Source organism: Schistocerca nitens, chromosome 4, assembly GCF_023898315.1.
Source record: "Schistocerca nitens isolate TAMUIC-IGC-003100 chromosome 4, iqSchNite1.1, whole genome shotgun sequence".
NCBI classification, from domain to species: domain Eukaryota; kingdom Metazoa; phylum Arthropoda; class Insecta; order Orthoptera; family Acrididae; genus Schistocerca; species Schistocerca nitens.
In genome coordinates this window covers 433202416-433346594 of record NC_064617.1, presented here as the reverse complement: position 1 = coordinate 433346594, position 144179 = coordinate 433202416, and the positions used below count along the sequence as shown (strand labels likewise).

At 42.6% G+C, this 144179-nt stretch overlaps 1 protein-coding gene across 1 annotated transcript; it reads left to right on the top strand.

Moving 5' to 3' along the window:
• Window positions 1-68424: 68424 nt before the first annotated feature.
• Window positions 68425-143015, top strand: LOC126252358 (cytochrome P450 4c3-like). Its single transcript, XM_049953249.1, has 5 exons — window positions 68425-68509; window positions 114804-114826; window positions 114913-114939; window positions 118569-118769; window positions 142380-143015. Exons 1-5 carry the CDS (start codon window positions 68425-68427, stop codon window positions 142716-142718), a joined length of 675 nt encoding a protein of 224 aa, XP_049809206.1. The 3' UTR covers window positions 142719-143015.
• The last annotated feature ends 1164 nt before the right edge of the window (window positions 143016-144179 follow it).

Here is a 144179-nt window from a genome sequence, read left to right as displayed (position 1 = left end):
ATGGGCAAGGTCTTAATCATATCAACTGCTTCTGATGTTCTGGTGATAAAGTCTGATGTCGTGGGTTGAACTGTTGGATAAAGGGGCGTAGAGGAAGATGTGAGAAATTCACTGCTTAAGAATTCGTACTTGGGCTCCACCGAGATATGTTAACAGGTTCGTGAAATAGCTGGGAATCAGGTTATGACATTATTCGTTATTTACCAAGTGATTCACACGTATTAAACAATTTAAAAGAAAACGTGGTAAAAAACAATGACAGTAAAATAATAACAGGCTGGCACAATGGTTTTCAACTACAGATCCAAGATTTAAGACGTTCCTTAAGATATTTGACAATTAAGGAAAAGTTTTGAAGTTCAAATGTAACAACGAATAGCACAAATTTAGTACAGGTAAAGTGTTTAAACCATTTTCAATGTCCCAAGCTAACAGAACTGATTTAAATTACAGACCAAAATTTTACATGGTACTTGAAGAGAACTGACAAATTTAAAAGCAAGATTTTTGAAAGGTCAAATGTAACTGCGACTAGCACCAATTTAGTAACGGGTAAAAGTGTGAACAAATTATATAACACGGTCCTTTAAGGAAGCTTACAAATTGAAGCGATACAAGGTCAGTAAATGGCCCGGCTGAGTAAGGAAAAATTGGTACAGAAAGGGCATGGCAACACAAGGGATGCAAGCCAAAAGACAAAATACACGAACTCTGAAAAGATTTAGGCCCACGCGAACCAGCGAAGAAAAAACGTGACTAAAAAAGCAGTCACCCTGCCGTAGAGATGCTTCACACGAGATAACAGCAGTGACGAATCCCAGATGCAGTCCAGTAACATTATACCGCCGGTGCGCTCACCCTTGTCAGGTGGGGCCAATTGCACTTAGAGACTGTAGAAACAGTAGCTAACCCATAAGGTAAACAGCAGGGGGCTCGTAAAACAAGCGTCATGCAAGAAGAAGACGCCTTGAAACACCAGTTAGTCAATTAGTATGATAACACACTTTCAGCAGATAACTGCCTGAACCAGAAATTCAGAATAAGTTACAATACCCGGTAGACGGTGATTAACAGATTCAACTAAGATTTTCTAGAACAGTACAATTCAAACACTGTCGAGAACCAGGAATAAGTATATTAACTTAGGCAATCTACAAACGTAATAGTTCTTAAATAACAGCTCGAGCTTCCTTTCCAGGTTGAGATCCTGGTTCTGTTAGTAATATAACGGTCAGATACCAGTACAAGACGGCCTGACCGCCCAGTCAGGCTTCAGGAATCAAGTAAGGCATCTCACAACACCCAAGGGTGTCAACGCAGAAAATTTCACAGTTCTTCCGCAGTGCACCCGTTATACTAATAGATCTGGTCAGATCAAAATCTAAAAATAATGGAGAGCACAAATTCGTGACTTAGGTAAGAATCACATACGGCAGGGCAGTAAAAACTGAGTCCGCTAATGACTCGAAACTAGATCACACAACACGACCCGGCAACGGAAAAGAGGGGCTCTTTCGGAGCACTGGAATCAGATAATCATAATCAAGGCCGTTTTTGTTGCAGCAATTCGCTCGGAGCAAATCAGTCAAGACAAAGATCACTGGCACGTGATAACAGGTGGTTTCTGCAACCAACTTCCTTCCTTCTCGTTCCCCGGCGACTCTCCATCCCATCCTCGCCTGCGTCGCGAACATTTCAAAGAGGAAGACGCCGTACAAGAGCGCTACCCGGCGACCAGAGGAAAACCGAACCAGAGATGTGATCTACAGTGTCCAAGCGATACTAGCCGACACGACTTAGTAACGAAATATAAGAAAAATATTAAAACACAGAACCTGTATCAACAATTCAAACGTATTTCCAAACTCAGTGCTGTTAATATAGTCTTATGATTAGTAATGTTAATGGAGAAACACAGATATTTACTGCTATTTTTACATCTCTGTTTCTTCTATTTTTAAATGTGCCTACTATTCTTATGTGTCAATACAAAATTTCTAAAGTGGTTTCATTGTTTTGTGTGTTCAGGTAATCCGCTAAAGGCTTCGCAGAGTATCTTATATGCGAACACAGAGTTATTTATCAATGGACATCACTAAGGATGCCTCACATCAGAGACTTCCAAGACGCATTTTACTCCATGCTTGCAAAGGGTGAACAACATGTATTCATTCTCAAATATTGTCGTGCTGGAACATCCAATCCTCAGAGGAAGAAGAACGAAGGACTTAAAGGAAAATCCATCACTCTGAAACACAGTATTGTCAACCAATGCTGTAATAATCTGCAGGTCTATCGTGAAACGTCCCTCGAAGTGTTGACGCCAATAACAAATCATAGGATCATAGACGTATACAAAAACTTCAAGAAAGATACTATCATGTACTACTAAAGCCTAAGGAGGAAATAACAAAAAAATCAAATTTAGCTCGCTCAGAGAAGCAGTGAAGACCTTCATTTCCAGTCTGTGTACCTGTGAACCGCATTATCAAAAAGAAAAAGAAAACTCTTCTTAAACTATGGAGAATGTTCAGTGTACAAGGAGACGATCAATATCAAGTCCATCAAGTCCTTCACAGAAAAATTTTCTTATCCATGTGCGGATGAGTGTAGTAGACGTACTGAACTGAGAAATGAGATATCAATGGAGCAAAATGAGATTGCAAGTGAAGACTGAAAATTAAATTGGAGCTATACGAAAAAAAGCCGAAGATTTCTTCCAGTACTTGCGTATAAAACCAACAGACTGTTTCCTCTTGAGTTTCGGCTGTAAAAAGGAACCTTGTTCTTCCTAAGGTAACAGACCAAATAGGTTACTACTCCAGGTGGATTTAGTGCTGCAACCTTCCAGTTGTTCAGGCTTGTCGAGTGAGTGTCTAAACTCCACTATTGTATCAGTATATAGCTGGACAGAAGGCAGGAATTCCTCGAATGAGATGGCTTCCATCGTATTCAGTGACTTCAAAGCATTGATTTCTCGGGCTATAACATCATCTGGCTGGTTGTGGATGGATATGCAAGGCAAAACAAGAGTATCAATATACTAACAATGTTGAACAAGTTCCTGGCTAGCTATACACCAACAAATATTGTAGAGATTGAAATAGTCTCTCCAGATACTGGCCACTCATTCCTACTTTCAGACAGAGTGTTCGGCCTAATAGAAAGACATCTCAGAAAAAATGGTACCTTCATCAATAAAACTAAGTATCACAATGTTTTTAAGAAGTATAGAACTCTGGAACTGATCGGAAGAGATAAGGTATTCCAGGGTTGGAAAGAACAATCCAGGTGGCATATGAATTCAGCATGTCAGTTCCACTCCAAACTATCAGCATGAAAGCAGATTACTTTTCAGAACACGAAGAAAGGCAAAGTGGTGGTCGAAGAACGACTTGCTTACAACATAGATATGGGAACAGAGAAATCAATTTCTGAAGTCAACAGCAAGCAGGAAGGGATAAACTATCAGAACATTTCTATTGGTTTACCAATCAAGACAGAAAACTGCCGGCCGAAGTGGCCGTGCGGTTAAAGGCGCTGCAGTCTGGAACCGCAAGACCGCTACGGTCGCAGGTTCGAATCCTGCCTCGGGCATGGATGTTTGTGATGTCCTTAGGTTAGTTAGGTTTAACTAGTTCTAAGTTCTAGGGGACTAATGACCTCAGCAGTTGAGTCCCATAGTGCTCAGAGCCATTTTTTGAACAGAAAACTTGGAGATGTTCATAGGCTGCTAGTCAGACATTTTGGAGAAAACTGGAAGAATATTCCCACTCTTGAGGGGTACAAAAATGTATTACGGGGTCCATCTCGTGACTCAGATGTGTCTGATGATCGATGTGAACGTGAAGCGCAGCAGGATATTTTCGCAATGATCTCGTTTCAGTGTCTATTTGAGATTAGATTCAAAGATATTTCAAAGAAACTTTCAACTGTAGGTTAAAATTTTAAGTTCCTCAGACGATTATCTCAATGTAACAACTTTAAAATATAAACAAGTTTCATTGCAAGTCAAATCCTGTAAGTGAACAAAACATGGCAAACAACATTATAATGTAAATCGTATTCTGCATGTAGCACACAGATTACTGTACTTTTCATGTTTCTTGAATAATATACTATGTGTGATCGGAAAAATTTAAGAATGGACTTGTAATTGTACAATGGCGGTACTTATATGCTACTGTGATGCATCTCTTTCAAAACAGTCCCTTTCGACTGAACACACCGACTCCAACGGTGTTTCCACTTTTGGAAACATTCCTGGAATTTTTTTCATGTAGTGTGTTAAGGACGATCTCTGTATTTGCCTGGATGTCTTCAGTCGAGTCAAATGGCTTCCCTTTCACTGAAACTTTCAGTTCGGGTAACAGGTAGAAGTCCGCAGGGGCCAAATCAGGGGAATACGGCGGTTGGGGAAGCACAGGAATTTCATTCCCTTAGTTATTCATGGCTTACTTTTTTTCTTTTTCCTTGCTATTTTTAATGGATCCTTTATATACTGTTTTCGGAAAGCAGCTTTTAGATAATCACACAAGTTTATTAAGGAATAACCTGAATATAACGTTTGCATCCAGCCGAACGTGGTGGTCGAGAGGTTCTACGCGCTTCCGTCCGGAACCGCGCGACTGCTACGGTCACAGGTTCGAATTCTGCCTCGGGCATGTATGTGTGTGATGTCCTTAGGTTAGTTAGGTTTAAGTAGTTCTATGTTCTAGGTGACTGATGACCTCAGATGTTAAGTCCAATAGTGCTCAGAGCCATTTGAACCATTTGAACATTCTCCTCTCTTTCGACATATAGCTCACCCCATACCTTCCCACTTACCTTACTCTTAAAATACTGTATCCTCTGCTCAGTAATAAGCCTCACTGCTTTGTATGAACCTGCCTCCGGGTTGTAAGTTGCCGTACTGTTTATTCCATTTACTGTGTATCATGATCAGATAGTCTATCAGCAATATGGTACACATTAATTGTTTCAGCCTGAGCACTGTCTATAGATATGTTATTGATCAGTGTCCCACTATTTTGTTACACATGAGTTGGAGAATTTACTGCTGAAATTAGATTGAAATGCCCAAATGGAAATTCTAGTTCATTTGTCCTGTTGATATCTTTTAAGAAATCCACACTCAAATATCCACAAACTGCTGTTTCGTCTGTACCTGCTAGGCAGGCATATCTTATCCTCCCCGTCATAGCGGATACGGAAGGAAAGCAATACCCTGCCGGCTATTTCTCTCCTTTAAGGCGTTCTTTCACTTTCCATAATTGAGAATCAGAGCCCTGTTATTCGGGTAACCTTCCCAACAGGTCCAGAATCTCTCCAAAGTCTGTCCCCCTACATGGCGCTTCTTCCTCGTCTTGCAGGATGTCTACATCCTCAGAATTGGTTTGAAACATTCGGCTAAAGGTGTCACCCATGTTGTTATCCGTATCCCTTATATAGTGTGTGGTGTCACCGTCAGACACCACATTTGCTAGGTGGTAGCCTTTAAATCGGTCGCGGTCCGGTAGTATACGTCGGACCCGCGTGTCGCCACTATCAGTGATTGCAGACCGAGCGCCGCCACACGGCAGGTCTAGAGAGCCTTCCTAGTACTCGCCCCAGTTGTACAGCCGACTTTGCTAGCGATGGTTCACTGCCTACTTACGTTCTCATTTGCCGAGACGATAGTTTAGCATAGCCTTCAGCTACGTCATTTGCTACGACCTAGCAGGGCGCCATGATCAGTTACTATTGATATTGTGAATCATGTATCGTCAAGACCGACGTTCATCATTAATGGATTAAAGTTAAGTATTCCACCAGCTACGTCCGTTTTTCTAAATTCTAATTTCCTTGTCCTGTTCCAGACCTCACGCCAGTCTGCGTGGGCTAAAACGCGTGCCTCTCGGCCTCCTCTAGTAACACGGTGTTGGTTCTCCTGCCAACCACAACATAGTGAACATTAGAACGGGAAGCTGATATCTGCACTGTCCATCTGGGTGTTCCCCCCCCCCCCCCCTCCCAAGCTTTTGCGGCCTAGCTAGCACACATGTTAAGGCCTACTTGTTGGTCTCTAAGTGAAATGGCTAATGCCCATGATAAAACTTGAATTGTTCCAATCCAAATAATACGGTTATACTTCTAATTTGTATACCAAATAATTGCTCTCCAGCACTGATAATGAGTCGGAGACGTATCCGATATGCTTCCTCTGTCCCTCCTTCCCTTGGAGGGAGATGGCCGGGACACCTCAACAGGAGGCGTCTCTTTTTAAATACGGTACAGCTAGCACAGGTGCACTGGTTAATGACACCGTCAATTCAGCTAAGGATGCCTGTTGAATCTCACCACACAATCTCACATGCAACTTCAATTAATATCTTGGTGGATTTGTGTTATTTGCCTACTGCAGCAAATACACCACACCCATTTCCCATTTGCCAATAGTTTCGATATACACTTAAATTTTCCTCAAAAACCTCACTCCAGTCAATTCGAGGTTTCAACTAGCTTTTTGTACCTGGTATTAATGAGCTTCATTGCTTTTCATGAGCGCTTCAAACACTGGCAATTTGTTGCGAATGCTTCGGCAGTTTACCATTAGAATTTTGAGACTCGCCTGTGGGAAGCATTTCTTCCGATCTTACACTGATACTTCAGGATTTCCTACTGCTTTTGCTATCTGGATTGGATGGAGCATCGCCTAATCTATAAAACCATTGTGTGCAACCCACATACATCCAACTACCTGAGTCGCAACCTCTGACGTGTAGTGAAAACCTGACCTATTTAGGGAGACCCTACAGTTCTTAACCCAATGGGGCAAGTTCAGAAAGTCGCAGCTTAGCTTGCCAAAGAACTTTCGAAGTCTCTGGTTGAGTCCTTCAACCTGACTCAGAGCCAAAGGACCACAATCAGTTCTGCGGACAACGGTGCAAATTGTGAACCTTGTTCAAACTCTGCGTGCAAGACTGGTCTTCTCAACCTTCTCTGCAACTCGCTGGAATGACCCAAGAATGACTTCGGTGGCCAGATGACAGGCATAATTTGTTCCAACTTGTGCCACAATCTGAAGTTGGTTGTAAGCTGTTTCCTGAATGGCTGGCGGAATAGACTCACCAAAATGTTGAATGAGGCCCAGCAGACATACACACTGAGTACACCTGGTGTCCTTTGCTGTCCCTTATTGCCATTTCCCTGAGGGGTCCTATCATTCGCCGTACGTTTGAACTGTCGATGATTAATAGACCCCAGCCTTTCAGATGTGTAAAAATATTTTAATAAAAATGTTTATAATCTGTTGAGTGTTCTAGAAGGCGATAAAGCATTCTCCTGCATATCAGTTAAACGACCAGTAACTAGAATTGCCACAGGAATATATCCTTAGACAATGTCATCACAGTGAAATGTTTTCTGTGTTGTGGCTTCTGTGCCAAAGTTGCTACCTCTGTTAATTGATGCTTATTTAATCTATATTGAGGAGAGTTTCTAACCATCTTTTAAAAGCTCTGTTACTTATCAAAAATTATTTTATAACTTTTTTTAGGGAGGAAGACAGCCAGTAAAGAGTGAGCAAAAGAGAAGTGTGTAATAAGAAACAGAATGAATCGAAGAGATGGGTGGACCACAGTTCCCATTAGTGTACTGTAGTGGAAAAGCTACCTTTTTCACAGTTTATTTCTCTCGAAACAAAGGATATTAGAAAAAAACTCAAAGCTATGATACTAAAAACTAACGTACCTCGAAGTGAAACGCTGGTTCAAGCAGCTTCCTGTGTCTTTTCCATGTTTCTTTGTTGTTGGTGATCAGTCCATTGCCGATGAGAAACGGCACTAATCTCAAGATATACGGGTCACGTTGGTGCTCCTTACTGGTTATCAGTACTCGCTTAAGATCCTCTGGCTGCATCACCGCAATGACCAACTTCGGTCCCAAATAGAACCTGAAAGCAGTAAATAACATATCACATTACCAAATGCGTCACTTTCGTTCAGTAAAACAATAGACTTTCTCGGGCATGTATACATCTTTCTTTTAAAAAAGGTCATATTTTTAAACTCCTTCGACTTGAGCTAAGCTGCAGGAAAAACAGGTTTCTGTAGCTTATCGCTTATTCCTGTTACTTTTCCGAATACTACTGTAAATTTCTTTTAATAACTAAATGAAAAATTCAGCATATGCTGGTTTTCCTTTGGTCAATTTTCTAATACGAACGAAAATTAAAAAAAAATGAAATATGTTTGTAGTAATGTGCTAAAAAATTATCATTTACATGTATTCTTGAACACACTTTTGATATTATGGAACAGTCCCACAAAGAAATGTGCATAACGTACAATTGTATAAGTGCAGTTGCGAGGTGCCGGGGCTAGTAGTGTATTTATCACTAAATTCTACTAGAATCCACATGTGTAAATCATGCTCTAAGCCCCCCCTATTCTAACTCCGACTTTTGCTGTTGCACAAGGATAAAACAAATACGCGAACTGACTCTAATCAACCCTGCTAGTGGAGTAGAAGAGAGTTTGGCACCTGCAATAATTTAATTTGATAAATAAGTTAAATAAACAAAGGTTTCATTAGCATAGTGAGGAATGATAGGGTTGCTCTATTGATTAACAGAAAGAAAGTTCTGTCCAAAATAACAATATGATTTATTAAGATTAAACGCAGAATAGTAAAAGAGACACAGGAAATATAAAACATCAAATTGGCTAAAATTGGAGATTCATACAAACACAGTAAAGGTGAAGTTGTCCCTAACTTAGATCGTGAGGTTTAAGACGAAGTGGTATGTGGAGCCAATTCCTTTCCACTCAAATCTCAAGAGAGACACACAGCTAACCCAATAGTAATTGCTGCTACTCGAAACTGAACAAAGTTAGAAAAGGATGAACAGGCGCGCTCTGCTGAGCTCTGATTATCACCTAGGAAAATCCCTATCTGCCGGTGCTGCGGACGTACATTACCAACAGTCTTCTTATCTCCCAGAACACGATCTGGCGTACCGCAGGCGAGGGCTGGTTGCTCCGACGTCCTCGACCGAAAGGCGACTGCCGACTACTCAGAGCACCCGTACAGGCCGAACACCGAACATTCCCGCCCCCACGACAGTGGCCGTGGTTACGTTCCAATCAGCAACTCGAAAACCGGCGGAAATTCCACTCCATTGCCGGAGCACTACCATTCCACCAATGGAGATTCTTGGCGCCAATTTCTGTGCTGATTTTGCAGAAAGTGCGGGAATTTTCCCGCCACAACTGCGTGGGTACACAAGTCATTCCCACGCCTCGCTGGTAGCCCGCCAGAAAGTGTTTTCGCAAAGTTTCTCTGAAGTAACGGAACCTCTAGCCCAGCCGCTACTTCACACCCCAGCGGGCGTGTCTCTTGACAATGTCGGCGTCTGAAAAGCATTCACTCGACTGCCTCACACACGTCGGCTTAACTCTCTCCAGTTCCACAGAGCCCGCCTGTCACCGGCCCACCCGGGTGACGAGAGACGCTGCGTGGGAAGTACGCGTGTTAAGGAAAAGCAACCCTCCACCGCATGCAACTAGAGAGGAGAATCGTAAGATAGAAATATGAGAGGGGGCTCATGCCACCTCTCATTGCCCCTACGCCATTTTAGATTGTAATTGGTGAGCGGTTGGCTCACTTAGGAGCAAGGTAGTGAGTCAATCGCCCAAGAACAATCTTACAAAGTGACTCCACATACCGCACTCTATAAAAAAGATCATTGCAACTGAAAAATGCAACTCATAGAGGGAGGATTATTTATGATGTAGCCAACTTCACCTTCTTAATATGGAACACTAACACTCACATCACACATCCATACCCAGGGAGCCCCTTCCAAACACCGATTCACGCAGACATTCACGCTCTAAACATGGCCCGGGCATCTGAGCCAAATATGGAGCAGTTTATTCTTTACAATCAGAGTTGGAGTGCTCCGCAATTAAATGCCCAAGATGTTACAACAATTTTAATCATTAAACTAACCTGACCTCACTCACACATGATAATATTTAAGTTAACAATCTCTTTGTGAGTTTTCAGAATCTAGTTACAACCTCCGATTCATTCTGTCTCCCTGCAGCAAGAATAACCTTTACAAAATGTTCCCTGAACTGATGGTCCATTCACAATGACAGTGGTGGTATCTGCTTCAGTTTATGGGGACTTCAGGCACACTGTTAGCATACACACAACAATAAACACAAAATACAAAAAAAACATGATGTGGAGAACAATACAGTAATCTGTAATAAGAATTACAGTGTAAAACACAAACGCATACAAGGTATAACATACATTACAGAAACAACATAAGAGAAAGAAATGTAAGAAAAACAAAAAAAACAAGGTTCATGGGGCATCAAATTGTGCGTGCACATTGCACAAAGTTCACGACTGTGCTGAGAATGAGGCACTAAATCACATTGTTAGAAATATCCGTGGCACTTCACTGATTCCACTGTACTGACATCACATAAGGCTAAACGTCAGTTGTAGTTGCTACGTTGTGGCAACAGCAATAGGGAGTTCTGGAGTGTCTGCAGTACGCTGTTGAGATTGTAGTCAGACCCACGCATATGATCACGGCCGTATGGTAGGAAGACACAGTGATAGGCTCTCCTCACGTCGATTAATTGTCTCTGAGGTCTACTCGTTGGGATACATCACTAGTCTAGGTCTCTTCTCTCGCTGGACAGAACTTTATGTTTCCCAATATTGCAGTTCGACGAGGGATGATGGCACGTGGAGTGACTCCACAAGTGTGTGAGGTCATCCATACAGGATCGAACTAGGAGCGACTATTGTTAAAAACTGCTCTCTAATAGAGAGGAGAAGTAAGACATGAGACCATACATTTGTTAGTGTGGCACGATACTGCTTTGTGTATGCAGATCGGCCAATGCTAGTGAGTTGTAAAAACCCAAACAGGTGAGTATAGAGCGTCCCTTTCTGTCCTGAGGCACATGAGGCGCAGGTTCTGACACGATATGTGATGTTCTTCGTGTACTCACGACAACGTGGTCTGCCGCAGGGAATCCCTCCAAGCGGCTGCCGCGTCCGGAGAGCTAGCAGGCTGTCGCGTGTCAGGGTCAACGGCCAGCCCCACTTTCGCTTGTGGCGGGGCGAGGGTCCCGTGTAATCCCTCAGGTAGGCAGCCGGGTGACTGTCAGCGTGTAGGACGGGACGCTCGCCCTCTAGCAGGTAGCCGAAGACCTCTTGTTTTTGCGCTGGCTGGCCTCTGCATTGCCACGTTCCTCGTCATCTGTCCAATTCTTACAAAAGTCTTATGCCTAACTTTTTCCCATGACCTTCTATGTTATAATAAATTTACATAATGAAACATTGATGGTCTGTCATTTCAGACACTCTTATTTTACTTTTATAGTTATTAATCTATGGCAATCATTATAACATCTAATCTAGACATGGAAATAATTTATTTTGATATATGTGTAGAGACCGATCTCAGTATGTACATGGTGTGTGATAACTGATGGTTTGTAATGGATGAACAACTAAATGTGCGGGCCCGCACTAATATTACTATTAATTATATAGATCGACAGTAGACATGCTTCAAGAATTAACTACCATATCCCAACGATCTACATTCTACGTCTTTTAATTAAATTATGTTGTTATGCAGGTCTAAGTTTTACTGTGCTATAAAGAACATGCAACTACGCTACTTTCGCTCGCCCGTCGTCCCTCCATCTCGGGTCTGTGGTTTGGTGACCTGAAAAATAGCAACTCAACAGGCGCGCGCCACACTTGTGGTAGAAAACCCCCACAATATTAATCTAGTTATTGTTAAATCCTACAGTTTAACTTATCCTAGTATCGTACTTTCCCTTTTATTTATTTATTTATTTATTTTATTTTATTTATTTATTTATTTATTTTTTTTTTTTATTTACCTTATACAATACCCTTACATAGTTCCTGTTACGCTGAGGTGTCTTGCTGCTCGCCGCTATTGACGACAGTGATGTGCGCGCCGTGCGACATGACCTCCGAGTTTTCATTACGCCTCACTGAAACTCCAGAGACTGGGTTACCCATGGCTATACACGACAATAAATTTATAGTTGCAACTTCCTTCTCTATGTGAAGCGGTTTTCGCGATCGAAGTACACCTTTCCAGAAGCAATGTAATATGACCAAGCCAGGACTGGTTCCTGTTGAGGATTCAGACACCCAACACACGCCAGCTACACAGTATGTCACGAATATCCAAGTACAATTCCTTGGTGATTCATCTGTGACAAAAACGAGCAGCACGCTAAATCCCCAACCAGCACATTAGCATGGTAGGCTTTTATGCCCTCATTTCTCTCGTCTAGGGCACCATTAGAGTCAAATGCTCACAGGTTCACCCCGACTTGCAAGACAACGATACCGGCGCAGCTCTGCAAAAACTATACTGCCCATATTCACCCTCGAAATCGCGCAATATACCACAATCGTGCAGTGCACTGACGCGTGCCTGCAAGCATTGGTATGAACGTCTCACGAACTGGTTGTGGCCGCTATGGAGCGTATCACGACCTCTCAGAACGCTTCTAAGAGCACGTTCTTGTATGCGCCCGTTTGTGCGACGTCTCGTCACTCATCCTTATCCCTTAACATGGACACCAGATAGGAAAGGACAAAAACATTGCTCATGAAAAGGTAGTGTCTCCTACTCCATCGACATTGGAGATCGCAAACATAAACAAAAAGAGGATAGCAGCAGTAAATTCTTATGCAAGACAACGCAGCGTGTTAATACTTTAGCAATCTTAATCTATTAATGTAACAATTATTGTTCCCCACAGAAAGGTTCATATATTTGCTTATTCTACTATGTACACCACTTAAACTACTATTATTCCACGAACTTCTTTGTGTGAGAGATGTGGTGGAATCCTATGGACTAGCGCCAATCCCTTGTTAGACTCCCCCTCCTCTGACGTGCATTAGGATTTGCAGGTCTAATTTCAATCTCCTGGTTCTCCTGTTGTCCTTGATTTCGCTCTCTCCAATTACGGTCGCTTTGCCGTACGTTATTTCTCCTGTCCCAGATTCCTTGTCTAGATTGACCCTGTTTCCTGACGTTCTGGTTTCCGTGTCTCTGGTTTCCATAACCTTGAGTAGCGTAACCTTGATTTCCGTAACCCTGGTTTCCTAACTGACGAGTGCGATTTTGCGATCTGTTGTCGTCTTCCCTTGCTGGCCCGTGGTATTTGTTATTTTGCGCCTTCTTCCTGTCCTTTGCGTCTTGTTTATCGAAGACTACTTCGAGTTCGCGCAATAGACTCTTGAATGCTTCTATGTCCGATCCACACTTCCCGACAAGTGTCTGTTGATACCTAATAGGCAATTTGGAAAAGCAAAATTTAATGATTTCTCCGTTGCTATATGGACTATCTAAAAACTGATTCTTCTTGAGTAAATCATCAAAAAATTTGGTTGCGTTCTTATGCCCGGACACTTCCAGTTCAGGACAAAATATTATTTCCTCTTTAATCCTGTCTTGCGTTTCCTTTGACCAGTAGGTCCGCAGGAATGCATCAACAAATTCCTGATAGGTCCGACACGTCGCTGCCACACCCCGCATCTTTTCCGCGGCTTGGCCCTCGATGTGTCCACACGTGAATTCTAATTTTGCGTGGGTTGGCCATGATGACGGTAATGAATTAGTAAACTGCGTCACCCAGCTCTTCGGATGCATCGACCCTCCATTATCTCTGAACTTTTGGAATTTTAGTATCGACAGGAAGTGATTGTGATCAAAATCCTGTCCGATCCTCGCACTGGTGTTGTCACTCGTTTCCGATACTTGCACGTCTGCTGAGTGTCCTGATCTATCTTGCTGATAACTGTGATGTGCTACCTCTGTATCACAGTGGCGGTGACACTCAGAATTCACTCTCCTAAGTGGGCTACAATTATTGGAGCTATTACTAGGTGTTTCTGCGTGTGCGTTGTTAGTTCCGCCCTCTGTCACTGGGCTAGAGCACGGCGGGCTTTTCCTCGGAGACACACTTCTGTGTACTCCATCATTGGTATCCGAACGCGCAGTGCTCGTGTGCCCGTTTCGCTCTAGTTTCGCTATCCGACTCTCTACTTCTTTCATTCGTTTCGTGATGTTGGTAACCGCAATATTACCTTGGGTTTTTAAGAACGCTAGGGATTTTGAGTGGGCTTGTGTCGCACGTCGCAAGCGACCTACAAGTTGAGAAGTTACTTTTGCGATTTTCATTGCCCCTGTTGCTGCCGTTTGGGCTAGGCCTGCTACTTTTTGTGCTACCATTGACAATTGTTTTGCTTCTCCACATTCTTTCTTTATTGTTAGTAATTCCCCACGAATTTCCCCTATATGCGAAATTATTGCCTCCGTGTCCTTCTTACGCTGTTCGTCAGCTTCTTCCTTCTCCTTCTTACGTTGTTTCTCCTCTTCTTCCTTCTCCCTCTTACGCTGTTCGTCAGCTTCTTCCTGCTTCTTACGCTTTTCGTCAGCTTCTTCTTTCATTGATCGTAGGAAGCTCAGTATTGGGTTTACGTCATCTTCTTGATCCTCTTCAAACATGGGCGATGTAACTCTGGACACCTGGGCGCTAGAGCTCTGACGTGACCGAGCTGGCCTCTGTCTGCACTCGTTCGTTTGACTATAAACTTCTGCTACCGTCTCGACCTGTGTGCCTGTCTCTGTTTCATCCTCTACTTCACTATCATAATCACGGCCGCAACGCTGCTCTGAGATCGCGTCCAAATCACCTTCCTCATCAATGCCCCTGGCGTCCTGTCCTGCTAAAAATGTGCCCATCTCATCTCCGAACCTATTCCCGTCAGTAAACTGCCCCTTATCCATTATGCTATCCTCTTTTGTTTTAGCTTCGCCCGATAATAGTCGTGCCTTACTTCTCGTTATCATTCATAAAAACAAATTCATCTAAAATGCACAATAAAATTAATCTACTCCATATATTTTTTACACATAAACATAAAATTTCAACAACGCTGTTCCAACGCTGTAATCACAAACACAATTTGATGTGGTACAGAAACCGCACACAAATCCGACAAAGTGCGATGCGGTACAGACACCACATCAGCGAAACACAAAAAAAACAATGAACAAAAAATATATACACTGAAAACAAAAACTGTAGTCATGCGCCGCTACTTAAAACTAAACGCGGAACTACCAAAAAAAAAACTTGGGTATTAATCATTAAAAAAAATAGAGAGAAAAAAAAAATTGAATGTTCCTACTAAGAATCCTGTTTGTTTATCAGAGATTCACAGGAAAGATCCGAGGCCAAGGGTCGCCATATTATGCGAGGTGCCGGGGCTAGTAGTGTATTTATCACTAAATTCTACTAGAATCCACATGTGTAAATCATGCTCTAAGCCCCCCCTATTCTAACTCCGACTTTTGCTGTTGCACAAGGATAAAACAAATACGCGAACTGACTCTAATCAACCCTGCTAGTGGAGTAGAAGAGAGTTTGGCACCTGCAATAATTTAATTTGGTAAATAAGTTAAATAAACAAAGGTTTCATTAGCATAGTGAGGAATGATAGGGTTGCTCTATTGATTAACAGAAAGAAAGTTCTGTCCAAAATAACAATATGATTTATTAAGATTAAACGCAGAATAGTAAAAGAGACACAGGAAATATAAAACATCAAATTGGCTAAAATTGGAGATTCATACAAACACAGTAAAGGTGAAGTTGTCCCTAACTTAGATCGTGAGGTTTAAGACGAAGTGGTATGTGGAGCCAATTCCTTTCCACTCAAATCTCAAGAGAGACACACAGCTAACCCAATAGTAATTGCTGCTACTCGAAACTGAACAAAGTTAGAAAAGGATGAACAGGCGCGCTCTGCTGAGCTCTGATTATCACCTAGGAAAATTCCTATCTGCCGGTGCTGCGGACGTACATTACCAACAGTCTTCTTATCTCCCAGAACACGATCTGGCGTACCGCAGGCGAGGGCTGGTTGCTCCGACGTCCTCGACCGAAAGGCGACTGCCGACTACTCAGAGCACCCGTACAGGCCGAACACCGAACATTCCCGCCCCCACGACAGTGGCCGTGGTTACGTTCCAATCAGCAACTCGAAAACCGGCGGAAATTCCACTCCATTGCCGGAGCACTACCATTCCACCAATGGAGATTCTTGGCGCCAATTTCTGTGCTGATTTTGCAGAAAGTGCGGGAATTTTCCCGCCACAACTGCGTGGGTACACAAGTCATTCCCACGCCTCGCTGGTAGCCCGCCAGAAAGTGTTTTCGCAAAGTTTCTCTGAAGTAACGGAACCTCTAGCCCAGCCGCTACTTCACACCCCAGCGGGCGTGTCTCTTGACAATGTCGGCGTCTGAAAAGCATTCACTCGACTGCCTCACACACGTCGGCTTAACTCTCTCCAGTTCCACAGAGCCCGCCTGTCACCGGCCCACCCGGGTGACGAGAGACGCTGCGTGGGAAGTACGCGTGTTAAGGAAAAGCAACCCTCCACCGCATGCAACTAGAGAGGAGAATCGTAAGATAGAAATATGAGAGGGGGCTCATGCCACCTCTCACAGTATCCACATTAAGAAACATGAACCCGGACAGTTTCTGACCTCTGGGCTCAGCTGTTCCGCTTGGGTTACAACGCGATTTTGTAAACGTCTTTATTGCCACACCTCTTGATAGCTCTTTACGTGGCTACCGTTTTATCCTACAGGCGCCTGCACTTCGCTGTTGAAAGCTGTCAAAAACGCTGCCAGGGTCAGGGATTTCCTTGAGTTTACTCGAGTGGAGGACTGTCAGAAGTGAAGAATATATGTATTAAAATTTACACTAAAATGGAATATGCAGATGTGGTATGAGTTTACGATTTTCCGGAATAGTACTGCTACGAGAGAATACCATCGGCGATTTCCAAACCGTCGAATTCCAGATCGTAGAGTGTTTACGTGAAATTTAGTGTAAATATGTGGCATTTTTGACAGCATGTGTACAGGCGCACCTAACCGATGCTTCTGTTGTGTCGATTCCCTAAGGTCTCGACACAATGAGTGGCTAGGTGCACGCGAAACTAACGCAGACGGGCGTAAATTCTGAAACAGGAGACTGGATGAAAACTATAAAGAAAAGAAGAGAGATTTTAATATACTTAACTTTAATGTAGTCTTGTTCTTGTTGAAATACATCTCTTGCATAGTAGTAAGCAATTAGCAATGATACACATGGCGCCTTGCTAGGTAGTAGCGATGGACTAGCTGAAGGCTATTTAATCTGTCTCTCGGCAAATGAGAGGAATACTTGGTAGGTCTAGTCGCAAGCTATGTCGTCCGTACAACTGGGGCGAGGTCATGTCCGTGTCTTGTGACCTGCCCTGTGGTGGCGCTACGTTTGCGAATACACAGTGGCGACACGCGGGTCCGACATGTACTACAGGACCGCGGCCGATTTAAGTTACCACCTAGCAAGTGTGGTGTCTAGCGGTGACACCACATTCCTCCCCCGCAAATCGGCGAACGGTCGTGAGATAAGGCTTCCGCCCGCCGTGGGGAGGACCCCATGTTGACGTATGCGATGAGGTGGGGAGCCTAACAACAGGCGAGGCTGTGCCACCCGCACCCGGCCATTCGGTCCGAGGGGAGCTAGGAAACGCCTGCAAACCTAGTCCAGGGTGCTCGTCAACATGAGGTGTATGCGCACGCAATGATATAAGAGGAGCCGCGGGGTCGACCTCCATGTGGTCGGAGCACCCGACGGGCGAAGACGACATCTGGTCCGGAGCGGGCAAGAGGTCCATGGCGGAGGACGGCTGGTCACGGGAAGCAAGCGGCGGCGCGTGACCCAGGGAGGCGCCATGCGGTTGCAGCGAAGCGTCCGCTGCGGGCGGCGCCGGCGGCGGCTGCGGCGGCGCGACGCCATGAGGCAAAATGGAAGGCATCGTCGGTAACACCTGGGGATGAGGCGAGCCAGTAGATGGGTCCCCAGGGCGCTGACCTGACGGCTCCGTCGCTGAAAGCAGACGGGGAGCGGCAGAACCCAGGCGACGACAGAGGCGCAGCTGATTGAGATGCCGACGCACCTCACCAGAGGCCCCCAAAACCAAATACATCGCGCGGCCGAGGCAGCGAAGAATGCACCCTGCGAGCCAACGCTGTGAACCGCGATAGTTGCGATAATAGACAACGTCGCCAGGAGCAAAAGCAGGAGTCTGCCGCTGCACAGGAACCTGATGTGGCGGATGCAACAAAGACATCAGAGTTCGATGAGGACGACCATGGAGCAATTCAGCCGGCGAGCGACCATCGCGAGGCTGAGAGCGATATGAGGACAAAAAGAGCAACAAAGCGTCCTCCCGAGAATGCGACTCTTTCAACTTCAACATCTGCGACTTGAAAGTCCGGACCAATCGTTCAGCGGCACCGTTTGACTGAGGCGAAAACGGCGCGGATGTCAGATGTTGAATACCATTGGCCTTGCAGAACGACTGAAATTCTGCGGACATGAATTGTGGGCCATTGTCGGAAACAATAGTCTGCGGAAGACCTTCAATGCAAAAGATAGCAGACAAGGCTTGGATGGTGGCAGAAGACGTCGTGGAAGACATCCTGACAACAAAAGGAAAATTACTGAAAGCATCGACCACAACCAACCATCGAGCATTCCAGAATGGACCAGCAAAATCGATGTGCAAGCGTTGCCAAGGGGAAGTGGCTTTCGGCCATGCAAAGAATTTCCGCGGCGGTGCGGATTGTTGTTCGGCACACGCCACGCAAGAGGAGCACATATTCGCAATCGCAGCATCGATTCCGAACCAAGTACAGTGCTGTCGAGCAAGTTGTTTCGTGCGCACTATACCCCAATGTCCTTGGTGAAGAAGCTTTAAGACAGAGGACTGTAACGAACGTGGGACCACGACTCGGGATTGATCATTATCGGAACGCAACAACAAAACACCACGTCGTACAAAAAGTCTCTCCTTGTGAGCAAAAAAACGGCGAACCAAAGGATCCTCGATCCGTGACTTTGACAAGGGCCATTGCGTAGCAACAAAACGCAAAACGGGAGCAAGGACAGGGTCAGCAGCTGTGGCTGTAGCTACACGACGAAAATCAATCGGAAACGATGCGACCACGTCATCGGCTTCCGAATCAATGAACATGCAAGCAAGTTCGGAAGAATCGAATGCTTTATCCTCAGCAACAGGCAAACGGGACAACGCATCAGCGTTGCCGTGCTTAGCAGTGGACCGATACAAGATATCGTAGCGGTACTGCGAGAGAAAAAGTGACCATCGAATGAATTTCTGCGCTGTACGTGGAGGTACAGGCTTGTTCGGATGAAAAAGTGACGTCAACGGTTTGTGGTCCGTGATGATGGTAAAGTGACGACCATACAAGAAATCGTGAAACTTTGTTACACCAAACACAAGAGCCAAAGCTTCCTTCTCTATTTGTGAATAATGTCTTTGCGCAGATGAGAGCAATTTGGACGCAAAGGCAATAGGGCGATCATGCGAGCCATCCTTGTGCGCAAGCACAGCACCGATCCCGAAATCCGATGCATCCACCATCAACAAAAGGGGTTTTCGGGGATCGAATGGCGTAAGGCAAGTATTTGATAGTAACGCCGATTTCAACTGGCGAAAGGCGCGTTCGCATTCCGTCGTCCAGACGAACGGAACACCTTTACGGCGTAAGCGATGAAGCGGAGCTGAAATAGAAGAAGCATTGCGCACAAACCGATGATAATAATTTACCTTACCCAGCACACTCTGTAGCTGTTTTAAGTTCTGCGGTGACGGCAAGTCCTGAATGGCACGAAGGTGCTCTGGACTCGGATGTATACCTTGGGCGTTAAGGACATGGCCCAGGTACGGTAAGTCCCGAGCAAAGAACACACATGTGTCCTTCCTCAAGCGAAGACCATTTTGTCGCAATACCTGAAATAATGTTCGGAGATTTTGCCAATGGTCTGCTTCTGTCTTTCCTGAGATTACAATATCGTCCAGATAGTTCGCAGCCGTAGGGACCGACGCACAAATAGTTTGTAAATATTGCTGAAATAAAGCAGGGGCGGATGCACACCCGAATGGCAGTCTTTTGAAGCGATACAAGCCAAGATGCGTGTTAACCACTAAGACGCGCTGGGATTCTTCGTCCACAGGTATTTGCAAGTACGCATCTGCTAGGTCCAATTTTGAAAAATATTTTCCCGGGCACAGTTTGTCAAAAAGATCTTCCGGGCGGGGCAAAGGAAAAGTAGCAGTCACAAGTTGAGGATTCACAGTTGCCTTGAAGTCCACGCAAAGTCTCAATTTTCCGGAAGGTTTTGGCAAAATGACTAAGGGTGAGGCCCAGAGAGAAGCCTGCACACGTTCAATGACACCTTGAGATTCTAATTCGGCTAATGTTCTTGCGACCTCATCACGCAATGCGTGGGGAACATTGCGCGCTCTGAAAAATTTTGGTTGCGCGTTATCTTTCAGTTCCAAATGCGCTTCATAGTTCTTAGCGCAACCAAGGCCCGGTGCAAAAATGTCTGCAAATTCTTCACAAAGACTAGAAACACTGGCGGAAGGCACAGTCTGATTCACTGATAGGACCTGATTCACTATAGACAAATTAAACAATTGAAACAAATCGAAACCAAACAAGTTCACTGCACTAGAGGAACGAAGAACATAAAATGACACAAGTTTTGTCTGTCCCTTGTATGTTGCAAGAAGGCTGCACTGTCCTAACACAGGTATATGCTGTCCTGAGTAACTAGTTAACGTAACATGTGCGGCACGCAATGGCGGGGCGCCCAGTTGTTTGTACGTGTCGTGATTGAGCAATGAAACTGCAGCTCCGGTATCGAGCTGGAATGGTATCACTTTTCCTGCAAAGTCTAAGTCCACAAAAAGTTTATTGTCTTGTTGACGACAAGAGCGACTGTCTCGTGCAATTTGAACTGATACAGGTCCAGAAGCACTTGCAACTTGACGGGATTTCCGGCGACGTCGACGCACACTTTGGGTGGGACGAACACAGTCACTGTGAGCTAAAGTGTCACTGGACGGGTGGGAATGAACGACATGAATGTCCATGGGCGAAGGTCCACGAGCCTGATTGTCCTGGGTGCGATTCCGGCGCGAAGCAAAGGGCCTGGAATTTGTGTGATTGTCTGATCTTAACTTTTTCTGGCAAACACTTTGTACATGGCCTTTCTTGTGACAGTAAAAGCAAATAGCTTGGCGTGACGGGCAATTTTCACGCGAATGTCTAGTGGCACACCGCGGGCATGATTTCACTGCATTTGCTTGCTTACGCGGCGCACGTGGTTGCAAGCTAGGCGGCCGCTGCGAAGTCGGGCGCGAGGGCCGCTTAGCGTCCCGTGCAGCGGGCCGGGCGGGCCGATTAATGTGACACACTGCTGGCGAAGTTTCAAATGATTCCTGAGCAAAGTCAAGTGTGTCTTGCCTGTCCAATATGTCTATCACTTGTTGCAGGGAGGGATTAACTAGCTTCAAAATCTGTTCCCTTATGCGAACATCAGAAACGTTCTGTGCAATTGCATCACGCACCATAGTATCTGAATATGGGAGGCCACATTCACAGGCAAACGCGCAGTCTCTAGTAAGGCCTTGCAAAGTTGCTACCCACTCCCTGTTAGTCTGACCGGCCGTACGTTTTGTACGAAAAAACGTATACCGTTTTGCAACTACATTAACTGTTTCTTTGAAATAGGCATCTAAAGCCGACAAAATTTCCTCGTAGGTCAGAGTTGCTACGTCGCGTCGGGGAAACAATTTCACTATCACCCGGTAGGTAGACACACCGACACAAGAAAGCAAAAACGGCTGCCGCTCTTTACCTTGAATTCCATAAGCAGTGAGGTGGAAGTTGAACTGATCGGCCCACTCAGTCCAGCTTTCGGTTGTGGCCTCGAAGGGCCTAAATGGCGGTGCGACAGCGTTGTGTGGCTGCGGTAGCGAAGAAGCGGCTGCCGCCGCATCGGTTTGCAGCGCACGTTGACCCTGGACGAGCTGTCCAAGGGCTTCCAATAACGCCTGCGTCTGCTGATTCTGCAAGCGAAAAAATTCGGACAGTACATCTGGAGAATGCGGCGAAGCCATGACACAAGCAAATTAGAGCAAGTATAACACAAAGACTGCAACGTGGGCGCGGCACCACTCCTCGGCGCCAAAATATTGTTGTGTCGATTCCCTAAGGTCTCGACACAATGAGTGGCTAGGTGCACGCGAAACTAACGCAGACGGGCGTAAATTCTGAAACAGGAGACTGGATGAAAACTATAAAGAAAAGAAGAGAGATTTTAATATACTTAACTTTAATGTAGTCTTGTTCTTGTTGAAATACATCTCTTGCATAGTAGTAAGCAATTAGCAATGATACACATGGCGCCTTGCTAGGTAGTAGCGATGGACTAGCTGAAGGCTATTTAATCTGTCTCTCGGCAAATGAGAGGAATACTTGGTAGGTCTAGTCGCAAGCTATGTCGTCCGTACAACTGGGGCGAGGTCATGTCCGTGTCTTGTGACCTGCCCTGTGGTGGCGCTACGTTTGCGAATACACAGTGGCGACACGCGGGTCCGACATGTACTACAGGACCGCGGCCGATTTAAGTTACCACCTAGCAAGTGTGGTGTCTAGCGGTGACACCACAGCTTCTCTCTCAATCCCTCGCACTACTTCAGTCACAACACACCACGGATTACTGTAAGCTCAACGGGCTAGTTTAGTGGCAGAAATACATCTCCAGCAAAGAGGTTGAAAGCAGAAAGTTAGGTTGGCAGGGTAGGCCACATACGTGCTCTCCAGTAAGGTACACTCCCCCCACCCCCCCTCCAAAAAAAAAAAAAAAAAAAAAAAAAAGAAATCGGTTAAGTGTGTTGTACCTCAGGAATCATTGGGGAATGGGCGTATATCCATGTGAGGTATTTCGCTTCAAGTAAGCGATCCTGCAATCTTCCTGAAAACTGACCATTCCTCCTGGGACACACTATACAGCGAGTATAAAGAGTGTCTCTCTGAAGAGTCTCCACCAGCGTTTTCTCTGATATTTCAGCAGATATTTAAACTTTTTTTTTCTGAACTCTTAACTGCTGTCAGTTCCATCTTTCTCATGACGTGTTTCATTGGACACCCAGGAAGGCGTCGGTTTGTCCCCCTTTACAAACAAAATGATTTTTTAAAGTGGAGTTTTACGTACCTATTCGAGAGAGCGGTCTCTAAGTAGACTAGTGCGATACTGTTTTTATCTATGTGTATTAACAGGGACAGTAAAACACGATAAATAACCGCTACTCTAGCAGCGTCGACACCGTCCTAGCCCGCGCTGAGTGCAACCGCCACGCCGAAGTATTGCTCAGTCGCTGTTGGAGTAATTATTTTCCGTGGTTTACTGCTCCTGGTAATACATACCGATAAAACGAATAACGCAGCTAACTAATGGGGGACCGCTCTATCGAATGGTCATGTAAAACAGCATTCTAAAACTCATTTAGTTTGTAATGAGAAGCAAAGCGACGCTTTGCGTCCACGCTGTGCTTCTCATGAAAGACATGGCGAGGAGGATGTCTTTTGAATGACTCAAGCTACTCGTCGCATAAATGAAATCGCCGATGTCTTCCGAAACACAAGAGAAAATCCGCCTGTCGATCCGTAGTAGAGACAACCAGTATACACTTTTCGACAAAAAGAAGTAAAGGAAGCACCACGAACGAATCACCTGAATAGAACTGAAATCTGTAGATGTGATATGCAGAACAATTACGTAATTTATTCAAGAGGAAGCGTTTCAGAACGTGAAAAAGTCAGTATTGCGCTGTTCATCCCTAGCCCCTACAGTAGGATTTATAGGACATGGCCTTGATTGACAGAGTTGTTGGACGTCCTTCTGAGGCATATCGAGCCATATTCTGTCCAACTGAGAAGCTAGATCATCAAAATCCCAAGCTGGTTGGAGGGCTCCGTCCATAAAGTTCCAAATTTTCTCAATTGGGGAGAGATCTGGTTACCTTGGTGGTGAAAGTGGGTTTTGGCAAGCTTTGAGGCAAGTAGCAGAAGCTGTCGCCGTGTGTAGACGGGCATTATCTTATTGAAATACACTCCTGGAAATGGAAAAAAGAACACATTGACACCGGTGTGTCAGACCCACCATACTTGCTCCGGACACTGCGAGAGGGCTGTACAAGCAATGATCACACGCACGGCACAGCGGACACACCAGGACCCGCGGTGTTGGCCGTCGAATGGCGCTAGCTGCGCAGCATTTGTGCACCGCCGCCGTCAGTGTCAGCCAGTTTGCCGTGGCATACGGAGCTCCATCGCAGTCTTTAACACTGGTAGCATGCCGCGACAGCGTGGATGTGAACCGTATGTGCAGTTGACGGACTTTGAGCGAGGGCGTATAGTGGGCATGCGGGAGGCCGGGTGGACGTACCGCCGAATTGCTCAACACGTGGGGCGTGAGGTCTCCACAGTACATCGATGTTGTCGCCAGTGGTCGGCGGAAGGTGCACGTGCCCGTCGACCTGGGACCGGACCGCAGCGACGCACGGATGCACGCCAAGACCGTAGGATCCTACGCAGTGCCGTAGGGGACCGCACCGCCACTTCCCAGCAAATTAGGGACACTGTTGCTCCTGGGGTATCGGCGAGGACCATTCGCAACCGTCTCCATGAAGCTGGGCTACGGTCCCGCACACCGTTAGGCCGTCTTCCGCTCCCGCCCCAACATCGTGCAGCCCGCCTCCAGTGGTGTCGCGACAGGCGTGAATGGAGGGACGAATGGAGACGTGTCGTCTTCAGCGATGAGAGTCGCTTCTGCCTTGGTGCCAATGATGGTCGTATGCGTGTTTGGCGCCGTGCAGGTGAGCGCCACAATCAGGACTGCATACGACCGAGGCACACAGAGCCAACACCCGGCATCATGGTGTGGGGAGCGATCTCCTACACTGGCCGTACACCACTGGTGATCGTCGAGGGGACACTGAATAGTGCACGGTACAGCCAAACCGTCATCGAACCCATCGTTCTACCATTCCTAGACCGGCAAGGGAACTTGCTGTTCCAACAGGACAATGCACGTCCGCATGTATCCCGTGCCACCCAACGTGCTCTAGAAGGTGTAAGTCAACTACCCTGGCCAGCAAGATCTCCGGATCTGTCCCCCATTGAGCATGTTTGGGACTGGATGAAGCGTCGTCTCACGCGGTCTGCACGTCCAGCACGAACGCTGGTCCAACTGAGGCGCCAGGTGGAAATGGCATGGCAAGCCGTTCCACAGGACTACATCCAGCATCTCTACGATCGTCTCCATGGGAGAATAGCAGCCTGCATTGCTGCGAAAGGTGGATATTCACTGTACTAGTGCCGACATTGTGCATGCTCTGTTGCCTGTGTCTATGTGCCTGTGGTTCTGTCAGTGTGATCATGTGATGTATCTGACCCCAGGAATGTGTCAATAAAGTTTCCCCTTCCTGGGACAATGAATTCACGGTGTTCTTATTTCAATTTCCAGGAGTGTATAAGCGTAGGACAGCTTGCCATGAACAACAAAACGAAGTATACAGTACCTGTAAGGGGGCTGTAAAGGTGCCACGGACGGCAGCCAAAGGGTTCCTGCTATGAAACGAAATGGTACCCCAGACCATCACTCCTGCTTGTCGAGCCATATGGCGGGCGAAAGCCAGGGCTCTATTGGGTGTCTCCAGACACACATTCGCTTCGTTGTCGGGATTCAGCTCGAAGTGGGACCAAATATTTATTTATTTATTTATTGCTCTGTGGGACCAAATTAAGGAGAAGTCCCTACGGTCATGGAACGAGTCAATTCATGAAATTATAACACGATAGTAGAAACAGATAAAATGAAATAAAAGAAACATATTCAGGCGACAAGTCATAAGTTGAAATAAAGAAAATCAACAATATAACGCTGGAATTTGCTTAATTTTTCAACTCTTCCAGGAGCTCCTCGACAGAATAGAAGGAGTGAATCATGAGGAAACTCTTCAGTTTAGACTTAAAAGGGTTTGGGCTACTGCTAAGATTTTTGAGTTCTTGTGGTAGCTTATTGAAAATGGATGCAGCAGAATACTGCACTCCTTTCTGCACAAGAGTCAAGGAAATGCATTCCACATGCAGATTAGATTTCTGCCTAGTAGTAACTGAGTGAAAGCTGCTAACTCTTGGCAATAAGCTAATATTGCTAACAACAAACGACATTAAAGAAAATACACTCCTGGAAATGGAAAAAAGAACACATTGACACCGGTGTGTCAGACCCACCATACTTGCTCCGGACACTGCGAGAGGGCTGTACAAGCAATGATCACACGCACGGCACAGCGGACACACCAGGACCCGCGGTGTTGGCCGTCGAATGGCGCTAGCTGCGCAGCATTTGTGCACCGCCGCCGTCAGTGTCAGCCAGTTTGCCGTGGCATACGGAGCTCCATCGCAGTCTTTAACACTGGTAGCATGCCGCGACAGCGTGGACGTGAACCGTATGTGCAGTTGACGGACTTTGAGCGAGGGCGTATAGTGGGCATGCGGGAGGCCGGGTGGACGTACCGCCGAATTGCTCAACACGTGGGGCGTGAGGTCTCCACAGTACATCGATGTTGTCGCCAGTGGTCGGCGGAAGGTGCACGTGCCCGTCGACCTGGGACCGGACCACAGCGACGCACGGATGCACGCCAAGACCGTAGGATCCTACGCAGTGCCGTAGGGGACCGCACCGCCACTTCCCAGCAAATTAGGGACACTGTTGCTCCTGGAGTATCGGCGAGGACCATTCGCAACCGTCTCCATGAAGCTGGGCTACGGTCCCGCACACCGTTAGGCCGTCTTCCGCTCACGCCCCAACATCGTGCAGCCCGCCTCCAGAGGTGTCGCGACAGGCGTGAATGGAGGGACGAATGGAGACGTGTCGTCTTCAGCGATGAGAGTCGCTTCTGCCTTGGTGCCAATGATGGTCGTATGCGTGTTTGGCGCCGTGCAGGTGAGCGCGACAATCAGGACTGCATACGACCGAGGCACACAGGGCCAACACCCGGCATCATGGTGTGGGGAGCGATCTCCTACACTGGCCGTACACCACTGGTGATCGTCGAGGGGACACTGAATAGTGCACGGTACATCCAAACCGTCATCGAACCCATCGTTCTACCATTCCTAGACCGGCAAGGGAACTTGCTGTTCCAACAGGACAATGCACGTCCGCATGTATCCCGTGCCACCCAACGTGCTCTAGAAGGTGTAAGGCAACTACCCTGGCCAGCAAGATCTCCGGATCTGTCCCCCATTGAGCATGTTTGGGACTGGATGAAGCGTCGTCTCACGCGGTCTGCACGTCCAGCACGAACGCTGGTCCAACTGAGGCGCCAGGTGGAAATGGCATGGCAAGCCGTTCCACAGGACTACATCCAGCATCTCTACGATCGTCTCCATGGGAGAATAGCAGCCTGCATTGCTGCGAAAGGTGGATATACACTGTACTAGTGCCGACATTGTGCATGCTCTGTTGCCTGTGTCTATGTGCCTGTGGTTCTGTCAGTGTGATCATGTGATGTATCTGACCCCAGGAATGTGTCAATAAAGTTTCCCCTTCCTGGGACAATGAATTCACGGTGTTCTTATTTCAATTTCCAGGAGTGTATATACCGTGAGGGCAATGTCAGAATTCCCAGACTATTGAATAGGGGTCGACAAGAGGTTCTCGAACTTACACCACATATAGCTCGAACAGCCCGTTTTTGAGCCAAAAATACCCTTTTTGAATCAGAACAATTACCCCAAAAAAGTAATACTATACGACGTAAGCGTATGAAAATATGCGAGGTAGACTACTTTTCGTGTTGAACTGTCCCTTATTTCAGATACTGTTCTAATGGTAAATAAAGCAGCATTTAGTTTCTGAACAAGATCCTCAACATGGGCTTTCACAACAGCTTACTATCTACCCGAACGCCTAGGAACTTTAACTGTTCCGTCTCGCTTATAATATTCCCATTCTGACTGGTCCAAATATCGGTTCTTCTTGAATTATGAGTTAGAAACTGTGAAAACTGAGTCTTACTGTGGTTTAGCATCAAATTATTTTCCACAAGCCACGAACTTATGAACTACATTATTTGATAATGTTTCAATATTACACACAAGATCCTTCACTAACAAGCTGGTGTCATCAGCAAACAGAAACATTTTTGAATCACCTGTAATACTAGAAGGCATATCATTAATATAAATAAGAAATAGCAGTGGCCCCAGCACCGACCCTTGGGGAACGCCCCACTTGACAGTGCCCCATTGGGAATCAACATCACTACCACTCTCAATATTGTGGAGAATTACCTTCTGCTTTCTGTTATTAAAGTAAGAGGCGAATCAATTTTAAGCTACTCCCCTTACTCCTTAATGGTCCAACTTCTGCACTAGCGTTCGCAACCTTTTATTTAATCCGTCCAAAACCTTACAGAGAAAAGAGAATATAGCATTTTCTGTTGTTAAACCATTTCTAAAACCGAACTGTAAATTTGATAGAAAATTACATGAATTTAAATGCTCCAGTAATCTTGTATATACAACGTTCTCGATAACTTTAGCAAACACCGATGGCATGGAAATAGGTCTAAAATTGTCAATATTATCCCTGTCTCCCTTTTTATAAAGTGGCTTCACTACCGAGTACTTTAATCGGTCAGGAAACGGACGACTCCTAAACGAAAAGTCACAGATATAGCTAAGTACTGGGCTAACATACATAGAACAAAACTTCAGTATTCTGCTAGATACCCCGTTATATCCATGAGAGTTCTTGGTCTTTACTGATTTAATTATTAACTCAATCCCCCTCTTGTCAGTATCATGGAGGAGCATTTCAGGTAACAGTCTCAGAACACTTTCTTCTAAGAGCGCTATATGACTCCTTGTTGGGACTAGGTTTCTATTTAGTTCAACTGCTATATTCAGAAAGTGATTATTAAATAGTGTACATATGTGCGACTTATCAGTAACACGGACATTCCCACTATGCACTGATTCTATATCCTTGACCTGTCTCTGCAGACCAGCCACTTCCTTTACGACTGACCATATAGTTTTAATTTTATCCTGAGGCTTAGCTATTCTACAGGGTGTTTCAAAAATGACCGGTATATTTGAAACGGCAATAAAAACTAAACGAGCAGCGATAGAAATACACCGTTTGTTGCAATATGCTTGGGACAACAGTACATTTTCAGGCAGACAAACTTTCGAAATTACAGTAGTTACAATTTTCAACAACAGATGGCGCTGCGGTCTGGGAAACTCTGTAGTACGATATTTTCCACATATCCACCATGCGTATCAATAATATGGCGTAGTCTCTGAATGAAATTACCCGAAACCTTTGACAACGTGTCTGGCGGAATGGCTTCACATGCAGATGAGATGTACTGCTTCAGCTGTTCAATTGTTTCTGGATTCTGGCGGTACACCTGGTCTTTCAAGTGTCCCCACAGAAAGAAGTCACAGGGGTTCATGTCTGGCGAATAGGGAGGCCAATCCACGTCGCCTCCTGTATGTTTCGGATAGCCCAAAGCAATCACACGATCATCGAAATATTCATCCAGGAAATTAAAGACGTCGGCCGTGCGATGTGACCGGGCACCATCTTGCATAAACCACGAGGTGTACGCAGTGTCGTCTAAGGCAGTTTGTACCGCCACAAATTCACGAAGAATGTCCAGATAGCGTGATGCAGTAATCGTTTCGGATCTGAAAAATGGGCCAATGATTCCTTTGGAAGAAATGGCGGCCCAGACCAGTACTTTTTGAGGATGCAGGGACGATGGGACTGCAACATGGGGCTTTTCGGTTCCCCATATGCGCCAGTTCTGTTTATTGACGAAGCCGTCCAGGTAAAAATAAGCTTCGTCAGTAAACCAAATGCTGCCCACATGCATATCGCCGTCATCAATCCTGTGCACTATATCGTTAGCGAATGTCTCTCGTGCAGCAATGGTAGCGGCGCTGAGGGGTTGCCGCGTTTGAATTTTGTATGGATAGAGGTGTAAACTCTGGCGCATGAGACGATACGTGGACGTTGGCGTCATTTGGACCGCAGCTGCAACACGGCGAACGGAAACCCGAGGCCGCTGTTGGATCACCTGCTGCACTAGCTGCGCGTTGCCGTCTGTGGTTGCCGTACGCGGTCGCCCTACCTTTCCAGCACGTTCATCCGTCACGTTCCCAGTCCGTTGAAATTTTGCAAACAGATCCTTTATTGTATCGCTTTTCGGTCCTTTGGTTACATTAAACCTCCGTTGAAAACTTCGTCTTGTTGCAACAACACTGTGTTCTAGGTGGTGGAATTCCAACACCAGAAAAATCCTCTGTTCTAAGGAATAAACCATGTTGTCTACAGCACACTTGCACGTTGTGAACAGCACACGCGCACAGCAGAAAGACGACGTACAGAATGGCGCACCCACAGACTGCGTTGTCTTCTATATCTTTCACATCACTTGCAGCGCCATCTGTTGTTGAAAATTGTAACTACTGTAATTTCGAAAGTTTGTCCGCCTGAAAATGTACTGTTGTCCCAAGCATATTGCAACAAACGGTGTATTTCTATCGCTGCTCGTTTAGTTTTTATTGCCGTTTCAAATATACCGGTCATTTTTGAAACACCCTGTATCTGCATACCACATACTTTTTGCCTTCCTAATAACATTTTTAAGCACCTTACAATACTGCTAGTAATGGGCTGCTGCATTTAGATTTTGACTGTTTCTAACGTTTTGATATAATTGCCACTTTGTTCTACAAGATATTCTTATCCCTCTAGTCAGCCACCCAGGCTGCCTGTTTGTGCTAGTACCCTGTTTTGAACGTTCTAACGGAAGGCAACTTTCAAAGAGCACAAGAAAAGTGTTGAGGAAAGTATTATATTTATCGTCTACTGTATCAGCACTATAAACATCTTCCCACTCTTGTTCCTTGATAAGGTTTACAAAGGTCTCTACAGCAACTGGGTCAGCTTTCCTAAACAGTTGATAACAATATTTAACATGTGTTGCAGCACAAAAATCTTTTAGAGTAAAATTTGTTTACCATTATCTGAAAGGCCATTCACCTTTTTCCTAACAGAATGCCCTTCTAGTAATGAGGAATGAACAAAAATGTTGTCTACGGTTGTTCTACTGTTCACTTGCACTCTCGTTGGAAAGAATAAGGTTTGCATACGATTATATGAATTAAGGAGGTCTACCAGCCTCCTTTTCTTGCACAAACACTTATACAATTAATATTGAAGTCACCACATATAACTAACTTTTTGTTTTTCCTATAAAGTGAACCAAGAACCTCCTATCTAACAACAGTTAGAAGCTTAGCGCCACTAAATTTAACCACAGCTGCACAACATTCAAACACCTTTTCAGTGCAGTACTTTGAAACATCAATTGACTCAAATGGGATGCCGTTATTCACATACACGGCTACTACCCCACACCGCAAAGAGCTCCTAGAAAAGCTGCCAGCCAACGTGTATCCTGGTAAAGGAAGCCTCTGAATTATCTCCTTATTTAAGAAGTGTTCAGATATACCAATAATTTCAGAGTCAACATCTATAAGCAGTTCACTAACTTTATCTCTAATACCTGGTATATTTTGATGAAATACTAATCCCTCATTACTCGGATACCTAGGCTTTGTTGAAAGTGGTTCCTTTGTTAGAGAGACTTCCCTTAAGCATGAATACCTATCAGCTGACTTCAATCTAAAAAATGTGTAGCTATAACTCCCACTACTACCTGAATTTTCCCTGATCCCACCACCCCCACCTATGCTGTCACCTATAAGCTTTGCCAACTTCCCCTTCCCATACCTGTTGAGGTGCAGGCCATGTCTAGTGAAACCCGTCCTGCTGATAGACTCCACCGACACCACTGAAATGTGACCCATGCCTTCGGTCGTCAGTGCACCCCCAAGTCTCATTTTAATACGCCTGACGGCTGTATTAAGATGAGGCCGATCGTGACGCTGAAACAATATCACGAAATGCACATTCGTGTTGCCAGTCTGAGTGGCTATCTTTTCCAGGTCACCATCTATGTCATACTCCCCATCCCTATCAATACTATAACCAGCCCCACCCACAATCACTATCTGATTCTCTTTAGTAAAATCCCTACATAACCCCCCTATGTTAACAGTCACCTGAGCCAATCCTTCATTAGGCTTCACAATGCTGGTGACCTGTTAATCACTCAACACTTCCTGCAACTGCTGGCCTACACCTCTGCCATGAGAACTACCTAACAGAACCTTCTTTCTCTTCGACTTTGCAACTGTCCTAGCCACCGTAACCGCTGAGGTCAGCTGCATACTTCCTACATCTACAGCTAGTAGAGATTCTTCGCCACTAGACTCTGACAGTTGGTCATATCTATTACAAACACCAATAGTAAAACTATCTGAAAATCTCCTTTTCCTAGCAGATCACTTGCCAACAGCCAGCTCCCATTCCCCAACCCCCTTCTCCCTCCTCATCCTATCTAGCTCCTCCTGTGCGTTCTTCAACTGCACCTGAAGGGCACAGATCTTACGCACCTGCTCATCTATCAACTTACTCTTGCTACATAACCTGCAGTTGCAGGAGAGGATCTCACCAGAATGCCCACTGGCTTCCCCACTGCATTCCCCCCAGTGAAAATACTTCGAACAAGTCTCACACCGCAGTCCACTACTCACGAACTTACGGCAAAGCCCACACTTCTCACTCATGGCAAAATTTAACAGTTATTGAAACAAGAAAACTAAGTTCCGCTACTACAATAAGAAGATATTAAATACTGACTACAATAATCACAAACTTACTCTACAAGGGAAGTAACTACTGTTATTAACAGTATTAATCAACAACAAATGAAAATATAACAAAAGACTAACACAGAAAGAAAATCAAACGTCTAATGACATAGTAACGAAACTGAAAACAGTTCCCAAAAAGTTCTTCTGGAATTGTTTCACCAGAAAACACCAAGAACACCGGTTGAAGACTACTAAAGTTCCTAAATAAACCACTATACACAAACACTTAATTAGTACTTAGCTTTCGATGCGCCACTACAGCTGCAACTCGTCAGCGCGTAATGTTGACACAGGTAAGAGGTTAAGTTGCTCGATACGAAACACAAATATCAAGTCACAACACAAGAAAGGCAGAGGTGAATGAAGAAACCGCTAATTAGTCACTTATATAGTAAATAAAATTATAAACAGCCGACCAGTTGCAATGGATAAAGAATTCTTTACCTAGGTTTCGACAAATATAAATTTGTCTTCTTCAGAAGGTGGCCTAAGGACAATGAACATCATAGCTTACATTAGAAAAGTATGAAACTTTAGTCAAGAATGAATTTTAACACAAATTAGAGAACTCTTGCATTACAGAAATATGAGAACGACGACTGGTACTTACAATTTTACATTAGTAAGGACTAATGTACCATCGCCGTTTTTACAAATGTCGGCATAGATCCATTTGTCAAAATTGAAATATAGCCATAGAATTAGGGTTTGTCACGTAAATATAAATTAGTACATGGATGTTGCAGAGCTCACAACCGACTGAGTGTAATCGGCGAGCGTAGTTACTCTGCGACCAGGGCAGGTGGCGCTCATGGTGCGAACCATGTGCCAATTGGCGTACAAAGGCAACGTGTAAATTAGATAAAGTAACAATAAAAAGAAGGAAGGCGTTTAACACTCCCGTTATAACAGTATGGGAGCATTGGTACAATTAATGTAGTTATACATCAAAAAGGCAGGTGGCGCTTACACCGAAAGAATTACGCACAGTGGCATATACAGCCAAAATATAAAAATTACATTACTATATTAGTGGAGCCCACAAACGGTATATGTGTCAGAACTTTAAAATTGACAATAATGGCTCTTAAGACAGAATTACGAACCCTGGTACACAATCCAGTTAATACACATTCGCAGGGAACTAACGTTTTAGAGCCAAACAAAATCACATAATGGCCGATGTAGTGGCAACCATACATCGTGAGAAAACCACATTACATAAAGGGTAGTGAGCTTAAAGCATTGAAGGTGCATCATAGCTTCCTGAGGAAATAGACCACCACTAAGGGTACCAGCATTAATGTTATACCATAAACAGTACAGGTTTAAAGCCTTCGAAAAATTGTCTACAAGCAAGGTTCAACTGGTCGTTCAGTATATTACCGTCCTTGAGTTCTAGATGTTTGAAAATTTGTAACTCTTCCCACAGATCTAATCTACGCCGTTTGACTTCTCTGTGTAGGATAACAGTGTCTTCTAACTGTTTAGGCGTATGGCCGGCTATCAAGAGGTGTTCAGCAAAAGTAGAGCTGTGTATATTCGCTCCTTTTTTACCTAATAGGTGTTCTTTATATCTTGTTTTCACAGCTCTGCCTGTTTGACCAATATAATATGAAGGACAGTTATTACAGGTTAGTTTGTAAGCACCTGAATTGGAAAACCAATCGCTGGCAATCTCTACTGAATGTACAAGATTTCTTTTTAAACTGTTATCTGTAGAGAAGGAGACGTTACAGTTATATTTTTTCCTTAGAAGACGTTTTATCCTATACGATATATTACCCAAGAAAGGAATGGAAATAAATATTTTAGCTTCTTCTGATTGTACCCATTATTAACCGCAATCGCTTTGATGACATTCAATTCTTTTTGTTGATTGGCAGGTGATAAAGGAGTAGTTACCATACGGAGAATGGCAGAATGAAAAAAACGCCAGTTTATGAGCTTTCGGATGAGTTGAGTCAGCAGGGATGACATTATCTGAATACGTTTCCTTACGGAAGATATTGATATTGAAGGCACTATTCTGTATAGAAATTGTTAAATCGAGGAAGTGAAGTTCACCTTTTTCATTCTGAAGTTCATTTGTGAAGCAAATCTTTTCATGTAAACCATTGAAAGTATTGAAGAGAAGCTCTAACTCATGATCTGTACCGTCAAAAGCAATGATAATGTCGTCAACATAACGTGCATAGTAGCGGATTTTGTGGCGTAATTCTGAACTTGAATTGAAGAACGTTATTTCCAGGGCGTTGATAAAAACATCGTCGTTCTCATATATCTGTAATGCAAGAGCTCTCAAATTTGTGATAAAATTCATTCTTGACTTAAGTTTCATACTTTTCTAATGTAAGCTTAGGCCACCTTCTGAAGAACACAAATTTATATCTGTCGAAACCTAGGTAAAGAATTCTTTATCCATTGCAACTGGTCGGCTGTTTATAATTTTATTACGTGGAACCGTTGCTGTTGTGCAGCTATGTTTAAAATATATAGTAAATATTATCACAAAAACCGTTAAAATATATATCTGAAATCTAAAAATATATAAAAACTTAGAGAGTGATCTCACACGCAGTCACGCGCTTATGACGTCACACCAACCTCTCTTTACTATCCTTGCCACCTGCATGGTGAAACTACACTACAGTATCATACATCTTTTCCATTCAATGAGCCTCTAGGCCGGATGTCTCCGACAAACCTGCAAATGGGTTCGTTGGTGTACACAGGTCATTGGCAGTCTGTGTAAGGAGCGCCGTGAGTTGAGCTCCTTATTTTCAGCTGCACTTTAACGGTCCTTGTGGCCACTAAAGCACCAGTTGCACTGGGATCGATAACAGTGATGATCCGGGGCTCGGAGTGCCTATCTGATGATTGCTCGGTCTTTATCTTCTGTCGTCTCTCTAGGAAGATCGCTTCCTTTCTGACACTTTGTTTGGCCGAGGTTATCTTGTTCCTGCCAACACTGTGGAATAGTTGCACTGCTCCTATTCAAGTGGATTCTACGATTACTCGAACTGGCTTCTTTGAGCCCAACTACAAGTCCTCTCTCAAACTCTGACACAGACATACATTGTTCACGCTCATGTCTGCGAGGCATAATAACAGTCCAGCTGAGTACATAGTGTGAAATTCCCAAAGACTTAATGCCACGGTGTCGATATGACCCCTCTTAACTATCCTTGCCACCTGCATGGTGAAACTACACTACAGTATCATACATTCATCAATCAGCTGCCAAAGTTTACAATTTTTCATAGTCTGTCGATACCTTTACAAATATCAATTTGTGAGCAATTTACATTATTCTGTCGTTAATTTTTGTGTCTTACATTGCATACACACCCACCAACACACACACACACACACACACACACACACACACACACAATCGCTGACTGTCATATACGTACATATACACATATATATAAAGTTCGGTCCCACGCCCGGGTTCCCGGGTTCGATTCCCGGCGGGGTCAGGGATTTTCTCTTCCTCGTGATGGCTGGGTGTTGTGTGCTGTCCTTAGGTTAGTTAGGTTTAAGTAGTTCTAAGTTCTAGGGGACTTATGACCACAGCAGTTGAGTCCCATAGTGCTCAGAGCCATTTGAACCATTTTATAAAGTTCGGTGGCTTCCTGCGATGCTCTTAGCAGGATAGTTTCTCTGTCGAAGTTACGCGCTTTGCAGCGTCCTGGTTGGCTAGCGCCCTTTATTTAGGACGGACGAGGCTCGCGAGGAGACTCGGTCGGGACAGTGACCACCATTGCCAGCGATTCGAACATACGGCTAATTATTGCAGCTTGCCTGCTCGCTGCGTTCGATTTGGAGGGTAACACCCATCTTCAGCATGTACTCGTCCCCGAGGGGCTCCGCCGAAATGTGTTAACTGTGAAACGGACCATCCTGCCACATGGCGTGGCTGCCAGAAGTACCAGGAACTTCTCAGGAAATACAGACAACGGTCTTCCCCGCAGCCCTCTCAACGGAGGACTCGTGTAATACGGAACTCCAACCTGACGCCACACCCTCCGCCCCACCGTCAGCAAACGCCACAAGAACAGCCGGCGGCGACACGGCAGCCAGTAACACAGCCTCCTCCTGAAGCACTTCCACCTCGACAGCACCGCCAGCATTATTCATACGCCCACGCAGCATCACCACGCCGACCGGAACCGGAAGCCTACGTCTCACCAGCTCATTTGATGGAATCTATAGCTCCAGCGCTCTCTGATGTCGCGAAACCGGCGTGCAGCAACAACTAGTGGGGATACTTTCTTTAATCGAAAGTGTATTGAAGGCCTTGGAAACACCTTAAGCTGGATCGCCCTGGGACCACGAGAAACCTGAAAATCTGTATATGGAACGCCAACGGAATGAAACACAAGAAAACAGAATTCACTGAATTTTTACAGTGTCACAAAATCGGCATCGCACTTGTATCGGAGACGCACCTTCGTCCAACAACTGAGCTCAGATTTCGTAACATGTACGTCTATAGAACGGACAGACAAGGCCAACGAGGTGGAGGGACCGCAGTTCTGCTTAAAAGGGAACTGCGGCACCATCATGAAACACTACCACACCTCCAACATCTGGAGGCAACAGCAGTAACGGTTCGATCGGCGGCAGGCAACATCACTTTCATTGCGGCGTACAACAGCCCCGGTAAAAACCTGGTGCCAGACGACCTACGGAGTATCTTCACAAATTTTGACAAAATCGCCCTAGGAGGTGACCTTAACAGCAAGCACGTCGCGTGGAATTCCCGGCGTACGAACCCTCGTGGACGAACTTTGATTGCCATAGAAGAAGAACTGGGCATCACAGTCCATGGCCCACGAGAGCCCACACGGATTCCTTACGTCGATCGGCAAGAAGCAGACGTCCTAGATATTGCTATCATCAAAAATATTGAGACGAACCTCCAGCTCCGCACCATCGACGATCTTTCATTTGATCACCGACCTGTTATCAGCATAGTGGAAAACGCAACGGCCAACCTTCCGCCCCCAACCTCACAGACTCTGAACTGGAGTAAATTTCGGACATATCTTAACAAAAATATCTGCCCTACGCAGGAAGTTTCAACACCGGAAGCCATCGACATCGCGGCACAAACTTTGACGCAGAAGATACAGGTAGCCAAACGGAGGGCAACTACTCACACGGTTTACCCTGTAGTAGCCTTCGACGAGTTCCCGCCTCTACTCCAAGAACTGAAGACACAGAGAAACAGGAGCAAGCGACGTTGGCTCCGCAATAGAAACCCGATCGATCGACGAGAAACACACGTCTTAACACAAGAACTGCACAGGAGAGTGGCCGAGTAGCGACAGCAGGTCTGGGAAGATAAGATGGATGAATTCTTACTTCGAACCAAGAACGAATGGCAGGTAGTCAAGAACATACGACACCAGCGGCCACCTAGACGAGCCAGAGGACCAGATGGCCTCCTCTATGACGAACTCGCCCAGGCGGAGCTGTATGCTACGACTTAACAAGAACAGATGTCTACACCAGCGACCCCCGTGAACGACGTCCGCCTGCAAGAACAGGAAGCCGTCGTTACAGCAGAATGGACTGCTTTTCGTACTGCGCCTGTGCAGAGCCGCCCACAACTCACTACACCAGCAGAGATCCGTAAAATTATCAGGAAGACTCGGAATAATGCGCCGGGCAACGACTTCATAAGCAACACCGATTTGAAACAGTTGCCCAGGAAGCCAACTGTGCTCCTTACCCGAATTCTCAACAGCTGTCTTCTGCAGGGATATTTTCCTACGGCATGGAAGACGGCTCGAGTAGTTCCAATACCCAAGCCAGGTAAAGACCCAGCAGAACCCAACAGTTACCGGCCAATTAGCCTCTTGCCGACCCTTGGCAAGGTGCTCGAGAGAGTGCTGTTGAAGAGGCTCCATGACACGCTTACAGCGCATGATGTTATACGACCCGAACAATTCGGTTTCAATGACAAGTTATCTGCCGAACTTCAACTTCTACGGATCACCGAACGGATACAAGAAGGACACAACAAGCAGCACTTCACGATTTGTGTCTTCCTTGACATCCAAAAAGCTTACGATAAGGTGTGGCGGTCCAACCTTATCGTGAAACTGCATCGCACTACCTCTATTGCGGATTGTTACATTAGACTCATAGATGGCTTTCTGCAGGACAGGAAACTGTATGTCCGAGTCGACGATAAAAACTCCGAAATAAAACTGATCTCCGCAGGAATTCCGCAGGGCTCTGTCATTTAGCCTCTGCTTTTCAACTTATATATAAATGACATCCCAACAGTCCCCCTTGTTACGGCGAGTTTTTATGCGGACGATACGGCCTTTCTGACAACTGGACGACACTTGGACCAGCTAATCGCTAGGATGCAACGGCAACTTGCTGTAATGGAACGCTGGGCGCTGCAAAATAAGATAACGATCAACCCGACGAAGACGGCAGCCGTTCTGTTCACACGGAGGAAACCAGTTCTGAACGACAGACTCCAAATAGCTGACCAATTTATCCCATGGTCGCCGGGAGTGAAGTATCTCGGTGTCTACCTTGACACAAAATTACTCTTTACGCAGCATATTGCCGACAAGAAGACGGCAGCCTAGAAGATGGCCAGGTCATTGATTCCGTTCCTGAAGAGTAAGGATCTCAACCCTAAGACTAAACTCCAATTGTATAAGGCAACGGTGGAACCCACAATGTTGTATGGCTCCACCTCGTGGGGAACTACGTGCGTCTCCAACTACAACAAACTCCAAGCGCTGCAAAACATTTGCTATCGATGGATCACAGGAGATCCATGGTGGACAAGAAACGTCGACATCCACACCGCACTCCACGAGACCACTATACAAGAGAAGGTCCATGACAAGGCTCTACGAGTTTTTGACAAGATCGATGCCCTTAGCGACGAAGTTCGACATTTAGAATCGGTAGGAACGGTAAACCCTGCAAGATGGCACAAGTATCGAGTACCGAAGTCAATAACGTTTCACCTCCCATAGGTGATCTGTCATAACACGACGAAGCAGTCACACATAACAGCCTTGACACATTTCACCCTCCACAGGAGATAGACATCACCAAAGACAGCAGGCTAAAGGACCCTTTGCGTGCCCAAGCCTAACTGAATGAGTAATAAATAAAGTGTTTTCCTTTTATCCTTACATCCCATCCTAGAAGAATAAGTCATCAAGGATGATCTCTTTAGTCCACACTACACACTATATTAAAAAAAAAAAAGAAAAGGACAGTGACGGAGACTCGGTCGGTGGCAGTGACAGAGGAAAGACAGCACACGGAGAATCGCGAGTAGTCAGTCGGCGCTTGGTGTACTGTGAGGAAGCAGTTTGTTGATATTCCGGCGCCTGGGTCTGGCACTGTGCGGCGTTGGAGTGCGGAAACAGTCACCGGTCAACAAAGGCTCTGTTTAAGAGTCGTGTCTATTTCGAATCCTGTGGAGAGCGCGGGAGTCTACCCTGCTGTGCATGTTAAAAGCGAGCTCTTGGACTAATTTTAAATTATGAGCCATTTTGTGGTGGAACTTTTGGATGTGATTTCTCCGTGTAGGCACCTTAATTTTCGCTTGTCATTCCTTAAACCACATGGACGTGAGTCCAGGGTACTTGGTATTGCAAGTCCATGTAACTGCACTGTGTTCTGGTTTGGATGCATTTATGTTGAATTACATCTGTGGCTGACACTCGGCGATTTCTTTTTTATTATTATTGTTAATACATTAAGTGGTCAGTTTTATAAACCAAAGTTTATTCTCTGTATAAAACTTCAGCCACCATTTGCAAACTTCATCCTTGTAGGCAACTATAATAGCAACACTTTTGCGCCGTCAAACGGTGCTCTGATGTTTAAGTTTTAACATATGCTTATGCATTTGCCGCTACCAGTGCTTGGCTGATGGTTTTAGAATTTTAGTGAACTGTATATTAATACTGGGTTTGTGTATTGTAGAAATCGTTGTTAGTGTGCGCTAGCCCTCTTACCTGTTGTTGTCACTTGAGCTCTCGAGCACGGAATTCAGACGCGTCGCCGATGTGATCACCAAACGTCGATAATGTGCTGATTGCTGTGTAAATCTTTCAGGAAATCGTAACATCATATTGCCGAATGTTTCCAAAGTAATTAATTCACGTGTTTACGAGATCTTGCTACTTGAGTATTTTTTTTAAACGTTATAGATTTACAAATTGTTACTTTTCAGATTCACAAGTCCTGATAATTAACTTAATTACACAAATAGATAGCTCAGATTTGCAGTTATGTTAAAGTTATATTTGTGTAAAGTAATTTTTTCTTAATTTAAAGTTGGGGCCATAAGGCTGTTTTTCTTTTAAAAATTTTTGAATTATGCTCATTTATACAATTGAATAATCGGTGTAGATCAACGCAATTTGTAAATGCTAGTTAATCATTGAGTTGTTCCCAGTGCTCTGTTTCGATTAACGTGGTGAAAATAATATTTTTAATCCTCAAATGTGGCCAGCATTCCACTCCAGCAGCCCATGCGCCATCCTTTCCAATCCTATACCTTACCAACAACTACACTACTGGCCATTAAAATTGCTACCCCAAGAAGAAATGCAGATGATATACGGGCATTTATTGGATAAATATATTATACTAGAACTGACATGTGATTACATTTTCATGCAATTTGGGTGCATAGATCCTGAGAAATCAGTACCCAGAAGAAACAGCTCTGGCCATAATAACGGCCTTGATACGCCTGGGCATTGAGTCAAACAGAGCTTGGATGGAGTGTACAGGTACAGCTGCCCATGCAGCTTCAACACGATACCACAGTTCATCAAGAGTATGACTGGCGTATAGTGACGAGCCAGTTGCTCGGCCACCATTGACCAGACGTTTTCAGTTCGTGAGAGATCTGGAGAATGTGCTGGCCAGGGCAGTAGTCGAACATTATCTGTATCCAGAAAGGCCCGTACAGGACCTGCAACATGCGGTCGTGCATTATCCTGCTGAAATGTGGGTTTCGTAGGGATCGTACCGAGCGAGGTGGCGCAGTGGTTAGCACGCTGGACTCGCATTCGGGAGGACGACGGTTCAATCCCGTCTCCGGCCATCCTGATTTAGGTTTTCCGTGATTTCCCTAAATCGCTTCAGGCAAATGCCGGGATGGTTCCTTTGAAAGGGCACGTCCGATTTCATTCCCCATCCTTCCCTCACCCGAGCTTGCGCTCCGTCTCTAATGACCTCGTTGTCGACGGGACGTTAAACACTAATCTCCTCCTCCCCCCTCGCAGGGATCGCATGAAGGATAGAGCCACGGGTCGTAACACATCTGAAATGTAACGGCCACTGTTCAAAGTGCCGTCAATGCGAACAAGAGGTGACCGAGACGTGTAACCGATGGTACCCCATGCCATCACGCCGCGTGATACGCCAATATGACGATTACGAATACACGCTCCCAATGTGCGTTCACCGCGATATAGCCAAACACGGATGCGACCATCATGATGCTGTAAACAGAACTTGGATTCATCCGAAAAAATGACGTTTTGCCATTCGTGCATCCAGGTTCGTCGTTGAGTACACCATCGGAGGCGCTCCTGTCTGTGATGCAGCGTCAAGGGTAACCGCAGCTATGGTCTCCGAGCTGATAGTCCATGCTTCTGCAAACGTCGTCGAACTGTTCGTGCAGATGGTGTTGTCTTGCAAACGTCCCCATCTGTTGACTCGAGGATCGAGACGTGGCTGCACGATCAGTTACAGCCATGCGGGTGAGATGCCTGTCATCTCGACTGCTAGTGATACGAGGCCGTCGGGATCCAGCACGGCGTTCAATATTACCCTCCTGAACCCATCGATTCCATATTCTGCTAACAGTCATTGGATCTCGACCAACGCCAGCAGCAATGTCGCGATACGATAAACCGCAATCGCGATACGCTACAATCCGACCTTTATCAAAGTCGGAAACGTGATGGTACGCATTTCTTCTCCTTACACGGGACATAACAACAACGTTTCACCAGACAGCACCACCGGCCAACTGCTATTTGTGTATGAGAAATTGGTTGGAAACTTTCCTCATGTCAGTACGTTGTAGGTGTCGCCACCGGCGCCAATCTTGTGTGAATGCTCTGAAAAGCTAATCATTAACATATCACAGCATCCTCTTCCTGTCGGTTAAATTTCTCGTCAGTAGCACGTCATCTTCGTGGTGTAGCAATGTTAATGGCCAGTAGTGTAAAAACCATTTCCTGGAACCAACAGGTCAAAGGCACTTAGAAAAGGCTCGTGTAATTCGATCACACATTTTCAAAGGAAATTCATACAAACAGATAGGAAGAAATGGGAAGTACTGAGAGAGAATGAATTTAGCACCAGACTAGTGACAAAGTGGACTGAAGAAAGAGAAAAATTCCACGGAGAAGAAATGAGAGTTCCTTGGATACTATGAAGGCTGGTACATAACAGCATTGCATGAGCCTATAGTGTTCAATCACAGCTAATGATAATACTATGTTTATAAACACAACATAATTTATTTCTAGTCAATCAGTCATTGTGCTGGTATATAATAATCGTCCTGACTAACGGTTGCTAACGTGGCGGCAATGCTGTAAGATTTCGGTTTACTTGAGAACTCGTCCACTCGTTCTCCTTTCGATGCTTTATCTGATCTTATGCAGGCGGGGACTTCGGAGATGACCTCATATGCCCGCTGGCAAGTTTAAAGAGAGTATACGGAGTCCGTCTCTGATCTCTGCTGGAGTATTTTTAGGTAGATAGACTGCGACAGTAAACTCAGGTTTCGGCCAGGTAGGTTGGTTTTGCACTCTGGAATCAGGTGATCATTCTGCCAGCTGTGTACATGGATACAGAAGGTGTGAAGTCTTACTCTGAGTAGCAGTGAAAATCAGAGCGACACGAATAATCAATCGGTCATGGGATTACGATGGAAATAATCGTTTGTGAATAATATTATTGATGCGAGTCCTCTAAGGACAATAAAACAAAAATTTTATGGCAATCTTTTCAGAAACGTTTAACATTACTTGGTGGCGTAATAAGGACGCTCCACACGTTAATGAGAAAATGATTAAACCCTATCTCATGAGTCTTTTACGTAGTAGATTACTAAGGACGTCGAGAGAGAAATTAATTGTGCAAAATTTGGAAAATGCATAAGGTCTGCTTGAATTTCTGGATGGGCTAGAATACTCGAACCTATCGAAATCTCTTGAGAGATCTAACTGCATTGACAGAGATGATCAGAGTAAGAATAAAGAAACGACACGTGTGGCAGTGGAAAAACAAATCGAATACATGAAGTCAATTACGTGGAGGGAATGAAAAGTTCTCACTGAACTTCATAATAAAAGGACAGAACGAACAGTCAGATTTTTCATCAAAGTGTAAGGATCATATTCAAGGCCTTCGAAAGAGAGTTGTGTGTGTGAAAAGTAGCTGATGTTGAGAAGATACTCAATTGGCCAAGGATACAATTAAAGATCTATGAAAATCGATGGCAGTAGTTAACTGTTTTTCAGAGGAGAACTAACGGTACCTTTCTTGTAATACAATATAAGTATTTGTAGGCCAATAGTAAGCTTCTCATAAGAAGCTAATTTCTCTTTCGCTTTTGGTCTACTAAGACTGAAGCCTAAGCATTACTGGGAATGAATCATTCAACAAGCTGCCCGATGTAACATCATACAATTACTCCCCGTGACGAGTATGTAAAAAATGAGAGTTGCAATTCTCAGTGACAGGTAGAACGACCACCAGGGTCCATTATCGTTATTCGTGTTTAGTGTTGTTGCGAGTGTATGTGCGTACTAGACCTATCCAAATTCCACGTGCACAGCATTCAGCATGAGTCTGCGTAACCTCATAGCTTTGATCCTAAGCTACTTTATAAGGATAGAGATAGCTTGTTCTATAAAGAACTGTAATCCACATGCAGTAATGATGTGCAATGGTGAAGAATTCGACACGTCATCATACGAGTACATAGCTGATAATCTTTATGGTATTGCTACACAGGTTATCGGCCTAATGAAACACGTGGCAAACGGTCCCTGATTGTGGTTTTGTAGGTTTACGAGCAAAAATGTATGGCTATAACAAACTGGAAGGTGCCATCCAGAGGTGGGCTAAGGGCGTATGTCATGTGGCATTAAGAGCCCTCTCTATCAAAGACTATTTGCAGCTACTGGAAGGTGGTGTTCGCCGTCTCTGCTGCAACTGCAGCATATGGTGCAGTAAACTAGTATTTGATCAAGAGGACTTGGGTGCACACTTTGCTGCAATCGAAGGTCGGCGTGTTGCCTCATGACGATAAAAGAGCCATTTGTGATGACAAGAATGAAACTCAAACTAATCACATGTTGAGAGAGAAGTGTGAGAGGACTCTGAATGAGAGGGACAGAATGAGATTCGGAGTAAATGTTGCAGAATAGTATAAGCCTTTCATCATGGTGTAAGTACGTGTGTGTGTGTATGTGTGTGTATGTGTGTGTGTGTGTGTGTGTGTGTGTGTGTGTGTGTGGTGTAAATATTTATTTAGTTATGCACACCACGATTCTGAGCAATGGGTACTGTGTACACATTTATATATACACCTTGTAAAATAAATACCTGCACTCCATGTTTGTCGACAAGGATTGTATCTTCACACCATGCACATCACAAAAAAGGAGTTGTAAATAAGAAGTATATATAATGACGTTGCGTATCATGTAAATAGAATAATTTTTAAGTTTCACTTGCCACTAGCCATCCAAGTCAGTGTAGCTTTTTAAGTGTAGATGTATATGTATACATAGTTCACAGTCCATAAAAATTTTTCAAATGTTCAAATGTGTGTGAAATTTTATGGGACTTAACTGATAAGGTCATCAATCCCTAAGCTTACACACTACGTAACCTAAATTATTCTAAGGACAAACACACTCACCCATGCCCGAGGGACCAGCCGCACAGTCCATGAATGCAGCGCCTTAGACCGCTCATCATCATCAAAACTGTTGTCGTATAACAACCATGTAACTGTTACTATTGGGACTGTCTAGTGTAAGAATAAAAGTATCTCTGTATTCGTTTTCCACATAGATTTAAATATCTGAAAATTGTTAATATTTCACCCAGTGAACTTTTTCTTGTTATTGTGTAAGAAAGAAGTATATCTGTGTTGAATATTACCACCAAATTGTATCTCAAGAAGAAAACAATACCTCGAGAATAAATTTATATCTGTGAGAACTAAATAAAAGTGAATACGTTACCATACGTGTTTGTTGTTGTTATTTACAAAAAAAAATACCCCTGTTGTATACATAAAGGATGTGCTAAACACAAATGACTTAGTTTTGAATACAATAGTGAAGTTTAAAGGCAAAGACAACAAAATATATATAATGTTTGTATGGGATTGCACCTATTGTGTAGCACAAATTGGATATTGGGAGCAGGAGGCAAGAGACCGTGTCTCCTACCAAAGACATGTAGTAAATATCTCTAAAATTATATCACCAATACTTGAAGGAAACCAGAGAGATAATGTGTGGGCCACGCTATATACCACCAAGGTCGGAGATGGGTGGAAAGAAATCACACATAGATTGTGTGATAAAAATTCATTTATTTTTCTTCCAAATTAAAGGTAATTTTACATTTTCATAACCAGATACAACATTCTTGTCACACATCTTCTTTTAGAGTCGATGGAGAGCAGGACACTCGTGGAATTTCATGTCTAGCATTGCGGCTAACCTTTGACGTAAATTATATTATCCATGTCGTCGAATAATGGAAGCAACATCACCAAATCTTCGTAGGGGAGAACAGTACCATTCCAGTGAATTCCATGGTAGAAATGTGTTATCGAGATTGCATTACTCCATCTTTTACCACACTTCGCATCATTAAAAGACCTCAGCAGTGTAATGTTTGCTACGAATGTTTCCACTATATTGGCATCTTCTGTGTATGCATCGAATGCAACATCCTTAAGTATGGGCTATCTACCGTCATAATTATTGACACCCTGAATGTGTGCAGTGATGTTCACACCGAGATGCCACTGTAAACTGCTATGGGTATGGCTCAGCAGCAGTTCATTTATACAGCTTGTTGTACAACATTCTGAGCAGGCAAATTGTTAATCACATAGTCATGTAGAACTAGAGAATATACTGCAGTGTGTTCTGGGAAATACGCGGAAGATTCATATTACATACGTACATCTGTATGTTCAAATTTAATTATCTAATAATGTTTAGAGTGTACTGTTACGTCAATAGGCACCAGCTCCATTGAATATACTTACATCGATGTGGTGTCTGTCCTTTGGGACATGTCCGAAAGAACAGACGCCATATCGATATAAGTATATAGTTCTGGCAATATCGGCCATGACCTTCTTCTTCTGTGCGGATGCACACAAATTCCCCGAAATCTTACGGGACTCGGCAAGAATGTCTTCCACGAGTAATGAGTGTGTTGGGGTGGCACACTGCGAATGTTGTGTGTGGATATACAAGGTGAGAATGTGGGTCTCGCTGGAAGCGTGCGCGAGGTAGTCCCAGCAGTCACGCTCTGCTCTCTGCCCTCGGTTGCTCAGATGGATAGAGCGTCTGCCATGTAAGCAGGAGATCCCGGGTTCGAGTCCCAGTCGGGGCACACATTTTCACCTGTCCCCATTGATATATATCAACGCCCTTCAGCAGCTGAAGGTATTAATATAATTCTAATTTCGTTTTAGCTCCTTTGAATTTACGTAGGCTGAGTAGACATCCTTCCTCCTTATACTATGAAGCATAGAATCTTCCATACGTATCTTATAACAGATCGTTTAAGTTTTCATTCTACTGCACGTATAAATTATCATATGGTTAGAATTCGGAGTTCAGGTAAACTCTGTTATTAGTTAACCTGCAATTGTGAAATTTGATGGATACAGTTATTGTATTCCCTCTTCTATAGGAAGCTGCAAAAGCTGCTCATCCAACACGGTGATGTGTGGCATTTTCCATATTATTTTATTGATGGCGACCTCGTTCGCCTCTTGAAATCCTTGAATGTATGAGCTATGTGTTGCACTCCATACCAGACTAAGTTCCTTTTTAGCACTCAGAACCATTCACCACATTTCTTCAAAGTATCCCTTCAGATGTTTTAGAGTATACATGCAGCAAATCTCTTGTACTCTTCCACTATTCTATCTAGTGGCTCATCTATGAAGCAATATTAATTGGATCTTTCATACTAAATGTGGCGGATGGGTAACGTTTACGTGAGAAGTGTTTCTGGCATATAATACGCTCGTCATTTTCCACTGGGGTAGTTATATCGAACGATGTCACTGCGAAGTTTCACACCTACTGATTTAAGATACTCGCAGTTAGAACGTGTTATCACCTTTCTGCTATGTTGTGAAGTGCCACGATGTGCGTTGTGCTTGTTGGTTCTATATCTCTAAAAAGTCATCCTGTCTTCGTTGACAACACGAGGGCGTTGCTGCTGCTGCGAGCCCTCGCTGTTTGAAGGTCGCCACCGCTGATTCTGATCGGCAAGTTAACTATCGTTGTTTAAAGTCGGAGTATATGGCATTGCATCTGAATCTCAACTGAAGAGTGAATATTTAAGACACCTCCTTGTATACCCTTCTTCATAAACGTTAGGAGGAACGTGATCCACACATACCCATACAAGTAAGTATAAAAGTCCTGGTAGCGATGAAAATTGTAGACCACATGTCTTCTGACGGTGAAGTATCGTTGTAACTCTTCTGAAGGCTGCAAGTCTCAAAATATCAGATGTTGTTTATATATTTCTTAACATACGCCACCCAGTAAGTTTGTGGTCCCCCATCAATAACCAAATTCAGAATTCCACTTTATCCAGATTTCCACATAGTCTTCAGTAATGTATCCTGCATAAACACACCACGAAATCTTCAAATACTGAATATTTTCTTAACAAACTTGAGGAGATCTGTATTTGTAAGCAGTCTGTCCGGTAGAACAGCTAACGGTTCTTTTAATGAACACACATAACCTTACCTTGTATGGTTTCAGGTATAGTTCTTTCCTTACGGCTGCTGTTTCCGTCATGTGGTTATTTCTTGCATCCTCCAGCTGGTCCTGGGAGTTCTGAACATTCTTGACCGTTCTGACAACATCCGAAGCACCACCCACCAGTGAACCCATCACTGAGAGATCTGCGAGGGCGGTGATGAGTAAGAGGAAAATTTCGCCTGATGTCTCGTGTATCGGCAGAACCCCGAATACTTTAACCGGTACTTCATGTTTCAGAGCCCATTTAGCTGCGTACATCGCTGTCAGCACACAGTTTGTTGAACACAGCTGCTCTGGAGTCTTCTTCTCCTTCAGTCCATGACCTGCGACATTCTTAGCTTGCTTGAAATTCGTACCCAAGCCCAACTTACTTTTACTATGCAGGGTGTCATCAGCTACAAATGCTGCAATGCACTGCCTTTTACCAATATTTTTCTCCCATGTATTGGCTTGGCTGTATCAGCTAAAACTCGATATGCATCGTGACATGCTGGGAGATCTTTACATTTCTCGTTTGAAGTATTATGTTTGAAACACTCCTCATCAAGCAGGTTAATCCCCTTATGAAGCTTTGTGCCAGATTCACAGAATAGTTCTCTGGAATATGCTACTCGACTGGAAGTTTGTCGAGAATTCCATCATCTTCTATATGTGTCTTCTACCTTCCATTTTATGCTACTATACTCGCTGTGCTCTGTGCGCACCATTATACAGCAAATTGTCAGCGTCAATCCAGCTGTTTCGTGTTGCAGGAAAACCTTCTACGTAAAACCACCCTGGAATTTCAGGGCGACTGCTATCTTTTAACAAGTAAGTACAGGGATTTGTTCTTTGCAGTTTGTGATTATCTCAATCTACTAGTTTGCGAGGTATGATTTCTCAATTGCTGTCTTGTGTTTTGAGACATATGCCAAATAACCCATATTAAATTTCCATTTACATGGATCCTGCATTTTAATACAATACTGTAAGGTATCCATGAGTCCATTATCGTGAACATCGATTGGCCTCAACTTCATTGTGCTGTGTTTGGTTCGATTACACTGTGCAATTGTTTCAGGGAGGATATCCCTCCATTTGTATGAAGCGCAAAGATTAAAGCATATCCACTTTTGACCTTTTATTGTTCTGTGCAGACATTCGACTATACTCGCCTTCAGGTGGGTGAATGTTGAGCAGTGATACATTCCATACCTATTGTAAAACTCTCAAACGCGATTGGTTTGGAGGTTGTTTGAGCATCGATTCGTCCCTGTCCTCAGCAAAGGCTCAGACACCTCAGCGCCATGTCTCGCCTTTCTTTTTATTAACAGGTAATGTCCAGGCAATTTTGGAGTGTGAATCAATAATCACTAAAGTATAATTGAGTCCATTATTCACATATGAATATTCCCACATAATTAGACGATCTGCCTGCTATGAGTCACCCAAACCTTTATCATAACATGCTTATGAGGGTACGTCTTACATGATGTTTTGTGCAGTTCTCGAACTAATGTCTCCATACTTATTCGATTAACCTATTTCCTTAGCCTCGGAGTTTATTTAAACAACTCCAACCAATGAGCAGTATTACCACCAGCAGCTGACGCCATGAGCAGACGCAGTTGATCTGTTATCGCATTTGAATCCTCGTACTATATATACTGTGGCAGTTAATTGCTGATTATTTTATGCTGAATGGCAGTACTGCCACCAATGCTACGTCGAGCACCTAATATAATTTTTATAATGGTTACGCGTTGTGCACAGCACTGGCTTCCCCTTCCCTACGTACACCAATCCAAGTGCAGTATGTCACCATACATCTGCCGACCTTTGGCTGGATAATTTACAGTTTTGGTGGAGTTAGGAAAATGGGTTCCATAGACCAATTGTTCTTTTAAATTCCGTATCACCAACCGCTTTTTTTTCTTTTAAGCTTATAGGCTGCATGGCCAGCATATATGATTTCTTACGACTGATAACAATTGTTTTGTCTATCCTAGCATCGCTGTGACACTTTAAGAAATCAGCAACGCCGTCGGCGTTTAGTAATTCCGCTGAGAATTCATCAAGACAATCAGTAACTGGTTTAAAGGTTTTTCTCAGTGTCTGCTCTCGATCCAGATGCTCTAACCATAGCAGACGTATCTTCTCTCAAACAAACTTCCACGCCATGATGATGTAATGCTTGGTTGATATCTAGTCATTCACTAGGAGGACTCCTTCTCAGGGGGCACCATGTACACATTTTGTCCAATTCTATCAGTCTTTACAGACATGTACATACGTTTGAATTCCCTTAGCCGTTACAGCATAGTCGTCTACTTTCTTTCTCAGAACGCTCTCGGTGTACATCTCTAGCTCCTTAACCCTGGCATCTAAATCACTGATCAGTCTCAGAAGGGTCTGGGCATATATCTCTACGCCATTAATTTTATGTTCGAGACGTGAACTTCTTCATCTATGTATAGACACATTTTCTGTCTATTCACACCTATTCTGTAAGGCTGAATGCTTGATGTACATGCGAACTTGCTTGGGCTGTGATGTAAGCTAATGTACTCATAACTTTATATATATATATATACTAGGGCATGGATGTGTGTGATGTCCTTAGGTTAGTTAGGTTTAACTAGTTCTAAGTTCTAGGGGACTGAAGACCTCAGATGTTAAGTCCCATAGTGCTCAGAGCCATTTGAACCATACTGTTTGTTGTGTGTTGTTACAGCACTTTCTGCATATCTTTAGAAAATCATTGAATTAGATTACATTAGATTAGATTTACTTTCATTACAATTGATCCATAGTGAGAAGGTCCTCCAGTATGTACAACATGTCAGAAATACAATAATACATGACAAGTATTTAAAACTTAAGCAAATAAGCTATTGTACGACCCACAGGTCCCTAACGGGATGATCGTCAATCCTTTTTCGTTTCATGTTTTTAGTTTCCTATATGAAAGGATCATTTTATAGCACTCACTTACTAACATCGCATTAATGCACTGAATTTAAAATTTAAAATTTCTATTTATAAGTTAATAAACATGTAATAGAGCTACTACAATCCTTATTTACGATGAACACATTACTGCACTGAAATGGTGCAGAAGTTGGATTGTACTTTACACACACACACACACAAAATCAGTTGGCTCTACTGTGAAATTCATTAATGGAGTAGAAAGTGTTGGCCACCAATAAATCCTTTAGGCTTCTCTTAAACTGAATTTCATTGGTTGTTAGGCTTTTTATGGCTGCTGACAAGTTATATAAATGTGTTCCTGAACAATCAACTCTTTTTCTGTACCAGAGTAAGTGACTTTAAATCGTTATGAAGATTGTTCTTATTTCTAGTACTGATTCATGAACTGGGCTGATGATTTGAAAAAGTGATATACGAAACGACAAATTTCATTAAGGAATAAACATATTCGGAAGTAATAGTTAGTATCCCTAGTTCCCTAAACAGGCCTCTGCAGGATGTTCTTGAGTTCAAACCACATATCCCTCTTATTGCACGCTTTTGTGCCTGGAAAACTTTAGATTGGAATGTATACCGCAGAGACAGGCTGGACAGTGAAGGGGTAGGCGTGTTTATAGCGATAAGAAGTGCAATAGTATCGAAGGAAATTGACGGAGATCCGAAATGTGAAATGATTTGGGTGAAGGTCACGGTTAAAGCAGGCTCAGACATGGTAATTGGATGTCTCTATAGGCCCCCTGGCTCAGCAGCTGTTGTGGCTGAGCACCTGAAGGATAATTTGGAAAATATTTCGAGTAGATTTCCCCACCATGTTATAGTTCTGGGTGGAGATTTTAATTTGCCGGATATAGACTGGGAGACTCAAACGTTCATAACGGGTGGCAGGGACAAAGAATCCAGTGAAATTTTTTTAAGTGCTTTATCTGAAAACTACCTTGAGCAGTTAAACAGAGAACCGACTCGTGGTGATAACATATTAGACCTTCTGGTGACAAACAGATCCGAACTATTTGAAACAGTTAACGCAGAACAGGGAATCAGCGATCATAAGGCGGTTAGCGCATCGATGATTTCAGCCGTAAATAGAAATATTAAAAAGGGTAGGAAGATTTTTCTGTTTAGAAAAAGTGACAAAAAGCAGATTTCAGAGTACCTGTTGGCTCAACACAAAAGTTTTGTCTCAAGTACAGATAGTGTTGAGGATCAGTGGACAAAGTTCAAAACCATCGTACATTATGCGTTAGATGAGTATGTGCCAAGCAAGATCGTAAGAGATGGAAAAGAGCCACCGTGGTACAACAACCGAGTTAGAAAACTGCTGTGGAAGCAAAGGGAACTTCACAGCAAACATAAACATAGCCAAAGCCTTGCACACAAACAAAAATTACGCGAAGCGAAATGTAGTGTGAGGAGGGCTATGCGAGAGGCGTTCAATGAATTCGAAAGTAAAGTTCTATGTACTGACTTGGCAGAAAATCCTAAGAAATTATGGTCTTATGTAAAAGCGGTAGGTGGATAAAAACAAAATGTCCAGACACTCTGTGACCAAAACGGTACTGAAACAGAGGATGACATACTAAAGGCCGAAATACTAAATGTCTTTTTCCAAAGTTGTTTCACAGAGGAAGACTGCACTGTAGTTCCTTCTCTAGATTGTCGCACAGATGACAAAATGGTAGATATCGAAATAGACGACAGAGGGATAGAGAAACAATTAAAATCGCTCAAAAGAGGAAAGGCCTCTGGACCTGATGGAATACCAGTTCGATTTTACACAGAGTACGCGAAGGAACTTGCTCCTCTTCTTGCAGCGGTGTACCGTAGGTCTCTAGAAGAGCGTAGCGTTCCAAAGGATTGGAAAAGGGCAGGAGGTCATCCCCGTTTTGAAGAAGGGACGTCGAACAGATGTGCAGAACTATAGACGTATATCTCTAACGTCGATCAGTTGTAGAATTTTGGAACACGTATTGTGTTCGAGTATAATGACTTTTCTGGAGACTAGAAATCTACTCTGTAGGAATCAGCAAGGGTTTCGAAAAAGACGGTCATGTGAAACCCAGCTCGCGCTATTCGTCCACGAGACTCAGAGGGCCATAGACACGGGTTCACAGGTAGATGCCGTGTTTCTTGACTTCAGCAAGGCGTTCGATACAGTTCCCCACAGTCGTTTAATGAACAAAGTAAGAGCATATGGACTATCAGACCAATTGTGTGATTGGATTGAGGAGTCTTCCGAAGTAAGAGTGATCTCAGGTGTGCCACAGGGGAGTGTCATAGGACCGTTGCTGTTTACAATATACATCAATGACCTGGTGGATGACATCGGAAGTTCACTGAGGCTTTTTGCAGATGATGCTGTGGTGCATCGAGAGGTTGTAACAATGGAAAATTGTACTGAAATGCAGGAGGATCTACAGCGAATTGACGCATGGTGCAGGGAATGGCAATTGAATCTCAATGTAGACAAGTGTAATGTGCTGCGAATACACAGAAAGATAGATCCTTTATCATTTAGCTACAAAATAGCAGGTCAGCAACTGGAAGCAGTTAATACCATAAATTATCTGGGAGTACGCATTAGGAGTGATTTAAAATGGAATGATCATATAATGTTGATCGTCGGTAAAGCAGATGCCAGACTGAGATCATTGGAAGAATCCTAAGGAAATGCAATCCGAAAACAAAGGAAGTAGGTTACAGTACGCTTGTTCGCCCACTGCTTGAATACTGCTCAGCAGTGTGGGATCCGTACCAGATAGGGTTGATAGAAGATATAGAGAGGATCCAACAGAGAGCAGCGCGCTTCGTTACAGGATCATTTAGTAATCGCGAAAGCGTTACGGAGATGATAGATAAACTCCAGTGGAAGACTCTGCAGGAGAGACGCTCAGTAGCTCGTTACGGGCTTTTGTCAAAGTTTCGAGAACATACCTTCACTGAAGAGTCAAGCAGTATATTGCTCCCTCCTACGTATATCTCGCGAAGAGACCATGAGGATAAAATCAGAGAGATTAGAGCCCACACAGAGGCATACCGACAATCCTTCTTTCCACGAACAATAAGAGACTGGAATAGAAGGGAGAACCGATAGAGGTACTGAAGGTACCCTCCGACACACACCGTCAGGTGGCTTGCGGAGTATGGATGTAGATGTAGATGTAGATGAATAACACAAAAAAATTATACCATATAACATTACGGTATAACGACATGTCAGTTCCTATATGTGACCAGTATATATGTTTGAAAGCCAAATTATATTGTTTGGAAGCTATAATCAGTTTTGCATTATAACTTACCAACCGTTTTGGGATTATGCAATATGTTTGACTCAAATAAAATACGTCAACTCCTTTATGATGAGCAAAACAGAAATATCATAGAATTTGATTCTGGTCTTCCACAGCAACATCGTCAAATATTAACATGGTTTTGCTTTACTTTTTCTGGTAGAGGTATTTGACTGCTTTGACTGAATGTCATGTATATTACACCCATAACGCCTTGCAATATATTATTCAGTAACTCGTCCTTTGTCTCAAATAGTGGTTTTGAAAATACACAAACATGCCCAAGGTGGACTCCATCTGGTTGTGTTTGTGGTGACATTACAACATTTGCCTTCCAGCAGTTGGATGGAGCTACAATTATCGCTTGTATATACTCGTATATGAGGTAGGAGTATCCCACTCTTCTTCTTCTTCTTCTTCTTCTTCTTCTGGTCTTCTTCCGCACCATCACATGACGAGTCCCTTACAACAAGGTACTGATGTTTCACCCACCTTGCCATGATACTAACTACATCGTGTTTTGGTGCACAATGGGGTTTTATAGAGACAATTAACACTCATATTAATTATAATAACATTATGTTTAGCCACTAAAACGAAGTCATATTAAAGATTCAGATACAATTCCTTATGTTATATAATGATGCGGTAGTTAAATAAGAAAGACAACATCAGCTGTTGTATACATCATTAAAAATCACTAATTCAATTGCAACAGTACAGTATTTTGCATATGAAGCTTTCTAGCATGCACAGAACTCAGCTTGTATTTTTCTCAAGCTGATGGATGTTTTTTTACCTTCATCTTTTGACACTACGCTCTAAATCGTCTGCCTGTATGCTGTATGTATGGAAATAGTTCACAATATCTTTTTACACAGTTTTAAAAAAATGTGTGTGAAATATTATGGGCCTTAACTTCTAAGGTCTTCAGTCCCTAAGCTTACACACTACTTAACCTAAATTATCCCTGGAGAAACACACACACCCATGCCCGAGGGAGGACTCGAATCTCCGCCGGGACCAGCTGCCCAGTCCATGACTGCAGCGCCTTAGACCCTCAGCTAATCCAGCGCGGCACAGTTTTAAAACACAGCAATCCACAGTTTAGTCTTTCTAACACAAAGGACAGCACCATCTGTAGGCCAAACAAGTTTGTGACAGTGGAGTGTGGCAGATATATGAGTCGACCTCCAGATCTCACTATGAGTGTCACGCCATTCTGCAATAATGTTATAGCCAGCACAGTAAACTGTCCAGAGACAGATGAGATGAAGAATAGTTGGAGGTCATCCGCTGACTGATGTAAGGTTCTACACAACTGCATTCCATTACTTTAAACTGCTTTTTAACAATTCTCAATGTGTTTTCAGTTCCTAACACAACATGCCAATAACTGTCTAACGATGCTTCTTATACCAGTATTTAAGCACTTCGAACGACTAGCTGCTAAATTATAAGTAGAAGTGAAAATCAGTAGATCACTGGGATTGAGCGGCACCTTCTCATCCTCCACATCAAAAATGTGGGTACGTTCTCCAATGTTCCATATGTTGGAGAATAGCACTGCCCTACACCAGTGGTGTAGCCCCCAGCACAGTTCTTCTGAACGTTGGGAGTGTCTGGGTGCCTTAATTACACAAATTGCCGAACAGGCTGGATAATAGCTGCTCATTGTCATGCTCCAGCCTGCTGATCAGGTGCACTACAAGATCCCATGGTGCTACTGCCACTGCTCGTGCTGAGAGGTGGAGTTCGTGCAGGTTCTGATGAGCCAACAGTGGCTGCTGCTAGCCTGGACATACCAGAGGTTGCTGCAGGTCTGGATATGTTGGGGGATGCCGCAGGTCTGGACTTACCAGAGATCGCTGTACAAAGAAGACGAAACAATAAGGATCTACATACAAAGACATGGAACTGAACACAGACATATTACTAAAGCACATGTACTTACTTTTATCCTTCTTCTGTGAGATGGAGGCACAGGATCTCAACTGCTGTTGACGATTAATGATTCTTCCACTGACTGATGCAACTGAGAAAACATCTGTCTTATATTCCCCTGATGTCACAATGATGTGCATGGATGTAGCATTCCTGCACGCCTGTTGGGAGATGGGAGACCTGAGGGGATTTCCTAGGAGGTGGAAAAGAGACTCTGATCTGAAATGGTGAGAAGTGTGGGAGAGGAGGACAGAGGAGAGTTGGCGGTTTCTCACTAGGAGGGACTATTATCAAGGAGTCATAAATCAGTCATCAGGGGGTCATAAATCAGTTGCATAGCAATAGGCTAAGGGGAAGGGAAAGGTGATTTGTCCCTGAGTGTATGCTTGCCCCTGAATATATGCAACCTGCACAAACAAAGCTGCCAGAGCCAGCTTTGTCTCACTACATTTATTGATTGACAGAGTTGTTGGGTGCCCTACTGATGAATACAGTGACAAATACCATCCAACTGGCGCATTAGATCTTCAAAATAGCGAGCTGGTGGGGGGGTCTTTCCTATAATGCTCCAGACGCTCACAGTTTAGGAGAGAGCAAGTGAACTTGCTGTTCAAGGTAGGGTTTGGCAAGCATGAAGAAAACCAACAGAAACTCTCGCTGTGTGAGGGTGTGTATGATCTTGCTGACATTTAATTTTAGGATGGCTTGCCATGAAGGGCAACAAAATGGAGAATAGACTATCATCGAGGCATCGCTGTGCCATAAGGGTGAGACAGACAATAGCCAGAGGGGTCTTGATATGAAATGAAATTACACCCAAAACCATTACTGTTGGTTGTCAGGATGTACGACTGAAGACAGTGTAGATAGTATCCCACAGCATCTGGGGCGCCTCCAGGCACGTCTTTGCTGGCTCAAATCGCTCTGAGGCCTACTGGACTTAAATATCTGAGGTCATCAGTCCCCTACAACTTAGAACTACTTAAACCTAACTAACCTAAGGACATCACACTCATCCATGCCCAAGGCAAGATTCGAAACAGGGACCGTAGGAGTCACGCGGTCCAGACTGAAGCGCCTAGAACCGGCCACCCATCTTTGAGGAACCAGGTTTTAAATTGTAAGACATTTCCAGGGGCAGATGTGGACTCTGACCACAATATATTGGTTATGAACTATAGATTAAAACTGAAGAAAGTGCAAAAAGGTGGAATTTGAGGACATGGGACCTCGATAAACGGAAAGAACCAGAGATTGTAGAGAGTTTCAGCCCTATAGATACTAGAAGGTTTCAGATAGACTATATAATGGTAAGACAGTGATTTAGGAACCAGGTTTTAAATTGTAAGACATTTCCAGGGGCTGATGTGGACTCCGACCACAATCTGTTGGTTGTGACCTGTAGATTAAAACTGAAGAAACTGCAGAAAGGTGGGAATTTAAGGAGATGGGACCTGGATAAACTGAAAGAACCAGATGTTTTACAGAGTTTCAGGGAGAGCATTAGGGAACGACTGAAAAGGATAGGGGAAAGAAATACAGTAGAAGAATGGGTAGCTTTGAGAGATGAAATAGTGAAGGCAGCAGAGGATGACGTAGATAAAAAGAGGAGGGCTAATAGAAATCCTTGGGTAACAAAAAAGATACTGAATTTAACTGACGAAAGGAGAAATTATAAAAATGCAGTAAATGAAGCAGGCAAAAAGGAATACAAACGTCTCAAAAATGAGATCGACAGGAAGAGCAAAATGGCTGAGCAGGGATGGCTAGAAGACAAATGTAAGGATGTAGAGGCGCATATCACTAGGGGTGAGATAGATACTGCCTACAGGAAAATTAAAGAAACTTTTGGAGAAAAGAAAACCACTTGCATGAATATCAAGAGCTTAGATGGAAACCCAGTTCTAAGCCAAGAAGTGAAAGTAGAAAGGTGGAAGGAGTATATAGGGGGTCTATACAAGGGAGATGTTCTTTAGGACAATATTATAGAAATGGAAGAGAATTTAGATGAAGATGAAATGGGAGATATGATAATACGTGAAGAGTTTGACAGAGTACTGAAAGACCTGAGTCGAAACAAGGCCACTGGAGTAGACAACATTTCATTAGAACTACTGACAGCCTTGGGAGAGCAAGGCCTAACAAAACTCTACTATCTAGTGAGCAAGTTGAATGAGACAGGCGAAATACCCTCAGACTTCAAGAAGAGTATAATAATTCCAATTCCAAAGAAAACAGGTGTTGACAGATGTGACTATCAGTTTAATAAGCCACGACTGTGAAATACTAACGTTAACTCTTTACAGACGAATGGAAAAAATGGTAGAAGCCGACCTCGGGGACGATCAGTTTGGATTCCGTAGAAATATTGGAACACGTGAGGCGATACTGACCCTACGACTTGTATTAGAAAATAGATTAAGGAAAGTCAAACCTACGTTTCTAGCATTTGTAAACTTAGAGAAAGCGTTTGACAGTGTTCACTGGAATAATCTCTTTCAAATTCTGAAGGTGGCAGGAGTAAAATACAGGAAGTGAAAGGCTATTTGCATTTTGTACAGAAACCATATGACAGTTATAAGAGTCTAGGGACATGAAAGGGAAGCAGTGGTTGGGAAGGGAGTGAGACAATCAGTATATTGAGGAAGCAGTAAAGGAAACAAAAGAAAAATCCATGGAGAACAAATGAAAACATTGAGGTTCGCCGATGACAGTAATTCTGCCAGAGACAGCAAAGGACCTGGAGGAGCAGTCGAACGGAAGAATAGTGTTTTGAAAGGAGGATATAAGATGAACATCAACAAAAGCAAAGCGATGATAATGGAATGTAGTAGAATTAAATCGTGTGATGCAGCGAGAATTAGATTAGGAAATGAGACGCTTAAAGTAGTAAACGAGTTTTTCTATTTGGGGAGCAAAGTAACTGATGATGGTCGAAGTAGAGAGGATGTAAAATGTAGACTGGCAATGACATGGAAAGCGTCTCTGAAGAAGAGAAATTTGTTAACATGGAGTATAGATTTAAGTGTCAGGAATTCGTTTCTGAAAGTATTTGTATTTAGTGTAGCCGTGTATGGAAGTGAAACATGAACGATAAATAGTTTGGACAAGAAGAGAATAGAAGCTTTCGAAATGTGGTGCTACAGAATAATGCTGAAGATTAGATGGGTAGACCACATAAGTAATGAGGGGGTATTGACTACAATTGGAGAGAAGAGAAATATGTGGCACAACTTGACTAGAAGAACAGATCGTTTGGTAGGGCATATTCTGAGGCATCAAGGGATCACCAATTTAGTATTGGAGGGCAGCGTGGAGGGTAAAAATTGTAGAGGGAGACCAAGAGGTACACTAAACAGATTCAGAAGGATGTAGGTTGCAGTAGGTACTGGGAGATGAAGAACCTTGCATAGATAGAGTAGCATGGAGAGCTGCGTCAAACGAGTCTCTTGAATGAAAACTACAACAACAACGTTACGGAAGCTTTTCTTGTTTTTATTACGTTCTACAATGATCTGTGGATTTAATAGCAGCCTCTAAGGTTAACAATTCTACGTTAGACAGTGGAACTCCAAAAATCTGTCAGCAGTGTTACAGCAATGAAGAGTAGCTACTATTTATGTATGTTTTCATGCACGCTCTCGCATGTGTGTGTGTGTGTCTGTGTGTGTGTGTGTGTGTGTGTGTGTGTGTGTGTGTGTGTGTGTGTTTGTGAGGAATGAGACAGAGTAACAACTTTTCTGTTATCACTGTGATCAGCTTAGTTCTTCCTGGAGTTAAAACACCCATACTAGTTACTGGCTGAGTACTGACGTACTTTGCTTTGGGGACAGCACGTTGTTGTTGTTATGCTCTGATTGTCATTATATACCGCATATAGGAATCAGTGTACCGTGTTTTAAGGAATAAGCAATCGTACCATAAATTAAGGTTTCATTTAGGCATTCGCGCAAAAGGATTCCGACCAATCCGGAGACTATCCCCACGCTTCAGCTTGTATTATAAATATGTACAGCAGATTCCATACAGTAGGCCTACCAAGCCTCAGTACTGAGTCAGTGTAAATCAAGACATACGTGTAACGTAACAGAATTCTATACGCTCGCCTCGAAGTCACTGTACGACACATGGTTGGTACCAAGTCGTAATTTCGTTCTGCGGCATTAGATTATTATTTACTGGACCACGATTTAGTAGTGTCATCCTATTCGCCAAAGTCGCATCCATGGAAGCTAATGCGGGGGATGAAAGCACAAGTCGAGAAATGCGTTCTTTCACGTAACGACCATTCATAGGGTGGTAAAAACGATACAAATAGCTTACTTTCACTTCATTTACTCTGCTAATATATATTTTAGACGTACACGAGAACAAACAGCTAACTTTGGACATGCATTTCATGAGCACCATCTTAATATTCACCAGCTCAGAGAAGAGTAATTTTAACGGTTGTGACTTAGAGAACGTGGAACATAGTCTCATTTTTTTTAAGTATAACTTTTTAAAATAAATTTTTCTGTTAATACGATGAAAATTATGTTACGTATGAAAATGGTTACAGAGATAAGTAACAAAGAATAAATCAAAGTGGGGTCTAAGGGTGGTTAGAGTCATAAAGTGCTTTGCTATGTAAGACATCATTTAAAACATCAAACCATTGTCTTCTTGTGGTTTGCACATGGGTCCAGTCAGCCACTTAACAAGAAACTGGAGCTACGGTACAGTAAACCACCATTTAATTTTTGCTTCAAGCAAATCGTTAAGAGAGGTATAAGTCAAACATTCTTTTACAGAAGTAGCAATTTCATCCGTTCGAAATCCAGTATTTGTAAAATATTATGACAGTTACTCACCCACAATGGAATCATGACAAGAAACGTTTCGAAAGGGTGGTAGTGAGATAGGAAGATAAACATAGCCACACACAAAATGATTCAGAAAGATCAAGCAGGATTAACAAAAATCTTAGGAAAAACCAGGTACTAAACTTAAAATCAGATAAAAGGCACACTATTGTCATTATGAAAGGAATGAATGTATTGATAAAATTCTTAAATTCTTCACAGAAAACAGTATCATACAATTGAACAAAGAACCAACAAAAGAGTTCCATAACAAACTCAAAACATAGTTATTGAAAACACATTTCCTGATGACTGAATATATAAAGAAATAAATCACCTGAATGAGTCTTAAAGCTTCCCCATTCAGACCTCAGCCTTAGGTAAACAAGGTAGGAAATCCTATAAGTCCTGTAGTTAAAAATACGAACAGCTGGGCATACGAACTATCTCACAACATCAGTCAGTTCCTAGAAATGTTTATCACACTTGAAACAACATATACGGTAAAGAAACACACTAATTACTGAAATAAAAGAAATAAACATTCAGAATGGTGTCCATTTTATACCACTAGGCATTGCAAGCCTATATTCCAACATCCTGGCTAAATAAGATATGGCAGTAATAAAGAACAATTTACTAAAGCACAAGAAGTGATCACAAGCTGAAATTACTGAATTTATGGAGCTGCAAGAAATAATCCTCAACAACAATAACTGTACATTCAGTGGTATCATTTCTCAACACTCATATGGGATAGACGTGAGCTCCTCGATATCTGGCACAATAGGGGACAGTTTTATGAAGCACTTAGAACAGAATATATTTAGCAGTCAGGAAACCTGCTTAAAAGACATAGTATACCACAAAAGACATGCAGATGATACCCACATTTTACTCAGAGGTGACACCAAAAACACCAGTAGCATCATTAAGTAGTGTAACAATGTACACAAAATAATAAAATTCACAGCTGAATACAAAAAATAATAGGACTAACTTTCTAGATTTATGCACAGAAAACAAAACCAGCAGTCAAAGTTTCAAGGTAAACAGGAAAGCACAATCTCTGCCATACCATGTCAGCCAGATGTACGCAATAAAACTGTATACAAAACGATGGTACACAGACCTAACGCAATTCCACTGGATGAAAAGGACAGGGAAAGAGAATTAAACGCCAAATGCAAATAGCAATGGCCTATTCTTATACTCGGTACGTAGAACACATTTTGATCATATAAAGTGATTCCCCAGAAGTAATTAAGTATTTGTTCCAAATTTTTTAATAGGCTTCAAGAAAAACTCTTCTTCACTTGTGAATTACGAAGCAACGACCGTCAGCTTAATTACTTGGACAATAATATTACTGTTGACAAAGACAATCAACTAATACAGACAAAATTGTGCCCACTAGTTCAGTGCGTCCTCATTCCCATAAGAAACTATCTTTCCATTCAGCTATTCATCGTGAAGTTCCTGTGCCTTTTTTATGTCACATGCTTAATGAATAGATGAAGATTATAATAACGCCTATGTTGCCACGTTCGTTGACAAGATCTTCAATGTTAAAACTGACGCTGTAGTGACCACATTAGGTAGCAGTGCTGTTTCCTACTGTAACCAGTACAAACATGTTTTCTGGATTCCAATTTTGGCCCTATTTCGTATAAAATTCGTCATCTTCTGATTAAAAAATTATGGATTCAAAGTTACATTTTCAACGAACAATCACTTGCAAAAAATTCTGTGTCAGTATCTCAGATCCACAGTTGCTCCTATACACAAATCAGGAATGTATAATACCACTTGTGGTACGTGTCCCGTTTAGTATACAGGACAAACTGGAATGTCTTCTAGTGTCACGTAAAAGGAAAATTTATTGGGGGAAAGACGTATTAATGTATACAATACCACTTTTGCTGATCACCTGTTAATTTCCGGACACAGACCGAAATGCGTTAAAGAAATTTCCGTTTTACATAGAGGAAAGAGACGTCATAGTCTCGATGTATTCGAAGACCTGGAGATTTTGAAGCATATTTCTAAGAACGATGGCCTCATCCTCAATGAACAGTTACAACAAGGTACCAAAACTTTTTTCAGTAGTTCCAATCTACTGCTTGCGGAATTTTGATTCCTCTATTTTTACTATATTTTCCTGCCTCTGGTTCTGAAACGTTTTCGTCGAAACTCATAGACATGTGCTACTAGAGTTACCTTCATACATATATTTTATGGACTGTACACCTGATTGTAAAATTTTTCTATGTTATTATGTTCTTCACGTAATAGTAATTTCTGTAAAGCATAAGAGATGGCTTATGGAGATACTTAATGTGCTTGACTACTGCGTATTTTCCAAAATACATTCAGCTCTGAAACTTCCTGGCAGATTAAAACTGTGTGCCGTATCGAGACTCGTACTCCCCACACTATCCTTTCTTCGAGGAGTGCTAGTTCTGCAAGGTTCGCAGAAGAGCTTCTGTGAAGTTTGGAAGGAAGGAGACGAGGTACTGACAGAATTTAATCTGTGAGGAGGTGTCGGGAGTCGTGCTTGGGTAGCTCAGTTGATGGAGGACTTGCCCGCAAAAGGCAGAGGTCCCGAGTCCGAGTCTCGGTCCGGCACACAGTTTTAATCTGCCAGAAAGTTTCATATCATCGCACACTCCGCGGCAGAGTGAAAATCTCATTCTGGATACATTAACCTCTCTTCCCTTATATTTTTTATTTTTGAAACTGTTGCGTGTTCAACTATTTCTGTTACAATGTTTTCAAATGGTCACACGTCACTCTCTACGACCGATAGGTGGTGTAACTTGTATTGGTTTCGTAGCAGGAATGTGAGCCACTGGGCCGAACAGTCTGAAGTTGCTCCTAGCTATGGGCAACTGGCAAAGGCTGAAATATTTTATTCTATTTTTGACTTAAGCATAGCTGCTGTAATTTCCGAAGAATAGTTTCCCGCAATGTAATTTTACATCAGAATCCTTAGTACATATTGACAGTTGTCATCTTGTGTTAATGTGTTTTTTGTCATACTAAATTTTCTGTGTATTATTTTACAGGGTTTAACAAAATTTCATTCTGATGAAGACAGCCTTGGTAAGTATCGAAACCTAGTACAAAGTACCAAACAGTTGTTTGCAACTGGTTGGCTGTAAAATTCTGTGTTGAATGTTTAAGGTTGCTGAGTACCAGCCATTCTTAAAACTGTAATACTTCTACCAGACAGGTGTCTAAGATATGTCAAAGTACAAATATGTAAGAAGAAAATTCTTAAACGCAGGTACAGCTGTTAATTTTAATAACCATTCGGAAGAAAAGGTTCTTTTGCCAAGTTATGTTAAATTCCATTCTAACATCAGACTGTGCTTGAAAGATCCAAAAACTTTTCAGTGCCTGGTTCCAAAAAATATTTCCTACAAAATTATTGCTTTATACAGGTAAAAGGAGCGATTAAATAAAGAGGAGTATGTTTGTATTTTGAGCCCACTAAAATTTTAGCTTACATTTTAATTTTCAGATTATGCATTTTGAGATTTTTTCAATGATGGGTTGGATAACTATAAGAACTGTATTGAAAAAAGGCATAAGAAGAAACTGGCTAATCTTAATATTAGTTTTCAAAGGTCTGAGCATAAATTTTTCATCAGAATTCTGGATAAGACTGAAATAGACTTTGGACCAGAAGAAACTGCCTTGTTCAAAAAATGGCTTAAACACTATGTAGTGTCTTACCTGTCAGATAAAAATGTTGTAGAAAATATCGTTTTGGATACTAAAATAGGCCTTGATAGCTTTAGGCGATTCTCGATAAATGAGGACGGATCATGATGTATGAACTATTTTTGAAAAAATGTCAGTATGAATGTGATAAAAAATTGATTAAAAATATTAATGTCATGCTAACAGGAAACAATGGCAATGTAAAGAAGTCTGACAAAGGGAATGCTATATTCATTGCTACTCAGGACGAATATGTTTCTGAAACATTGCAATTATTTGAGCAGAATAACGTTTCAGAGCTAGATGAGGATCGGGCCTCCATGATAGAAAAAGAAATTTGGCTTGCTGTTCACAGCGCTGGGCATTTACTTGAACAGTTTCATAGTAGATAGCTTATTAATATGAATCCGTAGGCCCCAAACTTCCGTTCCCAGTTTAAAGTACATAAAAGTCACCAACCTATATGTACGATTGTAAACAGTAAGAACAGTGAATATCGTGAGTTAGCAAGGTTTCTTCAGGAACAAATAATAAATTATTTGTTTTTCAGAATAATTATTCTGTCATAAATCGTAAAAATCTAGTCAGTAATATCGAATATCTGCAGTGTGACCAAGTAATTTGTTTTCATTAGATATTATGAACGTTTGTATTAAAGTAAAAGTTCATAGAATAACTGATAATGTTGAAAAAACCTATGCACTTTTTAAAAATGTATTTCTGATGTGCAAATCACTGACCTAATTCGTTTGTTAAGAATAGTAGTATAATACAACTATTTTGTTTTTAGTGCCAAACTAAACCACCAGCCTGACGGCCTGGAAATGCGTAACCCACTGGCAGGCCTCTTGGCTGATATTTTCATTAATTCACAGGAAGAGAATTCCTTCAATAATTTTTTAGCTGCTGTTATGTCTTATGCTCGATACGTAGATAACATTTTAACCATATACAGTGGTACAGTGGTTCCCCAGAACGAATTCTGCATTTGTTTGAAATTTTTAATAGTCTTCAAGAAAAATTCGGCTTCACTTGTGAATTAGAAAACAAAGAGCGTCAGCTTAATTACTTGAACTTTAGTACTACAGCTGACAAAGTCAGTCTCTTTTAGAAAGTTTCGAAAAGGCACTAATACAAGTCAAATTATGCTCACTAGTTCAGTGCTCCTCATTCCCATAAGGAACCATCTTTACATTCAGCCATTCATCATGAAGTTTCTGTAAATATGTCACGTGACATGCTCAGTGAATAGATGAATGTGATAATAACGGCTATGATGCCACTTTCACTGACAAGATCTTCAACGTTGAAACTGACGCTATAGTGACCACATTAGGTAGCAGTGCTGTTTCTTAAGGTAACCGGTACTAATATGTTTTCTGGATTCCAATTTTGGGCCTATTTCGTATAAAATTCGTCTTCTTCTGATTAAAAAGTATGGATTAAAACTTACCTTTTCCACGAACAATAACTTGCAAAAAATTCTGTGTCAGTATCTCAGATCCACAGTTGCTCCTATACACAAATCAGGAATGTATAATATCACTTGTGATACGTGTCCCGTTTAGTATACAGGACAAATTGGAAAGTCTTCTAGTGTCACGTAAAAGGAAAATTTATTGGGAGAAAGAGGTATAAATGTATACAATACCACTTTTGATAATCACCTGTTAATTTCCGGACACAGACCGAAATGCGATAAAGAAAATTCTGTTTTACATGGAGGAAAGAGACGTCATAGTCTCGATATATTCGAAGACCTGGAGATTTTGAAGCATATTTCTAAGAACGATGGCCTCATCCTCAATGAACAGATACAACAACTTTTTCAGTAGTTCCAATCTACTGCTTACGGAAATTTGATTCTTCTATTTTTACTATATTTTCCTGCCTCTGGTTCTGAAACGTTTTCGTCGAAACTCATAGACATGTGCTACTAGAGTTAAATTCATATGTATATTTTATGGACTGTACACCTGTTTGTAAAATTTTTCTTTATCATTCTGTTCTTTACGTAATAATTTCTGTAAAGCATAATAGATGGCTTATAGATGTACTTAATGTGCTTGACTGCTGTGTATTTTGTAAAATAAATTAAGCTCTGTTCCATTATATTTTGATTTTTGAAACTGTTGGGTGTTCAATTATTTCTGTTATAATGTTTTCAAATGGGCACCCGTCACTTTCCACGCCCAATAGGTGGCGCAACTTATATTGATTTCGTGGCAGGAACGTGAGTCACTAGGCCGATCAGTCTGTAGTTGCTCCTGGCTAGGGGCACGTGGCAAAGGCTGAAACGTTTTATTTTATCTTTGACTTGAGCATAGCTGATTTAGTTTCTGATCACTGGTTTTTCACAATGTAATTTTACGCAAGTAGCGTTTGTATATCATGACAGTTTTGATCTTGTGTTAATGTGTTTTTCGTCATATTGAATTTTCTATGTATTATTTTACAGGTTTGAACAAAATTTCATTCTGATGAAGACACCCTTAGTGGGTGTCGAAATCTAGGACAATGTACCAAACAGTTATTTGCAACCGGTTGGCTGGAGTCAAAAATCCTATTTACATGAATGTCTTCACAGAGATTTCAGTACTTTTTCAGTATTTTCACCTCACAGTACGAGGCATGAAAGTCGCCAGCTACGAAACACCAGCGTAACATTAGTATCTCAATGAAGTCGTGGATGCCTAACAGCTCCCACTGGCTGCTGCAGTTCGACATTTCCCTGCTGCGTTCTCCAGTTGCTATAGCCAGCAGTGAGTATATGTACAGCTTTTAATGTCTTCATAACTCGGTACGGAGTGACTTTCAAATGATGTACGTATTATTGCTGATATTAATTTATTGCTTATCAGCACTTCAAACGCAAAGAAATTAAGATGAATCTCCTCACGGGCGACTGCCTCATTACGGGCTGGACACATGCTCGGAATTGGCAACGAAGGAGAAGGAAACCCGTTGAGTTGTTTTCAAAGGAACTATCCCGCCATTCATCTTAAGTAGTCCACGGGAACACGGAAAAAATGAGTATGAATTGTCGGACGGATATTTGGTCCCCACACCTCCGCAACGTCAGTCCATTTTGTAGCCCAATGGCAGTAATTCTCTATACAAACTGGCCTACCTGAATACGTCTCCATATCGTTTGTGCAGTTCTCGTAAGCGGTCCAAGAAGACGAGTTGCTTGTAGAAGTGTAGCACGTTTCCGAGTAAGGGCAGAGTGGGAGGACCCGGCACCGACGTCCGCTGCCGGCTGGCCCACAGCCAGACAGCGAACGCCAGCAGCCCCGCACACAGCGACGCCAGAGACGCGCCAAGAACCGGCCAGACAGCCATGATGCAACGTTAATAACATCCCTACCGCCTGCTGCTTTGTATTTATACTGCCGGCAGACTCGATTAACCTTTGATAAACTGTGTGTAAAACGTTTTTTCGGTCTTCTTACTTATAGCGTTGTTTTCGACGTACCAGAAATTTCCTTGTGTTTTATTACACTGGCAAGAGGTTCTTCAAGAGCGAATGATTACACAACTGCATGTCACGTGTATCCTTGTGTCGACTGCTGTGATAGCAGCGACGCAAGAAAGGAAGTTGCGATGGCCGGTGCTTGGAATCCAAAGTGATCTGTACATAATACTTTCAGATTAATGGGGTTGTGAGGTGGCCTGCTCTGCTTCTGTGCCTGCTACAAGCAATTCCGTATGCACACTATTCCTACTCCCATAACGCACGCTAATTATCGTCTTCCTTTTAGTACTGGTGATCTCGAGGTCTGCGACCGAAGTGAGGCCGACCAGCGATGGCCGAATTCAGCGTTCACGAGGGCCACTGGAATCTGTCTGCCAGGAGGTGCGGCGCTGGGCGCTGTTACCACTGGCGTGCGGATCAGTACCTTCTTGGTTTAAGTTCCCATGGGACCAAACTGCTGAGGTCATCGGTCTCCAGGCTTACATACTACTTAAACTAACTTAACACTAAGGGCAACACACACATCCATGCCCGAGGTAGGATTCGAACCTGCGACCGTAGCAGCTGCGCGGTTCCGGACTGAGGCGCCTAGAAGCGCTCGGCCACAACGGCCGGCTATGTATGGTTAATTACGTAGCTAGGACCAATATATACTTTAGTTTCCCAACCAAAATAAATAAAGTACACTAATCCAACCTTCCTCTCCTGCATCTGTGCACTTTCCTTGTGTTTCAAGGGGAGGGGGGGGGGGGAGGGTGCGGTGCACTTGGGCTTTTTGTCCAGAAGAACCAAGTTTTGAGTCTCTGAAAGGGCACCGCCATTTTTAATTTTCCTCCAGTTCCAAGAGCCTCTGCTGGTATAATTGTGTTAAGAGGTGCACTGGGACTTTCCGTCCAGAAGAACCAGGGTTCGAGTCCCAGAAAGGTAACGCAATTTCCCGCCAGTTCCTGGTTGAGGGATGGCGTGGGATGTCGGCACAGCCCTGGGACAAAGACGTTCCCACCTTAATTCAAAGTTCCGGCAAAAAAAGAATGGTTCAATTGGCTCTAAGCACTACGGGACTTAACATCTGAAGTCATCAGTCCCCTAGAACTTAGAACTACTTAAACCTAACTAACCTAAGGACTCACACACATCTATGCCCGAGGCAGGATTCGAACCTGCGAGCGTAGCGGTCGTGCGGTTCCAGACTGAAGCTCCTAGAACCGCTCGGCCACACTGGCCGGCTTCCGGCCAAATTCGGAATTGCCACTAAATTCGAAATTCTGACCAAAACTGTAAATTCCTGCTTATGGGGTTAGTGGGGGAGGGGGAGGGATCGTGGAGGGAGGAGGTGTCTGGGACCCACGTGCAGACTAAGAAAAACACGTGACGTCATATATGGGGTGTGGGTGGACGTGGTTGGTGGGGTAATTAATTCTCAATTTAATTGATTTACTTATCAATTTGATATCAAAATAGCAGCCACGCCCCTTCTCCGTAATACTCCTACACATAATGAAACCACCTGCACCCACCTTGATCTGCTCCTCTATGTACAACTGTACGCAGTGTGACACCTTATGGAATGTGGAGAAGGCACTCCTAGTGGTGCCATCCTTAACTTCCCCTTTTATTCCATTCGCGAATGTTGCACATAATGAATGACAAAATGAGAGTACCTACATAATCTCAAATTGCTATGATCTCATCACCGTGATCTTATTGTCGTTGGTTTGGTCGTCATTGTCCACACAAGGCCGTCGAGCTGTACAACCCGCAAAGTAACTGCAATACACGTACATTTTAACACGCTAACCGTCTTCAAGCCTTGGTCCTCCTCTACCACTTTTATCAGCCACATTTGATTCCATAAATAAACTGACAATTGCTTGATACGTCAAGATGTGTCCTATCAACCGATAGTCAAGGTGTGCCATAAAATTCTATGTCCCCAACTAGATTCGCATCTCCTCATTTGTTATTCGACCTATCAACTAGTCTGCTATAGCACCAAATTCTAAAAGCACCTAATCATTTCTTGTTTGAGTTACTTATCGTCCTCATTACACTTCTGTAAAAGGCAACTCTCAAGACAAATGTATTCAAAAGTAACTCACAATTAAACTGATTTTAGACGTTGAAAACTACTGGTTTTCAAGTATGTCTTTTTGCTATTGCCAGTCTACATTCCATATGCTCTCTGCTTCGGTCATCATCATTTATTTTACTGTCCAAATAGCAAAATACATCTGATACTTTTATTTTCTCATTTCTTAACCCAATTTTTCTCATCATCACCTGAGTTAGTTCAGTCATGCTCAATGACTCTTGTTTTACTTTTGTTGATGTTCCTCTTATAATCTCTTTTAAAGACACTACCCACTCTGTTCAACTGTTCTTCTAAACCCCCAATCGTCTCTAACAATATATCATCAGGAAACCATAAAATTTTTATTTATTATCCAGGAACCTTCATTTCCTTTTCAAAATTCTGCTTGGTATCGTTTGCTGCTTGTCCAGTTTACAAACAGAATAACGTCGGGAAGAGACTAGTACCCTTTCTCTCCCTTCTTAATAGTGGCTTCCCGTTTATTTATTTCTCGTCTTATTACTGCTGTCTACTTTTGTACTAGTTACAAATACGTAACGTATCGCTCCCTGTATTTCATCCCTGCTATTATCAGAATTTCAGAAAGTGTTGTCCAAACAGTAGCGTTGCTTGTCCTCAGGAAATAAATAACGACTGTTTTCTCCCCTAGGTTTTAGCCAGCCCCTCCCAGTACCACCACAGCAAGGCCATGTTGAGAAATGTTACAAGGTCGTATCCCGTAATACACTACTGGCCATTAAAATTGCTACACCACGAAGATGACGTGCTACAGACGCGAAATTTAACCGACAGGAAGGAGATGCTGCGATACGCAAATTATTAGCTTTTCAGAGCATTCACACAAGGTTGGCGCCGCTGGCGACACCTACAACGTGCTGACATGAGGTAAGTTTACAACCGATTTCTCATACAGAAACAGCAGTTGACCGGCGTCGCCTGTTGAAACGTTGTTGTGATGCCTCGTGTAAGGAGGAGAAATGCGTATCATCACGTTTCCGACTCTGCTAAAGGTCGGAATGTAGCCTATCAAGATTGCGGTTTATCGTATCACGATATTGCTGCTCACGTTGGATGCCATCCAATGACTGTTAGCAGAATATGGATTCTGTGGGTTCAGGAGGGTAATACGGAACGCCGTGCTGGATCCCAATGCTCTTCTATCACTAGGAGTCGAGATGACAGGCATCTTATCCGCATGGCTGTAACGGATCGTGCAGCCGCGTCTCGATCCCGGAGTCAACAGATGGGGACGTTTGCAAGACAACGACCATATGCACGACGGATAACTTATAATATTCATGATCAGTATTAATTTGATCTCTTTTTTCACTGTGCCACACATAATGCAATTAGCGTACACGTTTTTAATTTTTGTATTTGGAGAATTTTGTAACAGTTAGGTTCTTCTTATGTTGTACAGTCTGTTTTGTTAATAATCACAGTTTAATTTTTCAAGAATAATTTTCTTTAAAATATAACCCATATCCATCATTCTTAGTAAAGTTCTGAATACTTTTGTCTAGTGTGCATTGCACCTCAAGCTACACGATGACACAGACTGTTTCTGACAAGAAAACAAATTTTGTAGGAAGTAGTTTATTTTTCTTTAGGTGCTGCATATGATGATTTCTATTTTCTTTCTAGACCATCACTACCCCAGACACAAAACAGCAGGCTGAGCATGAGGTGGGTTACTTTTATTTCTGGGCGAATTTCAGTTTACATTGTTATGAGAAAGCAGTGCATAGACAGAATTTTTGGTGGTGTGCTAAATAAGCAGATTAATTTACTGTGAACAGTGTAGGTAAATTCAAACAGTTGTCTTCTTCCGAGTACAGCAGTATTTTATTTCTGTCGATATTTCAAGTCAGTCGTTGCACTTTAGGTTACAGAACTTTCATAATGAACTATATTATTGAGTTTCAGTTAAATAGTTTTGACTGAGAACACATTTAGTTTCTTTGGCATATAATTAGAATCATTTTCACTATCTCAAATTCAGTATTTCATTAATATTAAACTTCTCTTTCACGACACTCTTCTCAAGCGCAACACAGGGCCAACCAACAGGCAATATTTCTCAGCAGTCGAACAAGATTTCTAAAGAACACGTTACATGAGGAGAAAGTTCCTGGAAGAAGAATACCGTGTATTTTCATTTACAGATAAAGTTTTTATAGGAAGCTTATACCCGGTATTTTTAACACTTTTCGGACTGACGCCTGTAACGAGCCCTGTAATAGACATTTAACGTATTTTATTATTCCATTTTGAAATGAGCGTAAGTATTCACTTTATGTGTACTAGAGTCTTCTTCTGAAATTACGTAAATTCTTCCAGAAAAGTACAGTTTTTCTAACTCTGAATAACTATACCGAGCATGATCATGTACCTAGGAAAAATAATGTATTCAAATTAAAACGGCTGCAATGCATAAAATCTTGTCAGCACTATAATTTGACGGTGTATATGTTACATTATTAATCCATCGCACGCCAAAACTCACTCAGTAAAATCAGATTAAGAAGAAATATTATCAAATACCATTTAAAGGTTAAAAGTATTCACGACAGGGAACATTTGTTAAGTAATTGAAGAAGTTCAGTTCATTTGCAAATATCAAGTGTTCGTTAGTGAAAGACTTTCTACCGCCCCGAGGTACAAGATAGAGCACGACCGATGTAGTATGATTTAACCTTTCACACGTAGCTATTTTTAAGAACATAGAGAATTCAACGTAGCTTACAGCACTCTAATTGAAGCATTAACAATATCTTTGAAATAAAGTTAATATATTACACAGAACTTACAGAATGTACAACTAGGGGGCTCCGAGCACTATGGGACTTAATTGCTGAGGTCATCAGTCCCCTAGAACTTAGAACTACTTAAACCTAACTAACCTATGGACATCACACACATCCATGCCCGAGGCAGGATTCGAACCTGCGACCGTAGCGATCGCGCGGTTCCAGACTGTAGCGCCTAGAACCGCTCGGCCACTCCGGCCGGCATTGTACAACTCATAAAGATTACAAACGCTACACACAACTCATCCACTCGTCTCGCACCAACGAAGACAGCAGAAAATGATAGAAACTGCTTATAATGGTACCTCGTGCGCATTCCTTCATGCGATTGTAAAGTCCCTCACTAAAATGGAACATCGACTGGGATACGTGTGATGTTCCTAGGCACACTATCCTCCACGCATAAAATTCCACTCCACTGAATACACAAGTTTCAATATTTTCTTGAAATAATGGTGTAGGAGTTTTGAAGGTTACTAACGTCCTTCGTTAATATTTCCACCCCTTCTGATTAATACCCGTCAATGTCTTTGAGAAAATTTAGTTAGAAAATAGTTCTAATTAATTCAAAAGGACTCCTTTTACCACAAAATGCGTATTTAAGCTACTACTGCAGGTCAGATGATGTTACCAACTACAATAAAAGTTAGATACTGAAGTTAATCGATAATTTTTCGTTTTTGACACTACATAACATGAAAAGTACCAATCGTCCCACATTGGGAACCAATAGTTAACTGATGTTTTTGTGTGGTCTTCAGTCCAGAGACTGGTTTGATGCAGCTCTCCATGCTACTCTCTCCTGTGCAACCTTCTTCATCTCCCGGTACCTACTGCAGCCTACATCCTTCTGAATCTGTTTACTGTATTCATCTCTTGGTCTCTCTCTACGATTTTTACCCTCCGCCCTGTCCTCCAGTACTAAACTGATGATCCCTTGATGCCTCAGAATATGCCCTACCAACCGATCCCTTCTTCTAGTCAAGTTATGCCACAAATTTCTCTTCTCTCCAATTATATTTAATACCTCCTCATTATTTATGTGATCTACTCATCTAATCTTCAGCATTTTTCTGTAGCACCACATTTCGAAAGCTTCTAGTCTCTTCTTGTCTAAACTATTTATCGTCCACGTTTCACTTCCATACATGGCTACACTCCATACAAATACTCTCAGAAACGACTTCCTGACACTTAAATCTAAGCTCGATGTTAACAAATTTCTTTTCTTCAGAAACGCTTTCCTTGCCATAGCCAGCCAATATTTTATATCTTCGTTACTTCGACAACCATCAGTTATTTTTCTTCCCAAATAACAACACTCGTTTTCTACTTTAAGCGTTTCATTTCCTAATCTAATTCACACAGCATCACCCTATTTAATTCGACTACATTCCATTATCCTCGTTTTGCGTTTGTTGATGTTCATCTTATATCTCCCTTTCAAGACGTGGTCCATTCCGTTCAGATGCTCTTCCAGGTCCTTTGCTGTCTCTGACAGAATTACAATGTCATCGGTGAACCTCAAAGTTTTTATTTCTGCTCCATGGATTTTAACTCCAGCTCCGAATTTTTCTTTTGTTTCCGAGTGTATCCCAGTCGACATTGTCAAAAGCTTTCTCTAAGTCTACAAACGCTAGAAACGTATGTTTGCCTTTCCTTAATCTGTTTCCTAAGATAAGTCGTAGGGTCAGTATTGTCTTATGTGTTCCAACATTTCTACTGAATCCAAACTGATCTTCCCCGAGATCGGCTTCTACCAGTTTTCCATTCGTATGTAATTAAATGAACTCAAGTACCAAAGATTATGCGGTTAAGGGGTTGATGTATGAATGAATGATGATAAAAAATGAAGGAAATATATTCATTCCAGTACCGTTTACACAAATCAAAAATAAAAATCTCAGAGGCCTGATACTGGATGTAGATACGACTCAGTTTTTAAGGGGAAGCAGGGAGGGACGAATCATCTCAGCATTATTAGTGATTCGTCATGTAGTGCTGTCGGCGGCAGGCGCTGAGTCGATCGGCGCATCGCCTCGGAGCTGTGTGGCGCGAGTCGGCTGCTACCAGCGGTGTCTGTGGCTTTGTGTAGAGGCCCGCGTACTACCTCCGCCTTGTCTGCCCCTTGTGCGTTGCGTGACCATAGCTGCAGTATCGGACGGCGGATGTTGGCGATGGATGGAAGAGACCCCAGGTCCCCTTTCTCACAATAATTTTCATTCCTCATTCACCTCTCAGCTCAATCGTTCCTCGAAATTTTCTTCTCTCGTGGCGTTGTCAGAGGCGGACTGAATTTGCAATTCCGCCCGATTACTGATCGCCGCTTCATGCCCACGCCTCTCCTGCTGGTTGGAAATTTCCTATCTTGCGTGGGCTTGCGTGTGACTCGAAAATTTGCGTCTTTCTCTGGATTTCACATTCTTACAATGTTTTTCTGCATTCTGAAATAGCTTTGAAAGTAGTCATACAACACTTTTTAGTAACTGCTGTCTCTGTGTTTGTCAGGACAGAGTCATGTTTCGGTTTCGTCTCAGTCTGCTGCCGTCCACGATTTATAATGAATGTTCTTAATGGCTAGAAAACATCTTCTTAATGCGGTTGACTTATTTCACACCCCTAACTCTGCGAATTCTTCGCGCTTTGCGTACATTCGTCCCAGTGCCTGTGGGGTGCTGGAATTGACAAGTTCGTGCATTCTAAGGCAGATAAACGACAGCTGCCAGGCTAGAAAAAATTCACTCCCTTTCACATGTGCATTCTCGACGTTCCATCTTAATAGAAATAGAACTTTCCTCTATGAATGGCTGCAGGGGTCCATCAGGTTTTGGTACACTTCTCCTTGTCCTCTAGGCTCTCCCAACGTGCCCATTGCCAAGCGAGGTGAGGGCGTCCGCAGGCAACCCCCAGTGTGGTTGCAGAATGGCTCCAGTGTCACATCTCCGGCGCTCGTCGTATGGGTTCCAGCCGGGTATCTCCTGGACCACTGGCAATGTGGGTCGGCAAAGGAGCCCCTGGGCGGAGGCAACACAGTACTTTTGGACACAGTGGATACATCAATTTTATCGTTCTATTCTTACCAGCTTTTGCAGCTTTCCATGATAAATTCGTGTTAAGGTTTGTTAGTTATTCTTCAGCGTAACATATATTTTATGTAAAACCTGCTAATCACAAAAAACATGTTTCAGACACGTAACACTGTGAATCTGTATTTAGTTTTAGTACAACAGTGTATACGTATCTGAGTGTACTGGATCAGATATCCCAGAAATTGTTCTGAGTATCTTACCTGTAATATCCACTGAAGTAATGTGATTATTAGTAGGTAACCAGATGATGTTGCAGTAACGAATAAATTCTGCAGGAAAATAACACATAACTTCATTTTATCCATTACACATTGGTTGTGCAGAAATCTAAAACTATATTAAGTGATGACTTGGATCAGCGCCAAACAATGTCACAGGGCATCTGCGAGAGATGCGACATGATGCTTGCAGTAGGAATCTCATGGAATTCAGGGGTCTGATTAACACTATCTATTTGTAAATCAGCCTAACTACTACACTGAAGGCTCATTCTGAACATTAGAAAAAGCAAACGAGGCAATTGATGGCACAACAGCGAACTGATTGAGGACTCCTCTTTGAATACAAAAACATTGGTTTTTAAAGAATCGTGTCGGCTTACCATTTCTCCCTTTCTGTAGCTGACCCACCAATCCACTACACTTCACAAGCTTCGGCCAGTCTGACGATTCCTTATACTCATCCAGGGCACCTCTCGCCAACCACATTTAAATTCCTCCGCAACTTCTACTCGGTAGGTGGGGACGCTTCTGCGTTTCGCATTAACAGACTCCACGTTTGGTATCATCAGCGTTCAGCTGAAAGCTTAACGTCACTGCTACTCGCATTATGGCTAGCAACAACTGTGCTTTACGTCACTTGGCCCGGCCCTCCGCCCTTCTTTTGTGGGTGGGGACTGCTGTAGTAGCACTCTGACCTTTGTAAACCCACTGACGTCGCAGTTCCCGGGAGCAAATACCAACCTTGCTGCCTCTGTTAAGACTTATCGTTTCGTGACCATCCTCTACAGTGCCGAACTTTAGCCCCAGCGCGTGGTCCAGGCCAACCGCATGGTTGGGAATTCCATGTTGACACTGTGCCGAGGACTGTGCTTTGTGTCAATGAAGGAGATTCGTATCCTCGGAGTGCTAAAGATGGCGGACTTTGTGACATCATAATGGAAGACGTTTCATAGTTCATGTAGAAATTAATAACAGCTAGAGGAATTATGATACCTTAAAAAGAAACATGTACATTGCCATTATTTGCACGACGATTCTGATGGTGTATTCAGATTTTCAATAACTTTACTAGTTTAAAGTTTAGTATCTGTCTGTAAGTTATACAAGTAACAGCCAGCAACGAATTTCCAAAATCTAAACGGTTCATCCGATTTTGTCGATCGACATGTCTTTAGACAGCTATTAATATAAACCTAAATTGTTATGAATTATAGGCATGTAACTTTAATAGTACATGAGTTACTGGAGATCAAAATGGCAGATTACTGTTGATCGTGTCAGACCATAAGTACTACACAGTTACACGAAAAAAAAATATCAGTAGCATCATGCTTATAAATATATTTATTCGTCTATGTCTTTGCTTACATCTGATATATACTATTCATGAAGAAATTGGTTAAATAATTACTGTGTTTAGAAAGTACAGAAGCATTAGGCTACTGTCCTAACTTTGTTTCTATTCCTTTGATATATGTGTATTTAATTTGTTTATGTATATAATAATGTGTGTTAGAGCATGTTTATGGTCCAGCCATAGGAATATTTATTTAATTTCAAGTTATTTAAATGTAAATCCAGTATTTCGTATGTGTTTCATTGTGTTTGTGAGTGTGCGTTGGCTTGGAGACATGGCTGGAGTGCTTCAGCCAATCACTGCGCTCGTTACTATGGTAGACGACTACCGAGGTCAATAGAGAGATTGTATGGAAGTGGGGGATGATTATCGGGTGGCACAGGACACAGGGGAGTGCTGGATGGGAAGGCGAGACAGACGGTCTCAGGAAATACTTGGAGAGTGTTGATAAGTTTGCGCGTGATAGCGGGAGATTGAAATATTTCGTAGTGCCCGCTTTTGCACTTGTGAGATGTCTGTGGCTTCTGCCGTGAAGATGTAGTATGCATTTAGAAGAGAATATCTCGCGAGCTATGTTGTTGTTCATAACCACTTACGAGTTATAGGAATCTATTGTTTCCCTGTTACTCAACTTATATTTCATTTAATTGTTGGACAATTAACACGAATAAGCGTTTTGCAGAAATAATCGGCATTCTTAAAAGTACTTCTGCTATCGAAATCATCATTTAAGTCGTTCAAATAAGACCTGCTGATTTTATTTAATTGATATCTTTCATTTATAAATTTCTATGTTACAATCAAAATTCGCAACTGCCTAGTGATAGGAACCCTGGACCATTCGATTCATGTGCATATTCATGTTGTATACTGTAGACTCAGCAGTATTTGGCTCGTAATGCGGCAACTACGTATCGCACCCCTAGATGACGACACGAGCCAAACGTTTAACATTTCAACTCTGAGTCTCAGAGTATGTTGTTGCGGGCCGCATTTTTTTTTTTTTTTTTTTTTTTTAAGCCTGCAGTTGGAGGTTTCTCGTCCAGGATTTGTGTCCCGCAAAGTGGTATTTCCTTTGCTCTCTGTTATTCAGCGTGCTATGAGAAGTGTAAAAGCCTTTGAAAAACGAGTAGAGATTTCTGTAGAATGAACCTCTCACAAAACTCAGTGTGAGATTGTTTTTTTTTCGCAGTTAGGTTTCTGGTTGGTTCAAATGGCTCTGAGTACTATGGGACTCAACTGCTGAGGTCATTAGTCCCCTAGAACTTAGAACTATTTAAACCTAACTAACCTAAGGACATCACAAACATCCATGCCCGAGGCAGGATTCGAACCTGCGACCGTAGCGGTCTTGCGGTTCCAGACTGCAGCGCCTTTAACCGCGCGGCCACTTCGGCCGGCGGTTTCTGGAATTAGTGTAATTTTCACATGTAACACAGTCTATTGATATAGGTCCTAATCTATCACGTTAAAGGCAATTTTCGTGGGGGTTCAGAGTCCAAACGACGAGTTGAGTGCATGAAACGGTAGCGGTCAGACCGTTTAACAGATAGCGGTAACCGGAAGCAGCTACAGTTACATCAGGTGACTTCTCCAGTGGCGGAAGCAGATCAATAGCAGGACGACGGCCGCGTCTTCGAGTACTACAGGGCAGTCTTCATTGTCGACATCCACTACAACCGACGGTATTGCCGTGGCAGAGGGAACCATCTCAGATCAGATAAGTGCCTGCGCAAATGGAAACATAGTGTTTAACTCCGAAGTTCAAGCTCCATTTATAGATCTCGCGAATACAAAACAGTCACCTTGTATGTTCGACACGCAGGTCGCCGAAGTGGCGTCAAATCGAAAGACCTGCACCAGGCGGTCTACCCGACGGGAGGCCCTAGCCACACGACATTTCCATTTCCAATACCTTGTATGTGTAATTCTGAAAACGGATGTGAGCCGGTTAGTTCGAAATCAGAGCGCGAAAGTGTAACTAGTAGGAATTCAGGCAAGGGGAATGAATATGTGGGTGATATGATGTCTCAGCTAATACAAATTATCCAGGGATTGGGAAATAATATGATTAAAATGGCAAATAATATCAGTACAATTCGAACAGATATGGCTACATTGCGAAAGATATGGGCACATTGCGAACTGTTACTGATACAATTCGGACTGATATGGGTACAAGAAGAAATGAAATAAGTTCCGCTATGAAAGAGGTAGTTGAAAAAATTATGGGTAACCTTGAAAAAGCATCATCATCATCATCATCATCATCATTTAAGACTGATTATGCCTTTCAGCGTTCAGTCTGGAGCATAGCCCCCCTTATACAGTTCCTCCATGATCCCCTATTCAGTGCTAACATTGGTGCCTCTTCTGATGTTAAACCTATTACTTCAAAATCAGTCTTAACCGAATCCAGGTACCTTCTCCTCGGTCTGCCCCGACTCCTCCTACCCTCTACTGCTGAACCCATGAGTCTCTTGGGTAACCTTGCTTCTCCCATGCGTGTAACATGACCCCACCATCTAAGTCTGTTCGCCCTGACTGCTACATCTGTAGAGTTCATTCCCAGTTTTTCTTTGATTTCCTCATTGTGGACACCCTCCTGCCATTGTTCCCATCTACTAGTACCTGCAATCATCCTAGCTACTTTCATATCCGTAACCTCAACCTTGTTGATAAGGTAACCTGAATCCAGCCAGCTTTCGCTCCCATACAACAAAGTTGGTCGAAAGTTGGTTGAAAAAGCAATTGATGATAAATTAAAAAGTGTCCAAGTAGATATGGGGAAAATCGCAGACGAAGTGGTAACAGTAAAATCTAAAATCGAATCATTAGAAAAAGATCTTGGGGAAAAAGTGGATAAGATACAGAAAGAACTTGGAGGCGAACGACTCTATAAAAGTGAAAGATGCACATAAAACCAACATAAATCTAGCAATTACTGACACTGACAACCGTTTAGGTGAGGGGGACAAAGAAATAAAATATGTTAAATGGCATTTGCAGGGAGACCCACAGTGTTGGGCAAATGTTAAATGTGCGAATCGTATGAAGAGTTCGAAAAGTGTTTTTGAATAAATTTTGGAGCGAGGCAAAACAGACACGGATCCCAAATTAATTTTTAAATGGGTGGAGTACAGGTACGGTAATGGCACGATGAAAGATTTTTGGAAGCGCGAACTTGGCAAGCTTAAGCATGTGAAACATCCGTTGGGGGTTTTAACGAAAACCACCACGCTAAAAAGGCGATTAGCCAAAAATTTGAAGTCGGATCTTGTCAAATGGTTCAAATGGCTCTGAGCACTATGGGACTCAACTGCTGTGGTCATCAGTCCCCTAGAACTTAGAACTACTTAAACCTAACTAACCTAAGGACATCACACACATCCATGCCCGAGGCAGGATTCGAACCTGCGACCGTAGCAGTCGCACGGTTCCGGACTGCGCGTCTAGAACCGCGAGACCACCGCGGCCGGCGGGATCTTGTGATTCCGTGTACGATTTTCTAAAATTTATAGGAAAATTAGAGAGGGCTTTGAAGTTCAAACCTCAGAGAAAACCGAGAATCCTAATAATTATCACCAACGTAATAATCGTGAGAGAAGTCAAAGGAATTCTCTACATCTACACCTACATCTATACTCGGCAAGCCACCTGACGGTGTGTGGCGGGGGTACCTTGAGTACCTCTATCGGTTCTCCCATCTATTCCAGTCTTTTATTGTTCGTGGAAAGAAGGATTGTCGGTATGCCTCTGTGTGGGCTCTAATCTCTCTGATTTTATCCTCATGGTCTCTTCGCGAGATATACGTAGGAGGGAGCAATCTACTGCTTGACTCCTCGGTGGAGGTATGTTCTCGAAACTTTAACAAAAGCCCGTACCGAGCTACTGAGTGTCTCTCCTGCAGAGTCTCTCACTGAAGTTTATCTGTCATCTCCGTAACGCTTTCGCGATTACTAAATGATCCTGTAACGAAGCGCTCTGCTCTCCGTTGGATCTTCTCTATCTCTTCTATGAACACTATCTGGTACGGATCCCACACTGCTGAGCAGTATTCAAGCAGTGGGCGAACAAGCGAACTGTAACCTACTTCCTTTGTTTTCGGATTGCATTTCCTTAGGATTCTTCCAATGAATCTCAGTCTGGCATCTGCTTTACCGACGATCAACTTTATATGATCATTTCATTTTAAATTACTCCTAATGCATACTCCCAGATAATTTATGGAATTAACTGCTTCCAGTTGCTGACCTGCTATATTGTAGCAAAATGATAAGGGATCTTTCTTTCTATGTATTCGCAGCACATTACACTTATCTACATTGAGATTGATTTGGAATTCCCTGCACCATGAGTCAATTCGCTGTAGATCCTCCTGCATTCCAGTAAAATTTTCCATTGTTACCACCTCTCGATATACCACAGCATCATCCGCATAAAGCCTCAGTAAACTTCCGATGTCATCCACAAGGTCATTTATGTATATTGTGAAAAGCAACGGTCCTACAACACTCCCCTGCGGAACACCTGAAATCACTCTTACTTCTCAAGACATCTCTCCATTCAGAATGACATGCTGCGTTCTGTTATCTAGGAGCTCTTCAATCCAATCACACAGTTGGTCTGATAGTCCATATGCTCTTACCCTGTTCATTAAACGACTGTGGGGAACTGTATCGAACGCCTTGCGGAAGTCAAGAAACACGGCACCTACCTGGGAACCCGTGTCTAGGGCCCTCTGAGTCTCGTGGACGAATAGCGCGAGCTGAGTTTCACACGATCGTCGTTTTCGAAACCCTTTCTGATTCCTACAGAGTAGATTTCTAGTCTCCAGAAAAGTCATAATACTCGAACATAATACGTGTTCCAAAATTCTACAACTGATCGACGTTAGAGATATACGTCTATAGTTCTGCACATCTGTTCGACGTCCCTTCTTGAAAACGGGGGTGACCTGTGCCCTTTTCCCATCCTTTGGAACGCTGCGCTCTTCTTGAGACCTACGGTTACACCGCTGCTAGAAGGGGGGCAAGTTCCTTCGCGTACTGTGTGTAAAATCGAACTGGTATCCCATCACGTCCAGCGGCCTTTCCTCTTTTGAGCGATTTTAATTTTTTCTCTATCCCTCTGTCGTCTATTTCGATATCTACCATTTTGTCATCTGTGCGACAATCTAGAGAAGCAACTACAGTGCAGTCTTCCTTTGTGAAACAGCTTTGGAAAAAGACATTTAGTATTTTGGCCTTTAGTCTGTCATCTTATGTTTCAGTACCATTTTGGTCACAGAGTGTCCGGACATTTTGTTTTGATCCACCTACCGCTTTTACATAAGACCATAATTTCTTAGGATTTTCTGCCAAGTTAGTACATAGAACTTGAATTTCGAATTCATTGAACGCCTCTCGCATAGCCCTCCTCACACTACATTTCGCTTCGCGTAATTTTTGTTTGTGTGCAAGGCTTTCGCTATGTTTATGTTTGCTGTGAAGTTCCCTTTGCAGTTTTCTAACTCGGTTGTTGTACCACAGTGGCTCTTTTCCATCTCTTACGATCTTGGTTGGCACGTACTCTTCTAACGCATATTGTACGATGGTTTTGAGCCTTGTCCACTGATCCTCAACACTATCTGTACTTGAGACAAAACTTTTGCGTTGAGCCGTCAGGTACTCTGAAATCTGCTTTTTGCACTTTTGCTAAACAGAAAAATCTTCCTACCTTTTTTAATATTTCTATTTACGGCTGAAATCATCGATGCACTAACCGCTTTATGATCGCTGATTCCCTGTTCTGCGTTAACTGTTTCAAATAGTTCCGGTCTGTTTGTCACCAGAAGGTCTAATATGTTATCGCCACGAGTCGGTTCTCTGTTTAACTGATCAAGGTAGTTTTCAGATAAAGCACTTAAAAAAATTTCACTGGATTCTTTGTCCCTGCCACCCGTTATGAACGTTTGAGTCTCCCAGCCTATATACGGAAAATTAAAATCTCCACCCATAACTATAACATGGTGGGGAAATCTACTCGAAATATTTTCCAAACTATCCTTCAGTTGCTCCGCCACAAGAGCTGCTGATCCAGGGAGCCTATAGAGACATCCAATTACAATGTCTGAGCCTGATTTAACCGTGACCTACACCCAAATTATTTCACATCTCGGATCTCCAGGGAGAAAATAGCTGGAATGAGCAGAATGGTAGGAGAACGAACGGGAGAGATAACTTCTGTGAACAGGACCCAAGTAAAGAAGGCAGATTTGATGGGGGAAATTCGCGCGAAGTGCAATCGCGTAACAACCGGTCGGGAAACTGATGTTCGCCACATCTCAGGTCTGGGGATGGTGATCTGAGCAGGAAATGAAAAGGACTGGAGATAATGGTAATGGTAGCAATGTTGATAGGGTTCAAGAAAGGCAACAGATTTGTAATATGGAGTATGTTAAAGAGTAAGGCTATATAGGTTGCTCTTCAATAAAAGCAGGCGCGAATGGCGGAAACTTATATTTGTGAGAGATTTAAGTAAAAGTAATGGGAATGATGTAAGTTGTGAATGTGTAATGAATGAGTATGTGAGTGGTGATGAATGGTAAGATTCATTGGTTGAAAAAGAAGTTAAAGAGGAGATGAGTCTTGTGAAAGCAAATTGTGTCGAGAGTTATGAAAAGGTATTAGCAAATAATAGCAATTGCAGTAAGGAATGTGCTGTAGTTGCAAGTATTTGTGAGTCGGCGAAAAGCGTCGATGTTAGTGAAGGTCGCGTAACTTTGGTCTCTCCAGCTGCAAGTGAGGGTGATGGTGTTTCGGCGGGAGGTGTCAATATTACTAAGGGAGGCTTAGCATTCGTCTCGCCAGCAGTTGAAGTTAAAAAATGTATCGGCGGGGGTAGATGATTTCTGTTTAAAGGAACAGAGATATGGTAGTTTATGTAATGATGTAAAAACTACTGGTATTGATACTTTGGAGGAAGGAATTTACCGGTTTCTAGTCACGAATGAACGCGAAACGACACTTATTGATGAATGAGTGGATCTAAAACTTTTGTCAGAGTGTGATTGTGAGAATGTATGTAGAGTAGGATCGGGGGTTAATCTGGATGAAAAGTGTGTAGAAATGGAGAAATGGCAGTGTGTTCTGATTTTTGTCCGATCACAGCGGAATGTAGCTAGTCTGGAAGTCCCAAAATGGTACGACAAGGTAGCAGCAATTTGTGTAATGTAGTGGCGAAGGATAAAGCTGTGTACGATTTACGTAAAGTTAATTTGTCGACGAAGGAAAGTAAGATTTCTGATGTGAATTTATGTAGTGATTTAAATAGTGTATCAGCAGATATGGTTGCTGAGGTGAAAATTTATGGTGATGGTGGCTTAGGCATCGATGTATTATTTCAGGAAGATAAAATGTTTAACAGTGAATTGACGTGTAGATTTGTTGGAGATGGAAGTGTCGATATTTTGAAGGGGAAAAACAGTAAAGTTGTGGAAGTTGTGGGTAGTGAGTCGGCGAAAGGTGTGTAAGAACTAACAGAAAATTTAGAGAGGGCTGAAGTAAACAGTGTAGATGGAGATAGTTTGTGTAATGAAGTTCATACGAATTGGTACATGAAGGAGGAGTGTGATTTTAGTGTGACCGATTGGCGTTGGTACGGTAGAACGTTATGGTCGTTAGTGCCGTATATGCGGAAACGGGAGACGTTTAAAATTGCTAGAGGTTTAGAAAATATTTAGGAAGGAATGAATTGGGGCGAAGAAAATATTTAATGAATTATTTTGGAATGAACATGAAACTGGAGGATGGATAAAACAGGATGTGTGTACGATAGAATTGGAAGAGACGGGACGAGACGTAGAAAATGATTTATTAAAGGAGAGATATTTAGAACGAAAGGAAATGGTAAATGTACAGCCAATTATCAGAATTAAAGTTGGCAAAGAAATGGTAGATACACTTCTAGATTCAGGCAGTAATGTGTCAGCGGTGTCGGAAAGTTTTATGAACATTATCAAAAATAGGAAACTAGTAATCTTCCCAGCCACTAGCGTTCAGATTAAAACGGCAGTTGGTCGTTTGAGTAAGCCAGTAACACAACAAATACTTTTAGTATACAAAGACAGTAACTTGTTCTCGAAAGAACAGTTATTGTTGATGACCGTGCAGCTTTTCCCTGAAATAAATGATGACTAACTGCCAACCTCAGCTGCTGATAGGTGTTGTTGTTATACCTCGATGTGGACAGCTGAAAATGTGTGCCCCGACCGGGACTCGAACCCGGGATCTCCTGCTTACATGGCAGACGCTCTATCCATCTGAGCCACCGAGGACACAGATGAATAGGACGACTGCAGGGACTTATCCCTTGCACGCTTCCCGTGAGACTCACATTCCCAACTGTCCACAATTCTACATATGTATTGTACCTTATAGACATTTGCCCACCCACTCATTACTCGCGCACGCGCTGGCGATTCCCGTAAGAGTTAGGGCAACCTGTGCGCATTCGCACAGACAAAGGTCAATGGCTGGGTAGCCTTTAACTATATATACAAAGACAGTAACTTGTTCTCGAAAGAACAGTTATTGTTGATGACCGTGCAGCTTTTCCCTGAAATAAATGATGACTAACTGACAACCTCAGCTGCTGATAGGTGTTGTTGTTATACCTCGATGTGGACAGCTGAAAATGTGTGCCCCAACCGGGACTCGAACCCGGGATCTCCTGCTTACATGGCAGACGCTCTATCCATCTGAGCCACCGAGGACACAGATGAATAGGGCGACTGCAGGGACTTATCCCTTGCACGCTTCCCGTGAGACTCACATTCCCAACTGTCTATAAGGTACAATACATATGTAGAATTGTGGACAGTTGGGAATGTGAGTCTCACGGGAAGCGTGCAAGGGATAAGTCCCTGCAGTCGTCCTATTCATCTGTGTCCTCGGTGGCTCAGATGGATAGAGCGTCTGCCATGTAAGCAGGAGATCCCGGGTTCGAGTCCCGGTCGGGGCACACATTTTCAGCTGTCCACATCGAGGTATAACAACAACACCTATCAGCAGCTGAGGTTGTCAGTTAGTCATCATTTATTTCAGGGAAAAGCTGCACGGTCATCAACAATAACTGTTCTTTCGAGAACAAGTTACTGTCTTTGTATATATAGTTAAAGGCTACCCAGCCATTGACCTTTGTCTGTGCGAATGCGCACAGGTTGCCCTAACTCTTACGGGAATCGCCAGCGCGTGCGCGAGTAATGAGTGGGTGGGCAAATGTCTATAAAGTACAATACATATGTAGAATTGTGGACAGTTGGGAATGTGAGTCTCACGGGAAGCGTGCAAGGGATAAGTCCCTGCAGTCGCCCTATTCATCTGTGTCCTCGGTGGCTCAGATGGATAGAGCGTCTGCCATGTAAGCAGGAGATCCCGGGTTCGAGTCCCGGTCGGGGCACACATTTTCAGCTGTCCACATCGAGGTATAACAACAACACCTATCAGCAGCTGAGGTTGTCAGTTAGTCATCATTTAAATACTTTTAGAATTTAAATGTGGAGAAAATAAATTCGAAGTAGAATGTTTTGTAGTCAGTGGTCTAGTAAAGGTGGTAACTTTAGGAACTTACTTCCTATGCAAATACAATACTTCGCTTAACTGTGTAGGGAAACGCCTAGAATTTGAATTTCAGAATGAAAAAGGACAAGTAAAATTTAAAAGACCTTTAACAAGTGAAAATCAGATTGCTCATTCCATAGTTACTAAGGGTTGGAGTGAGGAAGTCGATGTGCACAACAGAATTAAGGAAGTGATTGATGCAGTCAAGGGTGTACCAGAAGGGCAAAAGAAAGAGATATGTTGGTTGTTGCTACGAGGAAAATGGTTCAAATGGCTCTGAGCACTATGGGACTCAACTGCTGAGGTCATTAGTCCCCTAGAACTTAGAACTAGTTAAACCTAACTAACCTAAGAACATCACAAACATCCATGCCCGAGGCAGGATTCGAACCTGCGACCGTAGCGGTCTTGCGGTTCCAGACTGCAGCGCCTTTAACCGCACGGCCACTTCGGCCGGCCGTTGCTACGAGGACGTATTCTCGGATCGAACTGGTAAAGTTACCGATTTCGAGTACTCTATAAAAGTGAAACCTCACGAACCAATAAAGTGCAAACTGTATGTAATACCTATAGATAATAGGGATGCCATCAGAGTTCAATTAAAACAAATGTCGGATTTGGGTATAGTCGAAGAATGTAAGAGCGATTACTGCACTCCTATCGATGTTGTTAAAGAAACGTGATAACTCGGTCAGAATTGTATTAGATGAGAGAAAAATAAATAAAGTAATTGTAAGGGAATTAGACCAGCCTGGCAATATGGTGGAACTGCTGCAGAATTTAAATAATATCAATTTATTCTCCAGTGTTGATCTGACATCGGGATTTTTTCCGATCCCGTTGGCAGAGAAAAGCAGACGTTACATTTCTTTCCTTTTTGAAGGGTGAAGCTACCGGTTTAGGGTAGTAACATTCGGGGTTACAATTTCTGTGGCAGTTTTTGTAAGAACATTGAGCCATATGCTGGAGGAGAGTCTAATGAGAAAAACTCGTGATATACGTAGATGATACATTGATCGCTACAGAAATCTGGATTAAGCATTGTCGAGTTTTGGAGGAGGTACTCATGGCTCTGAGACGAGGTGGAATGACTTTAAAGCTCTCAAAATGTGAGTTTGTTGGAGCAGAAATTCAATTTCTGGGGCATATCCTTACTTCGGAAGGAATTTTACCTAGTTCCGAAAAATTAAAGTCCATTTTCGAATCTAATATACCCAAAGGTAGGAAACAACTGAAGTTATTCTTAAGCTTGTGCGGTTTCTACAGAAAATTCTTGGGGGAGGAAGGAATGAATATTCCGAATTTAGGCAAATTGTTGAAGAAAAATGCAGTTTGAAGGTGGGCCGAGGAATGTGAAACTGAATTCCAGGATATAAAGGATCAATTGTGCAATAATAAGATGTTGTACTAGCCAGATATGAATCTCCCTTTCAGTTTATCGTCGGACAGTTCGGGCTATGGAATAGGTTGTGAGGCACTTCAGGAAAAGCTAGTCGATGGAAAAATTTAACACCGTAGTGTGGCACTCTCCAGCCGCATGCTAAATAAGCACGAACGGTGATACAGCCTATCGGAGAAGGCAATGCTCATGACTGTGCGTGGATTTAAGAAATTCCGCATGTATTTAGAGGGTAGAAAAGTCACGGTGTTGTCCGACCACAAGGCGCTTAGTTATCTGCAGAACTGCAGGATACTGAACGACCGCTTAATGCGTTGGGCAATGCTCTTGCAGAAATTCGAATATGAAATCCGCTACATCAAGAATAAAGAAAATTGTGTTGCCGATGCTCTGTCCAGATTACCAGTGGGGGCGGAAGACCATGGAAGGGAGGAGCCGAACGAATTTAAGCTACTTTATGTGAAGAGTGTAGCGGGGGAGAAAGAAATTCGAGCTGTGTGCAAAGATATGCAGCGAGCACAAAACGACGATCCTAACTGAAACACATTAAGGAAATTTCGACAGCAAGGGATACGAGAAAGTCCCATACATTTTAAGATACACAAAGGAGTGTCATTCCGGCGGAAAGATGAAGAGACGGACAAATGGAGACTGTGTTTTCCCAATAGTATGTGGAACAATTAATAGATTGCGTCCATTTAAGTCACGGACATTACGGGTCCGAAAAGTGCACCGAAATAATCGAGGAATAGACCCACGTAAATAGCCTAGCCAGACGGGTCCACGTGCGGCTGGCTGCGTGCGACCGTTGATAACGGGTCAAATACTGCACGACCGCGCAACACGGGGAAATGGAAAGCATTATACCCAATAAAAGTGGGCGAGTTACTGGCTGTGGACACTTGTGGCCCACTACCCACAGGACGCGGCGGCATGAAGTACATCTTTGTTGTGGTGGACGTATTCCCTAAGTTCATTAAACTGTTTCCGATACGGAGGATACTCTGATCACCAACCTGGAGAAAGATTTCTTCAAGAATATTGTAAAACCAGTACGGTTGTTGTCTGACAACGGATCACAGTTTACTTAGAACGACTGCAACACTTTCATGAACGAACAGGGTGTGCAACATATCCGTATACCCGTCTACCACCCAGCAAGCAACCAGTGTGAACGGTTTATGCGGGAAGTAGGACGTTTATGTAGGACGTATGCCAGCAATCGTCATTCCAAGTGGGTGGAATACGTGCGCGCGTTTGAGGACGTACTCAACAGCGTAAAAAGTAAGGCTACGGGGTACTCACCTTTGGAAGTCATGACCGGGGTGAAATCAAAGTTCTAGCTCACAGAAACGGTAGAATTTCCGCCGCCAAAAGCTGAATCGGCTGCTGAAAGAGAGAAGGCAGTAACGGCCCGCAAGAAAAAGTTAGCCGCTGAAAGGAAAAGGCGACACGTTCGGCGATACAAACCGATGAAGTACAAAGTGAGGGACATAATGCTTGTATGCACAAAAGAGCGTTCCAGCGATGTGGACGAGGAGAATTATTCGAGATATACTATGGGCCATTTGTGGTGGCAGAGTGTCCTCACCCAAATGCATACCGATTAAAATACCCTGTCTCAGGAAAACTTTTGGGGCTAACATATGAGACGGAGTTGAGGTTATATATAGAGAAAGGGGAGAAATTAAAAGCTGTTCTAACCTGTAATTTGCGGAAGTAATTTTGGAGGGATAATTTTATATCTTTTACTTGGGGATTCATTGGTAATTTGTTAGTTTATTGTGGCAGTGTACGTGTTCAAGAAAGGGAAGTCTAGGCACTGAGGATCGTGTAGGTCAGTGACCTCGTGGATGTAAGTAAAATATGTGTTGATTTATGCTTTGTATAAGAGTGTGGCAAAGAATTTAATGGTCAATTTGAAGTGTATTAAAATTGTAATTGTATGTGCACACATTTTTTGGTGCGTGGAGGTAAGAAGGATTTCTTAAAGTCAATTAAACAGAACATGTGGGAATTTCGGCTTACTGTAATTTAGTCGTTTGCCTTGTGACTTTGTTCCTAAAGTATCGTTTTCCGCTGGAGGGAATCTTTAGCGAGGATCCTGATTGGGTTTGGGAAATGGTTTGTTGACGGGTTTCTACTTTTTGTTTTCGCTGTAGACATTTTTGTCACGATAAACGGTGGAGCTCGGAATTCAGAGGCAGAAACAATCTCTCAGAGGCACTTGGTCAAAAGACTGATGTCTTGCCGAGCGGCTCATGCAGCTACGCCAACTCTGAACTTAGAATATTTTCAGGGCGCCACAACTCGTCCATTACCTCACAATCTGTGTCCTGTCTTTCTAACCGTTCTGCCTGAAATGTTAGTATATTATTAGTATATATCTATGATTTTTGGCTATTATCGTGAGTGGACCACCGATTTCAATATCGCACCTAACAAACACTATAACCAACGGCATTTATGTCTCGTTTTACGGTTTTTTTTCCTTAACACCTAGCGCATTTTCTGATGGCGTCCTCGATATCCTTTTGCATACCGGACCACTTTCGGTTTTTCATAATTCGATCGTAAGTTCTTACGATCCCATGATGGCCACCTATGGGTTATTCATGGAATTCCTGCAAAATTTTAGCCTTTTCTATAACAGTTATCGTCTGCTGCTCGCCTTCCTCAACTACCGGCAATTCCTCCTTCTCATTTTCCCCTCTTTAGATATCGGCTCAATGTACGTCCCTTAGCCTTGACAATGCATCCACTACGCAGTTGTTTCGGCCTTTCTTGTATATAATTTCACAATCATATCCCTCCACTTACAATCTGAATTTCATCAGTCGTGAGGACGGACCGCTAATACTTTCGGCCCACTGTAATGGTTTATGATTTGTGAAAATGGTAAACTTACGACCAAAAACATATGGTCAGAAATGTTTCACCGCCCAAACTACGGCCAATAACTCTCTCTCAATTGTGCTATAATTTCTCTCTCCATTATTCGAAGTTCTAGACTCATATGCTACTGGAAAGTCTTAACTGAACTACTCCCCTTGGCTATGAACTGAGCCAATAGCGTCTTGGCACGCATCCGTAGTGATTATAAACTTTTTTGGAAAATCTAGGTACTGCAATACGGGGGGGGGGGGGGGGGGTCCGAATTGCTTGTAGCTCCTGCTTTAGCACTTGGAATGTCTCATCTTGCTTGACGCCCCATTCATACTTAACACCTTTTTTAACAACTCATGTAGTGGTTTTACCACTTTATTAAAGTCGTTTAGGAAGCTTCTGTAGTACCCAACTAACCCTAGGAAACTTTTTAGTGCTTTGGTTGTGTTTGGCTGGGGATGTTCCGCCACTGCCTTTCGTTTGTTTGGGTCTGGTTTTAACCCTTCTACGGTTAATACTTCTCCCAGATATGTGACCTCCTTCCTTCCTTAAATTTATCCACTTGCAACTTCAAGTTAAATTGCCTTAGTCTCTCGAAAGCCTCGTCTATGCGTGCATTGAGTTCTTCCAGCGATGGGCCGAAAATGACTACGTCGTTTACATAAATAAACATCATTTCAGCCGGCCGCCATGGTCGAGCGGTTCTAGGCGCTTCAGTCTGGAAACGCGCGACCGCTACGGTCGCTGGTTCGAATCCTGCCTCAGGCGTGGATGTTTGTGATGTCCTTAGGTTAGTTAGGTTTAAGTAGTTCTAAGTTCTGGGGGACTGATGACCTCAGATGTTAAGTCCTATAGTGCTCAGAGCCATTTGAACCATTTGAACCATCTTCTCATCCTGTAAACATATGAGAAGCGAATTCTTCAATTTCCGGAATGTGGAGGGTGCAGAACGGAGTCCCACTGGCATTCTTTTGTACATATAATGAGTGTATACTGAGCTGAAAGCTGTAAGCTCTCCGTCTCTCTCATTTAGTAACACCTGATAGTACCACTTTGCCAAATCAAGATTTGAAAAATATTTTGCTTACGCAGTCATCATCATCATCATTTAAGACTGATTATGCCTTTCAGCGTTCAGTCTGGAGCATAGCCCCCCTTATACAGTTCCTCCATGATCCCCTATTCAGTGCTAACATTGGTGCCTCTTCTGATGTTAAACCTATTACTTCAAAATCATTCTTAACCGAATCCAGGTACCTTCTCCTCGGTCTGCCCCGACTCCTCCTACCCTCTACTGCTGAATCCATGAGTCTCTTGGGTAACCTTGCTTCTCCCATGCGTGTAACATGACCCCACCATCTAAGTCTGTTCGCCCTGACTGCTACATCTATAGAGTTCATTCCCAGTTTTTCTTTGATTTCCTCATTGTGGACACCCTCCTGCCATTGTTCCCATCTACTAGTACCTTACGCAGTCCTTCTAAAATTTCATCTATATTTCTAAGTGGGACGACGGTGTTCACCGTATTGTGATTTAGTTTTCTGTAATCAGTTACCACCCCCCGTTTCCTTTTACCAGATACATCCATCCTTTAGGGAATCATGAGTAATTGAAGGCACTATTTTATAGTCCTCCTGCATGTGATTTATCTCTCGTTCAAACAGCTCTTTCTGCGCATCTGGTATTCTGTAAGGGCGAAAACAGATTACTCGTTCCTCTGCCTCGGGAATCAGTTTTATCTGTTGCCAGATTGTATCTGTAAATGTCAACTTATCCCATGGTAAATGGATGATATCATTGTACATCTCGGGTTGGCATCAGGTGCTCAGGTGCTTTTCCTACACATAAAATGGTAAATGCCAGAATTCAGGGAAAATGAGTTTTATTCCTAAGAACTGCCCTAATGGGTACAATAGACATGAAAAGTGGCTACGGCTGCAGAGTGAACCGCACATGGTACGGAAAGGTCATTTGGACCTGAATAGGAAGGACCGGTAGACACCTGCAGAGGGTAAGGAAGCTGGCAGGATAGAGAGCGACGTCGCCGACCCTCTTGCGTACCTCACGTGACGGTACCTGGTCTTCCCACTGCCGGGTGTGTGGCGTCTCTCACTCAGCAATGCCGTGGTGGCGTCCCAAGCTCATCATAGTAGCGTGGGAGCCGGCCACAAGTATTGCAGATTAGTTTACGTAACTGCTCGCACCACTGTCCGAGGCTAAGTTAAAATGATGGAAGCAGAATACGATAAATAATTTTACGATTATTACCCGTTACCATGTTCAATTCCTTCCCCCTTCCACGAGAGCCGGTTACGGGTCTTTGATTGTTACAATGATTGACAGGAAGCACTCTTAACGACCAGTTCAAAACACAAAAAGTTTTTGTTTTGACGTACATAGAAGGCGACCACCCGCCAGGATAGCCGAGAGCACTAACGCGCTACTTCCTGGGCTCGGGTAGGCGCGCCGGCCCCGGATCGAATCCGCCCAGCGGATTAACGACGACGGCCGATGTGCAAGCCAGCCTAGATGTGGTTTTTAGGCGGTTTTACACAACCTACTAGGTCGAATACCGGTCTGGTCCCCACGTCCCGAACCGAGCGAGGTGGCGCAGTGGTTAGGCACTGGACTCGCATTCGGGAGGACGACGGTTCAATCCCGCGTCCGGCCATCCTGATTTAGGTTTTCCGTGGTTTCCCCAAATCGCTCCAGGCAAATGCCGGAATGGTTCCTTTCAAAGAGCACGGCCGACTTCCTTCCCCGTCCTCCCCTAATCCGATGAGACCGATGACCTCACTGTCTGGTCTCCTTCCCCAAAACAATCAATCAACCCACGTCCCGCCTCAGTTACACGACTCGCAGACATTTCAAGCACATTCCCACTATTTCACGATTTACACTAGACACAGACAGCTGGGGTACACTAATTCCGTCCCGGGGGGTACGGGGTGGCGGCAGGAAGGGCTTCTGGCCACCCTTTAAAATTAACCATGCCAGATCCGTACTTAACCCTGCAGACCCTGCGCACAATGTGAGATAAACGCAGTAGCAAACGAAAGAAAGAAAGAAGGCGACCAACATTTAGAGTTTTATATTTAAATGTGTGGTCTTAAAACTAATGCCCCCCCCCCCCCCCTAAGAACCATGGTTCTTGCCGTTGGTGGGGATGCTTGCGTGCCTCAGCGATACAGATGGCTGTACCGTAGGTGCAACCACAACGGAGGGGTACCTGTTGAGAGATCAGACAAACGTGTCGTTCCTGAAGAGGAGCAGCAACCTCTTCAGTAGTTGTAGGGGCAACAGTCTGGATGACTGACTGATCTGGCCTTGTAACACTAACCAAAACGGCCTTACTGTGCTGGTACTGCGAACGGCTGAAAGCAAGGGGAAACTACATCCGTTATTTTTCCCTAGGGCATGCAGCTTTAATGTATGGTTAAATGATGATGGCGTCCTCTTAAGTGAAATATTCCGAGGGTAAAAAAGTCCCCCATTCGGATCTCCGGGCGAGGACTACTCAGGAGGACGTCGTTATCAGGAGAAAGAACACTGGCGTTCTACGGGTCGGAGCGTGGAATGTCAGATCCCTTAATCGGGCAGGTATGTTAGAAAATTTAAAAAGGGAAATGGATAGGTTAAAGTTAGATATAGTAGGAATTAGTGAAGTTCGGTGGCAGGAGGAACAAGACTTTTGGTCAGTCGAATACAGGGTTATAAATACAAAATCAAATTGGTGTAATGCAGTAGTCGGTTTAATAATGAATAAAAAATAGGAGTGCGGGTAAACTACTGCAAAAAGCATAGTGAGTGACTTATTGTGGCCAAGATAGACACGCAGCCCACGCCTACTACAGTAGTACAAGTTTATATGCCAACTAGCTCTGCAGATGACGAAGAAATTGAAGAAATGTATAATAAAGTAAAAGAACTTAATCAGATAGTGAAGGGAGACGAAATTTTAATAGTCATGGGTGACTGGAATTCGGTAGTAGGAAAAACGAGAGAAGGAAACGTAGTGGGTGAATATGGATTGGGGCTAAGAAATGAAAGAGGAAGCCGCCTAGTAGAATTTTGCACAGAGCGCAACTTAATCATGGCTAACACTTGGTTCAACAATCATGAAAGAAGGTTGTATACATGGAATAAGCCTGGAGATACTGACAGGTTTCAGATAGATTATGTAATGGTAAGACAGAGGTTTATGAACCAGGTTTTAAATTGTAAGACATTTCCAGGGGCAGATGTGGACTCTGACCACAATCTATTGGTTATGAACTGTAGATTAAAACTGAAGAAACTGAAAAAAGGTGGGAATTTAAGGAGATGGCACCTGGAAAAACTGACTAAACCAGAGGTTGTTCAGAGTTTCAGGGAGAGCATAAGGGAACAATTGACAGGAATGGGGGAAAGATATACAGTAGAAGAAGAATGGGTAGCTTTGAGAGATGAAGTAGTGAAGGCAGCAGAGGATCAAGTAGGTAAAAAGACGAGGACTGGTAGAAATCCTTGGGTAACAGAAGAAATATTGAATTTAATTTATGAAAGGAGAAAATATAAAAATGCAGTAAATGAAGCAGGCAAAAAGGAATACAAACGTCTCACAAATGAGATTGACAGGAAGTGCAAAATGGCTAAGCGGTGATGGCTAGAAGACAAACGTAATGATGTAGAGGCTTATCTCAATTGGGGTAAGATAGATACTGCCTACAGGAAAATTAAAGAGACCTTTGGAGAAAAGAGAACCACTTGTATGAATATCAAGATCTCAGATGGAAACCCAGTTGTAAGCAAAGAAGGGAAAGCTGAAAGGTGGAAGGAGTATATAGAAGGTCTATACAAGGGCGATGTACTTGAGGACAATATTATGGAAATGAAAGAGGATGTAGATGAAGATGAAATGGGAGATACGATACTGCGTGAAGAGTTTGATAGAGCACTGAAAGACTTGAGTCGAAACAAGGTCCAGGGAGTAGACAACATTCCATCAGAACTACTGACAGCCTTGGGAGAGCCAGTCCTGACAAAACTCTACCATCTGATGAGCAAGATGTGTGAGACCGGCGAAATACCCTCAGACTTCAAGAAGAATATAATAATTCAAATCCCAAAGAAAGCAGGTGCTGACCGATGTGAAAATTACCGAACAATCAGTTTAATAAGTCACAGCTGCAAAATACTAACGCAAATTCTTTACAGACGAATGGAAAAACTGGTAGAAGCTGACCTCGGGGAAGATCAGTTTGGATTTCGTAGAAATAATGGAACACGTGAGGCAATACTGACCCTACGACTTATCTTAGAAGCTAGATTAAGGAAAGGCAAACCTACATTTCTAGCATTTGTAAACTTAGAGGAAGGTTTTGACAATGTTGACTAGAATACTCTCTTTCAAATTCTGAAGGTGGCAGGGGTAAAATAGAGGGAGCGAAAGACTATTTACAATTTGTACAGAAACCAGATGGACGTTACATGAGTCGAGGGACATGAAAGGGAAGCAGTGGTTGGGAAGGGAGTGAGACAAGGTTGTAGCCTCTCCCCGATGTTATTCAATCTGTATATTGAGCAAGCAATGCAGGAAACAAAAGAAAAACTCGGAGTAGGTATTAAAATCCATGGAGAAGAAATAAAAAACTTTGAGGTTCGCCGATGACATTGTAATTCTGTCAGAGACCGCAAAGGACTTAGAAGAGCAGTTGAACGGAATGCATAGTGTCTTGAAAGGAGGATATAAGATTCAACAAAAGCAAAACGTGGATAATGGAATGCAGTCGAATTAAGTCGGGTGATGCAGCGGGAATTAGATTAGGAAATCAGATACTTACAGTAGTAAAGGAGTTTTGCTATTTGGGGAGCAAAATAATTGATGATGGTCGAAGTAGAGAGGATATAAAATCTATACTGGAAATGGCAAGGAAAGCGTTTCCGAAGAAGAGAAATTTGTTAACATTGAATATAGATTTAAGTGTCAGGAAGTCGTTTCTGAGAGTATATGTATGGAGTGTAGCCATGTATGGAAGTGAAACATGGACGATAACTAGTTTGGACAAGAAGAGAATAAAAGCTTTCGAAATGTGGTGCTACAGAAGAATGCTGAAGATTTGATGGGTAGATCATATAACTAATGAGGAGGTATTGAATAGAATTGGGGAGAAGAGAAGTTTGTGGCACAACTTGACTAGAAGAAGGGATCGGTTGGTAGGACATGTTCTGAGGCATCAAAGGATCACCAATTTGGTATTGGAGGGCAGCGTGGAGGGTTAAAATCGTAGAGGGAGGCCAAGAGATGAATACACTAAACAGATACAGAAGGATGTAGGTTGCAGTAGGTACTGGGAGATGAAGAAGCTTGCACAGGATAAAGTAGCATGGAGAGCTGCATCAAACCAGCATCAGGACTGAAGACTACAACAACACATCAAAACTAATGGAAGGATGAACCTTAATTTTTAAAAAATGATTATGAAATAGGCAATAGGGGCAGTGGGCACGAAGTTTGGTTCTTTACTTTACAGTGTCATTATCCATTGGTGTCACTTGAGGCGTTCATAACTGGACGTCTCTGTTAATATAATGTTTTCTCCTGCACACATTGCGAAGCCGTCAGAGTCGTGTCAGTGGCCAGTAGTCGACTGCGTTCGTGGAGCTAAGGCGATGATGGTCGCAGTGGCGGTGGCTAGCTGGACTGCAGCTGAACCGAAGTGTATGATCACCCATACGCCGTAACACGGATCCAGAGTCGACATTGTCAGAGTGCTGGCTGGTCGGATGAGCGCTTGTCGAGTACCAGCTACTGCAACACTCGTAGGCATGATTCGCGTCAATGGAGACTCAAGTTACTCACAAAAATAACGGAGGTTAAATGATAGATACGAATGCACAATAAACCTGTAAGAGGCGTAATTGACAGTTGAAGAACCCAGGTATCAAACGCTTTCATTACAAATAATTAGTTTCTACTCCTAGAATCTGAAAACTAGTTTCCCATAATTTTTTTAACAGACTTGCACAAAACTTTAGTAGACACTTACAAAAAACTCTATATCTTAACCTATAGGGAGGGCCATGCCTGCGAAGGAATGTGACTTATCAGAAATTACCCACAGTATTCACCGTCTGGCTGTGGATCTGGTACAACCTGTGGTGGTGGCTCGCAGGATTTACAGTAGCCATATTTATATCAAATCCGTGCAAAGAATCCAATGCCTAGTAGAACTACAGGCACAGACGTAACTTTTGAAATGATCACTCGACTGGAATAATTCTGATTGTGCCATTTGACAGTTTGCGCGGTGGCATATGGAATGATGAAGAAACACAGTTTCGCGACAATCGACATGCAGCAAAGCTGTATTTCTATTCCTTAAGGTTAGACATGCGTTACCGAAGTGCGAAGCGTTGGACATCTTTTTAAGGCTGTACTTTCTGACATGTAAGTGATATACTTGGTTAATTAATTAGGACTCTGTTGATGCCTTACGGCAAGACCTGAGAAAGCGAGACAGGTCACTGCCTAGATAAATTTTGTAAAAAATATTGTAAACAACCATGAGCGCGAAGTGTTTGAGTTGCCGTAGGAAAGTCAGTTCTGGGGTTCTGTGCTGCTTTTGTGGCAGATGGTTACATTGGGGTGAATGTAGTGGCATGGGAATTGGGGAAGTAAATGGGTCTCTTCCATGGTATTGCAGATTATGTTCAAGGGATAGGAAAATAGCGGAACAGGGAGGGAATATTAGAGCCCTTCAGGCTGAACTGGATAGTGCTATGGAGGAATTCATGAGGTTAAGGGGGGAGGAGGGTGAAGACAGGTGGAAAGTGGTAGCAAGATACAGGGGCCACAGAAAGAGAACAGTATCAGACAGTTTCATCATTGGCACAAACAACAGATTGGCCTTGCTACCTCAGTCAGCTTAGGAAGAGGCTCATGTAGATGTAAGTATAGTCAGCACTCAACACACTTTCACTAGGAAACCAACTGTTGCAAAAAAGTAGAGAATAGGAAGAAAGTTCTGTTATTGGGTAGTAGCCATGCGAGAGATGTGGGCCAGATTTTGTAGGAAAAATTAGGTGGCAGGTACCAGGTCACAAGTCTTTTCAACCCATTGCATGTCATAGCCAAGTGATAGAGGATGTAGGATCATTGTGCAGAGGTTTTACAAAGCAGAATCGTGTTGTGATAGTGGGTGGAGCGGGAAACAGTATTGATAGGAATCAGGGCTACAATATTGAATGTGACCTGGTAAAAACAACATCTGCAACGAACCGTACAAATATTCGCTTGGTTCCTACTTTCATGCAGTATGACCGGCCCCAATTGAATAGATATGTCAGGAGGGTCAATATGGAGCTAGATCAGCTGCTTTGGGCAGATACTTCGTCAAGCATAGGTTTGGTTCCTGTTGATGGTATTGGTAGGTGGGAGTTCACAAGACATCTGCATCTCAGTAGGAAAGGGAAGGGTAAACTGGCTGGGATGATAGCAAAAACTTTAACGGAGCACTGAAACTCATGGGAGTACTTTTTTAGGCTAAGATCAGTATCCAGTAATCCTACATTGATTGAAATTAAGCTTAATGAGGAGTTCAGACAGGCAGGTACTAGAGATGTGAAAATATCACAAGATTCTCATAACAGTATAGTGAAAAATAATGTTAGTATGTCACAAGATTCACATAAAAGCACAATAAAAAATAATGTTAATATATTGCATCAGAATATCAGGGGATTAAAAAACAAAGTAGATGAGCTTCTTGTTTGTACAGAAGTTTTAGAAACTGAGGGTGGAATAGATGTACGATGCCTGTCTGAACATCATTTAGTCGCAGGTACGGAAATGGTAAATGTAGGTGGATATAAGCTTTCAGCACATGTAATTAGAGACGCTATAGAGAGAGGAGGAGTTGCCATATGTTTTAAAATCATAGTGTGAAAAATTCTTTCAATTTGACATCAGTTATTGATTTTCCTACTCAGGTGGTACAGGAAAGCAGCACACTGAGAGATAACGTTTTAATAGACTAAGGCAAATTTAATCAAATAAAAACTTTTCCTGTTAAGAATGGTCTGTCTGATCATGACGCAGTGCTAGATACAGTATGTGATATATCTCCATAGAGTAATGCGAAACAGTCCTCAAAAAATGGTTCAAATGGCTCTGAGCACTATGGGACTCAACTGCTGAGGTCATTCGTCCCCTAGAACTTAGAACTAGTTAAACCTAACTAACCTAAGGACATCACAAACATCCATTCCCTAGGCAGGATTCGAACCTGCGACCGTAGCGGTCTTGCGGTTCCAGACTGCAGCGCCTTTAACCGCACGGCCACTTCGGCCGGCAAAACAGTCCTCCAAAATAGTCCATTCCATTAACGACTTAACACTTCAAAATTTTAGGGAAAGCTTGCAACAGTTAGACTGGAATGAGGTGAAAAGGGAACATGACGCTAATTTAAAATTTAACCTGTTTCATGGTACCTTTGTGAGTATATTTAAAAACAGTTTCCCTAAGGAAACAGTGAAATATAATTGTAAGAAACCATGTAAAAAGTCATGGCTTACTAAAGGGATAAAAATATCTTGTAAACAGAAAAGGGAAATGTATCTTATAGCTAGGAGGAGTAATTATCCCAAAACAATGAAACATTATAAAAACTACTGCACTGTATTAAGTTATTATGTCTGAAATTAGCTCATCTGATAATAAAATTAAAACAATTTGGAATATTGTGAAAAGGGAAACAGGGCAGCCGAGAACACAGAAAGACTGTATTTCTATCAAACACAATGAAAAGTTTCTTAACAAGAAGTCAGAAGTAGAGACCATTTTTAATAACCGTTTTTTAAGTGTTGTAGAGAAAATAGGTTCCAGCTATTCATTAGAAAATGCAAGGCAATATATGGAAGAGGCAGCACCTACAAAATTTGATGAAACTGAAATTCAACCCACCTCTCCTACTGAAATTAGGAAATTAATAAATTCACTCAAAAGTAAAAGCTCATGTGGAATTGATGGCATTTCCAACAGAGTACTAAACGCTTGTTGCCAACAAATAAGTAGGATTCTCAGCCACATATGTAGTACCTCACTGAAACAGGGCAATTTTCCAGATAGACTGAAATATGCTATTGTTAAACCATTGCATAAAAAATGGGATAGATCTGATGCTAACAACTACCGCCCAATCTCACTTCTGACAACATTATCCCAAATTCTTGAAAACGTTATGTATTCAAGAGTAGCATCACATAGTAGTAAAAATGAAGTACAAACAAAATGTCAATTTGGTTTCCAGAAAGGCTTTTCAACAGAGAGTGCTATATATGCTATCACTGATCAAATATTAAATGCAATGAATAACCGAACATCTCCCATTGGGATATTTTGTGATGTCTCATAGGCTTTTGATTGTGTGAATCATGAAATTCTTGTAGATAAGCTTAAGTATTGTGGTATGAGTGGGACAATGCCCAAATGGTTTAATTCATACTTAACTGGAAGAATGCAGAAGGTTGAAATTAACAGTACAGATAGTCTACAGAAACCAGCAGAGTCCTCTAACTGGGGAAGTATCAAGAATGGTGTCCCACAGGGTTCAGTCTTGGGTCCATTATTGTTCTTAATACATATTAACGACTTGTCACTCTATATTCACGAAGATACAAAGTTAGTTCGTTTTGCTGATGATACAGTTATAGTAATCACACCCAAGAAGCAAGAATCAGCTGAGGAAATTGCAAATAATGTCTTTCAGAAAATTATTTAGTCTTTCTCTGCAAATGGACAATTTTGAGGAAACTCAGTTTATACAATTCTGTACAGCAAATGGAATAACACCATTGATATATATAGATTTTGAACGGAAGTCTGTCGCTAAGGTAGAATACTCAAAATTTCTAGGAGTGTGCATTGATGAGAAATTGAATTGGAAGAAACACATCGATGATCTGCTGAAGCATTTATGTTCAGCTACTTATGCTATTAGGGTTATTGCAAATTTTGGTGATAACCATGTCAGTAAATTAGGCTACTATGCCTATTTTCATTCACTGCTTACATATGGCATCATATTTTGGGGCAATTCGTCATTAATAGAGAAAGTATTCATTGCACAAATGCGTGTACCGAGAAAAATAGCTGGAGTCCACACAAGATCACCTTGCAGACATTTATTTAAGGAACTCGGGATGTACGTTCGCAATACATATATTCACTTATGAAATTTGTCATTAATAACCCATACCAATTCAAAAATAACAGCGAAGTGCATAGCTACAACATTAGAAGAAAGGAAGGTTATTCACTATTCTGGATTAAATCTCGCTTTGAAACAGAAAGGGGTGAATTACGCTGCCACAAAAATCTTTGGTCATTTGCCAAATAGTATTACAAGTGTGACAGATAGCCAGCCAACTTTTGAAAGCAAATTAAAAGACTTTCTGAATGATAACTCCTTCTGCTCAATAGATGAATTCTTAGATATGAAATAGTAACTGTAAGAAAAAAAATTAATTAATTAATTATTTTGTGTAAAGAAAACTTATGTTAAAGTGACAAGTTCCACATAATTACGAAATTTCGTATTCATAATCTATGGAACAAGGATTAATGTATGTATGTATGTATGTATGTATAACAAGAGAGGAGCGATACCTCCATATAATGTGGCTGGAATAGAATGTGATAGTCTTGATACTGCCGGAGGGCTTAGTCCTGATTAATCCGGCTAGCTCCTCAGCGACAGATGAAAGAAGTACAGAATAGGGCTGACACCACGGCAACAGAGTAAGTAATGAAAGCGGGAGGGTCAAAAAATTAACTGCAGTACCATGCGGTCATGGGCGCCCACTGGCAAATCTAGCAAAAAGGAAGCGCATGTACCGTGCCCAGTCAGTAACGCAAATTACTGTGTTGTCAGGATCGAGAAACGCTTACTCGGTCTATCACGGAAGTCAACAGGTGTGTAGTGTCGCGCCAATCGATAGACTGCGCGTTCCGCCGTTTCCGTTTGCCTATGTACTTACTGGCGTGGCCCGTAAGCGGGTTCTTCGCAGGTCGACGTGCCTTATTGTGGCATATGCGATAGAGCTTGTGGCGTCACCGAGACAATGTTTCTGAACGTATTTTAGTGCAGGTAACTACTACCAGTTCTCATGGGCTAATCTTTTCCTCTTTCCCGTTTTGTTTTACTGGGGACTGCTACTCAACAGAAAATATTGATGCTTCCTGGCGGGCACACTGTGCTTCGATGTAGCACGAAAACTATTCGTTCCGAAAAATGCACTGTGTCTCTTAGCGAGAGCGAATAATTATTTACAATATTTAGATAGTGAGGTATGTCCTCGGATTTGGGATGTTTCCCTCAACTGCCCTCCTCAGATGAACAAATCTGCAATAACGTGAAGTATCTATATCTGCTATCCCTCGTAGCTGAGTTTGAGCATCCTCTCAACTGAATTGGACATTTTTATGCATGAGTTAATAAAATAAAAATACTCTTCAAAGTAGGGAGGCAACCTCAGAGAGAGGGGGCAGAGTGTCAGATAAAATACATAAATTCACTCCTGGAAATGGAAAAAAGAACACATTGACACCGGTGTGTCAGACCCACCATACTTGCTCCGGACACTGCGAGAGGGCTGTACAAGCAATGATCACACGCACGGCACAGCGGACACACCAGGAACCGCGGTGTTGGCCGTCGAATGGCGCTAGCTGCGCAGCATTTGTGCACCGCCGCCGTCAGTGTCAGCCAGTTTGCCGTGGCATACGGAGCTCCAACGCAGTCTTTAACACTGGTAGCATGCCGCGACAGCGTGGACGTGAACCGTATGTGCAGTTGACGGACTTTGAGCGAGGGCGTATAGTGGGCATGCGGGAGGCCGGGTGGACGTACCGCCGAATTGCTCAACACGTGGGGCGGGAGGTCTCCACAGTACATCGATGTTGTCGCCAGTGGTCGGCGGAAGGTGCACGTGCCCGTCGACCTGGGACCGGACCGCAGCGACGCACGGATGCACGCCAAGACCGTAGGATCCTACGCAGTGCCGTAGGGGACCTCACCGCCACTTCCCAGCAAATTAGGGACACTGTTGCTCCTGGGGTATCGGCGAGGACCATTCGCAACCGTCTCCATGAAGCTGGGCTACGGTCCCGCACACCGTTAGGCCGTCTTCCGCTCACGCCCCAACATCGTGCAGCCCGCCTCCAGTGGTGTCGCGACAGCCGTGAATGGAGGGACGAATGGAGACGTGTCGTCTTCAGCGATGAGAGTCGCTTCTGCCTTGGTGCCAATGATGGTCGTATGCGTGTTTGGCGCCGTGCAGGTGAGCGCCACAATCAGGACTGCATACGACCGAGGCACACAGGGCCAACACCCAGCATCATGGTGTGGGGAGCGATCTCCTACACTGGCCGTACACCACTGGTGATCGTCGAGGGGACACTGAATAGTGACCGGTACATCCAAACCGTCATCGAACCCATCGTTCTACCATTCCTAGACCGGCAAGGGAACTTGCTGTTCCAACAGGACAATGCACGTCCGCATGTATCCCGTGCCACCCAACGTGCTCTAGAAGGTGAAAGTCAACTACCCTGGCCAGCAAGATCTCCGGATCTGTCCCCCATTGAGCATGTTTGGGACTGGATGAAGCGTCGTCTCACGCGGTCTGCACGTCCAGCACGAACGCTGGTCCAACTGAGGCGCCAGGTGGAAATGGCATGGCAAGCCGTTCCACAGGACTACATCCAGCATCTCTACGATCGTCTCCATGGGAGAATAGCAGCCTGCATTGCTGTGAAAGGTGGATATACACTGTACTAGTGCCGACATTGTGCATGCTCTGTTGCCTTGTCTATGTGCCTGTGGTTCTGTCAGTGTGATCATGTGATGTATCTGACCCCAGGAATGTGTCAATCAAGTTTCCCCTTCCTGGGACAATGAATTCACGGTGTTCTTATTTCAATTTCCAGGAGTGTATAAATAAATGACAGTTCTCGCGCTAATTTTAGTGAAGCGTTACGGAACACGGTCGATAATTGGTATTAATTACACGGTATCCTGAGTAGAACGTCGCGGTATTTGTATCTTAATGTGCGATTGCTGCTAAGTTTGAAATCTCTACCAGGAGTACGTTTACTCGAGCATGATTTGACTATCCTGGTGTATTATATTGTCTCTCTCACGTAGCAACGATTTCCACGACAATGCACATCTTAATAGGCCGTTGCTAAAATTTGGATCTCCGTTAATCACTCCCGCTATAGTGACAGATAGGACGGCCAAATCTGCCGGCAAGTATTATGTCTCTAATGTGGCTGGTAGACTTCTGTTTACTCAAAACTACGTCCATTACGGTTCTGCTTCTTCAGTTACACGACGGAGTCAGGTTGTGTGAGAAACTAGAAATATTTTCCCTTACCCAATGAAAGCTATTAGCATTAGCTCGCATGCTAGGATTGACATGGTAGATTGTGCAGAACGGTTTCAGGTGAGCTCTGAACAGTCTAACATTGGACTTAGTTTAATCACTAGGCAAGTGCGAACTGTTTATTTCATAATGAATTTTAACTTTACTTTTTAATAATTCCTTGCCAGATTGGGTTACAGTGAACGTTTTATGAAGGGAACTAATCTTCCAGTAGACTCCGGTTAGTACAGAAACGAACGCGTGGAGGTCACGAACAACAAGCGGGCACTTGGCCGGACAGCTGAGTGCCGTACCACGGCAGAGCGATTGCCGACGCTTGCCGCTAGAAGTGGTGGGGCAGCAGGCGCGCATTCAAACCTCAGCGCGCGGGTAACAATGTGCCGTCGCTCGCCGTAGTGGATAAGCTTTTCCAATTGTAACTTAGTCAATATTTCCAATCGGGAGGAAGGAAAGACGTTTACCAGGCAATCGGTAAATGATCCTACGTTGTAGAAATCTTTAATGACGTGCTTATGCCCTATTGCCTCTAGGCTGATGAGAGTAAGCTTATCTTTATTTGTTTCTTATATTATAATAAATTTTCCTTACTAAAAGATACAAATCAACAATTCTGAATCTAAATGCGATTGAATTGCTTCCTCATTACGCGAAATCTTAATGCAAAATAATAGTAATACCGTTGTTTAAAAGTATGGCTCTCATTCAGCTCGAGTAAGTTTTAAGTGCTGCATAGAAGTTTGCTGTGTTAGCGGACCATTTCATCTTGAAGTAAATTACATTGAGTGACTTCAAAAGTAATGACAGTGGTTAGCGTGTTACGGTTGTATCAGACTCTGTGTAGACATACATACAATTTGCTCGTAGCAATATAAGTGACTGACAAAACATCTCATAATACTTGTTAAGAAACAGAATTGCACTAAGGGTGAAGCACTGTAGGAAGAAATGAAATAATTGTGTATGGGTAACAGCTGTTACTTGCAAGTGCTAGATTTTGTGTCTCGTGCTATCCAACGGTACTAGTAACAATGAGTGAGATGGCAACTGACTTCTCTGCATTTTCTAGGTGTTCAAATTATGGGGCAGGAAGTAGTTTCTGACTGACACTGGAGTGGAGCATAACTTGTGCTCTTCATGTGTATCTAACACTTGCGTTGAATTGCGAACGAAAGTGTTTCTGAGAAATGGATTACTATTAATCATCTGAGACGCTTTTTGCTCCTTTTGGCGTCTATTTCAGACTCGGTTTCCTATACGCCTCATGAAGTTTTCTTGTCTCCCTGGGCCGGCATCAATTCAACATAACTTGTGACTCCTGTATCACAGACTTACTCATACTTTCACATATTCCTGTAAATGGCAAAAAATTTGTCACAACTTAAAAGGCGTCAACTAATTAGCTCGCTTACCAATTAGATCTCATGAATTAAATCTTATCATTTTCCTCTGTTCTAGCTGCTGACGCTTAACAGTACGACTCATATTAAAAATCACACAACTAGAAGCATAAAAGAGCAAAAGCAATCGTTGCAAATTTTTTTTAGCCGAACAGTGTGCATCTCTGTTGCACTCAGTTCTGTCCACCTAATACATTTTATAGATACACACAAATAAGTAAATTATTCCTTTCTTGTCCTGTTGTGACATTCTTATCACTATATCTTTGTCATTTAGTCCCTAGACGTCAGAGTGTAAGCATTCTCGTTTCTTAAGGCATAGCGAGGACGTCCTGGTAACACCCTATCTTTCTTCTTTTTCTGCTTTTCTTTACCCATCGCAGCGATTTTAGGGGTAGAAGCAGGCGGTGATGCTTGAGGCAGCGCAGCTGGGCCGTGATAAGGCTTTAGCCGATCAAAGTTCAATATTGTAGTACGATCACGTAACTGAATTTCGGTATTCACCAGCGAGGTGGTCACAGTAGAGGGAAGGGGTCCTTGTACTGACGAGTGAACTTCTTAGTTCGTCCCTTTTTACCACAGGATTTCAGAGAAATAGCAAAACAGCAGGTCGATAGTGAAGGAGGGTAGCGTCTTTGTTGCTGTGTACTAGCAGTTTTTGTTTGGCTTTGAAATCACTGCATTTAACTTGGTTCCATGGGGCTTTGAGACGGCGGGCTAGTACTTTTCACTTCGCTTATGTTGACGTAAGGGGGCAATTTGTCATTCTCAAGTGGTGAGTTCATGGGTCTCCCACTGACTGCTTCGTATGGGGAGGATCCCGTTGCTTCATGGAAATGGCTACTGTACGCTGAGGCGACAAATCCTACATACCGGGTGATCAAAAAGTCAGTATAAATTTTAAAACTGAATAAATCACGGAATAATGTAGATAGAGAGGTAGAAATTGACACACATGTTTGGAATGACATGGGGTTTTATTAGAACCAAAAAAATACAAAACTTGAAAAAATGTCCGGCGCTTCATCTGATCAGAATAGCAATAATTAGCACAACAAAGACAAAGCAAAGATGATGTTCTTTACAGGAAATGCTCAATATGTCCACCATCATTCCTCAACAATAGCTGTAGTCGAGGAATAATGTTGTGAACAGCACTGTAAAGCATGTCCGGAGTTATGGTGAGGCATTGGCGTCGGATGTTGTATTCCAGCGTCCCTAGACATGTCGGTCGATCACGATACACCTGCGACTTCAGGTAACCCCAAAGCCAATAATCGCACAGACTGAGGTCTGGGGACCTGGGAGGCCAAGCATGACGAAAGTGGCGGCTGAGCACACGATCATCACCAAACGACGCGCGCAAGAGATCTTTCACGCGTCTAGCAATATAGAGTGGAGCGCTATCCTGCATAAATATCGTACGTTCCAGCAGGTGTTTATCAGCCAGGCTGGGGATGATGCGATTCTGAGATATATGGCGTACCTCTCAACCGTCACGGTAGCAGTTTTGCTGTCCAGCACCATCTGTCGGACATTTTGTGAACTTTTTTTTTGTTCTAATAAAACCCCATGTCATTCCAAGCATGTGTGTCAATTTTTACCTCTCTATCAATACGTGGTTTATTATGTTTTCAAATTTATACTGACTTTTTGATCTCCCGGTATCTGTCTCAATATAACTGATTCTTCCCTATATAGTACGACAGCATTCGCACAATAGTTCTGGGCACTCGCTCTAGGCACCCGTTGACTTTAGGATGAAAGGGAAAACTACGCCATTTTTTTATTTGTAACATTATGCAAACTTGTGCAGACACTGTCGACATAAAGTTTGAGCCTTGGTCAGTGTGTATTGCATCTGGAATTCTGAAAAGACATTACCAAGTGATAGACACAGACGCAAGCAACAGTTTCAGCTCTCATATCTGCATGTGGTATCAAAATTAGGTACCACAAGAAGTGATCAATAATATACAATATATATTTATTATTCTTGGTGCTCTATGACCAGTGGGGTCTTCTGTGACAAAATGAGAGAGTGATGCATACCGGTGGCATTCTACACCTCTCTCTTGTGATTCTTTCAATTCTTCCATGGAAACTTCATCTGTTTGCGCAACTCTAACCTTTCTGCTTAGGCTGCTGGCATTGCTAGAAAGGCGGTCCGACTTATGTCGAACTGTATAATCATATTCTGACAATTTTAATGCCCATCTAGTCAATTCACTACTGGGATCTTTTAAACTTAAGAACCATACTAAAGCAGCGTGGTCCGTAACCACAGTGAGCTGACGATCATACAAATATCCCTTAATGTAATTTATTGCAAACATGAGAGCTATCAATTGCGCTCCTGACTTAAAACAGCTCCGACAGTGTAATCCGATGCGTCAGTCGAAAGACTGAAAGGATTTTCAAAATCTGGATACATTAGGAAAGGTAGATTAGTCAAAATTTCTCCAATATTCCTGATCGCTGCTTCGCACTCGTCTTTCCATTGAAATACTGCATATTTTTTTAGTAATTTTGTTAATGGCTTTGCTATTGTACCATAATCCTGCACAAAACGCCTGTAATAGTTGGTTAAACCTAGGAAAGATTGTAATTCTTCAACATTTCTTTGGGCTGGAACCTTATTCACTGCTTTAGTTAGCCTATGATCTGGCTTAACTCCATCTGAACGAATGATGTACCCCAGATATTGAACCTGTGACTGGACAAAATAACATTTTTCTAGTTTTAAACTCAAGTGTTCTCTTTGCAATCTAGACAATACATTTCGTAATTTGTCAGCATGCTCTTCCATTGTTTTTTAAACCTCTCAGTAACAAGTCGATAAATCTTTGAAAAGTTGCAGGAGCATTTCTTACACCAAAAGGCATGCGTAAGAATTCATACAATACAGATGGGACCACAAAAAGCAGTTTTAGGTCTGTCTTGTTGTGTAATCGGAATCTGATGGTATCCAGAACACTTGTCCAGTATGGTAAACTATTTGCAATTTCCTGACCTGTCTAAGGTCTCGTCGACCTGGTGTGGTAACTTTGTTTACCGCTTTCATATCGACACATAGACGATAGGTTTTCTCGCCATTGATTGATTTTTTTTGCATGATTACAACTGGACTGGCCCAAGGGCTTGCAGAGGGTTGAATTATACCTGCAGCCAATTGCTGTTGAATTGCATCTTCTGCAAAAGTTTGTAATTGATGCGGTAAACGATACGGCTTCTGTATTATTTGTCTAGTCTCTAGCACTGGAATTTTGTGTTGTATGAGGTCAGTTGCTGGCAAGTATTACCTTTCCTCGAATAATCACACATATTCCTCTGTAAATGGATACAAAAGATTTTGCTGTGATTCTGGAAATGAGCCAACTTCTCTTTCAACTGATTTCTCATCGAAGGCGCTAATGTACAAACCTCTCTCACAGGTAACTGCTTACGTATTTTTTCTTGACACTGTTTCTGGTTCAAAACCTTAATTTGAGTAACTTCTTCGCCACTGGCTGGTACTGAGCACGTGGCATTTCTACGTCTCATTTGCCAAAATTGTCAACACACACAGGAATATAAGGCCAGTTCCCTTTTACTTCGGGTCTACTTGGACCTCTCTTAACATGGCTTTGCAACCTCTCGAGAACATCATCCCGGCCGGAGTGGCCGAGTGGTTCTAGGCGCTACAGTCAGGAACCGCGCGACCGCTACGGTCGCTGGTTCGAATCCTGTCTCGGGCATGGATGTGTGTGATGTCCGTAGGTTAGTTGGGTTTGAGTAGTTCTAAGTTCTAGGGCACTGATTACCTCAGAAGTTGATTCCCATAATGCTCAGAGCCATTTGAACTATTTGAGAACGTCATTCTGGGCGAGCGGGTGGACCAGAAAGTCTGGTCTCGGCGGTACCTGGTCTTTGACTTCAATCTAGAGAACTTTTCCCTTTCCAACACTACTTCTTACAGGCGTGATAATTTTCAGCGCCCATTTAAGCGCTTCAGTTGGAGCTTATGAGGTAGGCCTACCTTCATAGATTCCTCGCGAATGAAACGCATGTTCACTATCTGGACAGTTGTGTGCATCACAGAACAGAACAGTGCGCATCCTATAATGTGTCACAGCCTGATAGCGTGTTAGGAAACCGTTCCCCAGGATGGTACCAAATTCCTGTCTGCGCTTCCTTATCAAAGACATACTTTTTTTTTCCATCAACGTGTAGGTGTGTTGTACAGGTGTATGCAGGAACGATCATCTCGTCTACAAGTCCACCTATGTTATACCGTGGCGGTTTTAACACACGCTTGCCATTATCAGAAACAGAAAGAACGCTAATCTGAGCTCCGGTATCTACAAAAATCTACACACTGGAATTGAATCCGGGACCCTGTGATCCAGAGGCAGCAACGCTAGCCACAAGACCACAAGCTGCGGACACTCTAAGGGTGGGCAACCGATCACGGTAACAACTAACGCCACCGTTGTCTGAGTAGCGCTCTGCTAACCCCTTTGCCAAGAATTCACATGTGGGTGCTTCACGCTGCTCGTCTACTGATTCAACGTAAGTTCGCGCCTCACCCGAAAGCTTCAGCTTGGTGACATGCGTTACATTTTCGCCTGGCTTTCCAGCAAAAGAAGATACAAAAGTTACGGCTGGAAGCGTATTGGCTATATCTGGAACTAAAAGTTTGTGATAGACCGAGACTCGCACTCGAGACCTTTGCGTTTCACCAGCAAATTCTCTACCAACTGAACTACCCAGGCATGACTTACGACCCCCTCCCCGCAGTTGTACTTCCGGCACTACCTCGTCTGCTGCCTTCCTACCTGGCGGAAATACAGCTGTGACTAATACTTGGGTAGCTTAGTTGGTACAGGGTGTGAGAAGGGACTGAAGGCATAGCAGAGGATGCACTAACGAGAGACATCAACGGTAATTGTAGGGTGTTTAACCCTCGATCAACAAGAAGACGAACTGGACACCTCATTATCTGGCTGCTTTGAGCATACCAGGAAGAAGAAGGAGAAGAAATTAGAAACATAAAAATTGAATTATGGAATTTGTTTGTAGCGGAGCCCGGAGTGGTGGCAAAAATCAGTCCTAATTAATGGTTACATCACATATTGCTCTTGTTTGTAGCTTATTACGTTTTGGCGATAGTATGGGCATTAGGTTCCAACGCCTGAAGTGGAAGATGTCCATACAAAAGAAAGGATAGCCTAGAAAATAAACAAGTATCGAGCCTCAGGCCGGCACACAGTTTTAGTCTACCAAGAAGTTCCATGTCTGCGCACACACCATTGCAGAGTGCAAATTTCGTTAAGGACCAGTAACTGTATTCACGTTTAAATGCGTAATCCAATATGAGATACCATCAGAAAATTTGACAAAATATTTTGTTTGTCTTTTGTGTTCTATTCATTACGTTGTATCACAATAGTCTTTATTCAGTTTCATACTCTGTGCTACGATTACGTACTACATTTAAAAGTGGTCATCCGTATAATTCACATTCACGAATCCGTGTTACATTGGTTTCGTATTTATACCATACCAGCTGATCGATACAAGACACACATGCGTATGAGTAGTGAGCACAGAAAGACAAACAATAAAATATTCCCCTCTGACAGCCTCCAATCTTGAGTAGTTCTAAGTTCTAGGGCACTGATTACCTCAGAAGTTGATCCCATAATGCTCAGAGTCATTTGAACCATTTGAGAACGTCATGCTGGGCGAGCGGGTGGTTGATGCCACTGAAGACAGCGGCCACCTGCACTCACGAACGTCAACTAAAATTAAACATATCATAAAACAATACTGTCTGGAAGTATCTATGTATGCTATTGAGCAGGAATACTGCCTTCTTAAAAAGCTCTTGGCATTACGAATAGTTGACGTTTTTGGATTTATCTGTGGCTAGATGCTTATTATCATCAAATATGGCTGAGAACCCTGGGCCACAGGAGTAGTTTGGCGACCACTTTTCTAGAGCAAGATCCTGTGTTTCATATTTAGTCTCAGAACATTGGTGTAAGCAGAGGCAAAAGCCTACACTGTTAGAATGAGAATACGTTTGCAATTACATCAACGTACAATTCTGCGCAGGAGTAGCGTACTTCCATATGCCATTAGTACAGAAAGGCACAAAGGTTGTAAAGCGGTGTTAGTATCGAATTAGTATTGAATGACTTTGGATGTTTTTACAGTGGAAAGTATTTGGCAATGCCGCATTTATCGAAGTAAAACGTAAAGCATTAGAGAGGTCCCTGTCCAGAAAAACAAACTGTTTTTTCCCCCTTCATACAAGAATATCATTCACCTTTGCAACGAGTGTGGAAGAAGAGGCGTCAAAGAATGAGAGAGACAAACGTGTCTTATTTACTACATCAGTGACAGATGTTTACGCAATTACACAGTTGGATAATTTCACACTTATGAAATTGTATTTTGTCTGTACTTTGTGAACTGTTCATATTTTCTTGGAACCATTGTGATACTATGAGAGCTTTGAATGATGTATTTGGTAAGGGAGCATGATTTTAAAGTACGTTTGAGGTAGATGACACTATTGAAATGAGCAGAGAATTTTTTTTTAGGTTTTGAAATTATTGCAGAAAGCTACGACATTTTTGAGATGTGAGTGAGATGTTATGATATTATTATTACGATGACCATGTGTATTATGCTGTTGAGGTATGTTTATGATCAATAAGCTGATGCTATATGAGGAATTTGATTATGCTACATATTTATAATGATGAAATATTGAAGAATGTCCGCGAATATGTATATGTGTAATAAGGTAAGGCATAATGAGTAGTGGTTAGGGACTCTGATTTGTGAAAAGGGATGTTGGAAACCAAGAATCGTACTTTAAGAGTTATGAAATGTATGTATATGCATAAATGTATCACAACGCTGACGAAAATTTTTTGGACACTGTTATATTTATAGGATTTGGTTTCTACACATTTGTAACGCAAATTCTCGACCTGTGAAATTTTTTATGAGACTATCACGGTAGTGGAAACTGGTGTCGTAAATATTTCGTTAAGAAAGCTAAGTGACCTTGACGTAATACCTTATGGGCGACCAGCTGTGCGAGTCGCCTGGAGAAAAAGCCATTAGGTGACAAAAAAAGAGACCATTAACCTCTCTATTGACATTTCTTTGTAGAAAGCATCGCAAATACGACACGCTCATTACTTGGAAACATGATTACTCGTACTTTGTGCTACTTACTGAAATGCTTACGAATTGATGGGAAATATTCGTACATCTACACACCTGATTATGACAAGCGTCTTTCTATGAGAATTGAAAGAATTTTTACTGCCTTATGAAATGTCATATGGCTAATGAATGATGTTCCATGCCTTCCTTTGTACATATTTGCTCATTTTCTTCAATATCTGGTTTCTAGCTGCACTGCAGCATTGGTTATTATAAAATTTAATAGATGTACTAATATCACTATTTTCTGTCTACAGACCCAGTAAAGAATACGTTTCTGATATACTTTCTTAGAAAAGACAGCACAAATAGACATTTCCCTTCACAGGAATTGCACAAATAATTTTTTTAATGACTTGGTAACTTTCTTGCAGAGTAAGTTTCTGTGATGCATCACTCTAGTTTTAAGATGTGACATAGGTATTAGACGTGGCCATTTTTAGTGTAATATTTTTCTGCTTGAGCTATGTCATGGTTAGATATAAGTTATTGCATTTGCTGCTGCTGTTTGCCAGGCTTAGTGCTACTAAATTTCACTTTACATTACTCTGTTAAGCCAGTTTTACTACTGATTTATTTTTCTTGTTGCTGCACATTGGCTCATATTAGTTGTAATATTGCAATAGCTTTGCTAATTTCTATAATGCTGCTTGCTTTGCAAATCTGCCTTTTTTGTCATTGCTGTTTGCGTTAACTGTTTTGTGCTGCTGCATTGCCTCGTCCCTTAGTTTAGCATCTGAGCTCAGTAGATTTAAGTTAGCTTAAGAGGGGGTAGACTATATAAGAGAATGAGTTGCGATGAATTGGAAGAAATGCATTGAGAAGTTATACGAAAAAAGTACAGAAAGCAGGTATAGATAGGACTTTTTGGGAATAATGATGAACGAAGAGAGATCTCCAAGAAAAAAAAGATTTTGTTTGCAAAATACTGCAGTACCAAATGTTACACTGAAAACAAACCCTGTCCTTTCCCCTTGTGTTGTACTGCTATGTGTTTGTGTACGCTTGTGTATTTGTGTTTTTCCTGTCTTTATGTGTTTAGCTGATGAGAGTTATGTTGTAGACTTTTTCTAATACTATGTTATCTACTTTGCAAAAATGTTTAGACATTATTTATTCTGTTCTGTTTTAATGCTCATGTGTGAAGTTGATGTTTCGAAAGTTATTCTGATCTTTTATGTATGTACTCATGTCATAATTCCTGTAACACTGATGTATATGTTATTTCGATTCTTTTGTAAAGCCTGTACTACAAATGTTATCTGTATAGTTATGTTCTTTAATGATGTATTTTGTTCCTTTGTTATTGTACTCTTATGTTATAATATTTATAATTGTATAGACCCCAGTTCTTCAAATTAAGTTACATTTCACAGCACACGTTTTTGTTGGTCATAGTATATGGACAATATGTGAGAAGTAGGGACTGTTAGTGTTTGCACGTGTGTTAATAATTCAGCAAGGGACTGGATAACAGCATTGCTGGTTCTAAGGATAATTCCAAATACTTTGTGAGTGCACAAGTGGTGGTTATGGACTTGCTATATTGTCCGCAAGACTCTTTGATGGTGATTGTGCACCTGCACAGTCGCAGCAGATGGCTGCTGGCCATCTCTACAAGGACTACAGTGGGTCTGCATCTGTGATGACCCACCAATACCATTATTTCTACAAGGACTACAGTGGGTCTGCATCTTTGCTGGCCCACCAATACCATACTCTCTACCAGGACTACAGTGGGTCTGCTCTGTGATGACCTACCTACCAATATTCTTCAAAACTTTGCTCTGTTGTGGCCCATTAGCTGTCTGCATGTCAAGAGTCAGCACTGTCTTTCCGTTGGAAGGACAACACTACTTCTTCAAGACTGCATGGAAATCCACTACTTCCGTGTGCATTCTCTTTTACTGCTCAGGCTTTGAGAAAAACACTGCTATTTTACTGTGATGAACGATCAGGACTGTCTTTATGGAATGTGAGAAAATTTTAGCTTTTGACCAACATTGTATTAATAAGTGTGTGCATTTGATTTCTTTGTTATTGTAATTGTGAAAAAATTTTAACAAATATGTATTGGCCAGTGCCCAAAACAAATTGTAAATTTTTTGTGGGGAGCATGGGGGCTATGAAAGTAGGCTGTTTATGTTTTCTTATTGGTAACGCCACGTAGCGCTCTGTATGAAAATCACTGGCTGTGCTGTGTGCAGTCTGTGGCTAGTTTGCATTGTTGTCTGCCATTGTAGTGTTGGGCAGCTGGATGTTAACAGCGCGTAGCGTTGTGGAGTTGGAGGTGAGCCGCCAGCAGTGGTGGATGTGGGGAGAGAAATGGCGGAGTTTTGAGATTTGTAAGAATGAATGTCATGAACTGCTATATATATTATGACTAATATGGTAAATGCATTTTTGTTCTCTATTAAAATCTTTCATTTGCTAACTATGCCTATCAGTAGTTAGTGCCTTCAGTAGTTTCAATCTATTATTTAGCTGGCAGTAGTGGCGCTCTCTGTAATGCAGTAGTTCGAGTAACGAAGATTTTTGTGAGGTAAGTGATTTGCGAAAGGTATAGGTTAATGTTAGTCAGGGCCACTCTTTTGTAGGGATTATTGAAAGTCAGATTGCGTTGCGCTAAAAATATTGTGTGTCAGTTTAAGCACAGTCTTGTATAATTGTTCAAAGGGGACGTTTCAAAAAGTGATTTGCAGATTTTAACTCGAAACATTCCATTCATCATGTGCCTAACATATTTACTGCTACTCATGTATTTCCCTAAAAATGTTCACGTAATGCTGCATTTATCTTCGACAACACTCATTCGTGTGTCATCTTCCCATTTCAACAGGTACGAACATTTGTACTGGCGGCTAGTGACTCCACTGCAACGGCTCTGAGCTGTATATTTGCACTTCTGGGTTTGCACCCAGAATGGCAGGACGCAATTCAAAAGGAAGTGGACGAAATATTCGGCACTGGGGATGATTACCTGAGACCCACTATCGACAGTGACCTTGCTCAGCTGAAGGTCACTGAGGCTGTCATAAAGGTAAGCAGCACGCAGTGTTCACTCTCGTACTGTGTCTGTCTATGTGAGAGAAATATAGAGAGAGACAGACAGGCTTACAGGCATTGATGTGTACTCAAAAAAATCAAGTCATTCACTTCATTAAATACTTTACGCAGCAAGACAGATGTTTATTGGAAATTTGTGGTAAAGTCTTACGGGACCAAACTGCTGAGGTCATCGGTCCCTAAGCTTACGCACCACGTAATCTAACTTAAAACAAGGAGCCTCCGATCGCGCGGCTCCTCCATGCGGCAAAGATATTTCCCATCGTCTGAAACAATGTATAATACAGGACTGGCTCGTTTGTCACCGATGTAAGAGGATAAAGAAACATGTTGACGGTTACACGTTTCGCAGACCACCTGGATTGGTTTTATCGAAATGTGTGGGAGCAAGTCTACTCACAGATTTTGTATGAATGATTTCTTTGCGAATACAGCTATATGCTAGCTATTTACGGCTCCAATTATATCTACTAAGAGCAAAACAAATAAACTTGTTGGCAGTGACGTAGAGATCGTGGTTGGCAGGTTGAGCGCTGGCCTTTTCCAGCTGAGAGTAAGTTGAGGTGCAAGAATATTTTCCTTCAATTCTTGATTTAAATTTTCATGAATATGTAGTTTCTCGTCTTCGGTGCCTTACGCGATGTGGAACACGTGACGCTTTGAGAGTGACCCGGCACCAAACGTCAGAACATGAAGAAGGTCGAGCAGTGTGGCATTGGTAGCAAGACGGAGTGAATCTTTGCACTGGTGAGGCTGGAAGACAATTGGAAAGCGCAAACGCTCTTCCTCTAAAACAAGGATCTGAATAACTAATGACTGCTACTAACAATACCACTGATTGACAACATTTCAGGCATACCAAACACATTTGATTAAACGATTTAAGACTTGAGGAAAAGTGCGTACTACTAAACACCACTGAATAGAAAATTCAAGAAATGACTTTTTGAGCTCAATAAATATTAAACGACCAGGCACCAACACACTTGTATTCGGTATGTGATTGTACGCACACAATAAGTGCACGCTACTTTAGACAACTGTACCCAGAGGCTGACATTAGTAAAACCGAGCGAGGAGCGCAGTGGTTAGCGCACTGGACTTGCCTTCGGGAGGACGGCGGTTCAAACCCGCTTCTGGTCATCCTGATTCACGCAAATGCCGGGGGGGGGGGGGGGGGGTTCCTTTGAACGGGCACAGCTGGTTTTCCTCCCCCGTCCTTCCCTTATCCGATGGGTCCGATGACCTCAGTGTTTGGTCCCCTCAACTCAACCAACCAACACTCGTAAACACACGGGTTCAAATGTTAGAACCAGCACAGTGTATGGTGGGCCGTCCGCAGTGACCAGTTTTCGTCCAAACCGCTGGGCGAGCTCATTCGTTTGTTCAAACCGTGAGGCCGACAGTGTTTGCCCCCTTTCGGTCGTTCAGCGATGACAGGATCAAGTCAAACGAGCTGTAGTCTTTCTCAAACGATTTCAAAGAAAATATTTGCTAAAAAATTTCATTTTTGTGTAACTCAAAGTATCACATGTCAGCCTCATGGTGATGTGCCCATCGCTTCGTTAATGCTCACAATTACTGTGATATTAGCATGGAAGTAACACATTGCGCGAAATTCAAGAAAGTTTGAAATGAAAATTAGGGGCACCATTATTTTGCATTTCATACATACTACATAACAAGTTACTGTATACGAAATTTAACTAACATGTTGAATATTTCTTTAGACTTGAATGGAGCTCTCTGTCTGTCATCAATCTTGAGATAACTGATCTGATGTAGCACACTCACTTCTCATCGCGCGCGCCAGCGATAAAGCCAGAGTGAAATATCAACAACATTCATTGTATTTCATAAACGGTTTGAGATGCCGAAGTGGAGATTTTGGCAAATGATAGCACACAAAGAAAAGAGTATTTTGCCATATGGTTATTATGATGAACTTCACTATCTACCGTATTTTTCCACTAACTACAGAGGTTTCGATGAAAGAATGTAAATTTTAAGGACCATCGATAGCTGGTGAAACGAGAAATTCTGTGGGTTTTTGTACAACACACCTGAAGACATTACCCATTTATTTTTGTGCTGAGGATGAACCTCTTCGTAAGCTACTGACGCTACTTTTCTTCAGATCCTCAGTTAAGAAATAAACTTAAGAAATCATTGTTTCAAAATTCTCTTACAAGTGCGTCTGCACAATATGTTAGTGAGGTGACATTGTGCAAACTCCGCTGTGTTTGTTAAAAGAAGTACATTTTAACACGATAACAAGACAAATATGTAGGTTTTCTCAAAGTTCACCACATATGACACTTCTCTGAAAGTTACAAGTGATTAACAAGCCAGGTGAAAATAAATCACTACTGTTATTGCATTTTCAGCAGAATTCTTTTTAGATACCAGCCGAAGTAACGGTGGGAGTAGATCTTTTAGAATGGTCACCATGCAAGTGCGTACGTGGAGGAGCTCCACTTAGTATTTGCAAAAAATGTGAGTGTAGGCATCAGTTTAGAACGGCATTTCCACTCCAACACTCGCCATTTCCCCTACAGTGCCTGCCTGTACCCCCCATCACTTCTGCTCTCTCCATGGGTGCCCTGCTAATTACACATCTACCAGCCACGTTATTCTGCATGGACTCTACTACAGATTACTAATAACAAACTGCAGGGTGTCCCACACGTAACTGATACTCCTCGGGTACCAGTTAACCACGTGTAGTCGAACTGCTTGTGAAGGTGCAACTCTCTCTCGAAAGCTGCCTACACTGCATTTTACTGGAAAGTTGAGGGCAGCTGTGAATCATGCGTCAGTTATTGTAAGAAGGTTGTACTGTTGAATTGTTGCAGAAATGAGGCGGTTTGCATTAAAACAAGGAACTGATATTGTGGCGTGTTACGTAACGACGGGCTCCACCAATGTAAAGAAATGTTTCAAGCGAAGTATTCTGTTAGGAAACTCCACACGACCAGCATTACTCAAGATCTGTACAGGAAATTGGGGGCTGTAGAATCCGTCCAGAATGTGCAGAGCAATAGCCGACCAACATAGAGGATCCCTGAAATTACAAACAGAATTTGTATGGACATTACGAGAAGTCCCCGTAAGTTGGTAAGGAGATTACTGCAGCACCTTGATGTATCTCGTACATCGTATCGTCGTGTACTAAAAGGTATGAAATTAAAAACCTATCATAAGAGTGTGTTTCAAGAGTTGAAATTTGCGGATCATGAAGAAAGACTTCATTATTGTAAGTGGCTGTCAACATAAATTGCTAAAGGTTACTTGGACCCCTTGTTTTACTTCTATTCAGATGAGGCCTGGTTTCATTTGTCAGGTTACACAAACTCACAGAGTTGCAAATTCTGGTCGCAGTCAACACACACATTTGGCACGGAGAAGCTCTCCACTCAAATGGGAATTTGGTTTATGTTGCCTGGCATGCGAATTTTTGGCACCATATTTTTCCATTACACCTTAAACAGTGTCACATATCTAGAGATCTTCGACCCTTTCTATGCACAATTAACAGTCTCAGAGAAGCTGTATGCTGTATTCCAACAAGCTGCAGCAACCGCTCACACTCCAACCGAAGTGTGGCCCCCACCACCAATGTCTTTTCTGAAGACAGACTAGAGGCCTCTGTCCTCTGTCCCCTAAGATCCAAAGACTTAATAGTGTGTGTTTTTTTATATGTGCGGTACACTAAAAATGAAAGTGTATGCTGACAATCCTCGCACAATAGACGATCTCAGACCGGACGTTACTAAAGAAATTGACAACATCGTGGTTGCAGAACTACAGCGTGTTGCTGTGAAGTCATCACACGAAGTCAGCAATGAAGTCCATGCCCACCATCTACATCTACATGACTACGTCACTGTTGTCCTTTCTTTTTTAGTTACCGTGTTTTTACTTTAATCTCGGGCGTGAGGCGTAATGGTTTTATGTGGGACACCTTGTACATCCATAGCAGAGTTAGTTATCTATATAAGGCAGTTATTGCCATATACATGGCTAGTAGTGAAGATACTGTGAATTTTGTAGCAGCCACTCACTGAGCTACACCTGAGCTACTGTACTTCTTAAACCAGAGCTACCATATGAGTTAATTAGGTTTACTTACGATGGTGGCGTCACTTACCCCGAAGGCGACAGTCGTTTATCATGAGATACTACTCACCCATGGAGCAGTAAGCCAGTTATGATAAACGGCCATAGCCATAGCTTAATCCACAATTAGAATTTACGTCAGGAATTTAGCCCTGTTATAACTAGACGGCACTAGCCTGATCAGTATTGACTGTAGCATACCAGCATACGGCAATAGCCTTGCTATAATCAGTGTGCCAACCCTGGTTTACCGTTTGGTACAAGCAAACCCGATCCAGGTATAGTCTTCACTGTACAGCGCTCATCCTACCGATTGAGTAAGCGAATGGACCCACACATAGTTCCTTACTACTGAATTTAATGCCCAAACACACGATAACATTACACAACTCAGACACCGGTGAACCCAAGGCACCCACTTAAAATATGTACTCAAACGTCCATTCAATAGAAACAGAGAGCAAGATTAAGGAACAAAACACTCAACGAGAATACTCAAGCCAAACAGTCAACAGCACAAGGCAACAACGTAACTACTATAGAACCGCACACAATCGTCCAATACACGAAAAGCTCATAAAATTAGGAAAAATCCATCAAACACAGCCAGACGAATCGCAATGCTTGTGTTGGCCTGGCTCTCGCAAGCCACACGTCCTTGGAATACCGAGGCAGGGGCACACCCTATCTAGTAACCGTTCAACAACAGTAAAGCAGCAGTGCATGTTCTGAACCCATTAACGATCCTACCCCTAGTTTCTTGACAGGATAACACTTCTGGGATCGTCCTCAACAAAGACTACTAGTGGGGTTTTGCACATCGGGCATTTGAGAAAGTGGGAAAACCAAGGTCATCCTTTCACTATATAAATACGAGACCAGAAAACGATCTAGGCCGATTATGTGCATTTAAAAAGGCGGGAAACCTCCGACCAGCGGAAATGAAATTCTCCTCCCCTTCCCTCACCACTCCCTTTTCTTACTGTAAACCGACTAGTCATTTGAGTTCTTTATTAGTGAGAGGATCATGTATGTTTAGGATCAACTTGTAGGTATTTTCGATAAATTATAATAACAAATTAATAACAGGATTTTACTAACAATAGCTTTTTCTCAACTCCGTCCTCCTTTTCCTTCTCTTTGCAGAGTAATTACATTATCCTCCTCATAATTCGTGCTCTGTACACTACAGTAACAGCTCGTTCCTCGTAAACAATAACAGTAATATAACAAATATCTTGTTTATTAAGAACATTTTTTGTATTAAGAGTTATGTTTTACATTATGTTATTTTCTTGAACTTCAATAGAAAAATTATATACAAACAGGGACATATCTTAAATACAAAGTGAGAAACTACCAGTAAAGAATCTGTATACTACTACGTTTCCCAGTCATTTTTCCGGTTCGTTACTGACATACCTTTTCTAAACAATCCAGTTTCCTTTTCAGAGCACTGAGTTTGTCGTACGATATATACATTTCACTAGACTAATTGGTACTACAAACTCTCTGTCTCTCTGTCTCTCTCTCTCTCTCCCTCTCCCCCCCCCCCCTCCCCCCCCCTTTCTCTCTCTCTCTCTCTGTCTGTCTCGCACGCACGCACGCACACACACACACACACACACACACACACAAAACACTCACACACACACACACACACAAATAGAGATAGTGCACAATGACACATGCAGTGACTACTGACATACAAAGACCTGTGACAAACGGTTCCTACTACTAATCTATACACATATGCTCTAGAAATTCACCCACTCTCTTACTAACACTATCACCAATGTGAGTAGTATGGTTATGGGCTGGCTCTGATCCTGTTCCCACAGATGAACCATTTGTTATCGTGGTGGGAAAGACCAACTTTCAGCTGCGATACAGGATGTGTCACGTGGTTTTGTGATCCATAGACTATTTGATGCACGAACTGCGGAGGTTGAGGTGTGAGGTGGGGCACTACCAACATCATTGAGCAATCCTTGTAATCATTAATCTTTAAAGCCATTATGACCACATGATGCACACCCTTAGCCTGTATTTGGATGACACGTGTCAGTATGGTACGGAGTACATTTTTTTATCTAAGTCACACATACTTCGAAATGTGTAAGCCATTCACCTCGTTCATCAGGGCGATAATAATCTTGTTGTTGTAATAACATTAGGATTATCAGCTGCATATTAGGAAGTGTCGAATGCATTGGGCTTGTACCACATTACTTCAAATGGATCACAACCCTTCGCAAAGTAGATGTAACTGCCTGTATACAAATAAAGTAACTTTGGATCAGCGAAGTTTGGTTCCGCAAAGTCATAGTGGAAGTTGTAAATGTGGGGTTTGCTAAGGTGCACTGTACACATACTTGCTTAGTCAGGTTTTGTGAACGCTACCGAAACCTTAGCCATCTCCAGAGTGACTGCTCTTCGATTCAAAATTAAAATTTAAAATTTGGGCTGGCATGTAATTTCTTGCGCCATAATGCCCATTCTAACGGAAAATTAAATGTATATCAAAGAGCTTTCTCAAATCTCCTATAATTTTCCAAAAAACTGAGTTGTATATTGACTTTTAAAAAATTATTTTCAGAATCACACATTCAGACGGCCCTCTTTTCGCTATTGACTTCTATATAATCCTTCAGCCAGCGTTAGTGAAGGAGGTAATGGGCCCACCTTGATAATGTGCCACAGGAACTAGAAGGCACTCGAAAATCACATCAATGACAAAGGGGCAGCACTACTGGTGATGAGCATTCTTAAACATAAAGAACTTGTATGTATTGGTGGGCATTTCCACACATACCAGTTCCTAGCTAGGGCAGTCAATTTGATGCTGTGCAAAATACTCGCTAATAGCAAGCACGTCGAGGCATTTATGGCGGAAATGTCATGTCCCTTTTATTTTTATCGGTTGTGCGGAAATTAGGTGGGTATGCTTTAGATCCAGACAAACAGTAGTGACCAAAAGATAAAATAACGTAGAGAGCCAATATCAAGTCCAGAGAGAAGAAAATTGAATAAGCCTGCACCACATTTTCAGAAGTGAAATCAATGAGGTGTGGTATGTGACAATACATAAGAAAATTACGAAATTGCTGCTGTTAACGTTTATTAATAATATTATTTCTGAGTACAGTGCACTAATACTCCATATACACTGTCTGTTGAGAGTATTAGTAGCTTTCATATAAATATTGTAACACGGGATGGTCACTAGTGGAACATTTAGAAGTAAAAGACACTGTCTGTAAAATTTAGTTTAGGACACATCTTCGTGTAATTTGGTACACGTTTTTCTACAGAAAACTTTCAAAGAGTAACAGTAATTTCAGGTACGAACGTTCTACATTTCACATTCAAAGCAAAAATTGTGTTTCACTGAGCAGGGAGCACCGCCTCACGAAACAGGTATATTGCTCGTACGATCTAAGGCACACAGGCAGCTGTATACGCACAAATCAGATTACTCGGCTTATGTATAGTTACATATAGAGAAAAATTGTAGAAAGTTATGTAGTAAATCGTCCCCTTACATTTTTCGTAGTTTATTTATAATATATGAACGTAATTGCATCAAAACACTTGAAGACTTGCCCAGCATCTAATATGCGTTATCTGAATTTACTACGGAATTTTAGATTTTATGATGAAAAGTGCGTTAAATATGTAAGAGAGAGGTTAAATTAAGGGGAAAGTAAATATTAAGCTTTGCTACAGGTCTGTGTCACCACAACCAAAATTTCATGGGGAAGGGGGAGGTGTCCGATATCGCATTTTAGCTCCATGACTACTCTTCTGCATTTGATTTCTAAGTTTCAGTATCAGATCTGATTAATTTACGCCTTGTATATTATACCTTGTCTACAGAATTACCAGAAGTTATAATTTAAAATATGTAACTACTGTTGTATGTCCAAAGTTTGGAAAATTATTGTCCACATACAAAGTCGTAACGAGATTGACTCTCAGAGTAGTTTGTGCTTTATACTTTGCTTATAAAGGGCTCATATTATAATTTGAAGTTAAAATTTAAAACAAAAACCTATCAGTTCACTGGGAGTTATTGACCTTATTTCCCATAATCCACACTTTCTAATGCGAAAGCAAACTTCATTTAGTTTCCGGACAGCAACAAAAACGGTTATTGGGGTACTGCCTATCGCAAATGTAAAAAAAAAAAAGCGTACGAAAAAGACATAATCGACCATACTTTCCAACCAGCAACTAAGTTTTCCACCACAAAAAAAGCTTGCCACCTTATGCTCCTGGCATTTCGGAAGTGCAGCTAAGTATAATGCAGACCTTTATCAGTTTATCCGTCATCACAAAACTCTTGGAATATCATATGCATAGAAGAATGTGTATAAAACAAGCTTCATTACACAAGTAAACAAATAGTTCACTGTACACAAAACACAGCAGAATTACAGAATACAATATATAAGAATAATTATACCTTTTTCTAGACATGTGCGTACATTTATATTGTGAGCGCATCGCGCGTACGATTCCGTAAAGAAACTCAGCAATTATGTGGCTTAGAAAACCATACACGAACACACAACATGGCAACTAACAGTATGGCATGACACTGCAGGGAACGCTGAATAACATGACACACTCTCCTTATGTATTCTCTCTTTGGTTGCGACTCACTCTCAGAGAACAGCAATAAACCGTCAAATGCACCTACAAAAGAGAAAACAATTTCTGATAAGTACTGTTTGCATGCTTAAATTTTTTGCACATTTTATGAATGAATAAATGAATTATCACTTAACTTGAATAATTATCCAAAATACATGTTATTCATTAAAGGATATTAAGATACGCAAAATGAGGTTTAATGATAGTTCTAAACACGTCTGCATGAAATTATTCATCAGGAAGTTGATTAAAAGGATAAAGGTTAAATCTTTGCCTACATACTTGGTAGATAGCTAAAGCCTTAGTTTTATTAACATTTGCGATGTTTTATCTTCAGTGAAGACCGTTATCAAATACATTGTGGCGTTTTATTTCCCTGAGAGACCAGAGGACCCAGTAGTGGTAAAGGCAGTAGTGTTGACGCTTATTGTGCATTATTAATTACCGAAATAATTAGCCAGCAATGTTACATGATCTGCTATTTTAATTGCAGTGGATGCTTTAAGTATATTAGAAATGCTTAAGATTTTTCCTTGCTGTTACATATATTATAATCTTTTCTGAGAATTCAACTTCTCTTGTTTCACATCACCTTTGAACGAGAGCATTGTCAGAGAGGGCATATAAAATAATAATAATAAATATATAATTTTCTTTTGATCACCTGTCACACTGTCGACCATGGCATGGCCTTATATTCCAGTAAATTATTGCATACTGCCCTTCTGTGTTCAACAAAAACCTAATTACTTAGTTTGAAGGAGTGTACATGGGCAAGAGAAGAATCCATATTCGTTGTGAGAGAGACATCTAATTACGTCTACTGTCATTGGAAAGCGAAACTTAGAATTTTCCTTTTATTGGCTCCTAGTTCCCTGGATGTAGTTTTGCTTACTGTACATTTATATGTGGAGAAAATTTTCAGTTCACGCCATGAAACAAATTGCAATATGCCGCAGTTTGCTAAGTGATGGTAGTTTGCAAGTAGAGCTGTATGAGTAAGAGGTGCTCTTAGATTATCTACAGGTCTTGGAAGTCATTACATGTCATAGGTTAACTTAAATCTTAACGCTGTAGTTTTTAAAATAGTTATCCTTGCATGTAGGAAAGAATTAAAATTCTTTTTTTTTTTTTTCAAAAAAGAATCTGACTAGCAGGAATCCATAACAGTAGCACTGGTTAGTCAAGTTATGCAATGTTGAGTAAGCTAAAACTCTTACCACCAACGTGGAAACTGTGTACATCATACAGAAGGAGACTAAGAAAGAATTATTAAATATATTGCAGCAGTCTTTTAAGGTTCAGTCAGGCTTAGCAACGAAAAGTAAAAGAAACTTTCAAAAGATCAGGAACAAATTATCGTAGAAAAATTTAAGAAACATTAGGAGTCGTTTAAAGAAAACTGCCCTATGGATTGCTATAAAAGACAGATTGATGCTGTACCTGAACATAAATGTCGAATAGCTAAAACGGAAACGAGTAGATACGTTGGCGAAATCATTGGCAACAAACTTAGGCACAAACTGCCTATTGGCTTCTGTCTCGGGTTCTTCGGCCGCCGTTCGTCTCATGATTTTACTGACGTTTCGCCAGCACGAGTGGCTGGTAATGTCAAAGCTTCACGCTCCATTGCTGGTGGTGAACTGGAGCCGAGCTCGCGGCCGCAGACTATGTACCTGGCGCGCCAACGCCAGATTGTGATTCCCCGTCAGTAGCATTTTTGCAACTTTGTTTTCTCAGTTTCTTTGTATATCCCTTTGTGTTTTCCCATTAATAACAGTCGCTGCGTTTTTACTCTTACAAATTTCTTCAGTATCACCCACTTGATAGGATATGTATGAACCATGTAGCATTCGTAATGCCTGCTACTGGCAGAGAAATGGAAATGTAAATTTTCGCTCCGTCAGTTCTCATCGTTACTGTGGTTACCTTGAAATTAAAATGTAAGTTCTTGTGCTCGGATTCTAAAACCAAAGCCGACTCGGGCGATAGATCCGCTGTACTTTCCTTAGACCCTCTAAATACTGCTGTGCCGACATCACCCTAGCTGACGTCATGCAGCCTGCTGCTTAGCCTACTGTAATACTGTTATTTTCCCTCATGCTTCCCAAACACTACCTTCTAAGGACGGCAACCATTATGTCATTACTACTTCCCTATCGAAGACTTCTACTTCGGTTTGTAGTTCCCTGCCTCTTCTGCAGCTCTAGCATACCGCACTACTTCTCTAGTCAGTTGCGCTAGTTGTCGTGTGTTATTCAATACGCCCTTCTTTCAACTCGCAATATACATAGTGTGCCAATCACTTACAGCTTTGTTCCCTGTTTCCCACTGCTTAATCTCTTCTACGTTGCCATTCTCCCTTCGAATGTCTTCCTCATCAGCATTGCCAAATGTTGTATTGATAATCCGACCTCAAGCATCGATCCAACCCCTCTTCTTTCGCTTATGTTGAATAACCCAAGTACCGGGGTTATCTCACTCCTTAATTTCTCGTACGCTCCATGTACTCTCTCAAATACCCAGCACTCCTTTGAGTATCCCGTGCCTTCCGTTCCCTGACAGAATTTATGAAATGCTTCTTCCAATCTTCTCACCTCGTTACGCATTTTCCATGCCTTGAATACCATCTGTATCGCCCAGCGATGATTGGTAACCACTACGTCATCCTGCTTGGAGAACAGCACGCCCCCTTGCAGGTGCTGGTTTTGTAACGCTTCCACCCAAACGAAGAACAGTAGTCCCGCTATGAACATCATCTCGCCTTCTCTGCGTCTCACCTATCGGCAGGAATACATATTACTTTCCTCCCCATTAAATTCATTGTTGCTTCGCAACTGCTTACACTAATTACACTAACTCTGTACCTAACCATAAAAATAATAAATGTCTATCTCCTAGGCTTTAATCCATACGGGTTCCTTGTTACCGTTTCATTCACAACCTCTTGTTTATCTTACGAAGCCTTTCTCCTCACTCTTCCTTTCTGGTGCGCATCTCCTATCCCTCGAATAACTTCCAGACTCCCTTATATGTCCCACTGTCGTTCTCATTGGCAATTGAATTTTGACATTTACTGACGACATGGTCTGTACAACTTGGTATGGACCCTGATATTTTGCAAAAACTTCTTTGTCTTTCCCTTCGGCGTATACAAAGTTGATAGCATCACCCACTGACCAACCTTCTATTACGGCATTCTTGCCATACAGCCCACTGCTTCTTCCTGTTCCTCTAGGACTCTTGTATTTGTCTTCCGTACTCTATTCCAAACTTCCCTAATCACTTTGGCAAATTCCTTAACAGACTATCCACTCTTGCCTTTCCTCGTTTTCAGTATATCGAATGGTGGTGGCATTTTACGACCATAAACTACTTCCGTATTTGTATGCTGTTTTGAGCTTTACGCAGAGACATACTTTAAATGGACGTTCCAGTTGCTGTGACGCATCTCAACGCAGTATCCAAGTGGCTTTCCGATTGTCCTATGCACTCTTTCAGTTCTTCTGTTGCCTTGTGGATAGCGAGGACTCGACCTTAATTTCTTCACGTTCTGTAACCTACAAAGTTTCTTGAATTGATCTCACATGAAATCCGTTTCCTAGTTTGTTACTATAGTTTCAGGTACTCTAAACGCCAGTATCCTATTATACACTAGTGCTTGTTCCACTGCTGCTGCCTTCTGGTTTGACATCGTGACCGTTTCTACGGAGCTTGAAAAATGATCTGCAGATGTTTTATTGAATGGACCTAAAACAGCAATCCCCAGAAAGGAATAGTGCCCAGCTTCAGGTAACCTCTTTCTTATTCGACACAAATCTGATTTCTGTGCACACTGTATAAAATTACTCGCATACTGGTTTACGTCCGTCTGCCGATTCTTCCACCAGTACCTTTCTGATACTCTTCTGTTGGTAGATCTGCAACCTGCATGACCCACTAATACTTGATCATGAGTTTCTTATAGCACTCTATTCCTCTGCTTCGCTGATTTGCTACTCATGATCCGAACTTGGTTTCTCTGCATAGCAATCCATCCTGCATACAAAACTGTGACTATTTAAAATACTACTTACATTCGTCATGCGCTCTTTGTGCAATTCGTCATTCCTTATGCTCACTATCCCCAATACGTAATAGTGCTACTTTTCTACGCAGGCCATCCGCATTTCCATCCTTCTTACCAGGTTTATATGAAATCAAATTCACTCAATCTTACTGCCCATCGCGTCAACCAACTAGATGGATCCTGTAACCCAAGAACCATTTTAATACCGCCTGATCTGTTATTTTTCCGGTATAGGTAACATCTGAAATATTCGATTCGATAAATAAGGCTTAACATTTCTATATCCCTTGTGGAATAATTTCTTTCTGCAGAATTTACTTGGCTTGACGCTTAAGCTACATGATGTTATACGCCTTCTACCTCTTGTGACAACACACTGACTCGATGTTAAAGCTTCTTTCACCTGTTTAAAGGCATACTCCTTTACAGATTCTGGGACAGGAAATTCACGTGTAATTCTATTTAATATTGGTATGTCTTCACCCCATCTTTACTTTGAAATGATCTGCTGTATGTATGTCACCTCTTCCATCACAAAATTACACTTTTCCGTACTCAGTGTTAGGAATACCTTCGCCGTCTAACACCTTATTCTCCCCCAATCCTCTGCTTCTAAAACTAATACTTCCTCTTACCTTACACACATCACCTAGAGGCTGGCGCCACTGCCTCATTCAGCTACCCCTGAAACATCTTGTACCAGCTGCCAACCCTGTCCATTTACCCCAAATTTCATCTGACAAATCCATCTCCTCGCGCTCTATAGCTAACCACACTGCTGTGTGCAAATCCATCGGGCCTCTGTCAGTACACCTCTTGATATTTGCGCATGAAACCCTCTTTGAAAAGCTTCGAGCGTCCTCTGCACAGCTACTTGCAAAATAATTTCATTGACTGCAACATCCTGTCATCCTGTCTCAATTCATAGGTACATCCGTTAATTTTTCTTATCCTATCCGCATATTGTTCCACAGCTTCCGTATTTCTCTTAGTTACTACCCCATTGTTCCCTATAGTGTCTGGCACTATTTCATTTCTTATATCTCTGGATTAACCCTTCTTAAAATTCTTCGAATGTTGTAGCTTTCTTAAGAGCTTATGTATACCCAACATAAGTTTTAGCTTCCCCTTTTAGTCTCAATTTTGCAACATTCAATAGTTCCTTATAACACCAACCTTTCGTCTCAGTCAGATTTCCAAGGTGTCCTGCAAAGGCCTTCGCAACCTTGGTTGCCTTACCAGAAAGATGGCTCTGAGCACTATGGGACTTAACATCTATGGTCATCAGTCCCCTAGAACTTAGAACTACTTAAACCTAACTAACCTAAGGACAGCACACAACACCCAGTCATCACGAGGCAGAGAAAATCCCTGACCCCGCCGGGAATCGAACCCGGGAACCCGGGCGTGGGAAGCGAGAACGCTACCGCACGACCACGAGATGTGGGCCTTTACCAGAAAGAGGAGTAGTTAAAATTGCAGCTGACAACTCTACTCACTATTGTGACAATTGCGATTCTAGCAACCCACCCAGTTCTATATTACCGACTATTAATTGTGCTACCTTTTCTAACAATATGCGAACTGCTTCTGGCTCTGATACACCTTGCATGTCTGTTTCTGTCGAAGCTTTGTTCTTGAAAACACTCATTTTCAGAACTAACACTCACAAGAGAGGGAAACGGAAATATTAATACAAATATAGGCTTCCGTGCCCATTGTCATAGTCAATAAATTTTTTCTGCGTTTGTGACTGCATTGCCAATACGTAAAACTACAGACGTTTCGGTAGCTCTTGACCTTCTTCAGGTTGTTTTTGTTTACATTAGCTTAATTCTTACGTCTAATCATGAGCCATCTCGACTTTTGACGTTGCCTAACGATATGCCCCCAACGTTTACTAGTATACAATTATAGCGAAAATTATTCTGTACAGAGCATTGAGTGGTCCTCAGAGTTACACTGTGCATAACCAACACACACTACCAACCATGACTTCCTACTTCTGAAACTAGAGAAATCCATTGGTTCTCTATTCACAATAAAATCTATTTTACAAAATGCACGACCATGAAACGTTTTCTCCATGACCAAGACACAAGCAAAATTTTTGTACTCACCATACTGTAGGTTGTAGGTCCAAATGTTACTCTAAGAAGGTGGCGTCAATGATCTGAAACCAGTATTAGATGACCACCAGATTTTCACCCATGGAGAGTGAAATGAGACATCAGCGCTGTAGTAGATTTGATTAAGTAACTTCTTTAGTCTGGCCCTCGGCCTTAGTACTTCAGGAAAAGCTTGGTGGAGGCCTCCAGTTTCCACTCATGTGAAACAATAGATGTCCAGCATCACTGACAGCCCAAAGAGAGGGGCCAAGTGCAATGTCAGTCAAATGCCTCAGTCAGCAAAATCTCTGGCTGTGACCCTGATGACAGCATGGCAGCCCAGCTGACAGATCTGTGGAGGTGGCCGTGACCTCCCCCGGCAAGCAGATGGCTCTGCTCCAGTGGCAGCTCCTCTTGAGACTCTGGGCAGGCTGCCCCACCCTGTGGTTGAACAGCAATCCTCTTCCTCCGGCTGTCACAGTCTCGTGATGTAGGCTGTGATACTGAGACAAGAACACTTTAGTGCATGAATGGTTGATTACTTATACACTCTAGACTACGTTCATTTAGGGCCTAAACCACATACTGTAAACATATCCATGATGGCTAGTGAGGAAAGGCTTCTGTCCTACCGCTACCATATTGCAGCATTGGCTGTTACTGTACCGTGCCCGCCCACCTCTGCTTCGCAGTGCCTGTGGGTTGTGTTTTGCTTCCCAATCCATGAAACTCTTCCATGTCTGCAGCAGGCTTTGTTGTAACTCACTTTGGCGTACTCTATGACTGAAAACAGTCGGCACACTACAAAATTTGGTAACCAGAACGAAAAATTCTCCTATCATAGCCCAAAAAGATGAATATGTCCTGGGAAGAGATAGGAATGTACGAGAAAGAAACTAGTTTTCCGACTTATCTGGCATCTCCAAAGACATTTAAATCAAAACACCTTGACATGTGCACCCTTTTTTATGAGTTACATGCATGGTTGTAAGAATAAACAGACACCAATTTATGTGCTTTTAGGGACAGGGATGTATGTTCAATACGAAGTATTTTAGAGTAGGAGTGCATCTACAAACATCAAAAAAAGTTTTGCATCACCTCAGTTCCGAAAGTTTCGGAACCTGTACAGAAAATTGGAACAGAGATCAACATAAACATCCTTTCCGCCCTTTTCATTGCTCATGAAAACCACACATTGCATGTTGTACCACCATACAGCGAGACATTCAGAGGTTTTGGTCCAGATTGCTGTAGACACCAGTACCTCTCATACCTAGTAGCACGTCCTCTTGCTTGATGCATGCCTGTATTCGTCGTAGCATACTATCCACAAGTCCACCAAGGCCTGTTGGTCCCGATTGTCCCACCACTCATCAACGGCGATTCGGCATTGATCCCTCAGAGTGGGCCGCACGAGGTAACCTTGTCCCAGTTCGCGCGGCTCCCCCCCTGCCCCCTCCCCCCCTCCCCCCCTCGGAGATTCGAGTGCTTCCTTGGCCATGGGTGTGTGTGTTGTCCTTAGTTTAAATTAGATTAAGTTAGATTAAGCAGTGTGTAAGCTTAGGGACCGATGACCTCAGCAGTTTGGTCCCATAGTACTTACCACAAATTTCCAAATTTTTTCAGAGTGGTTGGTGGGTCACGTCGTCCATAAACAGCCCATTTCAATCTACCCCAGGCATGTTCGATAAGGTTCATGTCTGGATAACATGATGGCCACTCTAGTCGAGTGATGTCGCTATCCTAAAGGAAGTCAGTCAAAAGATGTGCACGATGGGGGGTGAATTGTCGTCCATGTAGACGAATGTCTGGCAAATATGCTGCCGATATGGTTGCACTATCGGTCGGAGGATGGCATTCATGTATCGTACAGCCGTTCGGCGCCTTCCATGACCACCAGCGGCGTACGTCAGCCCCACATAGTGCCACCCCAAAACAGCAGGGAACCTCCACCTTGCTGCATTCGCTGGTTAGTGTGTCTAAGGCGTTCAGCCTGACCGGGTTGCCTCCAAACAGGTCTCCACCATTTCTGGTTGAAGGCTTATACGACACTCATCGGTGAAGAGAACGTGATGCCAATTCTGAGCGGCCCATTCGGCATGTTGTTGGGCCCATCCGTACAGCGCTGCATGGTCTCGTGGTTGCAAAGATGGACCTCGCCGTGGACGTCGAGAGTGAAGTTGCGCATCATGCAGCCTATTGCGCACAGTTTGAGTCATAACACGACGTCCTGTGGCTGCACGAAAAGGTTTTTCAACATGGTGGTGTTGCTGTTAGGGTTACTCCCAGCCATGATCTGCAGGTAGGTCATCCTCTGCAGTAGTAGCCCTTGGGCAGCCTGAGCGAGACATGTCATCGACAGTTCCTGTGTCTCTATATCTCCCCCATGTCTGAACAACATCGCTTTGGTTCACTCCGAGACTCCTAGATACTTCCCTTGTTGTGAGCACTTCCTAGCACAAAGTAACAATGTGTTCTGTTGTTGAAGCTTTTGTATCCCGCCTGGAAGGCGTCGCGTGGGTCTGCTCCTGTAAAGTGAAGGGTAGACCGAATGTAGGAAGTGAATAGAAGCAGAAAAAGGTGAAATGCTTCGGTACCGCGTATAGTTATAACTCTTTTACTTAACTTTGCGTACAGATGAACACGTAGGTGCGAAGCCGTTCATCAATCAAGTCTAACAGCGGCTAGAAGTTACAAAGGCAAAATCTGTAGTGGCTCGCCCACTATGAAATAGAAACAATGTTGCTTGGTCGTCTACTCGGAATCAAATGAGCTGAATCTGGAGCGGCACTCGTAGATCTGCACAGCGCCGGCTAGAGGGCGCTGTCGTCGGTGTCTGTGTCGTAGTGCCAACCTAGCAGAGCGCACCTACGTTGTGGCATCGTAGCTATCGATACAACAGAAACAACCAGGCAACTTGCTCATAAAATCCTTGAGACATTCACTATGTATACGACGGTACAAAAACTGATAACTTCTACATGGAATGTCGCGTAATTATTAGAGCAACGGAGTAGTTGTTTGTTGAAGAGCATCCAGGTTGTGCCAAGCCCTCATGATCTACAAACATTATAAAAGAACGTTCCTAAAAATTGGAAGCGTGAAGCAAAACGAAGAGGGACCGTTGAAAGGAACGAAACTAACATTTTAGCAGTAGTGACACACAGTGCAAATGTCGCTTTGAGGCATCTCGGAAGTACGAGAGAGAGCTACTAAACAAGTATTCTGCGAATATTACACTCCATCGGATTTCATCCTCCTTACATTTCACTGCATCTACCACTTCATTGCAATGACTTCTAAAATAGGTTACTGTTCTCCGAATGTTACATATGGAAAGTGCAAAGTGGTATGGCATAGCCTTGCAAAATTTTTTAAAGGAAGAAGCATCATTTACAAACCATGGACAAACCAGTCTTCGCAATAAGCGCTAATCGTTAGATAAACACCCAGTCTAACTTACAGAAGTGGATAAAAACAACGCTCTCGGTCTATCAACGTTCGGTGCGTGTTCTTCAAAACCTCTATCATTGGTTCCTGCTTCATTGACGGGAATCTATATACACCCAAGCATTTTGTTCACTTTTGTTTCCAGCCTCCAAATTCTGACGTATGAATGAAATTTCCGTCACACAGTGATTCGAACTCCGCTATCCTCACTGTCACCAGGAGGCGCCTTAAGCATTGGGGTATCTGACTACGCCTAAGTCGTTAGAGTATCTGCGTACGCCTGGTCTGTTTGGGTATCTAAGTACCGTTCCAGGCCTCACTAATTGTCTAAATCACTCAGCATCCTGAGCTGATGCATTTTTTGTGGAATCAATTTCACGGGGACCTATCAAAAATTTCCTGTTTACAGCAGGAGTATTATATTGTTTTAGAAGATTCTGTTTTCTATGATTATACTTTCCATCGTTGACGGAATCGCGGGAACGTAGTCACGTGGTAAGCTGAGAGAAAGAAAGAACTATCCGCACACTGAAATTATTGATCCCCATCTTTTAATATGAAATGGTCAATTTTGAAGCTACTAGCATGAAAAGACGATAGTAGCCTCGAAATCGCTGATGTTGCAATAAAAGGAATGAACATTAATTCACCTGTATGTGGGGCAAATAGACTTTTACTCACAGTCTTCATTTATTTTGCTATCTTCCCTTCGGTTGTATTTGGGGCAAATAGACTTTTACTCACAGTCTTCATTTATTTTGCTATCTTCCCTTCGGTTTTCGTTCTCCATCTTATCCTTCCGTTTCTGCTGTATTCTCCGCCGACGATGAGGAGAAGATTGCCAATTTTTGGTTTCCCAGTTTCCTCCCGACAATTTTGACAGACGACATATCAGAACTAGGCGTGCGTGATTGCTCACTTGAGCCACTGATTTCCAGCACTTCGTAGAAGCTTCTAGGTGAATTTCTTTCCCTGGACCACAGTTTCCAGTCACGTTATTACACTCATGATCTGAACTCAGTTTCGTATCCAGCCGTTACACGAGAAAGACAAAAAATCTTCCGACGAATCAGTATTATTACTGTAAGATCAAATTCTCATTCCATAATGTATTTTTACTGTCTTCTGGGTCTTTGCCATCCAGCTGTAGGCACTTCTTGCCTGAAAACTTACTAGCCACAAGGCAGACAGGTAGCTGCTGCTGTGTCGACAAGGGAGCCAGATAATGTAGACTGAACAGTTAATGTAATAAATGAAACTACAGTGACTATTTGGTTAATACCGTTTAACTTAAGTGGTGCGTATGTTAAAAAAATGTGTGTGAAATCTTATGGGACTTAACTGCTAAAGTCATCAGTCCCTAAGCTTACACACTACTTAACCTAAATTATCCTAAGGACAAACACACACACCCGTGCCCGAGGGAGGACTCGAACCTCCGCCAGGACCAGCCGCACAGTCCATGACTGCAGCGCCCTAGACCACCCGGCTAACCCCGCGCGGCGGTGCGTATGTTAGTTTCGATCCTAGCGAAGAAGGCTTTCTTGTATGAATACCAAGAGGAACAACACAAGCTTACGGTGTAAAATTACGGCAATAGGAGTAGTACTTGCAAATGCTACAGTGCTGAGATTATCTCATCGTTTGATATAAATAACAATCAAGGTGGGAAATGTTGAGATCTTTTTAACAAACTTAATGCTCGATATGAAGAAACTTATTGAAGAAACTCATTAACATCCGATCTTTTTTGCAACTTCTTATTCCCTACTCTAAAGGAGGACAGTGGTCCATCTGAGGCATTGCGGTAGAGTCTTTTTTGCATCCAGCTAAGTAAAGTTTACTTTGTTTTTGATCTTCATTGTTACTTTGTTTACAGGCGAAGTCATGGGAACGCGGTTCTCATACCTCCCCCATTGCTTAATGGGGATAAGTCTAGTACTCACCTTATACCCAGATAAAACTTTTAAAAATCCTGAAGAGGCTGCTCGTGTTGCCACGTAATTTTGCCATACTTATTGCGGCCATCATCTGTTCTAGGAGCTTCGCTTCATTCAAATAGGTGGTAAAGTCCTGACACTACTACACAGTCTTCAAGTCCCTACGCCCTGCTGCAATGGCTAGTCAGCGCCGTTTATTCGTCAGGTCCAGTTAATATATGAAAACTTAAGGAATAGGTGAGCACCTTTCTAACAGTAAAGCTTCATGATGGAAGCGTAGTTGAGTACTTTCAGTACAGTGTACACCACTTCGTCTAGTAGGTAATTCTTGTTCTCCTAAGGACAGTTGCTTTACAGCTTTCTGTCCTTTTAAGGCACTGTATGTCGTTAAATGGCATGGGGAATCAGTATTTCCAAAACTACATACATTAACTTGATCTTGTTCTTCCATTTTAGCAACAACTTAATATGCTCCAGACACTAAAATCAAATTGTCGAGTCCTAAAAAAATAAAAAAATAAAATTAATAAGCATTCAGCTTCCCAAAAATTATAGCAGTCTCTAGCACAGTTAAATGGTTAAATTTAGCAATGAACCTGTCACAAACAGGTTTAAAATCACCGAATAAACAGAAAAATCAATATTTAAACAATGAAGACATAATCAACAAAATTCCAAATTTTAGATGACATTTTTGCACCATACCCAAAGAGGCACCAAAATGAAAATAAGTTTTTCTAATAGAATGAGATATGTTCTGTTGAATGGTGTTAATGAATGTAATGTGGTAGGTATTTATTTTGAGGTACATGACTTTGAACACGGGTATATTTTAATACATTCATATTTTTTAGCAAATTTACAGGATGGTAGCACAGTAATTAAACACACAAGCTAGGCCAAAATTTTTGATATACTAAATACCCAAACAGACAGCAGTTTGGCAAAAGACCAGATCCATAGCGCACTTTCTCCACCACGTATGCCTCGTTAAACTATGGGGCAAATTTCTCGCGACATGATTTGTTGTCCAATTTTAACTGAGATTACGCCAAATGTATTTTTGTCAGAACTCTACTTACAACATTTGTATGTAGAGCACACAAAGTTGTACCACTATACCCAGAAGCCAAAGTCTAGTTCTTTTACATTAGGAACAGTGGAATGCCAAACTTGACGATTTTCTCACGGATTTTCAGTCTCTGTAAAAGAGGTCTTCACGAAAATGGCTCTAGCACCTAACCAAGTTACAGGTGAGCCTAAAACTTTGCATAAGTTCATGTAAGACGCTGAGGTACATCCTGTATAAATTTCATCAAAATTGAAGATGGTCGAGCTGGGATCATCTTCTAAACTGGGACACTTGACATGGAGTGACCCTGCTTTAAGATGACACGTACTATACAGGGTGTTACAAAAAGGTACGGCCAAACTTTCAGGAAACATTCCTCACACACAAATAAAGAAAAGATGTTATGTGGACATGTGTCCGGAAACGCTTAATTTCCGTGTTAGAGCTCATTTTAGTTTCGTCAGTATGTACTGTACTTCCTCGATTCACCGCCAGTTGGCCCGATTGAAGCAAGGTAATGTTGACTTCGGTGCTTGTGTGACATGCGACTCATTGCTCTACAGTACTAGCATCAAGCACATCAGTACGTAGCATCAACAGGTTAGTGTTCATCACGAACGTGGTTTTGCAGTCAGTACAATGTTTACAAATGCGGAGTTGGCAGATGCCCATTTAATGTATGGATTAGCACAGGGCAATAGCCGTGGCGCGGTACGTTTGTATCGAGACAGATTTCCAGAACAAAGGCGTCCCGACAGGAAGACGTTCGAAGCAATTGATCGGCGTCTTAAGGAGCACGGAACTTTCCAGCCTATGACTCGCGACTGGGGAAGACCTAGAACGACGAGGACACCTGCAATGGACGAGGCAGTTCTTCGTGCAGTTCACGATAACCCTAATGTCAGCGTCAGAGAAGTTGCTGCTGTACAAGGTAACATCGACCACGTCACTGTATGGAGAGTGCTACGGGAGAACCAGTTGTTTCCGTACCATGTACAGCGTGTGCAGGAACTATCAGCAGCTGATTTGCCTCCACGGGTACACTTTTGCGACTGGTTCATCCAACAATGTGTCAATCCTCATTTCAGTGCAAATGTTCTCTTTACGTATGAGGCTTCATTCCAACGTGATCAAATTGTAATTTTTCGTAATCAACATGTGTGTGTTGACGAGAATCCGCACGCAATTGTGCAATCACGTCATCAACACAGATTTTCTGTGAACGTTTGGGCAGGTATTGTTGGTGATGTCTTGATTGGGCCCCATGTTCTTCCACCTACACTCAATGGAGCACGTTATCATGATTTCATACGGGATACTCTACCTGTGCTGCTATAACATGTGCCTTTACAAGTACGACACAACATGTGGTTCATGCACGATGGAGCTCCTGCAAATTTCAGTCGAAGTGTTCGTACGCTTCTCAACAACAGATTCGGCGACCGATGGATTGGTAGAGACGGACCGGTTCCATGGCCTCCACACTCTCCTGACCTGAACCCTCTTGACTTTCATTTACGGGGGCATCTGAAAGCTCTTGTCTACGCAACCCCGGTACCAAATGTAGAGACTCATCGTGCTCGTATTGTGGACGCCCATTCTCCAGGGCTGAATCAGCGCATCAGGGATTCCATGCGACGGAGGGTGGATGCATGTATCCTCGCTAACGGAGGACATTTTGAACATTTCCTGTAACAAAGTGTTTGAAGTCACGCTGGTACGTTCTGTTGCTGTGTGTTTCCTTCCATGATTAATGTGATTTGAAGAGAAGTAATAAAATGAGCTCTAACATGGAAAGTAAGCGTTTCCGGACACATGTCCACATAACATATTTTCTTTCTTTGTGTGTGAGGAATGTTTCCTGAAAGTTTGGCTGTACCTTTTTGTAACACCCTGTATAGACCAAGCATAACACATGTAGATTAAATTTTTATCATTCAGAGGTCTATTTTTATGTCTGTGCATCTTCACCAGTTTTATCCCCATGAATCCATTGATTCTAGGTTATTTAATTTATCAGGGAATTATGCTCATAAAAACGATGTGATTTCCTGCTTTCTGCCTTAGGAGTCACTGCGGTTGTTTCCCGCGGTCCCAGTCGCACCGGTGTTCGCGTCGGAAGACATCCCACTGAGCGACGGGCGTACGTGGCGCCTCGCGGCAGCGTCGTCTTCGTCTTCCTGAACCTGCTGCACCGCCAGCCGACGCTCTTCCCAGACCCCGTAAGTTCGACCCGCGTCGCTTCCTGGAGGGCGGCGGCGCTGGTACACTTTTCCCCTACAGCTACCTGCCGTTCGGCGCTGGGTCGCGCCTCTGTCTGGGTGGACGCTTCGCCATGCTGGTGATGAAGACGACGCTATCTATGGTGATGCGGCAGTTCCGCATCGTCGCCAGCTGCACTAGGGAGGAGCTGGAGGAGATCGCAGTCTTCATCATTGGCAAGCCTGTCCGCGGCATCAGGATCAAGTGCATCCCACGTTCAGCTCCCACGATGAAGAATTGAACTTAGTAGAGTGAACTAAAACAGAAGCACAGAACAGAAGTTCAGTCAGCGAGATTCGCTGTGATCCTAAGTTCATTATCCACTTTGTGACTTCAGTATACATGAACACAGACGACAGTGAAACACATTTAGCCCCATGAATTGTTTTCATATTGGCTTCGACTTTCACAATCGTACAGCCATCTGTAATAATGACAGACAGGATTGTTTAATCACATGGACTGTAGAATTAATTCAAGTTTCACACATTATTCAATATATGAATATGTATAGCGAGTTTGCACTGATAAATGTGAACTACACTGCCTCATACAGACATGACAACACATACACTCGTAAATGACAAGCTGTTTTATTTGGCATGTCACTGAAATACATGCGAGTGTGTACTCTTTGGGAATAGTAATAAATACAACTGTTCAATTTATTATGTACTTATAAATCCAACATAAGTTCATACCGATGAATCAGGTGCACAAAGTTTGTGCTGAAAAAGTTGGAAAATCTGTAGGAAATTAGTGATATCGACTTCTGCTAGTAAACGTATACCCTCAAAAGGAAGACATTTCCCAAAGGACTGGGTTTCACAACCAGCTTTAGACTATGCACATAACCCAAATTTGCAGCCACTTTGTTAACAGAGAGAGTGTCACGAATTACATGAAATGCATCTTGAAGCACAGGCAAACGGTCTACCTATGTGCTGCATCAGTACTCGACGTTTCAGCTGTTGGTCCACCTGACGCTGTGTTACGCACACTACGATAACTTACTGTATTCCTGTTTGAAACAGTATAAATAACAGCTACATCATGTCCGTCAGAGTCTCCTCCAAATTCTAAACTGTCTGTGTGACCTTCTGTGACTTGTTTCAGCAGTCCATGACATGATCCGATAAAAACTCATCTGCTATTTAACTGTCCATTCTTAGAGATATAAAATAAATATTCACGGAACTGACGCGGTTTGAAAACCGAGAAGATTTTATTCAGACATGCCGGCGCGGAATACTCCGAGACACACATACTTTATAATGTAGGCCATGTTATTATTAATTAAACTTACCATCATTTACATAAGAAGAAAACAGGCTCTGAGCACTATGGGACTTAACTGCTAAGGTCATCAGTCCCCTAGAACTTAGAACTACTTAAACCTAACTAACGTAAGGACATCACACACATCCATGCCCCAGGCATGTCGCGCGGTTCCAGACTGTAGAACCGCTCGGCCACCCCGGCCGGCACATTAGAAGAGATTATAAGAGCAAATACATAGGCAGGGCCAGCACTACGATTTTTGGGCCCCGGGTAAGCATTCTTAGGCCCCACCCTTCAACACTTTATTTTAAATTCTGGTTTTTTGATTTGCCAGAAAATTTTAATATAAAAAAATCAAACAACGCATTTTTTAGAACGTTTTTCAATTCTCACGGTTTATATAAATTCGATACTTTACAAA

Excerpts from the sequence above, each read along its gene's own strand:
- LOC126252358 (XM_049953249.1), top strand. The coding sequence starts at position 68,425 with ATGAAGTCGTGGATGCCTAACAGCTCCCACTGGCTGCTGCAGTTCGAC. Across the intron at positions 68,510-114,803 it reads TCCAGTTGCTATAGCCAGCA|AATATCATTCACCTTTGCAA; the intron begins GTGAGTATATGT and ends CCTTCATACAAG. Across the intron at positions 114,940-118,568 it reads ATTTCACACTTATGAAATTG|GTACGAACATTTGTACTGGC; the intron begins TATTTTGTCTGT and ends CCATTTCAACAG.